The sequence below is a fragment of the Erythrolamprus reginae genome, chromosome 1 (genome assembly GCF_031021105.1).
Source record: "Erythrolamprus reginae isolate rEryReg1 chromosome 1, rEryReg1.hap1, whole genome shotgun sequence".
Lineage (NCBI taxonomy): Eukaryota > Metazoa > Chordata > Lepidosauria > Squamata > Dipsadidae > Erythrolamprus > Erythrolamprus reginae.
The window spans coordinates 186,158,814-186,302,992 of NC_091950.1; the positions used below are offsets into that span (position 1 = coordinate 186,158,814).

The 144,179-nt window shown below is 38.9% G+C and overlaps 1 protein-coding gene across 16 annotated transcripts; it reads right to left on the reverse strand.

Moving 5' to 3' along the window:
* Positions 1 to 521: 521 nt before the first annotated feature.
* On the reverse strand, positions 522 to 75,566 carry LOC139156268 (sodium channel protein type 2 subunit alpha-like). 16 transcript variants are annotated; one of them, XM_070731673.1, is made up of 27 exons: positions 75,300 to 75,566; positions 71,705 to 71,823; positions 70,606 to 70,695; positions 67,109 to 67,237; positions 66,369 to 66,460; positions 64,719 to 64,991; positions 61,911 to 61,974; positions 60,244 to 60,385; positions 59,764 to 59,970; positions 56,334 to 56,606; positions 49,159 to 49,509; positions 47,769 to 47,901; positions 46,601 to 46,839; positions 41,380 to 41,553; positions 38,737 to 39,093; positions 35,545 to 36,030; positions 22,750 to 22,870; positions 20,377 to 20,531; positions 19,876 to 20,049; positions 11,975 to 12,097; positions 9,644 to 9,925; positions 8,121 to 8,174; positions 6,698 to 6,835; positions 4,474 to 4,578; positions 3,881 to 4,151; positions 1,941 to 2,910; positions 522 to 1,877 (listed from the first exon to the last, which is right to left on the reverse strand). In XM_070731673.1, the coding sequence occupies exons 1-27, from the start codon at positions 75,564 to 75,566 to the stop codon at positions 1,718 to 1,720; spliced, it is 5,949 nt and encodes a 1,982-aa protein (XP_070587774.1). In that variant the 3' UTR covers positions 522 to 1,717. The 16 variants fall into 16 exon arrangements, with proteins under 16 accessions (XP_070587774.1, XP_070587769.1, XP_070587770.1 ...); XM_070731668.1 differs by lacking the exon at positions 66,369 to 66,460 and adding exons at positions 62,546 to 62,549; positions 66,542 to 66,633 and having other exon boundaries at positions 522 to 2,910; positions 49,159 to 49,520; positions 56,342 to 56,606; positions 64,771 to 64,991; XM_070731669.1 differs by lacking the exon at positions 66,369 to 66,460 and adding an exon at positions 66,542 to 66,633.
* Between the last annotated feature and the right edge of the window lie 68,613 nt (positions 75,567 to 144,179).

Sequence of the window (144,179 nt, forward strand, 5' to 3'; positions counted from 1 at the left end):
GAGAACTCAATTGAAAAATACAATGAAAGTAAAATAAAACATGAAAACAAAAAGAGCACAGATGTAGTTTATGTACATCAATACTGCTTTTTTTTTTTTACATTATTTATATATGCTAATCGCACTGTCAACAGGTTAAACAGCTTGCATTGTTCCATATATAGCCTTGGTCTACACCATTGAGCAGCCACTTCAAATTTCAAAGAGCTAAAAAGGAAAGAAAAGTGATCAATAACTGCAAACTATAATTCAATGATAGGAAGAACTGTTTTCATTCAGCACTTTCCTATAGAAAGCAAAGGTAACTGGTAGAAGGATCACAGCACATTGGTAGCAATGGCAATATTCACAGGCTTCAGCGTCTTCCAAATTATCTATAATGGCACAGAATACAAGGATTTGTCAATAGTTGGCAAGCTAGGCCTGCTAGGGCACATGTTTGCAGAAAGAACGTTGTGTCCAGAACAACTGTAGGCTCAAATATGTACAAACAGTTTTTTTACAACTTATATCTGTAGCAGTATTATTTTTAAAAAGAATGTAGGCATATAGTATACTGAGAGCAGCTGATTGCGCAATACTTTAAGACAAAATAGAATCCTTTTTTTGGGGGGGGGTCCATTCTTTCAGGGCATTTTTGTTCACTATTTTTCTCCTCTGAACATTTTGACTGTTACCTTGAATCAACAGATGCCTCTGACCCAGGACATTTGTGTATTCCTTGTTCCTATAGCTGCTGCAATGTATTAGGAATTAACCTGTGACCTAAGTGATTGTTCAGTGCAAAAATAATCCTATCATAGGCAAAGGGACTGGGTTGAGACGAGTCCCTAGGACTAAGATATCACTTGTATGTGTGCTTGCACACACAGGCACAAACGCAACTGTGTGCATGTACACTCTTTCTGATTTGGTAACCAGCGTAAAAAATAATGCATCTTGGAATTGGTATAAATAGTAGGGATACGAGGTTGCCTTTTTTATTTTATACAGAGAGTATAAAATTGCTCCAAGCTGAAGCAGCAAAACAGTGAAAACCTGTGCTGGATGATGCCGCAAGAGCTCCACGCACAACCTAGGAGCGTGAAGCATCTCTTTGAGCAAATTATTTCCCCCGTCTGAAGGTTATAGAGAATTAGAGAGTGGAACGCCTGATCCTGGTACCCCCATGCCCCATTCCTTCACTCCTCCACAACAAAAACCCTGTTTATAAAAATAGTCACATATAAACACCCTGCGGATTGGATTTTTAAAAAATAATAAATTCACCTATACTGTGTATTTGTGTGCGTGTACACCTGCGAAAATATGGCGAACGCAGCTGCTGAAGAACACACAGTGAGAACACTTATTGAATTAAGTGTCTTGTAATTTGCTGGACGTGTGATAGCTTTGCCCACTTTATGCCGAGCAGCAATTTCGTCCCTTTTCTCTTTTTCAGCAAGAGCAACAGGAGGCTGCAGCTTCGTTTTCCAGAGTTAAGGTCCGGTGACTAGGGGGGTCACTGTCTTGTTATAGGCACTAACCTTGAAAGAGAGCGTACATATCTATATAGAGACATATCTGTGTAGGTCTATATCTATACATAGATACACATGTAATATATTTATAAACGCTGACAGTTTAGCATAACTCGCCAGTGGAGCTTTGCTGACAAATACATCCCCTTCGAAGGCTGTAAACAAGTTGAAGAACAAATAATACAAATGATCAGTTTTCACTTTTTGCTAATCTTTATATCTTTCTCTTTAAGGTCTCTGTCTGTTTTGCCCTTTTCATATTTCTCTTTGTTGGGCTGAGTAACGCTATCATAGGAAGGGGGAGAGGTGGTTGAGGAACTCTCATCGGTTTTCTCTGGACTGGAATTCCCATTAGACCTATCAGAGGTCATGTCTTTGATTGGTAGGATGTTGCCATCTCGGCATTTTTCTTTATTATACATAGAAGTGACTTTTCTAACTTTCTGTTTTAGGTAGAAATGCCTGAAAGCCCGCTGGATGATGGTAGCGGATACCTCCTCCTGCTTTCGTTTTAACGTGGTGGTGATTGGTTCATATGAAACTTTGGATGGATTGGCTGCCATGAAGCGGTCTTCCATTTGCACTCTGAGTAAATCCATTTCTTCGCTTTCTCCCAAGACACGCTTTGTAAAGGCAAACAAAATGTCAAGGCAGTGAATTCTATCGCCACTCACCATGGGCAGGTCCATCGAAATTAGCTGAACTTTGTTTGGTTTGGCAATCAGAAGAGGAGGATCCAACGAAGCAGCAAAATCAGAAAGTTTACTATATTCTATGAATTGGGATGCATCTGGATCGAACTTTTCCCAGACTTCATAGAACATCTCAAAATCATCCTCACTCAAAGGTTCAGCACTTTCTTCAGTAGCCACGCTGAAGTTCTCCAAAATGACAGCAATGTACATATTGACTACAACTAAAAATGAGATGATAATGTAGCTGACAAAGAAGAAAATCCCAACCGAAGGATTGCCACAGTCTCCCTTGACTGAGCTACCTGGATGGTCTATCTCAGGGTCACAATCTGGAGGACCACTGTTTAGGATGGGCGCCAGCAAGACATCCCAGCCAGCAGAGGTGGTAATTTGGAAAAGGCAGAGCATGCTGTTGCCAAAAGTTTCAAAATTGAACAAGTCATCAATACCAACTTCTCTTTTCACGTAGGCAAAGTTGGACATTCCAAATATGGCGTAGATGAACATGACCAGGAAAAGGAGGAGACCGATGTTGAACAAGGCAGGGAGAGACATCATCAAGGCAAAAAGCAGAGTGCGGATTCCTTTTGCCCCCTTGATTAGACGCAGGATTCGACCTATTCGGGCAAGTCGGATCACTCTGAACAGGGTAGGCGATACAAAATATTTCTCAATTATCTCTGCGAGGAACATTCCTGCAAAATATTTAAAAGTGACATTTTTATAGCACCCATTATTTATCATTACTTTATAAAGCAGAACTTGGGCATTAAGCACACTTGAATATTAAAATAGTTTAAAATGATTCCTAAATGTAAACTGCTATATTAGTCCAAAGGGAATGTATTGATTAGTTGCTGATATGTTGAAAAAAAATTAACAAGCAATAAACTTAACAGTTAAGAAAAATTAAAAAATGTAGTTTGAGAATTACATCATATGAGAAGAGTACGGAGAATTCTCAACTTTGTATTTATTTATTAAACTATATTAAGAGCTTTGTTGGATCAGGATAATAGCTTATGCATTATGTAATATAATATTCTGTGATATACAATGTCCAATAAGATGCATCATGTGATAACTTTCCATTATTGTTTGCCAGAAGCTGCCAATTTAAGATAAACTGCCTGTGATTCATGCAATACCATATAGCTGCTAGCAACCCTGTTGTCCATGAATTTATCATGATTGCACTGAAATCAGTGTTCTCTCTAAATTTTTTTGGGGGTGGGCGGAAAAGTATAGTGTCTGAGCAGCAGTCCCTTCGGGACTGGGCGACACAGAAATAATAATAAAATTTCCCTCTCGGCTTCTGGGCAGGTTTGGAAAACTCTGAGTTGATGATGATTTTTAAGTGAGCGATTGCTCACTGCTCAGCTTAGAGGGAACTATGACTGAAATCCAGCAAAAGTATGTATTTTAAGTCTGGCATTTGTGTGTTTCATCATTTGAGTCATGCTTATATTTGATTTTATTTGCCAATTATTATTAACTATTACTTGAATTATATATAAAACAATCCTATTACTGAACCAGGAATCTAAAAAATTAGTACATGACTTTAGTGAATCAGATTACAAACCTATTACTGAATTAGAAATCTAATGCAATTTAGCAAATGAGGTTAGCTATTATTTATTCTTGGAAACAAATGGTTCTTACCTACAATAGAGAGAATCACAATGACAAAGTCAAAAATATTCCAGCCAATGGTAAAATAATAATAACGAAGTGAAATCAGTTTGAGTATACATTCTCCAGTGAAAAGAATTATGAATACCAAGTTAATCCTAGATAAAATAATTTCCATTTCTTTACTTTGGTCATCTGTTTCAACCATCATGGTGACCATATTAAGGCAAATTAGAATCATGATACTGATGTCAAAGGCTTGTTTGGTTACAAAGTCAAAGACTAATCCTTGAAATTTATTCTGTAAAAACAAAAACAAAAAATATTAATATTGCATAAATATTTGTCTTTAGTATTGGATTATTTTTCCTTTATTGTTTGTTTTACTAATGTTCATGCCCTCTTTTTTTTGGTGGGGGGGGGAATACACAACTATATTAAGTGGGAGAAATCAAAAGAAAAAAAATCAAATCTTGAATCAAAATCCTATATTTGATAACACAAGCTAAAAATTCAGATATTTTATGGTCCGCATATCATTACAGGAAGTGCAGTCTATATAAGATGTTAAGAGTTAGAAAGCATGATCTGAGAGAAGAAATATATAAAATGGAAATCCTTACCCCTGGTCTTGGTATTGGCTTTTGTGGTTTTTTGGAACCCAGCTTTTTCATTGCATTGTAATATTTTTTCTGTTCCTCTGTCATAAAAATGTCTTGTCCTCCAAAGTAAAGAAATAAATCAAATCTAGTTACACAAGATGTTTGCAGACTGATTTATGTAATGATGGAGAAACACATTTTAATCCATTGATAATAATACTACATTATCACAATTTCATATTACTCCAATGTTGTATCATATCCACTGTCCTAAGTCTTTCTAGGCCAAATAAAAAGAATTGTGTTTGAAGTTTCAGGCCTGGAAGAGTCTTAAGAATTTGTTTCTGTATAATATCATAATAACTTTTTTTTAATCTGACTTTTGCCCTTTAAAATATGGACAGTAGGTTCACAAAATAAGACTTTGTTTTTGGCTATGAGATCAAAGAATATACATAGCCATTCTTGCTGGTCTATATTTGGTAGTAGCAATAGCAATGGTATTTAGATTTATATACTGTTTCACAATGCTTTACAACCCTCTCTAAGCAAGCATATTGCCCCCAAAATCTGGGTCCTCAATTTACCAACCTCCGAAGGATGGAAGGCCTCCAACCTTGAACCAGTGAAAGTTGAATGCTTAATCACTGTCAGTCAGCAGTCAGCAGAAATAGCCTGCAACACTGCATTCTAACTACTGTGCCACATGGCTCTTAGTAGAAAGAGGAAGAAAAATTAAAGGTTTCTCTTTTCTCTAGTTTTGCTGCTGGATCATTTTAACAGAATGGGTGCAATGTTGTCATTGTTTTAGTTTCTGAAATTTAATTTTCTTGGCTGTCTAGGGAATATTTATACATAGAGAATATTATAAAATTAATTGAAGAAGTTAAAGCAGGATTGGCTAAACTCTTCCTGAAAGACCAAGTTTATAATCTAGGAAAGTCTTTCTCCACATCTATCTTTGTATCCCCAAAGTGCACTTGCATAATTATGCCACTGTACCAAGCAGCAACTTTTTGTAAAGCTTAAATACAAGTACAATTATTTATGTCTTGGTTGTGTTTAGAGTATTGCAATATGCTGTGTGTGAAAACAACCTTTGAACAATGTCCCAAAGCAGTTAATATAAAATACAGCTACTTTATTGTTAAACTGTGCAAAATTCCAGGAAGATATTATGTTTATGCTAAAAGAACTTCAGCTATCCTATGGGCAGAATTCAAGATATAAGAGTTTAATTTTTAATATGCTGGATGATTTAGATCCTAATGATTCTGTTAGGAATCTTTCTTGTTATAAACTTCTTTGGATGTTAAGATCTGCAGGAGATACCTTTTATTTAACGCACCCTTATTTAAGGCACACACACACACACACACACACACACACACACTGATTTATGGGTGGAATAGGGTCTTTTCATGCATCACTTCCTAGTTATCAAATGCCTACTCTTTGGAGTTGTCTTCAAACCCTCTTCTCCTTCTGCCTTTAGAAAAGGAGTTAGAAGTCACTTCCTTTTAGTGTTTCCTGTGATTCAACCATTTATATGTCTAGTTGAACTGTGCTTTGATTTGTTGATCCCTTTTGACTTTTGGTTTTATGCTGTTACCCAACCTGATCATCCTTTTGAACAATAAATATGCTTATTAAATAAATACATCTACTCTCCTCTTATGAAATTAATATTCCAAATACAAACAGGCAATTGTTGTAAAGACATGCTGCACTGAATCATAAAGTCCTGACACACACCATCATAAAACTACAACCTTAAACAAACTACACTTTCTCAACTTAAGTTGTTGGGTTGGAATCATGTTCAGGACCCTACAGTGAAAAGATGTAATATAGTAACATAATTTAGATGAAATTAGTTTTATCTACTCTTAGTTCCTTAACTTTTTTCCCCCTGTTTGTTAACCAGTACATAAAAACATTTAATTTCTTTACCATCATATTGGTTCCTGCGCTGAAAGTGGAGATGTGTTTGGGGAAGAGGATTATAGGTAAAAAAGAAATAAACTAATAATGGTGAATATAGCTGGCAAAAACCCTACTGAAAATTCAGGATGACAACATAATAGTAAAAATAATAAATATTTATGTTTACTAAATTCAGGACAGCAACATAATAAATATTTAAATATATATATTGTTCTAACATTTTAAAGGAGTTTCTTAAGGTTTTTTTAAAGTGTAGATTTTACTTCTAAAGCATAGTGCAAGCACTTTAAATACTTATCTTCTTTTTTTGCTGATTAAAATTATCTATAATGACACCAATGAAGAGGTTTAAAGTAAAAAATGATCCAAAGATGATAAAGATAACAAAATAAAGATACATATATAGGTTATCCTCATAATAGGGTTGTTCTTCTACCTGCAAGGCATAATACAATACAGCATCTTAGTACAATCACTTAAGGCAAGTAGTAATCAAATTCTTTTGTAACACAGCAATTCAGTATAAATTAGTCTTACTGTTTCTATCCATGCTGTGAAAGTAGACTTTGATCAAGAACAAATTCTCCCATACAAGAGACCTGTCACCTGCCATGTTTTTATATCGTCCTACTCTTCCCGCTACAATCTATAGCATTCTATCCTTAGCAGTTCTGGGGGCTGTCCTAATTTTCCCCAAATTTCCAAATGTGATGGGTCCAAAGTGAGGAGAAGGGAAATCAGCAGAGATCATTTCCCATTTCACTGAAGAAATGTTCTACCAAAAATTTTCATAAATGGGAGAAATTTTTTCATCTGTAGGAAGACAAATCTAGATGATGATAATAATAATAATAATAATAATAATAATAATAATAATAATAATTGTTATTGTTGTTATTGTTGTTATTGTTGTTGTTATTGTTGTTGTTATTATTATTAATTATTATTATTATTATTATTATTATTATTATTATTATTATTATTATTAATTAGATTTGTATGCCACCCCTCTCTGAGGACTCGGAGTGGCTCACAAATGCAAATGTCTTTCAGTTCATCATTTCTGGGAAATTTTTTACCAATTACAGGAGCTCAGAAATGCTGTATTTTTATTAAAAAATATCATTTTTAGCAAAGGAAAAATTATGGATTATAAAACACAACATACTGTTGGAGTAACATTTTGCAGAAGCTAGCCTACCCAGATAGCCAAAGCAGGTAACCAGCCTGCCTCAGACCAGGATATCAGGAACCTTTATCTTAAAGGTAATTGAAGACACGTACTGCAGAGTTTCTTAGGAAAAAATTATTTCTTTTGTAGCAAACCTACACTATTTACACTGTAGCTATATCTCTAGTATTTACTATATAAAGTACTCACAATTCTCTAACTGCTAATCTCAGTTACAATATTCAGCTACAAGTCTACTGCCACCACAAGCCACACTAATTCACAGGCCACTCTAAACCATACTAATACCTTCAAACCAAGCCACAAGCCACACCTATGCAAAGGTGCATTATATACTTTTGTCAGCCAATCAGATTACATTACAATCTGCATATTCACCATGACTAAGCAGTTTTACATAGTTAAAGTTATTACAATTCTTCTTTATGCAATTTGGAATATTGCATCAGGTAGGCCCCGATTCTGACACGTACAAGTAATGAAACAGAAACATTTCTCTGGGTTTAATAGAATATGAAATGTTACTTACATCCCGTGAATCAACAGCTGCATACATAATATCCATCCATCCTTTAAAAGTGGCCTAGACAGAATCAGAATGAATGAAAGTTCAGTGAAATAGTGAAAGAGATACAGACATGCAACAGATTTAAAATACTACTTTGAAAAGTCCTATTGAAATCAGTGGAATGTAATTTAGTTATGAAGAAATACAGTGATACCTTGTCTTATAAACTTAATTGGTTCCGGGAGGAGGTTCATAAGGTGAAAAGTTCATAAGACAAAACAATGTTTTCCATAGGAAACAATGTAAAACCGATTAATGCGTGCAAGCTAAAAAAAAAATAAATTGCAAAAACGGCGCTCTGCTGGCCGCCGCCGTCCAGCTGCCACCTTCTGAAACAGCCGGGCGCTTCTCGGTGTTCTCCCGAACGCCGAACTTGAAAGGTTCGGCAAAAGTTCAGGTTCTGGTTTGGTTATGAGGAAAGTTTGTAAGACGAAACAATGTTTCCCATAGGAAACAATGTAAAACCGATTAAGGGGAAATCAAATTTCTCTCAGCCACAGAGTTCAAAGTGGATAACTTTGAGTCAACTATTCTCTTTGCCAACCTATCTAAAAATACATTGTAGTTGTAAGAATAAAATCAGTAACACTCTTCACTACCACAAGAAGAGCAATCAAGGTAGTTGCAATAATATTCTGTATAACCTAGTAAGTTTTGGAGATGAGAAGTAAGGATGGATCACCAAGCAAATAGTAATATCAATGAATCTTTATGCTTTATATCTGATTTCAATCTCTTCTTAGTAATAAATTAATCTTGTGCAAGCAAGAATAATGATTGGACATTTCCAATCCTATTGTATTAACTTCATTTTTTCCGTATTTGCCTGTAGAAAAAGAATATTGTTGCTACACAGCAACCTAGAATAATCGTATCAGTGGAGTTTGCTAATAATGGTAGAAAAGATATATAGATCACACCATCATGATCCACTGGAATTTTCTCATAGATGTATTTCCTGGGGGAGTCACTAAATTTACTTGCAATATTGACACAAAACTATATCATTTTTAAGAAAACATGGCTTTAAAAATGGTTCTACTCCTCTTGATTCATCTGCCTCTAGCCTGGCCTTTAACTTCTACAAGTAAATCTCCCAGAAAGGGAATTTCATTAGATTGACAACACCTAAAATACTTCTCCTTTCTTATAATAAACCTTATATCCAATTGAGTGGCATCTAGAGAACATCAAACAAGGTGATCATGCTTAAATCAGAAAGTTTTTTACTTATAGCAATTTCAGTGTGAACATGGAACAACAAAGTAGTAGTGCAACAGCTTCACTACTACTTTTATTTATTTTTATTTATTAAATTTACTATATATAGTCACTTATCTCACCAAGGCAGGTCTTTTGATCCTGAAACTTGATTCAAGCAAGTATCACTGGAACTTATGTGAAGATTTAGAAGGAAAGTAATGAACTTAGATGATTTCCATGGTTATTCTTATAAGCCGTTGGGTAGAAAGAAAATTACTTACAACTTGAAGCAGAGCAAGGTAACCAGCCCCAACGTTATCAAAGTTAACTTTCACATTTTTCCATCGGGCTTGCTGATTGTTGTGTATTAGCTCTTCACATTCAGTTTTATTGTTGACATCGCTGATGTTGAACATTTCACCCGTTGTGGTATTAACGCAATGGTAGAACTTTCCAGCAAAGAGATTCACACCCATAATACTAAAGATCAGCCAAAATATGAGACAAACTAGAAGCACATTCATGATGGAGGGAATTGCTCCAATAAGGGCATTAACAACCACCTAGGGTACATATTGAAGAGGAGAAAAAGGGGAAGGGGAGGGGAAGAAGGCCTAGATTATTATTTTTTTGCAAGTGAAGCTGTTCATATTCACAGACTCTATAGAAAATAATACACATGTCAAAGCAAGAAAGCTAAGTTTACCCTCCCGCCCCAAAGACCAAATAGAAACTAAACACTACAGAAAGGAAAAACATAAACAAAAACCTGGTAAGATGGAATCATAACATTTGCGTGCACTGAGGAGAAAAAAAAAGAAAGAAAAAGGTTACACACCAAGAACATAACTGGTAAAACATATGCATATGTCTGATAAATAACAAGAACATAAATATGCAAAACATATGAAGCCACAGACTTCAAGAAATCAATAAAGAGGTAAGAAAAGATAACAATCAAGGTAGCTCAAACTAACAATTTAGGGAGAGATGAATGGCCATTTGTTTAAACACAGCCAAATTTGGGGTCTTCATAGACTCATAGCTTCTGTTCAAAAGCAGATAGCAACTGTGATCAGGAAAGTCCTTCCACAGGTCTATCTTTTCCTGGATCAGAGGGTCCTCGAGAAAGTCACTTTTGCAGTAGTCCAGTGATGGAGAACCTATGCCACGTGTGTCACAGGTGACACCCGAAGCCATATCCAAAGACATGGGAGGCATTGCCCTATGTCAGCTCCAGTGCACATGCATACACTGGTCAGCTGATTTTCGGTCTTTTTTTCATCCCTTTTCACCCTTCCCAAGGTTGAGGCGGCTTTCGAAAGCCTACTGAAGCCTGGGGAGGGGGGACAGCAAAAAATGACAACGGGCCAACTGGAAGTCTGGAGGCTTCAGTGAGGCATGTATGTATGCATGGAAGGGAGGACATTGACTTATGGTTGTGGGCATGCATGTGTGCGCTATTACACACATGCGCACCCTTTTGGCACCTGAGCCAAAAAAAGGTTCACCATCACTGCATTACGCAAATTATAGGTTGACAATGTGCTCTGGTGTCTTAAAAACCAATTGGAAGCTTCAACTGCTCTACTTAGCTTCTGGATGTGATTGACTTACAAAGGCATACATGGCAGAGGGCCTGGTTATTTGAGGGATCACCTGTCTATTATGTGTTTGCCTGGCTGATATCAGCCAACTCGGTTTACATGCTTTGGGTTCGTTTGATCAAATGGTGTTACCTATGAAGTGTATCTTCTCTGTGCAGTATCTGCCTTCGGGAATAAGGTTTCCTGAGATCTGGGTAGCTTCCACTCAATGATGTTCCAGAGGGGCTTAAAGTTTTGGCTGCTCTACTAGTTTTCAGCTAGAGTGAAATTCCTCAATGGTTATTTCTTTTAGATTTTAATATTTCTTAGCTTGGATAATCAAAAACTTCAAAACTTTAATTTTCAGTGTATACAACATAAATATATTGAGAATTTAGAAAAATATATGTGTGTGATTCAAAATACATGTATTGTAGCTATCTATACTGATGTTCACGTACAGGTATAATAGAATAGAGTAAAATTTTATTGGCCAAGTGTGATTGGACACACAAGGAATTTGTCTTGATGTATATTATCTCAGTTTACATAAAAGAAAAAGATACATTTATCAAGAATCATGTGGTACAACACTTAATGATTGTCATAGGGGTCAAATAAGCAATAAAGAAACTATCAATATTAATAAAAATCTTAGGATACAAGCAACAACTTACAGTCATGCAGTCCTAAGTGGGAGGAAAAGGATGATAGGAATGATGGGAAAAAACTAGTAGAATGTACATACATTCTTAACCCGAAGAATGTTCTAATACTTGAAACACAACATAATGTTAATCATGGAAGCATTAAAATGGTTTAATTTAAACAATTTATGGGGGATATCTTAAAGAAGGTGGTAGAAAGTTTTTTTAAAAAAAATATTTTGGAAGTGCTTATGACCATGGCATGAAATAGTAGTGAAAAAAGCTCAACAATTCTGCTCTGATACATCACTGCTTATATGGCACAAACAGATTTATTTCATGAAAATTTTAATTTCAGGTTCGTTTCTTAACATCTCACCCTCATTCCTTCAAAACGTGACAGAGCTCTTAAAGGCCTCAATGCTCTTAGTGTTCGAAGAGATTTAATAGCCCCTAATTCAGAATAGCCTAGTGCATTGGCTATTAAACTGACCAATGAAACCTGGAACAAAAGAAAAAAGAGAGAAGAAAGTTCAGATAATCACAGAACATATTTTGAGTGAGATTCTACAGGCCCCAAATGGGCTTTAAAGTTGCCTGGAATGGATGGACCATGGACACAAAACTGAAATGAAATTCACATAGACTATGTTCCATCAAGCCTTCCATCTTAAGTTTTCTTATTGCTGTATATGTGCCTGATAACTCCCCCTTTCGTACCCTTAAATGCTTGCCTTCAGAACAGAGCTGACTTAAAGTGTACCTAAAGTGTATCTCCAAGCCAAGTTCCTAGCATCAACTCTGACCATAGTGATTTGAGAGCGAACATTTTGGTTCACATGAATTTTTCTTCAATACTGAAGCCAAATAAAAATAACATGCCTTTTGAGGGGGCATTTGTAAAGACATGTTTTATACTTGAACCTTCTCTTCCCCTACTGAAAAATGTGTAGTTCTAATTGGTACAGACAATCGGTGGCAGATTGGTATTATTTCCTGATATTTCTATTACAGCTGCTGAGAAACCAATTCCTTTATCTGCAGTAAGTTTATAAGAATCAGTGCAACCACAGGTCATGTTCAGTAACAATTTTTATTTCCTGGAAAACTGCTTTAAGAATCTAAAGATGAGTCTAAAGGCAAAATAAAAAAAATAAAGTAATAAAACTTATTGCTTTTCTTCTTGTTTACTAAAAAGAAATCACAAAAGTAAGCATTTGGAACAGGTTTCTAGCATAAGATCAGGAAGGGTTTAAACTTTTGTTCTTTCCTTTTAGTGTTGATCACTTTTCTCCTACATCTGCAAGTTAATATGCTATTTTTATTAACTGAAATTGGCTCAAATAAAGAGGGGCCAATGAAGTATTGCTTACCACCAAATAATTTCTACATGTTATTCCAACTGCATACATTGCAATTATGTTTATATTCTTCCCTTTGATTTCTTTTCCACAATGCTAAAGGAGGGTCTCTAACATTAGAAGTAGAAAGCCTAACCCAGCCTTCCTTAACTCTCTCTCTCTCATACACACAAACACACACCTCATATAATAATTATAACCTTATAATAAAAGTAGTATTCATCTTTTAGTTTCCTGCTCTGGACTACCTCAAAGGGTTGACGCATCTAGCTATACCTACGTCAACAAAATAACATTAATTATTATTTATTTATTTTTTGATTTGATTTGATTTGATTTGATTTGATTTGAATGCCACCCCTCTCCGCAGACTCGGGGCTGCAATATGCTATGCTAATACATATACTATTGGTACCTTTTTTGCCTTAATTTATTTGTACCCTCAAATACTTCAAGACTAGGATTCTATTATTGCCCTTACACAGAAACACAATTTTTGGAGAAGTTAAAACTATTTTATTCAATTTTTAATTCTAAATGATACTCTTTTTCTAGTAAGGAGGAAAGATGTAATAGTTACACGGTGTTATTTTTTTAACCAAAATAGCAAGCATGCCTTGCTATGGAATGTGGAATATGGAAATATTTGCAAAGAGATATCTGGAGGTCCTGGCATTATCTCCTTCACCCATCCAATTTCATGCATGAAGTATATTCCTCTAATTCCTATATCAACAGGAGTTAGGAAGGAAAACTAATACAGAATAACAAAGTTCTAAGGGATCTTGGAACCTGTTGCTCAATCTATACTATTCCCCCTATACCAATCTGGACAAGTGGTTATCTACTCTCTTCTTGACAATCTTCAGTGATGGAGCACTCACAACTTGGGTATGAGACAAGTTCCATTGTTCCATGATTAACTGTTCTCCTGTCAGGGAAGAACAATTCTGTCTTCTTAATTCTAGGTTGTATCTCTCTTTGACAATCTTCTTGTCAGTCCAAAGTCATTTTATTTGGAATTTAGGCCTGTCAAATTTTATACTATTTTACTATGTATTTTCTACTGTGGGAAAATAGGAGGGGGGGATTGTATGAGGTTGTTAGCATGTAAACATAACAGGGGTTTTTTTCTAGAAAGTCAAGGTCATTCTTTGCCTCTGCACCTTTGCACCTGCACAGGAGAAGGGTGGACTCTGCAAGCATGGCAATAGAAGATTGGACAATGTGATGGATTTGTGTGTGTGGGTGGGAGCAAGAGCTTGAACTTTTTAGGAATTTTTCCCATGTCCCACAGTGTTTTTAAAAAGTCCCACTTTTTTTGGGCAGCCAGTTTGCAGAAGCACACTGGCTCACTCTGGCTCTGCAGTGCCCCGCCGATGCCAGCGCGATGCCCTTCACCTGCCCAGCCCTCCTGCTGTTGGGTTTGCTGCAGCTGAGCCACCAGCAATTTTGCAGAGACAACTTGCCCAGATGTTTGTCTCCTATCTCAGGGCCTAGCACGTCGTCCTGGTATTCCCGGGCTCCAAGCCCATACCCCCTAAGCCATAACCTCCCAGCAAGCCGGCAAGCTGACCCAAGCTGCCTCCACGCCCAAAACCAATGGCCCAAACCCGTCCTGATGCTGTGGGACCCACAACTCCCACTGCAGGTCTCCCTCCAGCCCTCCAAGCCCTCCAGCAACGCATACAAGACAGGGGCTCCATGGACGCCGCCGAAGCCACCCCCCTCCGCCAGCTATGTCTTCATGGGGAAGAACAGGCAAGCAATTTTGCTTTCAAGAATGGGTTTTGAGATTTGTCAATCGTCCATTCCGCACACACACAAACACTGGCAATGGTGTCCTGCTTTACCTAAGTTATGATCTGGTCACTTTATTAATAAATTGGAACTTTGAGGAATACTTTGCCTTGCACTCTGATTTAATTTTGGATGCTATTTAGAACTCTGACACAATTTCTTTTAGGTTACATTAACTCTTTAAAACTAGGTAGACCATACTCCACTTTCAAGATAATATATAAAAATATAATAAAAGGAAATTAGTTATTCTGTATAAATGGTACACGCGCACACTTTATATATGTGTATATATGTATGTGTGTTTTCATGCATGCCTTTCACCAATTTTTAATCTGGCCAATTCATTTTTAAAACAAATTCCAAAAGGAGGCATAAAGAACTTTTAAACAGAGAGGCAGGAACCTCAGATTTCCTTCAAAATTATGGATAATATAAAAATTATTTAATGCCTTGAGTTCACTTTTCTTTCGCCACAGAATGAGATAGAAAACAAGAAAGTAGCATTGGGGGAAAAGATATTAAACTAAGAGCAAGTACAGTATTTAAAAAATGACAAATGTATCTTTTCTTTTATGTACACTGAGAGCATATGCACCAAAGACAAATTCCATGTGTGTCCAAGCATACTTGGCCAATAAAATTCTATTCTATTCTATTCTATTAATTCAAATTCAAACTACTAACACTATCTCAGGATGACAACTAAGCTTATCTTTTAAAATTCAAGATTTAGACTCTCATCTGAAGTCATGACTGTTTTTCAAATCAATCATATACTTCAGGTAGGTTGAGAAAGAAAAACTGGGACACTAGTAGCAGAATTCTCAGGGTGACAAAGGCTTAGCAATATGGCTTAATTCAACAGACCCAGTTAATTATTTCTTCAGTCAACCTTACAACCTAAAAGGGATTCCACAAACGAGACACCTGCTAATTTTTTATTCTGAAAGCATTCCTGTTATTCCCCACTCTCTCTTTTTATTTTTTTGTCAATCTATTTTATGTTCCTGTGTTTTAAATTTTTCTTTGGCTGTCACCAGTTGGAAGCAATTTGGGTCTCTCTGTGACTTTCAAAGAGTTAATATAATTAGCATTGCCTGTCAATTAATCCAGCTGTGTATCAACATCCCATCTTGACAGCATGTGTAAACAAGACATCAGAGAATATTATCTCAAACTACATATCACTTTCATCGTGGTAAGGCAGAATCAAGCACATCTATTATTTCTCACACATTAGCCTTATGGCACTCTGAAAGCACCCGGTAGCTATATTCTAGGACAAGGTGTAACCAGAATCCCCATTATTGATTTATGCAGAATGGCTTACTAGATGCTCGACCCCTCCACTTTTTTTATTGCACTTTCTGGTAGGAAATAAAAATAGTTTTCTCAAGGCAATGCACTAAATATAACAGTAAATGGCTCTGCTTCCTGCTACATCTTTTAAAACAAGTGTTTAATGGTTTATGGTGTCTTTAATACTATGGGTTTTGATTATAAGAAAAAAGGGATAATAGAAAAAAATGAAATTTGGGGGGAATCACAGAGGAAGAGATAATTGTGTTAATTTTATTTATATTTGCTCCAAAAGTATTCAGATACCTTTCCTTCTTTCCTTTTTTATTTTCCTTCCCCTCCCCTCCCTTATTTCTTTTTCTTTCCTTCCCCTTCTTTTCTTTCTTTCTTTCTTTCCCTTTTCTTCCCTTCCCTTCCATTCCCTTCCCTCCTCCTTACCTTCCTTCCTTCCCTCCTTCCCTCCTTCTTCCATTCCATTCCATCCTTCTTCCCTTTTTTCCTCTATTCCTTCCCTTCACCCTTTTCTCTTTATTAGTTTTATTAGTCTTCCCCCTTTTCTCTTTATTAGTTTGCATTGGTTTTTATGTGCTTCATACAACTTTTATTAAAAAACAATTTCTAGGCTTACTTTTATGTACTGTATATAATTTTGGCTCAGCCTAAATTTAAAAAGAAGCATGACTCTCTCTCAGCTAGTTTGTTTTTGTGACTTTGTTGGAGAACTGTGTGTTCAAATGATGGCTGATTGTAAGTATGTATGTTTTTTATATTATTGTTATTGATTTTTATTATTAGATTTTAACTGTTTTTATTGTTGTATTTATTCTGATTGTTAGCCGCTCAGAGTCCTTTGGGAGTAAGCGGCATATAAATACAATAAATAAATAAATTGTTGTAGTGATTTTATATACAGGTTATTCTCGACAATTGAGCCCAAAATTTCTGCTGCTAACTGCAACATTTGTTAAGTGAGTTTAAACCCCCCCCCATTTATGACCTTTTCTGCCACAGTTGTTAAGTGATTGACTGCAGTTGTTAAATTAGTTGTACTTATGGATAAGTGAATTTGGCTTCTCCATTAACTTTTCTTGTCAGAAGGTTGCAAAAGGGGATTGCATGACCCCAGGACATAGAAGCCATCAGAAATCTGAGTCAGTTGCCAAGTATATAATTTTGATAATATTACCATGGTGTCGTAAGTGTGAAAACTTATCATAAGTCATTTTTTTCAGTGCTGTTGTAACTTAAATAAACTGCTGTAAGTCGAGGGCTACTTGTATAGAGTAATTATTATTATTTTTTACAATTATGTATTTTTGAAAGATTTTATTGTGTCTTAAAGGGGCTGAAAGATGGAATTGACTTGTCACAAGTTGCACAGATCTGTCATATGAAATTATATGATAACCAACAAAGAATAGAAGGCTGTCTAATGCTTCACATTTAAAGTCCTTGAGGAGTCAATATCAAAAAGAAAAACACAGAAAGAAATACAGTACAAAACCTGAAGGATGTAATTGTTCTCTAATAGAGTGTTTGGATAAAAAGAAACATAAAAACATAGAAACGTAGAAGACTGACGGCAGAAAAAGACCTCATGGTCCATCTAGTCTGTCCTTATACTATTTCCTGTATTTTATCTTAGGAGGGATATATGTTTAACCCAGGCATGTTTAAATTCAGTTACTGTGGATTTACCAACCACGTCTGCTGGAAGTTTATTCCAAGCATCTACGACTCTTTCAGTAAAATAATATTTTCTCACTTTGCTTCTGATCTTTCCCCCAACTAACATCAGATTGTGCCCCCTTGTTCTTGTGTTCACTTTCCTATTAAAAACATTTCTCTCCTGAACCTTATTTAACCCTTTAACATATTTAAATGTTTTGATCATGTCCCCCCTTTCCCTTCTGACCTCCAGACTATACAGATTGAGTTCATTAAGTCTTTCCTGATACGTTTTATGCTTAAGACCTTCCACCATTTTTGTAGCCCGTTCAATTTTGTCAATATCTTTTTGTAGGTGAGGTCTCCAGAACTGAACACAGTATTCCAAATGTGATCTCACTAGTGCTCTATACAGCAGGATGACAATCTCCCTCTTCCTGCTTGTTATACCTCTAGCTATGCAGCCAAGCATTCTACTTTCTCTACCACCTGACTGCACTGTTCATCCATTTTGAAATCACTACCTGTAAATCCTTCTCTTCTGAAATTTTTGCTAACACAGAACTACCAATACAATACTCAGATTGAGGATTCCTTTTCGCAATTATTTTACATTTGAAAACATCAAACTGCAGTTTGCATTGCTTTGACCACTTATCTAGTGAAGTTAAATCATTTGTCATATTACAGATGCCTCCAGGAATATCAACCCTATTGCACACTTTAGAGCATTGGCAAATAGGCAAACCTTCCCTACCAAACCTTCCCCTATGTTACTCACAAACATATTAGAAAGAATAGGACTCAGAACAGACCCTTGTGGCACACCACTTGTAACCAGTCTCTGCTCAGAATACTCGCCATTAACAACAACCCTCTGGTGTCTACGCTTCAGCCACTTGCGAATCCACTGAACTATCCAGGGATTAAGTCCAATCTTCACTAACTTATCTATCAGGTCTTTATGTGGAACTCTATCAAAGGCTTTGCTGAAGTCCAGATAGGCAATATCCACGGCACCACCTTCATCCAACACCTATGTGACATAATCAAAAAAATCAATGAAATTAGTCTGACATGATTTGCCTTCAGTAAGGCCATACTGGTTTGGGTCCAATAAGTTATTGTTTTTTAGGTGCTGATTTATCCTCTTTTTGAGTAGAGTCTCCATCATTTTAACTACAACTGATGTCAAGCTAACTAGCCTGTAGTTACCAGCTTCTTCTCTACTACCCTTCTTGTGGATAGGCACAACACTGGCCATTCTTCAATCATCAGGAATATATCCTGTTAAAAGGGATTGGTTAAACAAATCAGTCAGGGGGGTAGCAATCACACATTTGAGTTCTTTAAGAACGCTGGGGTGGATGCCATCTGGACCCATTGCCTTATTTATCTTTAATCGTTCAAGTTCTTCTAAGACATAGGCTCTGGGATCACTGGAGCTGAATCCCTACAGCTGGAAGCAATGCTATATCCAACCATAGTATTATATTGTAAACTGTCCTCTGATGTGCTGCTCATTCACATTTAATACTGAGCCAGAAATATGACTATAAATCAAAACAAAAAAATAAACAACCACATTACTGTACATTGTTCATATAGATCCAGATAAGATATTTACTGTCCAGATCATTCTTCTTCAATGTGGTGCCTTTCAACTACTGAAGTTGAATATCATTTAGAAGGGCATCATGTTGAAGAGGACATCTAGATAAGTTAGAATGCTATAATATTTTTAAATGCACCAATATAGATGTGCATATATGAATTAGAATAGAATAGAATTCTTTATTCTTTACTGGCCAAGTATTATTGGACACACAAGGAATTTGTCTTTAGTGCAAATGCTCTCAGTGTACATAAAAAGACAAGATACATTCATCACAAATTATACGGAATAATACGTAATGATAGTCATAGAGTACAAATAAGCAATCAAATCATACTAGGAAACAAAGAGAAAATTATGATCAACTTGTTGCTCCAAAACGTTGCATTATACTAATCAAAATGCTAATAGTATTTCCAGAATAATCTTTTATTAATGGAACACCAGTGTTCTTTTTTGCTTATCAGGGTGCTCTTAACAGAAAAATGCTAGATAATATATCTACAAAGCAAATTATGATTTTTCAATACTTACATCAACAATTAAAAAATCCAGCCAACACCAGGCATTTGTGAAATACATTTGGAAACCATAGGCCACCCATTTCAAAAGCATTTCTAGAATAAAAATGTACGTGAAAACCTTGTCTGAATATTCCAGTATTGTCTTGATAGTCTTACGCTGTTCAATATATATGTCCTCAAAAGCCTGGAAAGAGAGATGTTGCTTTCATCATTCACCAATCATATTTTAAAATGGAGAAAAAAGGCAAAAAAAAAATCATTTTCCAATAACACTTTAAAAAAAATAGCAAGCTACAAAATGTTTATTTTTCTAATCTTCTCTTTCACTTTCCATTTAACATAAAAATCTCAATTGTCTTTTCATGGTTTTATTAATTAACTAAAGCTTTCATATCTCAAAATACAGTCTACGCAACCTCACTAAAAATCTTGTCAGGTTCTTTCTTTCTAAAAACATTGACACCATTAATATTTTGAGAAGAATATTTAATTTTCTTTTCTTTTTTCTCACCAGAGCACCACTGCTGAGGAGAATCATAAATACAATGAACGTTTCAAACCAGTTATGTTCGACAATGCTGTAGCAGGTTTTTCTAAAATTCCACCAGATTTTTCCTTTGCCATCTTCTATACTCACTTGACAACATGGGAACTTTTGGATGCAGCCTGTTATAACAATAGTAAAAATGTTACTGACAGATTCTTTCTTTTTAACTGTCTTTTCTCCAAAGAGTATATCTTTTATACATGGTATTTAATCTTACAATATCCCTCTGAATAACCTGAATAGGTGTATCAACATTTCCGGAATTATTAAATAAATGATGGAATTCATTCTTCCTTAGATAGAAGAAAAGTCAGACTTAGCACAGTTCTGTTTAGCTAAGGAAAATACCTGGGCTTTTGTCCTATGGATAAAATGCATCCAGCAATATACATTTTCTGAGTTATTGCTATGGTTATATGTTCCTATGGTTATATGTTAAAGAAACCATGTCCTTTCAGAGGACCGGAAGATTTTTCATTCTAGACTTTTAAAGCCAAACTCTCAGCTAAAATATTATTTGAGGCTTATTTTAATATGCAGATAGTCCGCAACTTATAACCACAATTGAGCACAAAATTTAAATTGGTAAGTGAGAGATTTATTAAGTGAGTTTGGCCCCATTTCACCACTTTTCTTGCTATAGTTGTTAAGCTAATTACTGAAGCAGTTAAGTTGGCAACACGGTTGTTAAGTGAATCTGGTTTCCCCATCGACTTTGCTTGTCAGAAGGTTGCACATGACCCAGGTACACTGTCACTGTCATAAATATGAGTCACTTGATCACATGACCATGGGGATGTTGCAACAGTCTTAAGGGTGAAAAAGATCATAAGTCACTTTCTTCAGTGTAACTTTGAATGGTCACTAAATATCTGTAGTATCCACTACTCATACACTCCTGTCCAGTGAACCACTGAATTTAAACCTTTAAAAAGAGGAGAGATAAATTACTGACACAGGACGAGTAGTGGATTGCTGCCGGTTTGGACCAGTTCTTTAGAACCTGTAGCGGAAATTTATCACCGCTCACAGAACTGGCAGCAATGACCAGCGGTCCACGCTCTTGAACTGGTCCTCCAGTCGCCATGGCTTTCAAAAATACCCTCTATGCAAGCACAAAGGCTTCTGTGCATGTGCAGAGGGTCATTACTGGGTGTTTTGACCAACGTGACTGGGGCACAACGTAGGGGAAGTAAGTAGAACCCACTCCTGCACAGGAAACAATGAGAGAAGCATTTGGGGAAGGGAAGATGCTCAAATTAATCTTCCACCCTGGATCTCTGAGGTTCTGGAAACAAAGAGGAAACCATCCCATAACTGCTGCTTCTGATTCCACAGTGATTTATTTTTGTTAGAGTGCAAACTGTGTTGTTATGCATCTCTCAATGGCTTCAAGTATGATGATTCGGTATTGGCAATACTGAAATAAAACTATTCTGTCCATCCAGTCAGTTTCTTACCATGGAAGGTGGATGGGCATCATTTTTTTCTTTCTCTCAGTTAGTGAAGTATCTTAAACAGGCTTTAGCTTCTGGATTTCAATTTTTCACAAAGTGGTTCCAAAAATGTTTTTGGAAGCAGAAGATGACATTCCAGGGAGAGATTGTTTTTGAGAAAATACACCCAGGCATTTACCAAAAATATGACCAGATTTTGATGTCTGTGACCCACTAATTTATTTGTGTTTTCTTCTTACAAGAAAGTGTTTATTCTTTTGAAAATAGGGTTTGATGGAATGGGGGGAGGAAGCTATCTTTGGGGAGGTACTCAGGGGTGGGGGGGAGGGGACACAGTAGCGAAAATGGAGCTCCACCACAGAGCACCCAATTTGCATTGAAAGATGTTGAAAGAAAATGCAGGGCGTCCTGCATAAGCCATGCCCACAGTGTGGTAGTAAAAATATTGGTAGCCCTTCACTGGAGGTACTCCACTTTTCTTTCATACAATTTCTCTCCTATATCTCTCTTCTAAGTAACTTTCAGATTCATGGAAAATACTGTAGTTCTTTTTTCCCTGTGGAGGAAGAAACATCTGAATTGACTTAAAGAGATGAGCAACTGGGCATGAAAATACTTTTACGGTGCTTGGTAACAGTTTCCAAAGCCATTTTAGGATGGTGCATTGCCTACAATTTGAAGCAAGATATATATACATTGGCCTATCCTTTTTGAGAAAAACCAAGCAATGTAACTGTAAGGTATTGGCAAAGGACCAATGCCACAAAATGGTAAGAATGAAATCTGACTGCTACTGCTTAGAAGCCAGCCCAGCTTGTGCAGCTATCTCATTCACAAAATGGCCGTTCCTGGGAAGCCAGGCTCAGAAATACCCTGTTACCTTCCGTGAAACAGGCTTCAGGCTCAAGAGCCTCTTCAGGTTCAATCTCTGCCTGCTCCCCCTCTCCTGGCAGGGCAACATCCACAGTACTGCCTTCAGACGAGCTGGTGGCATTTATCTTCTGGAAATAAAAACCCCACAGAAAAGTTTGCATATTTTTTACCTCCCCCTGTTAATTCATCATTGCTCAAAGACCATACTGACGGAGGTCTCTAATCAATTTTACACGGATTATCCAAAGCAGTAAATAATTTAACATGAATATAATGTTAAATCTGCTCCTGCGTTTATGTTTACTTACAGTGCTGACAAACATCTCTATCTAGCAATTCATATGTCATAAATAATATCATATTGTAAAAAAATGCAATAATATCAATTATTTCCCTCTTAATGAAAGAAGACACTTCATAGCAACCTTCACAGCCGCTGAATACTACAGAATAAAATGACAGAATGATAAAAAATGGCATGTGGTCCAATTGCTCCTTGCTAATTTCACAGGGAAAAAACCCAGCAAATTAGAAAATTACATTCCAGATATCATTAATATTTTAATACCCACATATTATCAAATTATAGGCTGCTGAGCTACATCTTGAAAATCTAGCATAAATATAATCCTTAAACCTCATTGCCAAGATAGAAGAGTTCAGCTGGATGGGGTGGGGAATCTAACAACAGCATATCTTTGTACATCATTTTTAGTACATGGACTTTGTTTCTGCAACTGCAGGTGTGAAGTGCCTTGTGGAACGCAGCACTTTTTGAAATATCTAGGCCAGAATCTTTTTCAACTTATGGAAATGCTAAGTTACCCAGAGTTCTGGAATATATAAGAGACATTCTGAAGATAACAGATTGGAAGAACAAGACAAATATTGAGCAGGAAGGCAGCAATTAAAAATTGAAATCTACAATTTTATGCCTGGATCTGTAAACTATTTAAGAACCAGGAATAATAGAACTCAATTTCCTCATGTTTTATTTGGAAGTTAATATTTGTTGCTTCAATACTCCCTGAATAAAGACTAGTTCTTATTTATATATCCCTATGACTTAATCATTTTTTTCTCACCCCTCCTCCCCCTTTAGCAAATTGGAAAACCTGTGGACTCGAGTTCTCACACACTGTTTGGGAACAATCAGTACTTTATTCTTATATTCAACCCAGAACTGGGAGACCGAGGTGTGCAAAGAAAATGGGGCTATATGAATGTTTCCAAACTAAAGTCACACCGCATTCTTGGGTTTGGGGAGTTTTAGCGAAGGGATTAATACAGACATATTACATGAAGGAGGTAAAATCTTTGCAAGTTAAGGACTATATAGTATTTGGTCTTTGGGTGATATGCCATGGAAATACATCCCAAAGAGTAATGCATGGGATCAGAATAAAAATTAAATTTGATTCAATATATTACTTGCATTTTCCAGACATGTATTTAATAATTGTTCTTGTTGCATTAAGATGGCTAAAGTCAACACCCAGATAAGCAAGAATCTTTTTGATGTTTATATTTTATCTTTTGTAGAAATGGATATATTTTTCTGCCATAATTTCTGGGAAACGTTAGGATTATTATTTTTTTATGTTACGGGAGCATTTGATCCACCAGCATGTGCAGCCACAGCTATGTGGCTGCACATGCTGGTAATGAAAGAGGAAGAGGTAATCAACATTTTTTTTCAGCCTCTTTCCCCAACTGCATTGTACTCAACGTTTTAATAGCAATAAAGTATTGTTGTATTTTCTGAACAATAAAATATATCCTGTTCATTTCTTAATACCCTATATTTCTTTAATGATCCACTTTTAAAATGTAAATTCCTTCCTATCAATAAATTTTCCAGCTGATACTTTTGGAAACTGTTTCAAAAGACCATGAAGAAGATATTGGTAGTACATATGTCCTAGAGCTGGATATGCCTCCAAATAATAAATGCCTGATAGTTAAAATCTACGAACACCTCAATTCAGTTGAGATATACCAGAAGAAATGTACTTTAATCATTTAAAGTTGCAGGGAGGTTCATACTTTTGCAATTTACTTTCTTCACCTTTTACTTTTGCAATCAGGATATTTGTTTTTGTTTTTCACCAACATCCATATTGATTTAGAAATTGCTTTTTAAACTTGTGGTTAGTGAAGACAAGTCAAGATCAAAGTATGCTTTCTAAACATACCTGATTCTGAAACCCAAGGCAAAATAAATCATGTTTCCTAAATTAGTGTCGTAGAATATAGTCAGAAGTCACAGGAGACAGCAGCTCTTTCCCAGAGAGCAAAACGACCAGAGAACTTGGAATGTTCAATAGGCAGAAAGAGAGCAAGGTTGAATTCTCCCTAGTAGATTCTTAGTTATTGCAGATAATTGCTTTAGTCTGGCAAGATTCTGTTTGTAGGCAAACAACGATAAAGGGACAACTCAGAAGTAACTCCATGTATTATTTTTGGTTCTTTGGACCTAAGAACTAGGATGGCACAAGGAACTAATCTTGGCTCAAAGTGTGGACTTTTGGTTCTAGTTACCTTGTAAAGTTTAGGAAACCAAGGAAGATAGCTGAAGGAGCTCTTGAGCTGCAGCAACCTACAGTATTTATAACATGGGGAGCAATGATTCATAATACATGTAAACTAGACTTTTTCATTTTCCCTAGTGGGATATAACATCAGCAACATCAGAGATATTATAATATATCTCATTATTCTCACCTATAATGCAATTCATAGTATGTCTTAGAAGTTAAGATCTTGAAAATAGATCAATATCTTTATAAAGGAAAAAGGGAAAAATACAGCTTCTAACTCACAGGAAATACCTGAATCCAAAGGCCCAAATACATAGAGTAATTGGAATACAGGGACGGAGGGGAGGGAGGGAGGAAGAAAGGGAGGGTTCAGGATGGGGTTGTCTCTTATTGTAAGATACTCAAATCCTTCTGCATAAAATATTAAAAATTTAAGAAAAGTTATCCAACAATTCTCTCTGACAGACAACTCTGCATGTATAAGGAGGAAATGTCTTAATTATCTACAAGAGTACACTCGAAGGCATTTGTTTAATAGGCAGCATTCCCAAGACCTGTATTGGCAAAACAACATGCTGGATTAGAGCAGAAGCTTGTGCAATATTAGTGAAACTGTGGCAAGCCAGAGAGAAATTCAACTTCACTTAAAAAAAAAAAAAGCTTTACGAACATTACATAACAGAAGTGCAGTCTATATCAGCATAGATAGCAATGGGACATCCATTTTAAAGATATATTTTTGGATTTTAGAGAAACTCTTTTTTGCCCTTGTCTGTTTGCCCATGTAAGGCCAATTCGCACAAGCTTTGCCCCACCGCATGTTAAAAGAGCCCATTTCTATTATTAAAGCATTCACTTCGGACCCAGTCTTGCTCTCATTTTATTTTTGCTTTATGTTACTTTAATGGGAGCAGGAGCAGGTTATTTTACAAATGTTAAAGCTTTTACAAACCACTTCATGAGTCAAATGACATTCAAATAAACAAAGGGATTCAGCCATTATAAATTAGGAGGAATAAGTCATCTCGTACTGTTTGAGTATTCTAAATCGCTTCATGACTTGACAAACCTGCAGGAAATAGTTACCCTTGTTCTTTGCATTCCAGCCACGTCTCCGACTATTTTTAAGGTTTTGAATTGATTTCTTAGCAAGACAAAAAGTTTCTCACTTTTTATTAAATATTGTTTCTTGTCTCCGAAGCAAGTCAAGCACTTAATCGGTAGCCTATAAAACATGTATACTGTATAACAAGTCTACCCCCCCCCCAAAAAAAGCAATCCTAGCCACCGAATCTGTTGAAAATTGAGACTAGCATTTTCAGTGGAAACAAGAATTAATAACTTACTTGAGTTGGCCTGTTCTGTTCAAATCTAGACATTACAAAAGCTTTCTTGTTCTGTTACAAAGTGTCTCTTAGAACTCACTATATTACCCTTATGTGTTTTGTCTCTCTAAATGGTACACAGAGGGAAACTTTCAAAGGAAGGACCAGTTGTAAACAGGAATATAGACAGAGAATGAAAAAGGCACCATGGACATTCTTGTAGCAGATGAAATTGGCCTGGCTCAAATTGTGAAGAGCAGAGTGTACACGTTATTCTCAAACTGGTAGAAACTTTTCATATTCAGGGGTATTTTGATAGTACGACTTAATTATTACTGAATCACGTACGCATGTTTGAAAGTTTCTACATCAGATAGAAGTAAATTCTGAATAATTTAGTTCTCCTATTAGACCAGTAACCTATTTGTCAATAATTGTGAATATTTGTACTTACGCAGTAGCTCCTAACTACTGCTTTCTTAAAATGACTTTTATTTCTTTAAGGTTAAAAACATGATATTCAGAAAAACAAGTAGGATAGAAACATCTGTTTACTTAGCAATGGCCACTGCCAAACTGAACAATATATTGTGACCTTTTTAGCAATAAAAAGTATCTTAGGGGAAACAGTAAATGTCACTCAGGCGCTACCTTCTTTAGCAGAAGAAAAATATAATTGGAATTTTAAAATTATAAAATACATTTTGTATGTATTTAAATTACTGCGTGCTACTTGTTGCACTCTACCAACATTGAAATGCATATCAATGCTAGGGTTAATTCATGAATTCATTCTTCATAAAACAGTGAAACATTTTTTTTTACTTTATTTTCTATGTAGAATGTGCACCAGTTGATATCACACATGAAAATCCAAAATACTCAGACAAATACTGATGTATGTATGTATGTATGTATGTATGTATGTATGTATGTATGTATGTATGTATGTATATTAGAAGTATCAAGGCTTGCTGCATTAAAATATCTTGAAATTAGAAAAGAGTAAGCAGACAGAATACAATAAAAATAGTAATTTGAAATTGTTTCTCCAAAGTCCACCTGTGTTAATTGTATAAATAATTACTCAACACATTTATAAGGGCTGAATCAAAAAGGGGTTGTTTTCATTGCTTTAAAAACGATGCATGCTCTGTTTTCCCCCCCCCTTGACCTTTGAAGGAATTAACATTCTTATCCATTTAATCTACTTTGCAACACCTCTAAATCATGCAGTAGCTGTTCAAAAGAGTTGATAATAAAACGTAATCTAGAGAAATCGTTAGCGGGATCAAAATGTATGTAGAGGTTGCCAATCTTGCCTGACCATGCTGTGATGAGTGAGTCATGAGACTCAGCAGAGAATAGCTGTATGTCTGAACTATCTTGCGATGAATAGGGAAGGAAACACAGCTCAATATAGCATGCAGGCCAGTCAATATCCAGAAATTGATTATGGATAGCTTGCTTAGATAACCTGTTAAGAGGTGTGATAGGTTGAATCTACCTGGTTAGAAAGCAACAGAGCTGCATTCTTGATTGCTTCAGCTTGATTTTACCCCTGTGAGAAGTAAGAAGGGCAGGCAATGAAGTTCACGACACAGTACCTCACAACTTTTGCTCTGGCTTCGAAGCGTTTTCAGAAAAGTTAAACAAAAAAAAAAGGAGGAGGAAAACCTAGAGATGTAATCATAATGCTAAGTAAAAGAGAGATTGAATGCTCATGGCCATCATTACATTTTAAATCCGCTTTTTCCAAACTGGTGGCTTATGGACATTTTAGATTACTAGTTCCATCATCTCCAAAAGAGTTTTGCTATAGCTCAACTGTTCTGGGTTGGCAAAGTCATCGATATTATTGAAATAAAATAAGGCATGATGTACCAGTGATACTTTATCACTGATGTTATGTCACATAACTGCTTTTGTTTGTTTGCTTGTCTACTAATGATGAGATGTTCCCAATTCATTAGTAATCCTTAAGCAACGAGGAAAGTTTCCTCAACTATATGCTTTCTCCCACCTCTACTCTAAAGTGGAACAGCGGTTGTTGGCTTGACCTCATCCTCTCTGAAGAACTTGGCTCACCACCAGGAGCTGCTGGGGACCATCCATTGAAAGGGACCCATTGTGGACACTCAACAAACCCGACTGTCTTCTCCTGATTGACACTGGAGGACCAAAGAATTTCATTTGCTCCTTCTATGTTCTACAGCTCTGGTATGGTATCAACAATGGTAGTGCCAGAAAAAGGGAAATTATTGAAATGTAATCTAAATAATTCTTCAAAGTAGAATCTAAACAGCAAGTGATTATTCAGAAGCAAACTGAATTATATCTCTAGAACGAATTGTTCCATCACCACAAAAAATTACATACATCCTCAGAAATGTCTTTTCTTTCCTTCCTTCATATCTCTCTTACTAGGGGATATTCTAATGGGTTACCACTGAAATTAATTTTAATTTTATAAGGAATTGTTCAAAAATTAAGATCATTCCCTCACTTTGGTTTCTATAAGGAAACTTCTCCCAGTCTTTCTTTTACTACCCTTCATAATTAGCAGGACCACTAAATTAACAAATTTACCAAAGAAAAAATTAACGTTGTATTCGTTTTATTGTTATTTGACAACCTGAGTCCATGAGGAGAAGGGCGGCATATAAATAACGTATGATAAAATAAAATAAAATAAATAAATAAAATAGCCCAAAATTATTTTCTTTGAGGAAGAAGTATACTTTGGAAGGGAAACATGTAAAATCTCTTAAAACTCTGTCGTTCCCAGTTTGGAACTTCAACAGGAATGTAAGAAAATGACTATCTTCAAAATGAAAATATTTAACTATAAGCAAATAAAAAAAGGATTGAAAACTTTTCTCTTTCCTTGCAAATCCATAAATTCTTTCTTTTATCCAGTTCAGTGGAAAAGCTAGCCTTGCACAATGTTAAGTTATTTATTGTATGTGCTTAAATAAAGCTACAATTCTTGTATATTTATCTAGGAAATTGAGACAAATATTGCCTTATTGGTAGTCCTCAACTTACGAACACAACTGAGCTCAAACTTTCTGTTATTAAATGACCTTTCTTGCCATGGTTATTAAAAGAATCATTGCAGTGGATTAGTTAGTAACTGAGGTTGTTTAGTAAGTCCGGCTTCACCAATTACTTTGCTTGTCAGAAAGATGCAAAAGGGGATCATGTGACCTTGAGACACAGCAACGGTCATAAGTATGAACCAGTTGCCAAGTGGCTGAATTTTGGTAACATGACCATGGGAATATTGGAAAGGTTGTAAATGGGAAAAACGGTCAGAAGTCACTTTTTAAGTGCCTTTGTAATTTTGAATGGTCACTAAATGAACTGCTGTAAGTCAAGGATTACCAGTACTTACTTCTAAGAAAACATGCTTGGAATTTGGCTTGCTACCTCTCACTTTCAAAGAAATGGATTGTTAGCATCCAAATGTTGATACTTTATTGTCGCTTTATTTCTACTAAGTACTCCTTATTTCTTGTGTGTTCCTTATACTCATGCTGCTGACTGCATTATTCTGCAGAGATGTTCACTCAATTCTGCCCTGGTCTTCTGGCTTCTACTTTACTTTCTAAAATAGTTCATATGATTTCGGAAAAATCACAATAATTCTTACCAAGGTTAGAAAAATGTAGAAAATTACCCTCTGCCGCCCCCCCCCCCAAAATTCAAAAATATTCAAATACAAGTCTGATCCAAACATATATACCAGTGATGGCGAACCTATGGCTCACAGGACACAAATGGGAAGCAGAGCCATATCAGTGGGCGCACGAGCTCAGGTCTGGTGCATTCATTTTCAGGCCTTCTTGGCACACTGGGAGTTGCCACTAGAGTGCCTTCCGTCCCCTGTCCTATAGTCTCTCCTATATCTCATATTTCTTCTCTACTATATCCTCTATAACATTCATTGTGTATTATTGTGTATTGGACATAAATAAATAAATAGATAAATAAATAAATAAATAAAATAAAAAATAAAAAAAACCTCCAGAGGAGTTTCCAATTTGAAATGGGCCATTTCTGGCCTCCAAGGGAATGGGGAAGACCATTCCCCCCCCCCGGCTTCTAGAAAGGCTCTGAAGCAAAAAATTTAAAAAGGGACTTATGATCCAACTGAAAGTTGGCAAATGGGCCATTTCCAGCTTCCGGTGGACCTTTGGGGGGAGGAAGGCCCTTTTCACCCTTCCCGGCTCCTGTACAGACTCTGAAGTTTGGGGAGAGTGAAAAACAGGCATGCCATCACATATCGCTAGTGGGGGGTCATGCACATAGAATTATGGGTGTGGGCCTGCACACGTACAACTCCCCATGTGACCCCCCCCCCATCTTGGCACACAAACCCCAAAAAAGGTTCGCTACCATTGATATATACTGTTCTTTCTGCATAGCATTGGCTGGGAAGAAAAACCTGAAAGTTTGAAGTGTTGAGATCTAGGGCATTTCTTCCAAACAATTTTTGAAACTTGCATAAGCCTGGTAGATCCTATAGAAGCTTTTCCAATAAATAATGAAACTAAGTCAACAGTTTCTTAAAATCCCAAATGTTTATGTGCTTGATTTTTTTTCCTCAACCATTTTCGCAGGATGGTAAAATATTCCATACACAAGAAAATGGAAAGTAAATTGAACAAATGCTAAAGAATCTGAGTTCTTGATTTTTTGAATCTTTGATCATAGTTTTAACTAAAACTAAAACTAAAAAGAATGAATGAAAATGACTAATGTGCTTTTATTCTCTCCCCCACCTCCCAATAAATACGTATCTTCTTTTCTAGCGTGGTTGAAGGTTCTCCAGAATAACATCCTAGGAAGGAATATTATACTTACTATAATGTAATCCCTACATAAGGAGACAAGCAGAAGTGTATTGTAAAGCCTAAGATGAAGGGGAATGTATTCTTTAAAATGGATATACAAATCATGGACCATTGAAGAAAGGAAAGACCAGTTCTGGCTTCATTGCTAAACATCTAAAAATCATAGCAACCAAATGGAATTTGCTATAGTGAAAAAATGGAATAGGCTATTTGGGGAGGGGAACAGCAAACAATTTTCCAGTCATGTGGTCAATAATACCTCTTTCAATAATTCTCCTCCCAGAACTGTCCTCAATCAGAACAGCCAGCAATCTATCATGGTTGCTTTGATATAAACTACAGTTATGGATTAATAGCCTAGATACACTCTACTGACTCTATAATTGCTTCTTATTCATCTAATTGTTTGTTTTGACTCCTTAAGGCTGCCTAGATAAGTCCATGCAGCTTTCATGCCAACATTTTCAGAAATGGTTTGTCATTGCTGTCTTCCTAGGAATGAGAGAGAACCACCGACTCAGAGTTGCTTAAATAGCTTGTACTCAGGATGAGACTAGAATGCACCATCTCCCAGTTCCTGATCTATAAACAATACACCAATCTGGTTCCATATTGCACAGAACAAAACAGACACCAGCATTATAAATTACTTTATTTTTCGGAGTATAAGATGCACACACACACCCAAAAGTAGGTGAAAATTTCAGTGTGTCTTATAGACTAAATACGGGCCTGTTTTTGATCTCCCGAACCTCCTGGCCTCTGAGCATCAGGTTTTGCTCTCCCTGGCCCCCAGAAGCACTCTGCAGGCCAAAATCAGGTGCGTTTTGAGTTAAAACAGGACATGCTGAGGGTTCAGGAGAGAGGTGTATTCCTGCTGGTTCAGACTGGTTCTATAGAACTGGTAGTAAAAATAGGTACTGATTCTCTGAACCAGCAGTACTAGCAGCCTGGCTATGCCATCAAACCAGTCCCCTGGTTGTCCCCTGGTCATTCACCCACCCAACATGACCATTGGACACCAAGCTGACCAAATCTGGGAAGCAGATGGCTGGCAAAGAAGCCTTTCAGCTGCCTGGCCATAGGGCAACGAAAAGTCTTTAGCCTGTGAGAAAAAAGCTGTGCATGTGTGAAGATGGCAGCAGCAACCGGATGTCTTTTCGGCACCCTGCACCAGTGGCTAGGTGGAAAAGAAGCTTCTCAGCTTTAAAGCTTAGCAACAGGCTCGGTCCTTTCATAGGGTCACTTTTCTCCATGCCCGAGAAAAATCAAAAGGCATGGAGTAGCCTTTAAGGACAGTCATCTTAAAGGCCTTTAGTTGTCTAGAGGTAAGAAATTTCCAAGGGAAATAGCCCGTTGAAGCTGCCAGCATTGCAGCTGCCCTCTCCTGCCATTGCTTAGAGCTCCAAGTAAAAGTGGTCCTTGGCTGTTATGAAGAAGCGGCGGTTCTGTGTGCACCATGCCCACTTCATTCTCTTTGAGAGTCACTTTACAAACAAGGTGCAAAGCAGCTCTCAAAGAAAACAAAGTGGGCATGTCACACTCAGATCTGCCGCTTCTTCACAATAGCCAAAGACTGAAGAGTTAACTGAGGAGCAACGCCGGCAAGGAAATTGGCTGGGTCAGAGGGAGGCATAGCCTAAACTCTATGGAATGGGTAAACAAATGTGCAGAGGCAAAGGGAAGAGAGAAGAGAGAGCGCTAGGCAGGAACCAGAGGAAGAGGAAGGCGGTGGTTCTTCTTCTTTGCTCCTGCTCAGAGAAGGATGCTCTCAAGATGCTCTCCACCCTAACTCAGAGGCAGCCAAGGGTTGCTCTTACCCTTGGGCAACAGCTCCACCTCCTTCCCTCCTCAAGCCCAGCAAAGAAGCCCGCTCCTCCCACCAGATCCATCTGAGGAAGGAGAGAGAGAACCTGGTGGCTCTCCCCAAGCTAGAAGTAGCAGCAAGCACCAGGACCCATCTCTTCTGGGTTAGCCTTAAAGTCCATCCCACACTGCTTGAGAAAAAAAGCTTGTGCTGGGAACAAGCTAGCCGAGCTAGCCTCCTTCTCCTTCTCTCCAGTTACAGATGGCAGAGATGGGGAAGTTGCTGGGTAGGCAGTCAGGAAGTGCATCTTGGGTCCCAACTCCCATCCTGTCCCCTCTCCCACCCTGTGCCCTCAGATCCTGAGGGTACCTGCTTTGCCAAGCTGCCATTGGAAAAAAAGCTGAGGAAAAATCCCGTTGCCAAAGGTGAAAGGGAGTGCTTTCACCTTCTGCTATTGTGGCTCAGGGCAGCGGACTCAGCCTCATTTGTGATGCATCCCCCTCCCAGCCTTTGCCCACGCCTCCGCCCTGCCAGCATCTCCTGAAGCTGCAACAAGGACAAGAGCAGCCTGGTAAGCTGAGCATCCAAAAAGTGTGTGGAGGCACGAGTGAAGGTTGGGAGGGAGATGCACCATTCAGGAAGCTCCCTGCAGTTCCTCAACTCTTCTGGGCTGCAGCTCAGCCTGCTGCAGCTCAGCCTGCCTGGCAGAAGCAGCACAGGGCATGGCTAGGAGCATGCTAACCTTGCCCTTCCCAAGTGCTGGATTCTGCTGTTGCCATCTGCTGCTGCCTGGCTTGCCGAGGCTGGCTCCCAAGCTGGGAGGCCTGTTCCCCCTGCTTTGGACGTTGCCAGCATGAGTGTGGCTCTCCAGGAACTCAGCAACAACAATGCCGAAAAGTTCTCTGGTTGGCTGGTGAGAATAAAGCTTCCGCCATCTTCATGCTTTCTCTCCATTGCCATTCCAGGCCAAAAAGCCATGGCTGGCAGGCCACAGAAACAGAGTCATCCTCTTGACCAGGGGCCTGGGTATGTCCTTGGTGAAGCCAGTCCAGAAGGAAGCCTTTCTCCTGCACGCTCATCTTGCAGATGGGATCTGGCCGGCCTGGCTCAGTGCACCTACAGGAGCATGGTGCTCCAGCTGCAACTGCAGGGAGGGCCAATCAGAGGCGAGAAGGGGCACTTTTTAGCCAGGAAGGGTAATGGAGAAAGAGATTAGAATTGCCCCCACCCTCCTTGCCTTTCGTAAACTTCTTAAAACCCACCTCTGCCATCAGGCATGGGGAAAACTAAGATATTCTTTCCCCCTAGGCCTTTATAATTTACGCATGGAATGTCTGTATGTATGTTTGGTTTTTATAATAAGGGGTTTTTTTAAGTTATTTTAGTATTGGATTGGATTGTTACATGCTGTTTTTATCATTGTTGTTAGCTGCCCCGAGTCTACGGAGAGGGGCGGCATTCAAATCAAATCAAATCAGATCAGATCAGATCAGATCAGATCAAAAACAAACAAACAAATGGAGGGAAAGCAGAGATGACCAAGGCATCCTAACCTATATATGGGGCCAGAATGTCCCCCAAAACGTTGTCAGAAAGTCCCAAATCTTTTTGCCATTGTTACAGTGGGCATGGCTTGATGGGGGAGAGGGGCCACATGACTGAGTATGCATGAGTGATGTCAAGTTGACCATGCCCACTCAGTCACCTGCTCGCCACCAAGGCACACCCACAGAATCACTAGCAAAAAATTTTAGAATCTACCACTGTTTGGGAGTCCAAAAAATTGCTGTGTTTTTGGCCTGCAAAGTGCTTCTGGGGGCTGGGGAGAACTAAAATGGGACATGCGGAGACCCAAAACTATTTTTTTCATGTTTTCCTCCTCTACACCTTATAGTCCAGTGCATCTTATAGTACAGTGCATCTTATAGTCTGAAAAATACGGTAAATATAAATTTATAACAACAAATCAATTCATCAATATTTTTTAAAAAATGATTACTTCTTATTAAAAAGACAACTAGGTTAACCTTTTAAATTATGTCATAAATAAGAATAATTCAACATAACACAATTAAAATATTTTTGGGTCACTATTTTTCTGCTTAATATTATACACATACACCAGATACACACACACTACACACACAGTATAGTATAGTATAGTATAGTATAGTATAGTATAGTATAGTATAGTATAGTATAGTATAGTATAGTATAGTATAGTATAGTATATATTTTATATATATATATTATAAACATAAGAAGGCTTACCTCTTTGCTTCCTTCCAGGTCAGATTCACTGCTAAATTCTTCTATGTTTATATTTTCAAAATCTGATTCTCCAACTGCAATTGGTACAGTTACAGTAAGGCCTGGATTGTTTATAAATGACATGTAATCATTTTCGTCAATAATATATTTTTCTACACTTCTGGCTGTTCCTAGACCACTGGTGGTACCATTTCCATCTCTCAGAAAATTAACATCCTTAGTTATTTCAACCATGGTATGGTTGGAAATGTAGATATCTTTCTTGTGGTTTAGTTCTTCAAGGACTTTGATATCATCTATAGCTTTCTGCTTTTTAACTGTGCTTTTTTGGACAATTTCTCCCAATTTTTTCTTAATGTAATCTATTCCCTTTTGAATCCTTGCCACGGCAATCTGGAGATTATTCGTCTCATTATCATCATCAGTAGCAGCAAGATTATCTGAACTGAAGGAGCTCAGGAGCAAAGCTAGAAACAGGTTTAATACCTAAAAGACAAGGAAGGAAAACATCAGATGCAGACAAGGTTTTTTATATACAGTATATATAAAAGTAAGATTTGTAGCATAAAAAAATGACAACCCTGGAAAATGATTATGAAATAGGGTCAAGCATTATTTCCTAGTCTTCTATACTGTATTCCAGTGTTTCCCAACCTTGGCAACTTGAAGATATCTGGACTTCAACTCCCAGAATTCCGCACTATAATATATTTAATAAAAACTTATTAAATTTATATCCTGTCCAATTCCCAGTGGTTCTGGTGGTTTATAGGTAGAACTGGTTTCTGTTGTGTTAGTTTTAACCTGGAAAACATTAAAAACATGATACCTCAGATAATTCTGAGGACCTCACTACCTCAATCTGAAGTACACCAGACTAGGCATTAGAATTAACACTCTCCAAATATTTGTTATTGTTCCTTTTCTGCATTGATTTGTCTATTCTTGTATTAGTATTATTAACACAGTACTATAAGATATCCAGTTGGTCCAGTAATGGGCAGCCAAATTTTTTACTGCCACACTGTGGGTGTGGCTTATTTTGTGGGTGTGGCTTGATGGTCACGTGATTAGGTAGGAGTGGCTTGCCGGCCATGTGATCAGGTGGGAGCGGCTTGAACGATCATCATCGTTCAAGTGAACTATTAAGTCCTTGACTTACAACCTCACCAGTGTCGCTCTACCTGGAGTGACAATTTGCTTCATGTTTCCTGCACACTCCTTCCTGGGTCACTCCCTGCCTCAGGCTGGGTAGCTAGGCAAACAGCTGCCAATCAGCTGCTGAGAAAAGATGGGGGACGAAATGGGCCCCCTGCAACTCCTGCTGGTGCTGGTCTCCCTGACGCTTTCCGAGGAGGAGGAGAAGGACGATGGGAGGGTGGGATGGTCAGCTGGAGCAGGGCACACAGCTTCATTTATGTTGTGAGCCCCCTGAGTCATCAGAGATGGGTGGCATACAAATCCAATAAATACATAAATAAATTTCCACTGGTGGAACTGCGTCCCACCCTATCCTACCTGCTGCCCATCCCTGAGTTGGTCCTTATGCAATTAATTTTAATCTAATCAAAGCATTTTTGTTCTTATCTACAGTTTGTTTTCGCAATTTCTCCAAATAGGTAAAATCTTATACTGTATAGGGTAATCATTTTTTTAAAAACCCAAGTTTGAAAGCATCCAGAAAAAGGAACTGCTATGGTATAGTCAAGAGCTCCCTTTTGATCTTTTAGCTGTTTCTGGCTCTTAATGAGACAAGTTGTTTTCCTACTGTGTGATGATGGCTTGCTTCTTTTGCTATCGGAATGCTTTTTAGGAGATCATTCAAACAAAACTCCTGTGGTCAGTCAGCCAGCATATTTGAAAGCTAAATCAAGCAATAAAAGCATTAGCTACAGGTAGTCCTAGACTTACAACAGTTCACTGAGTGACTGTTTAAAGTTACAACAGTGCTGAAAGAACTTACTACAGCTGCAACATCTCCATGGTCGCATGATCAAAGTTCAGATGCTTGGCAACTGACTCATATTTATGACAGTTGCAGTATCCTGATATTATGTGATCACCTTTTGCAAACTTCCGACAAGCAAAGTCAATGGGAAAGTTTGTTTGATTGATTTTTATGCCGTCCTTCTCCTTAAACTCAGGGCGGCTTACATGTTAGCAATAGCACTTTTTAACAGAGCCAGCATATTGTCCCCACAATCCGGGTCCTCATTTCACCCACCTTGGAAGGATGGAAGGCTGGGTCAATTTTGAGCAGGTGATGAGATTTGAACCGCTGACCTACAGATCTAGCAATCAGCTTTAGTGGCCTGCAGGACTGCACTCTACCCACTGAGCCACCTCGGCTCATAGGTTCAGTTCACTTAACAACCTTGTCAATAAATTAACAAATGCAGCGATTCACTTAACAACTGTGGCAAACTCACTTAACAAACGTCTTACTTAGCAACAAAAATTTCAGGCTGAATTGAAGCTGTAAGTCGAGGACTACCTGTACTTATATGAAGGCCTCATAAAATTAAATATGTACATAATTAAAGTCAGCTGATTAAATGCTCCTACCTTATGTTCATCTTTAATTTTAAAATAAATTAATTAATATACAAATTAATAAACTCTTCACCTAGGCTACTGCTTAGAAAGCTTTCATAAGTAATGAATATTGCGCTACATTGTAGGTAATAGGAGAAATAGTCCCAGCAAACACTGCAATGTATGAATATATTGCTGATTTGAGAAACTTGGGTTGGCACATGTCCTTCCTTGCTGAATCGTTTAACTCTTGCTGGTGCGTGTGTGTGTAGGTGTGGGTGGGGACACAATTTAAAGCTCAGCATCACAAAATATTTCTTCCAAGCTGCTGCCTACATGTTTTATTCTGGTGCAAGACAACAGTGGATTTAGTAAAGTCAGACTGCAGTGGGTCAATACTTTCTTTAATTTTAGAAGAACAACTTGAAGAGAGAACTGAAGTGTGAGCACCCAGTTCTGTGTTTCTTCCTTCTGTGTTTTTGCACTTTCCTCCCCAGGGGATAATTTATACTTTCAATAATCTATTATGCTAAATGCATTCACATCAAGAGTTTTTGCATAAAGACTAAGAAGAAATCAAATCAATCTTTAGCCTAGTGACTTTTCTATTGATAACGCACAGTTACTGTATTGGATATAAAAAAGCAGAGCACTCACCACTAAATTTCCAATCACCATGACCAACATGAAAACAATAAGGCACATGGTTTGGCCTGCAACCTCCATACAATCCCACATTGTTTCTATCCATTCTCCACAAAGAACCCGGAACACGATCAAGAAAGAGTGGAAAAAATCATTCATGTGCCAGCGAGGGAGTTCACAGTCTTCTGCGATCTTGCACACACATTCCTTGTAGCTTTTACCAAAGAGCTGCATACCAACCACAGCAAAAATGAAGACAATGATGGCCAGGACCAAAGTCAGATTTCCCAAAGCACCAACAGAGTTGCCAATAATTTTGATCAGCATATTTAACGTTGGCCAGGATTTTGCTAATTTGAAAACACGAAGCTGAAAAGCAGTGGTAAAGAAATACAATTATTATTATTCAAAACTATTTGGGGGTATATTTTACACCAGCGGCCCCCAACCTTTTGGGCACCAAAGGCCAATTTCATGGAGAGAGGTTTTTCAGCAGACTGGAGGAGGCGTGGTTTTGCAGGCTGCCTACATCCTGCGGATGGGGCTTCATTGGTTTGCATGGTCCAGTTGCTGGCATGTCGTGGACTGATTTTACACCACAATTTAGAAAAAGAAATATTAGAGGAAGAAAGAATCACGCTGCTTTGTAATGTCCTCACTCCCAAAGTGAGACAACTATTTAAGCCCAATATTTTTGAAGTGTCACTCAAGATTCAAAACAGTAGTTTATTAAAACACACAATAAAGAAAGCACAGACGAACATTTAGAAAAAAGGAATAGGATTAAAGTATAAGTATGAACCAAAAAACAATAACTGGCAATTCTTAAAGGGAGACTGGTAATCAAGAAAAAGACTTAGATAATGTTGTGATTCAGCCTGAGGCTGCTCAGGGACCGGCTGCGTCTCTGCTGGATCCAAGCCCGGAGGAGGAGGACAGTGAACAGGAGGGGGAGGACCAGGCAGATGGGGGAGAGGAAAGTCAGGAAGAGGATGAGGGGGAGCAGCCTGAGAGCCCGGGGGGGGGGGGCTCTCCCCAGCCAGTAGCCTGGCCTCATTGGATGAGGAAGCACAGGCTATAATTGACATGAGACAGCGACGTGCAGCTCATAGACGGGACCAATTAGAAAGGTATTGGCATCACTGAATTGGCAACAGCTGGGTTTGGGTGTGGTTCTCCTCAGCAGGGTTTAAAAGGCAGGCAAGCCTTTTCAGCCATGTGGAGCGTTATCAACTGGAAGTTCTGTGACCCTGCTTTGCTTCTCGGCATCTCTGATCTTGGCTTGTGGCCTAGAAGACTGGAAGACTTGGGGGAGGCATATGTTTGTTATCTCCAGCGTTGTTTTGGACAGCAAGAATCCTGTTTTACTTCATGGCCTTTGTGAAACATCTTTGAAGTTTCAGCGTGTTCCTGTTTGTAAGGACATTTTCTGTTACCTGTGTTTGCTTTGAATTCTATAAACTGCCTTTTATTTTTACCAGTGTGTCTGGCTTCTCTTTTTGGGTTGGTGTTTGCCTCTGGAGGGACCCAGACAGAACAGATAAGAAATTGAACAAGGCTTTGAACACATTTAAATTAAAACAGAATGCACTATTTTCTCCCTATCATGTCACCTAGAAAACACCATACATTCAATTCCTTCCTGCATCTTGGGAAAAAATGCTCCATAATCTCGTAATTGGCTTAAATTCCTTCTTTTATTCCCAAACAGCCATGCTACTGTTCCCAGGGAAAATTCAAAACAACAAAAACCTCCATCAAAATTTTTCTTCACTACAGTACAGTACTCAATGGGAGATATTGACATTACTAGTGGTGATCAATCCACAGGCCAAACATAGGCATGCTCCATTGCCCCTACCATTAGAAGTACATGTTTCCTACTTAAATACCTTTGATGAAATATAAGCTAAAGCTTGGTAAGACCTTTCTTGAAATCCGAGAGCAATATTTAGAAACATATTTTAATTTACACATACGAGTAAATAGTGAACACAATACTTAAAGTGTACTTAAGCAAGTTTATGGAGATATCGATCAATTAATCTCAGCCATTGTTTCTAAAGTTCATAAATTGAGAATTTTGTTCAGTTTCTCATTTTTTCCAGATATAGACATTAAAATTTACTTTTCAAAAACGTTTGCCTTCTTCTAGCATTGTTTTGAGCTACTCTGAACATTATCTAAGTTCAGAAACTATAATATTAATAATTGTGGACTATGAAAACTCCCTTTGCTTGAATAATGGCTGTTTTAGATTTCCCTTTTTATTATTAATGGTTGTAAGGCCACTTTTTTGGTGTTCTAAGGCAAGGGTCTCCAACCTTGCCAACTTTAAGATTTGTGAACTTCAACTCAATTGAAGTCCACCAGGCTTAAAGTTGCCAAGGTTGGAGACTCCTGTCTTAAAGGACATTATAAGATTTTTTTTAGTCCCTGGAATATGGTATCTGGGAGCATATTGTACCCAGCCCAGATTAGAAACTCATTTGCATCCTTAAATTCAGTTAATCGAGATCATTGTAAGCTTTAGAAAATAATTTTAAAAACAGTAATACTGTATAAAGAAAAACATTCAAGTGTTTTAAAGTTCATCATGAATACACTGATATTGTTTGTGAACATAAAGCATGGAATATTTCTTGATATATTTACCAGTCTGAAGGATCTGAGGACTGACAATCCTTCCACATTTGCAAGACCCAATTCCATCAAACTCAGGCTGACTATGATGCCATCAAAAATATTCCAGCCTTCTTGGAAATAATAATAAGGATCCCTGGCAATTATTTTGAGGATCATCTCTGCAGTGAAGATCCCAGTGAAAACCTATTTGCAAACATCAATTTAAGTATGATTTGTGGGGTTTTTTAATTAAAGCAAGTACTTGATGCAAATATTTCCTACACATGAGAATCACTTTTTTATATTGAAGCAGAACATTAGTATATCTAGATCAATATTCAGAGTTGTGGCCTTGTACAAAAGTATGCTAAATATCAAATCCATGTTTTTGGCACAGAAAGCATCTGTTCTACCACTGAATTATAATTCCTCCCCATAGAAAATGCAGATACAGTTTGCTATAGCATTGTAGAGATACTAATACTCAAGTTAAATGCTTTCAAATTACATACATATGTTTTTAGTACTTAATTAATCTATGTATTGTATCTCCCATTCCAAGGGTGTTACACTTAACACAAAGGTGGGTTCCTCCTGGTTCGGATCGGTTTGCCCGAACTGGTAGCGACCCGCTGGTGATATCACAATGATGTCATGGAACAGGTTCAGTTGGGGCCGATCTGTAGGCACTGCCATCTTTTTAAAAAATTCTTTTGCATTTTAAAAAATATATAATTTTTTTCTTCTGAACATGTGCAGAATTTGAGTTTCCGGCACTTTGCTGCTATCTTGTTTTGGCTTTTTGGGGGGAAGGGGTGGGTGGGAATTATTTCTATTTTTTTGTACTGTGCATGCGCATGTGAAGCGCAGCCACGTGGCATGGGAAGAAGCAAACCAGCAACAAGGTAAGTTAGAAGCCACCCTTGCTTGGAATGGGAGGGCAGAAAAACTCCTTGTTAGCAATAAAGCACAGAAAAATGATTCTGGTCCAACCTAACCTTTCTCAAAAGTTTGCAATAATCTGCCACGAACTAGGCCAGTTGGCTGAGTTTAAACCAGTGGCACTGTCTCATTCTAACCCACCTCTAAAAGACAAAAGCCAGATCTGTTTCTCAACAAGAATAAACATTTTTCTATGGACAAAAGTGTGATGTATGGACTTTGGGGCAGAACAGTGATTTAGGGCTGTCTCTAAAAAAGAGAGAGGCAAGGCTTAGAGACAGATTTTCTTTGTCATTCATTGCTTTTTTTTCTCCCTTTCATAAGCCTACACAGTTTTCTCCTAGTTTCTGTTTTCTTTTTTGCACTGAAAATAATCAAGAACAAAAACTGTTCGGCAGGAAATCCTATTTAGTTGCTGAATTTCAAGGGCACAGTTTGAAAGAATATGGTTTAGGCCTTGCCTGCTGCTTATTCTATAGCAGAAAATCTTCATTCTCTCCTAATGCTTCTCCAGTTTATCAAGAAGACTGTGGAAATATTCCTTGCCTTTGATCAACGGTACGCTATATTTTGCACTCTTAATTGGTATGTTTGTGTGTATGTCTGGTTTTTTATAATTAGGGCTTTTAGTTGTTTTATTAAATTGGATTGTTACATATTGTCTTTTACTATTGTTGTTAGCCGCCCCGAGTCTGCGGAGAGGGGCGGCATACAAATCCAATAAATAAATAAAATAAATAAATAAATAAATAGATCACATGTGGATCTATAAATGGCATTAAACTCTATGTCTTCTACCTGTATTCATCTTTCACATATTGTCATATAGTTTGGGCATTAATATGGTATATGATTTCTGTGTGTAGAAGTTAATAGCCTAGTGGACATTTTTAAATCTCTGGATTAAGTTAAATAAAATTTAAAGTATCTGCTAATAAAAAAACATATTGAACATAATGAAATAAATCAACACATTAACAATAACACAATTGTGATTTATGACTACTATTTCCTCTCCAATTTTAAAGTATTATGCTGAACGGTTTTTAAAAGTACTTTCAGAAATATGAGTCTCTCAAATAAGTTTAAGAAGTTAAGTGGTTCTGAGATTACAATATGGTTCATAAATTTCTAGCATTAGAATTTTACAAGTGAACAAAGATGGTACTACTAAATCAGCTTACAGAATTGTGTATAGGATAAACCTTAATATTTCTTAAAATGATCGCTATTAAGAAGCTTAGCTACATTTAAGATTGCATAATGTTGTCAAACAACATTACTAATCACCCTGAATTTAATAGTGGACTTCATGTAAAGGGAATCATCTACTTAAGAGCTTTGCGTAGTCATTTCCCACCGTTCTTCCTTACAACAGAAAACAGTCAATGAAATTTCATTACATTGAGAACTTCAGGACAATTTTGGGGAGGGGTAGGCTGTCAGAACTTTGGATGTGGGTTGTAAGTCTTCTTTTTCAGATAGGTTGTAATTTGAAATGATTGCAAAGCAATGGATTGTAAATTGAAGACTATCTGTAATGCATATTCTCTGTAATCAATTGGAACAACATAGTACAGGGGTGTCAAACTCAAGGCCAAGGGGCTGAATCCGGCCCATGAGGTGCTTAGATCTGGCCCGTGGGGCTGACCTGGGAACAGTGAAAGACCAACCTGCAGTGCCTCTGCCAGTAAAATGCCAACACAGTGCCTCTGCCAGCATGGGGCCCTCCTGAGCTCTGTTTTCACTGGTAGAGTGCTCCGGACTCCACAGGCAACCCTGACATGAGAGACATCAAATTGGTCACACTCACCTGGGCCATGCCCAGGCCATCAAGGTCAAACCCATTCCTGGTGCGGCCCTCAATGAAATTGAGTTTGACACCCCTGACCTAGGATAACCAAAATTCTGTTCACACACACCTTTCCTCACAATCATTGGATAACATCCTGCATTTATAAGAGGTATACTGTATTTTTTGGACTACAAGAAGCACTTTTTTTCCTCCCAAAAGGAGGTAAAATCTCGGTGCATCTTATAGATCAAATATTGCTGAATCCACCCATGTGCAGGAAGCAAAAAAGACTAAAAATTCAAGAAAAAAGATGGTGTCACCCGAAGCTCTGGCACCAAAGCGGTCATGTGCAAGTTGCGCAATCTGGTGGCCGCTATTGGTGCGCAACCAACCACTGGCTAACAGTCTATACCTACAAACATCAGAACAGTAGACTGTCAGCCTTACCAGGTACATCATACAGAAAACACGACCAGATAAACTAATTGTACTTAATTGTAGAAGTAATAAGGATCTTGCAGGTCCGAAAGTAGAATTCTCCTGCTTCCATCCTCAGAAGATCAAGACCTTCTGAGCCTCTTCCTCCACCTACTATGCAGTTGTGGGCAACGCAGCCCCTTTTGCTAGGCAGCAGCCTTTACCATATGTTATTTATTTTATTTAGTGACTGCATTTATATAGCTGCCCATCTTTCTAAAAGTGACTCTTAATACACAGTATTCTCTGTGACAATCTATGGCCGTGGAAGTTGGGGTAAGGAGCATATCAATGCTTTTGAACTTTGATGCTGGAGAAGACTCTTGAGGAGGGTAAGTAAGTAAGTAAGTAAGTAAGTAAGTAAGTAAGTAAGTAAGTAAGTAAGTAAGTAAGTAAGTAAGTAAGTAAGTAAGTAAGTAAGTAAGTAAGTAAAGAAAGAAAGAAAGAAAGAAAGAAAGAATTTAATTACTTAATTAATTAATTATCCAATCCCGAGGGACTCAGAGCGGTTTACAACAATCTAAAAATACAATTTATACAAATAAATAGATCAAACAAATCAACTCAATATTTCTTCCTCATAGTAAACATGGTCAGGCTGCAATTAGCTTATTTTGCAAACATTATATGAGGAGCCTTGATACTGATACAAAAGCTAGTGGTTAAAATGCAGTATTGCAGGCAAACTCTGCCCACAACCTGGAGTTGGATCCTGACAAGGTTCAGTTCAACTCAGCCTTCCACCCTTTCGAGGTTGGTAAAATGAAGACTCGGATTGTTGCGGACAAATATGAAAATAACTATTTCATTGTAAACTGCCCAAAGAGTGCAGTAAAGTGCTCTGGGGCCTAAAACACGATTTAAATATTGCCCACAAGATCATATGCTGCAATGTCCTACCTGTCAATGACTACTTCACTTCAACCGCAACAACACAAGAGCATGCAACAGATTCAAACTTAATATTAATGTGAAACCTGACTGTAAAAAATATGACTTTAACAATCAAGTTGTCGAAGCGTGGAACTCATTACCAGACTTAATAGTGTCAACCCCTAACCCCCAACATTTCTCCCTTAGACTATCCACGATTGACCTTTCCAGGTTCCTAAGAGGCCAGTAAGGGGCGTACATAAGTGCACTAGTGTGCCTTTCGTCCCCTGTCCACTTGTCTTTCCTTTATCTCATTTATCATATATCTTTTCTTCCTTTCATATATCTTCTCCTCTATTTTATATTTTTCTTTATATATATTACCTCATGTCTATTCTCTTCTATATGTATTGTGTATTGGACAAAATAAACAAATAAAATAAACAAACAAATAAAACAAATAGTATATAAGAATAAATGCTAACGATATTGCTACGAAAGCTAGAGAAACGTCTAATGCTGGGAAATGTGGAAAAAAAGAAAAGAAGAGGAGCAGCAGCGAGATGGATGGACTCAATTATAGTGGAGATGAGTATATTGTTAGGAAGACCTGAAAGACCATGCTAGGGACAGGTCGTCATGGAGAAAAATCTATCTATGTGGTTGCTAAGAGCCGACACTGACGTGATGGCACATACTCAATTAAATCAATCAAAAAAAAAAAGAGCATGCTTTTCAGATTCAATTTAAGAGACAGCCACTGCACTTTCCTCCCCGTACAATAGCTTCTTTTCCCCATGAATTTCATGAATATAGCAAGAAAAATTTTGCTTTCCACAAATGAAACAGGACCAAAAACAATTGTGAAGGTATACTATAATATAAACCAATGCTTAGCAGAAAAATTAATAAGCTTAATATCTAATTAAATAACTTTGGATGCCATGAAATTTTCCTAGCTCTTTAAGTTTGTTTAAAATTAAGTGGATACCTCAATGTTTTACTAATGTGTGTTTTTTTTTTTGCATTGGCTTCTGTTCTTAAGCTTAATAATTTAAAATCTTTGCAAATTATACTGCACACTGTTTTAACAATTCCTACATAAAGATGTTGGAGACACATATGAGATACAGATATTTTAAATCCTGCTTGTCTAATACATACCAGGTTTCCCACTGAAAGTACTTGGTAGAAATCAGAAGTCATTGGATAATGTTCCATGGCCATAAAAAGTGTATTCAAAACTATGCAAATAGTAATGGCAAGATCGACAAATGGATCCATCACTATCAAATTCACGATGTGCTTTACTTTTAACCAAGGGCTCCAGCAATCCCAGATCAAGAAAACATTCGCAAATCTATACCAGCATGGTGGACACTTCTGCCGAGATTCTTCAAGTTCTGCAGATTGAAAAAAGATATGTATTTGCTTTTTCAATTTTGTGTATTCTAGGTTCTGCAGTATTCTGGTAAACTAATGGTAAAATTAAGAATGCCCGGTGAATATATTTTTATTTCTATGGCTTACTAATTTATTTACACCAGCTGATAGAAACATCTAGTGAATAAGAGCTTGTTATGTAGCTCAGGGCTGAACTGTGGAGTCTTTGGTGCTGTCAGAACTTGGTTGTTTGCTTGCTACACAGTAAGGCAGGGGTGTCAAACTGGGAACCCGCAGGCCAGATGCGTCAAGTGCAGGCCACACCCACCTCAGCTCCACAAAGGCAAAAAATATTGTGATACATCGTGATACATCACATGACACGATCGAGTTTGGCACCAGTGCAGTAAGGTAATGAAATGCCTGCAAGCAAACAACCAAGTTCAGAGAACAACAAGGATCCATGGAAACTTATACTCTTATAACTAAATATATTATTTTTGAGTTTAGAGTCTTAGAGCATTTTAAATTGTTGCATTAATATGCTATTTTTAAAATAATCTCTTGATTCTATGTACAGTATCTGTCCTTTAAGGTATTCAGGCTGACCTTTGCATGAATTCTAGCTAAAGGTTCTTAAGCGTCTTTCTCTGATAATCTGAACCATTAGCATTTTGTCCCGGTCTTCATTTACCACTGAATGAAATTTTCACAGCCATACTGGGGCACAGAATGTTGGGAGCCAGCAACGCTTATCCCTACATCCCTACACCCCTACATTCCACCTGCTGCTTCCCACTTCATGAATGGGACACAAAAAGTACTGGAATCCTAGAACTATTAAAATATATGGGTAAGATTTCAGCAGTAAAACTGCTTCCATTTTGAGAGAATGAAATCAGAGTGATATCACTTTACATTAAGACCACGACTTCACATCCCACCATACCTTCCATAGTATTTGTAAGGATACTGGCTAGACTCATGGCTCTCTGCCTTGCTGCAGATTCTTCCATCAGTTCCATAGAAATTTGATAAGAGCTTAATCTTCTTTTTCTTATTTCTGTTTCAGTTGTTGTACCCTGTAAATAAAATTATTTTCATTTTAATTTATTGCAGGAGTAAGAGACAGATTGAGTGTTGGTTTGTTCTTGGTACTTATCTAACCTTAGGGTGGGGAAAAACTTTATAGATTGTATCTGTGCCAGTAACTGCTATTAGACCAATCGTTTATTATGTGATGATGGAAGTAAGGTGTTTCCTCACAGTCGATTTTAAGAATTTATGCTAATCTTTCAGTTTAAAGCTGTAGGGCAGCGGTGTTAAACTGAAAGCTTCTGGGCCAGATCCACCCTGTGATATAGTTGGATCCTGCCTGCAGGACTGTCCTGGTCTACCCAATGTGAAGAGGAAAGACTGGGCCAGTGTGGCTTCCACCTGGTCTACCCAGTGCTAAGAGGAATGATCAGGCCAGCGTAGCTTCGGCCCAGTCTACCCAACGCAAAGAGGAAACCTGCCAGCAGTTTGGAGAGTGACGTCAAGCTGGCCACGCCCACCCAGTTTGCCTCACCCAGCCAATCAGCCATGGCCACCCACCCCACCCCCACCTCCGAGGTCAACAATAGCCCTGATGCAACCCTCAATGAAATTGAGTTTGACACCTCTGGTTTAGGGTAAATATCTTCATTATAATCTGACAATAAGTCACCAAAAAATTAAACTTTTATGATAGCATGTTGCAGGTTTTAGTGAAAGAGCATACAAAAGTTACTCTGAGGCTGTCAAATATATATACTGCTCAAAATAATGAAGGGAACACTTAAACAACACCATATAACTCCAAGTAAACAAAACTTCTGTGAAATCAAAGTGTCCACTTAGGAAGCAACACTGATTGACAATCAATTTCACATGCTGTTGTGCGCATTCAACTTTGTACAGAACAAAGTATTCAATGAGAATATTTCATTCATTCATATCTAGGATGTGTTATTTCAATGTTCCCTTTTTTTTTTTGAGCAGTATATCATTACACCTATGTGTTGTGCAAGGATAGGAAACAGAAAAACCAGATGAAGTAACTGCACAAACAGAGCTCCTGCTCATCCAAGATTAATTCCTTATTAATTCTCCATCCCTCCCACCTTTTTTCTATGAAATTTCCCAACTCTCAAAGAGGACTTTTACTGATTAGGGGTCTGATTGACCCCTGTCAATCAGACATACCCTCAAGCAATGTAGATCCAAGTATCTCAAGATGAAAGGATGGACAGTTCAGAAATATCATAGCAAGTAAGTATTTCAGGTAAGGACAAATACAGCAAATGTAGTTTAATCACCTCTGGTAAAAATTGTCCAGTAGGTGAAGGGAGTGCAGGAGGTCCTCCCATTAAGGAAACAACACCATTGCAATCCACTGTGCTGTGCATCTTCCCGTTTGCAGGAAGTATTGGCACCATCTTTGATGACAGGCTCATTTGACTGGTAGTACTGTTGCGACGCTCACTTGTTTGTCTATTTGGAACAAAGAGAGACTCTCTCCTGCTCTCATTGTCTTCAAGAGTACTATGTTCATCATCAGCAAAGTCATTTTCTGACCCAATATCTTTCGCTCTCCCTCGGAAGCTGAAAATACTTGTTCTGCTGTTGCGACGTGGGGAAAACAGGGAGCCACGAAAGCTAAGCAAAGACTGTAAGGGAGGCAAAACAGGACACAAAACCAAACCAGTTATTGTTGAGAATTATTTGTAGATGAGTAGCTTCCCTGACAGTTATCTTTCAGGATAAATTAGGGGTTCCCAATTGGGGATGCTTGCACTCCCTGGGGCTGTGAGACGATATTGCAGGGTGTGTGAAAACTTTCAAAATGATAATATATAATTACATGCATAGAATCATTTATTTTTTTAAGGGGTGCAAGAATATTTGCCCAGGTTCGCCTGGTGCACCAGTTGCAGCCCTATCTGGATCGGGACTCACTACTCACAGTCACTCATGCCCTCATCACTTCGAGATTCAACTAGTGTAATGCTCTCTACATGAGGCTACCTTTGGAAAGTGTTCGGAAACTTCAGATCGTGATGAATGCAGCTGCGAGAGCAATCATGGGCTTCCCAAAGTATGCCCATGTTACACCAACACTCCACAGTCTGCATTCGTTGCCGATCAATTTCTGGTCACAATTCAAAGTATTGGTTTTGATCTATAAAGCCCTTCATGGCATCGGACCAGAATATCTCTGGGACCGCCTTCTGCTGCACGAATCCCAGCGACCGATTAGGTCCCACAGAGTTGGCCTTCTCCGGGTCCTGTCGACTAAACAATGTTTCTGGCAGGTCCCAGGGGAAGAGCCTTCTCTGTGGTGGCCCCGACCCTCTGGAACCAGCTCCCCCCTGAGATTAGAATTGTCCCCACCCTCCTTGCCTTTCGTAAACTCCTTAAAACCCACCTCTGCCATCAGGCATGGGGAAATTGAAATAACTTCCCCAGGCTTATATTGTTTATGTATGGTGTGTTGTGTGCATGTTTTTAAATTATGGGTTTTTAGTTTAAATTATTAGATTTGTATTACATATTGTTTTGCTACTATTGTTGTGAGCCGCTCCAAGTCTACGGAGAGAGGCGGCATACAAATTTAAATAATAATAATAATAATAATAATAATAATAATAATAATAATAATATATCAGAAGCATTCTAGGGATGCGGGGTATAGAAAAGGTTGAGAATTCCTGTTACAAATTAAAGAAATAAATGAAACTATTCTACAACTGCATCTTTGATATGCAATCCTACAAAATTAAGTTATCTAACTCCGATCTGTTCTACAAAAAAACATGAGATTCAGTAGGTTCTGACCAGTTCTGGAGAACTGGTAGCAGAAATTTTGAGTAGTTTGGAGAACCAGTAAATATCTGATTGGCCCCGCCCCCATCTGTTCTCTGCCTCCTGAGTCCCAGCTGATTGGAAGGAAATGGGGATTTTACAGTAACCTTTCCTGACAAGCTAACAAGCCATGCCACAGAACACCACTTCACACACACCAAGCCGTTGCCAAAGAACCCACAGTAAATAAATTTTGAAACCCACATTCATCCTCTGTCTTCCTTGAGTGGAACACTTCAAATATAAGGAAATGTTTTTCAACGACAAAAAAGACACATTTACCAGCCAGCTGTTGCATACAATTACAGGGGGGCAACTCAATGGCTAGATCTATTTAACTAAACTACTGCAATTAATCCATCATTTATTAATCATGCTGCTTCATCAATTGATGCTTTCAACAGCCACAGGAGACTGAAGTGGTGATTTTGACACTGAGAGCAGGGAAAAAAATCAATTTTTGCTGCTTATCCTTTTATTTAATTGCACTACAAGAAATCTTTAATGGAAACTTTTCTTCCTTCACTGCATATTTCATTAGTAGCATTCATGAATTAATAAAGTCATCACCAATGTCAGAAGAAACCATACGTACATGCATACAAACAATTCATATATTATTCTTTCTATATTTGAATTTCTTTTCAGTAGTTTAGATTCACAATGATCAGTATACTAATCTGAAGAGAAAGTTACAAATCTCTTGGTTCGATTTTTTTAATGTGAATTTAAGATGATTAAAAAAAATCAATTTTATGTAGACAATTCATACTCATCAATGCTAGTACTCATATTAAATTCTAGGTGCCCTTTTAAGGAAAAGTTAGATATAATTGCCCAAGTTACAAGAAAAAGTAACTTTTTCAGGCAAATTTTAATCAGATAACCACCTATTAGACTTTAGAGAATCCATTGCAATGCCCAAATACATTTAATACCAAGTATTCATCAACATGATATCTATTTATTGTCTTAATGTTTTGTGCTATATTTTATTTAATGTTCATAAGCTGTCTAGACTCACTGTGGCGAGATGGAAAGCATACAATGTTTTTTAAATTATGAGTTTTTAGTTTTTAAATATTAAATATTAGATTTGTATTGTACATTGTTTCCTATTACTGCTGTGAGCCGCTCTGAGTGTACGGAGAGGGGCGGCATACAAATTTAATAAATAATAATAATACAAGTTCAATAAATCAATAGTAAATAAAGAAATAGGAACTAACTACTCTATAGGCCTTCTTTGCATGCCTTGTTTACTTAAAATCTGTAAACCAGGCACTTGAAAATTCCCAGCCTTCTCATCTCACCAAACCAATTCCTGCTTCACTTTAGGTAGGTAATACTGCTGTACTTTCCTTCTTGGTGGTAGGATATGAAAGCATTACAGCCCTTGCCACAATGTAGAGCACGTTAGCAACTGCAAGTATTTCATGATACACAAGGTTAAACACAAGCCCAAATCCCATAAAAGCCATGTACTGATCCTTGGGAAGTTTCAAGGAGTACATATTGCATATCTTTTATTTGCAGGCCCTTGCCTATAAAGATTTCTATATTTGGGGAAAATACAACTTACTTTCTGAGGGAAAATTTTTGGATTCCAGAATAACACCAATCTTATTTCTGTAGAAGCCCTGTGTAGCAAGATAAACTCACATATTGGGCTAAAATAATACTGGCCAGAAAGTTACCTCATCCCAACTTTATATGATCAATATTATTTCAGGTAGATAAACTCTCTCTTGAAACCAAACTATCCATGTATGTATGGGATATCTAAAGGCTAAGGAAATAAACAGAGTGCTTTGAATACCGATAAACAAAAATTATTTTGGCAGAAAAAACCAAGCTTTATTATTTTGTTTATAATTTCATTATTATCTTTGGTCCAGCTTCTTTCCTTTCCTTTCTAAGACCTCTCCTGAAGAGGTTGCCATGTAATTTTTTACAAGTGCCCCACATTTTGAATGATTATGTATTTATCTGCCCTGATCTGGTTGAGTCAGTGGCACATGCCTTCTACAAGGATTAATAATAACGCCTATGTAGGTAGATCAGGCATGTTGTAATGCACACTTTTATCAGATTCAAATCTAACCATCACTTATAAGGAAGAAAAATCTGTTTCTTGGAGCCGAGTTATTAATAAACAAATGACATAATAGGTGATATAAAGGCTGAGCCATAAGTTGAAATCCAATCCTGTTGCTATACTTTAGATTTTAGGGCCAGTCTGTATTGTGGTTAAGGAATCAATCTAGAAACTGGGACACCCTTAGGCACAAAGCCAGTTTGGTTGATCTAGTCACATCCACTGAGCCCTGGAAAGCAGGCAAGGGTAAACCATTTTTGAAAAACCTTGCCAAGAAAATTGCAGGAACTAGTCCAAGGAAGTCACCAGGAATCAAAAACTAACTTGAAGGCACTAAATAAATTAATTAATGTTTTTCACATTCATAATGCATTTTGTTTTTATAATTTGTAATTATTTTTCTTCTTACTAATCCAAGATCGACTTCAGTCCAAGACTGAAATAAAGTAATTTTCTAACCAAGATTTGCCTTCCGAATTTTTACCAACAATGTATTTCTCCCCTTTAAAACAAACAAAACAAAACTATAAAGTGGAGCTGTGATGGCACAGTGATTAGAATGCAGTATTGCAGGATAACTCACTGCTGACTGGCAACAGTTCAATTCTGACCAGCTCAAGCCAAGGTTGACTCATCCTTCTGAGGTTGGTAAAATGAAGACCTAGATTGTTGGGGACAATATGCTGACATTTGTAAACTGCTCAAAGAGTGTTGGAAGGAACTATGAACTGGTATATCAATCTAATTGCTATTGCTATAAGCAAACAACTTGTATATTGTTGCTAAGATAATAGCAAAGATTGGTTCATGTAGCTACTTGATTCAAGGGAGTCTTGTTAATTAGATTAATTTTTTGTGAGGCTTTTCGCCTGGACTCAGTTCTCTACTGTTGCTGTAAATAGTGTTAATTTTAACTCATTCTTTATTTCATTTTTACAGTATACTGTGGAGGACAAGGAAGAAGCCTCCCTGAGAAGTGTAGGAGTCCCTAAACTCAGGCGTTCCCTAGGCAGCGACATAGATTTGGCTAATTTTTCCACAAGAGCAACCAGACAATCTTGTGATCTCCTGGCTTAAAACACATCACCATGTGAAGGCCTCAGGACTTTGCCATATGCTAAATAAAGTCAATAAACAGTGTACTGTCCATTTTGATTTCCCTGTCAATTGTGTGCTCATCTCCATCTCTTATCCAAGGGAGCCAGTGTTATCTAAAGACAAATTTTGTGGTCATGTGGTCAGAATGACTATACGCCAAAAGCACACAGAATGCTGTTACCTTCCCACCAAAGTGGTACCTATTTATCTACTCACAATCATAGTTCCCTCTAAGCTGAGCAGTGAGCAATCGCTCACTTAAAAATCATCTTCAACTCAGAGTTTTCCAAACCTGCCCAGAAGCCGAGAGGGAAAGAGTGAGAGGGAAGGAGAGAGAGAGGAAGAGAGGAAGAGAGAGAAACAGATAGAAAAAAGAGAGGAAGGAAAAGAGAAAGAAAAAGAATGGGAGTAAGGAAGAGAGAAAGAAAATCAAAATCTAGTTTGAAACTAGCTCAACTATTTAAGTGGCATTTTGATATTGATAGAGTTGCCCTATTATGAGCTCACTGTTATAGACACACAGTACAGTATTTTATTTTGAAATTCTCTGAGGCAAAACAGGGTGGGTTTTTTGTTTGTTTGTTTGTTTATTTATTTATTATTTCTGTGCCGCCCAGTCCCAAATGGACTGCCGCTCAGACACTATACTTTTCCACCACGCCCCCCCCCAAAAAATTAGAGGGAACACTGCTCACAATTACATGCTTTCAAACTGCTAGGTGGGCAGAAGCTGAGGTAAGTAAGAGGAGCCCACCCTGTTGCATGGAACTCGGGTCTCAAACCCAGGCTCTGAGCTGACAAGTTCAGCATCTTTAAACGCTGAGCCATCCTACCCCTCTTTCTGAGCCAAAGAATGAGAAAGGGAAAATGCCCAACAGATGTCATCAAATGCAGCAAAAGAAAAAGGGGGCTTTCTTCGTGCACCAATGTCTCTGACTATCTCAATATCATCTCCATCTCTATCATCTCTCTTCCACTCTGTCTCTATCATCTCTATCTCTATTTCTTTACTGAACAATTTCATGTTCAATACAAGCCTCCCTATTTATAGTGGGATACAAGTATGTTAATAAAGAACAAATAAAGAAAACATTTGCGCTTCTATATTTTACCCGCAAGCATGAATGCTTTAAATTGGAACTGAAGTTGTTTCTGTTGTTTCAGGATAGCTATAGGTTGCATATTATCCCCTGTTCATAACTCTATAGCTGCCCTGGAATTTGGAAATAAAAGAAACACTCCCTATCATAGACCCTTATCACTAACAGAAGAATATTTGACTCCATAATATGGTTATCAAATTGGCAATGTTCCTATATATGGAAAAAATATGGTTTGCCTGGTGCACCAGTTGCGGCCCTATTTGGACAGGGAGTCATTGCTCACAGTCGTTCATGCCCTCATCACCTCGAGGTTTGATTACTGCAACGCTCTCTACATGGGGCTACCTTTGAAAAGTGTTCAGAAACTTCAGATTGTGCAGAACGCAGCCGAGAGAGCCATCGTGGGGCTTCCCAGATTCGCCCACGTTTTTACAACACTCCGTGGTCTGCATTGGCTGCCGATCAGTTTCCGGTCACAATTCAAAGTGTTGGTTATGACCTTTAAAGCCCTAAATGGCATTGGACCAGAATACCTCCAGAACCGCCTACTACCGCACAAATCCCAGCGGCCGATAAGGTCCCACAGAGTTGGCCTTCTCCGGGTCCCGTCGATTAAACAATGTCATTTGGTGGGTCCCAGGGGAAGAGCCTTCTCTGTGGCAGCCCCAGCCCTCTGGAATCAACTTCCCCCGGAGATTAGAACTGCCCCCACATTCCTTGTCTTTTGTAAATTACTCAAGACCCACTTATACCGCCAGGCATGGGGGAGTTGAGAAACCTTTCCCCCCAGGCTTCTTTATATTTTGTTTCATGTTTGGTATGAATGTGCTGTTTGGTTTTTAAATATATGATAGGGTTTTATATGCTTCTTTTAATATTAGATTTGTTTTGTTATAGTATTGTTTTTATTGTTGTGAGTCTTGGGAGAGGGGCGGCATACAAATCTAATAAATAAATAGATAGATAGATAGATAGATAGATAGATAGATAGATAGATAGATAGATAGATAGATAAATAAGAAAATAAATAAATAAATAAATAAACAAACGCATGGATTTTAAAAAGATGATACCCATTGGAATCCAGAATCAGTACACTTGTTCTCTTATTTTATAAAAGTCAATGAAAACTATAGCAAACAACTATAGAATTTATATGCATATCTGATCTTTACACACACACAACTTATTATCCTAAAAATGGAATTCATCAAATTCTTGCAAAAGGAAAATGCATCCATGTGGGAGTGATGTACTATGTTCTGATTTTCAGAGAAGTGAAATGTATATCAGAATCTAGTGCACAGTCTAGATGAACACTGTAACATACCTGGTGCATGGAGGTTCTCTTTTCATAGGACAAGCGACTTGCCCTTCGGATGCTGTCTTCTGATTCAGATTTAGGAAACCTGTCCTCTTCTTCCTTATCTTCTGCTTCCGAGAGTTCCTTTTGCTTCCTTTTTTTCCTTTTGTTCCGTCTGTCTTTAGCACTCTTGGAGCTTAATTTAGATGCCTCTGAAGAACTTTCCAAGAGCTCCCCCAATCCACCCACGCCGCTGAAATCTCTGGATGCAACTGATGCTGCTGCCACAGCTGCCGTTGTCTGTTGTGTTACAGTATCAGGCAATTGGTATTACTTGGATTACAACCTTCATCATCCTTGTAGAGAATTCCATTATTATTCCAAGGATACACAGTCACAAAGCAATTAAATTAAATACTAACGTCAACAAGGAATGTGTCTTCTTTGGAGTGAAATAGAAAGGAAATACACAAATGAAGGGAAATATTCATATCCCAGGATAATATTGCAGGATCCAATCTGGGTCAGTCACCAGGACCCCAAAGCAGTATTGGGTTACTTACTGGACTAGGGGGGGATGGCATTCTGGTAACGAAATTGGAGTTGCATGCGCGCAGATCTGGGTGACCTGCCTGCAGGGTATGCATTGGAGCGAGATTTGGCTTCTGTGCATGCACAAGAAGCAAATTCTTTCAAGAGGATGCGTGGGCACGTGAGATTTTGGCGATTTGGGGTGATTTTTTGTTTCTGCGCATGTGCAGAAGCAAAAAAAATTACTGAAATCTCAAGCACCTGCGCATCTTCTGACAAGATTTTCTTCCTGCGCATGCACAAAAGCCAAATCTTGCTCTGATGCACATGTACCCCAGACATGTGCATGCACCCGCCAGTAAGTTGCAACCCCCGCCTGCCCCCAAGGTTTAGTCTTCTGAGCTCTCGGACTCATGCGGGAGTTTATCTTCATAGAACTTCTCTCTAACGGAATGTATACATAGACATCACACATTCTTTCTGTGAGAGAAGTTCCCTGAGGATGGACTCCAGCACAAGTCTGAAAGCTCGGAAACCTAGACCTCTGTTTCTGGTGACCAACCTAGATTGGATTCTGCAAAGGTAATACAGTTTTCTGCAAAGATGGGAGTATAGCAGTTCCTAATTTTTTTAATACGGGTGCTTTTAAGGAACTGTTTTTATAGGACCTCTTTGCTCCAAGACCTAAATTTTGATTAAGAATTTGGAAAAGAAGGACTAAGGGGAGATATGATAGAAGTGTTACAATATCTCAGGGGCTGCCACAAATAAGAGGGAGACAAGCTATTATGCAGAATAGGAAGATAGGACAAGAAGCAAGGGATGGAACCTAATCAAGGAGAGAAGCAACTAAGAACAAAGGAAAAAGAATCCTGATAGTTAGAACAGTTAACCAATGGAACAACTTGCCTCCAGAAGTTGTGAATGCTCCAACACTGGATGTTTTTAAGAAGAGATTGGATAACTATTTGTCTGAAGAGGTATAGGGTTTCCTGCCTGAGCAGGATGTTGGACTAGAAGACCTCCAAGGTCCCTTCTAACTCTGTCGTTCTCTTTCTACTTCTAAGAAGCCAAAACGTGGCTGGCAGAGTATCTGTTTCATGTGATGAGTTCGATTCTTTGCCTTTCTAAAGAGGCAAAAATGCCTTCGTGCTCGAAACCCTGGAGAGCTTGCTGTTAATAATGCTGAGCTAGATGGACTAATAGTTCTCTCTGCATAAATTAGCTTGTTCGCCTCTAGAAACATCTGCATAGGGTTTTTCTTGTAATACAGCAGACAATCCCACCAGCTGTTCAAGAATCAGTTGATGTCAAAGTTTGTAACTCTACTGCTTCCACTGTGTTTTGACAGCTTCACAGATGCCAAGGTAAACTATTTTCACCTACTGTATTATTTTTACATTTTCTTGAATGCCAACACTGCGTTTATATCAACTGCTTTCCACATCTCTGACAACAGGAGGTGAGAACAACATGAATATGAACTTCAGTCATGTTGGGGATCTCAATCACATATGAAAATTGTATCAGTAAAAAAGCTCAGTTACCTTCCCTTAGCTATAGAAAGTACACAGAAATATAATTCTGCCCCTATTCCGTACAACAGCCATGTTCAACTATGTCTGACAAGGTAAAAGATAAAACTGTGTGTATTTGTTGTATTAACCTCCTGCTGCCCTGTCCAGAAAAAGCTCTCTCCAACCTTCACATATTCATGAATGCAAATAAATCTCCACTTATGACTTGGAGGTCTGGTGAAAGTTAACATGGAGATCTGAACACACAATCAAGCATATATAAATTCAGTATTCCTTTCATGATCTTGGTTGAAGATGTGAAGCTAGAAAAAAATCAACATGGGGTAAAAAGAACATGAAAAGATGGGACCAAAGAAGTATTCCCACTTTTTACATTGTTCAAGATTACCATGCAAATGCCTAAATAGAACTACAGTGGTACCTCGACATATGAGTTTAAGTTGTTCCAGACCTGAGCTCGTAAGTCGATCAACTCGCATCTCGAACGAATGCCTTTAGACTTTGCTTTTCGCGCCGAGATAACCAGAAGCAATGATTTTTGCGCCACCTAGCGGAAGCTCGGCTTGTATCCCAAATTTGAGCTCGGGTGTCGAACAAAAATTCCGCTCGCGTTGTGGCTCGTAACTTGGAATACTCGCATGTGGAGCAGCTCGTATCTAGAGGTACTACTGTACTGATTGGCCACAAAAAAAGGACTTTAAAAATGCTTGTGGTCTAACCAAACAATTTAATTGCTAGAATAGACTGCCCTGGGCATTACTTGGGTAATCTTACAAAATCAATTCAGCAAGACTAGGAGGTCTCAAGTAGGAAGCCACATAAAAAGAGCTTCCAGATGGATGGAGGTATAAATTCAACAATGGACCAAGATGACCATCCCCTTGCATTCCCACACTGTCCTTATCAATTCATTTTGTTTTTATTTTATTTATTTAGAAAATGTATATTGCCTCCTTTTTGCACAAGGTGGCTTACAGGAATATAAAAACATCATGTATAAAAAATAAAACTAATAGAAGAAAATAATCAAAACAATCAAATAATATAATAGTCTCCCACCTACACAAGCCATTTAATGGGTTCTGTCCCATTCTGAGTTGATACTGGATCCTATTTTTCTCCAGCTTCAGGCAAGTATTGTTTACCATGTTCCTGATACCACACAATGGCAAAGGCCATGAGATGAGGTATTATATCACTGGGAGCATATGAAATCAGTGTGGTTCCATCTCTTCCAGGCTCTGGTACCTAGCAACCTGATATGCATCCTATATTTTATGCATTATCTATCAGGACACACTTGGATAAAAATCTGGGAAGATGCAATTAATACACCCCATTTCACAATTTCAACCATTTCAAGACACCATCTTTTAAAAGCAAGCTACCTGGGCCTCTTCTTGCTGTTTTTTCAGCTGTTCCAGCATCTGCTGGAACTCTGCCTCTTTCTGCTCAGCTTCTTCCATGGTGGCTTGATTCTGCTCTTCATAGGCCATGGCAACCACAGCCAGGATCAAGTTGATCAGGTAGAAAGAACCCAAGAAAATCACCAGGACAAAAAAGATCATGTACGTTTTGCCAGCAGCACGTAGAGTCTGGGAAAGTGAGTTGAAGCCAAAAAGACAAACAAACACAACAAGAACTCATCTACCTGCTTTTTTTTTTAAAATCAGTTTTAGTTATTAAAAATCACAAATATTTTACGATTGCAATCATAAAACTACAATGACCACAACCAAATAGGCATAGTAAGTAACAATTCCTTGTTGCTAATGTAAACGCTAGTTGCATTAAAATAAATCAGCAGCAAGACTGGGGCTTTTGTTCCAATATCATACATATTAATCTTGCCTCATGACTGTTCTCACCAGTTGGTAAAGATTTTCCCAGAAGTCCTGAGTCATCAGCCGAAAGAGGGATAAGAAGGCCCAGCTGAAGGTATCAAAGCTTGTGTAGCCGTAGTTAGGGTTTCTACCTGCTTTTACACATACATATCCTTCTGGGCATTGGCTATGAAAAGGAATTGCATTGAATACTGTTGTTATTTGCACTTTATAAATATTTACAAAATGACATATTTTAATTCTAAACAGAACCATTTATTTTCCATTATGTTCTGGATTGTGATTGAATGTACCAAACTGGGTTCAGCCACAGTGTCCATCTCCCTGAGATCAATGAACATTTTAGTGCTATATAACTAATACTCTGTTCATGCTGAGACACCAAGAGAGCTGTTTGCCAGAGGATGCTATGATTCACAGATCCTATAGACCGGTGATGGTGAACCTGTGGTATACGTGCCACAGGTGACACGCAGAGGTATATCTAAGGGTATGCAAGGTGTTGCCTTTTGTCAGCTCCAGCACACATGCATGCAGTAGCCAGCTATTTTTCAGCCTTGGGGAAGACCGTTTAACCCTCCGGAGGCTTCAGGGAAGCTGCTCTGAAACCCCAGAGTTCAAAAAACAGCCCAATGGGCAAACTGGAAGTTCAGAAAAATTGACTTCCGGTTTGCCCATTGTGCTGTTTTTTGCCCTCTGGAGCTTCAGGAAGCTTCCCTGAAGCCTCCGGAGGGTGAAAAACAGCACAACCGGCAAAGTGGAAGTCTGTTTTCCAAACTTCCGGTTTGCCTGCTTGGTGTAAATAAATATTACAGTTTAAGGAAGTCCCCGATTTCCCCAAATGCCTAATTTATTTTGATGTAGTTTTCTGCGCAATGTCCTGCAATTTGTTTTGGAAAGGCAAAAGAAGAACATGGGAAAATGAACAAAGTTGCCAGGAATAATTTGATGAAATGTAAGATAATAGAGAATAATGCCAAATAAGGTGCATTTTCTTATCCCAAACATAATGTTTCAAAAAATGATATTCCCCATCACCACTACACATTGAATCAACTAGGTATTGGTTGAATTCTTCAGCATGCAAAAATTATCTTGACAGTTATTTAAGAAAGAAAGATACATACATATTTCTTGTCTTCTGTTTTTTTTAAAAAGCTCTTGCCTTATTTTGTTTTTTTAAATAGAAGTATGATATAAAAGGGAAAGTTAGTTTCTTTGCTGCTATTTTAAACAACTCTGGCAGACCAACTGCTTGATAAATAATTTGTCAATCTTTCTAGAGAAATTTTGATATGCTCACATTTTTTAAAATTTTAAAATACATTTCAAAAATCAATTCATTGATTATCAAAGTGCTTTATAAACATTTTTGGTTTAAATAATTTTGGATTATTTAAACCAAACATTTGGATTATTTAAACCAAACATTTTTGTTAAATAATAGGTAAGAATGGGCATTTATATTTGGATAAATCCATTACCACTGCATAAGTAGGAGTGTGCTAATTTCTGCTAGCATTATCTTGTTAGGTAATTATATTACATTAGGATGATCATTCTAATATGCACATTCATCTCTTATGCTCATAAGACTTCCTACTTCTCACGGAGTAGCTCCTACAGAGGTTAAATGTTTTCTAACTACATTACAATAGTATGGAATATAATGGGTTATTAAATATTCTTACCCAGCATCTGAGCTATTACCACAAAGAAGTGCATCTCGCTGTCCTTCCAAAACATAAAAATGACCTGATTGAGAAAAGAAAAAACAATTACAGTACTATTTTTGTTTGCTGATATTAAATATAAATCCATAAACATCAGAAGTATGAAATCAAAATGCTACAATTAATTATAAATGTGTGATTAAAAAACCCTCTCTTTTATGGAAGTTATGGATTATTGCTTGAAATGCTATAACCTTTTTTTCCTATCATTTCTATTATTGTTTTACTGGATTATTTTGTAAGCCTCTTGGAGCTTTGTTTGAATTAAGCAGCAAACTAATAAGAACAAATAAAATATATCAGTGCAAAATTTTATTTTCTTTTAAAAGTAAACAAGGGTTTCTCTTTCATACGTTTAGATGGTCATTGCTAGAAACGCTCCACTAATTGATTTAAATATATAAATTTGTATCGTCATATGTATAAAGAAATTTTAAATTACAGTCCCATGTCCAATTTTTAGGAGTTAGCCCTACTGAATTAAATAGCGGTCATGGCATCCTGAAAATATGAGAATGTGGGTTCTAACTTACCTGGCTACTGGTTTGCTTCCTCCCCTAACTGCATGCGCAGTGGCAAAAAATCCCAAAAACTCCTCTTCTCAAAAAAGCCAAAACAAGATGGCAACACATGTGCAGTGCTGGAAATTCAGATTCTGCACATGTGCAGAAGAAAAAAAACCATTAAAAATTTCCCGCCCCCCAAAAATCTGAAAAAATTCCAAATATATATATATATATATATATATATATATATATATATTGGCACCCACGGACCAGTACTGACTGGTTCTATGACATCATGTCACGTAACCAGTTTGGGCGAACCACTCTGAACCGGGAGGAACCCACTTCTGGAAAGGTGAATATCAAAGGGTGCTTTTTTCCAAAAGGCAACTGAACTTTTTCCTTTGAAAACATTTTACTTCTCATCTAAAAAGCTTCTTCAGTTTTAAGTGACTGAAGGAAAATGGAAGGATTTATACTCTTTGCAGCTTATCTGGTTGTCTGAGATTCACTGTCGTCATTTTTATCGGTTATCATTTGGGGGTAAATCAGAGTGGAAATGGTGGTGGAGCCTTCTTGGGATTGCTAAAAAGACTGCTATGTAAACAGAACAGAGGTGGTATTGTATCCCTCCGCCTCTGATGAAAGCTGGCTGTTAAATCTTAATGTCGATGGCCTCTTTGATCCCTCTGTCAAGCCAGTGGTCAGAATGTGGGTTTCGCTGTCTATAAAAGAGTGACGTTTGTCTTTCAAATACAGATGGACTGTTGAATCTTGTCTTGATGGGCTTGTTCTCTTATGTTGTGCCATGCATTTGTAAAGAGGCTGTTTTGTTTCCTCAATGTTCAGCTCTGTACATTGTCTCACTGCATTGCAGTACATATACTACATTGCTCAGTTTCTGAGTATTTTGTCCTTGGGATGGACAAGCTTCTATCCTAATTTATTCCTGGATTTAAAGTGGGCACATACATTGTGTTGGTTAAAAGTCTTCCTGAGTTTTCAGATATTCCTGCAATGTATGAAACAATAGTGTTGCTTCATTCATTGTTTTCTTCTTTGATATGAAGAAGCTCCTGTTGGATCATTTTGAGGAGAATTTTCAACCAAGTGGGTTCAATGACTTTCAGAGAGCTGGCAAATGACCCCCAGAGTGCTAATGATCAGATGGCTGCAAAGAATATGATATAATAATAATATAAATCCTTCCATTCCCTTTTGACAGTTAGAACTACAGAAGCTTCTTAGATTAAAAGTGAGATGTTTTCATAGGCAGAAAAACCAAAGAAAGTCCAGTTGCCTTTTGGAAAAAGCACTTCTGGGACAACCACAACCTGAATGATTGAGAATCTCCATATAGAAGAGGATGCATTTTAATTGTGTGTATTAAACACACAAAATGAAGAGGATGTCCTTTAATTGTGTGTATTAAAGTAAACACACAAAAAATGAACATTTGGCCTTATTAATAGGAGGAAAGTCAGCAGGGGTGGGCTGCTGCCCGGAAGTGGGGGAACCGCAGTGGGGTAGCGAAAATGGAGCTCCACCCCAGAGCACCCAATTTGCACTGAAAGATGTTAAAAGAAAATGCAGGGCGTCCTGCATAAGCCACACCCACAGTGTGATAGTAAACATTTTGATAGCCCTTCACTGGAAGTCAGTAAGATAAACACAGTCATTTACCATTACTCCCCTAATTTATTATTTCAGCCTTTTAGAGATTATTTCATTAAACCCATACAAGTTAAGTTAAAAGTTCTTTTAAATCCATGCCAAACTCCTAGGTGTCTACAAAGAGTCAAGGCAAATAATATAGGTCATGACCAGTGATGGGCTACTAAAATTTTTACTACCACACTGTGGATGTGGCTTATGCATTTTGTTTCAACATCTTTCAGCGCAAATTGGATGCTCTAGGGTGGAGCTCCAAATTTTGCTACCAGAACTGCATTCCTGACCGTTCCTGACTCGTAGGAGCCCATCACTGGTCATGACACCATGATACAATTTCACCATTATCACTTCATTGTGATTTTATTCACAACAAAACATTAAAAAGTTTTTAAAATACAAGTTTTATTTCCATGAAATTATGTCAAATGATGTCACTATGCTAAGGTCAATGGAAAGAAAAGGAGATGTTTTTTTAACAATGAGTTAAGTATCAATTAATAGAAGAATCCCTGTTGGGCACAACCAATGATATACATGGTTATATATATATTTCCCCTGTATACCAATTATATGAAAGCATCCTTACTTTCATCCTCAATGTACTCTTCCCAGTTAAAAGCAGTCATTGTCATATTTACAAAGGTATCATTGTCTCCCTCTGTGCTATTGAAGTGGGAAGTGATGTTTCCTTCGAAAGTAGCATTGTCCAATGGCCACAGCAAGCATTTATGCCTCAGGTTCCCCATGAAAAGTTGGAGCCCTATTAGTGCAAATACACTCAGACAAAACACGGTGAGAATCATGACATCTGAGAGCTTCTTCACAGATTGAATCAGGGCCCCTACAATAGTCTTCAGGCCTGCAGGCAGAAAGGGACCAAAAATGCTGATCAGAGTGTGTCAAAAGTTATTCCATTCTATAATTAAGATGCCATGCAGCCACAGCCATTGTCCCATTTGGGAAACAGTGAAGCTTTATGAGTAGCGTTAGCACTTATGAAAATGTATGAAGAACAAGGGTTCTATAACAAGGGTTTTCAAACTTGGCAATTTTAAGACTTCAACTTCCAGAATTCCTCAGCCAGAACTCCGGGAGTTGGTCCATAAGTCTTAAAGTTGCCAAGGTTGGAGACCCCTGTTCTATACGGTACACAAAATGAGATGTACTGCTTCCCTTTTTTTGTTGTTTAAAAATGGCATATTCATTTAAGGCAATCCATTTTTTAAATTATTCCTCAAAAAGGTGAAAGCAGAGAGGTGAGATGCTAGGCAAAGACTATCTTGACATTTAATGAATAGCCCTTTCTTGCCTTTTGGCTAAATCAGGTATAATATATTCAACAAGTATATATCTGTATCATTTATTTTTATTTTAAAAATTATCCCACACTTTTAAAAAAGTTTCTTCACTTCGTTCATACATCTTGACATATTGGGATAGAAATTCCTGGAATTTCTGGGCCAGCATATTGGCTAAAAATTCTGGGAACTGAATACACGATGTATGTCAAAATCTTATTTCAACTATTAATTTTGAAAAATGTATGTAACATCTTAATTCAAATCTGAACATGCAGTGGGATGCTGTCCTTTTATGTTTTCTCAGGAATAAATCTCAACATGTTTTGGGGCACTCTTCTAAATGGGCTTAAGATGACACATTGAAACTATATATATAGTTTATATATATATATATATATATATATATATATATATATATATATATATATATATATATATGGGTATGGCTAGCTGATGAGGCCAAAATAAGGCCGAAATAGATATATCCTAGTCTCCCTTAATTTTCAAATTCAGCTTAAACATGTGACATATATATATATATATATATATATATATATATATATATATATATATATAATATATATTTATATATAAATAAATAAATATGGCAATACAAGAGCCATAGTATTAATTAAAGCTTTCCATTGTGCAAGAAAAAAAAATCTCATTTATAAATGTAGCAGCATCAAAATAAAGCAAACCCAGAACCAAAATAAAACATGTAAGCTGTGCATTTTGTAGGTGTCACATGCAATTGTTTTTAAACTCAAAGGCTGACTTTGCAAATCAAAATAAATGTTACATTTGAAAAGGCAAATATCTTCCAATTCCTGCCTTTTAGTAACATTAGCAGCGATCAGCAAGACTTATCTGCAACAAAGTGGGTGACTTCCATGAAATTAAGAAGTCAGCCTCTGATTTTACCTAGCTCTCACCTGGAATGACTGATATTGTTTTCAATGCCCGGAGAACTCTGAATGTTCTCAACGCTGAGACATTGCCCAGGTCCACAAACTCTGTCAGATATCTGTAATAGGGGAGTTCACACACAAACACAATGACAACACACAAAAAACAGCTGGAAATACTTCGTCAAGCCACTCCTTACCTGGAATTACAGAAATAGTTTTCAAAGCTCTCAATACTCTGAAAGTTCGAAGAGCTGAAACATTGCCTAGGTTTACAAATTCTGTTACATACCTGTAGAATTAAACCACAGTTATTCAGAATTGAGGCAGAGCTTAGGCTAATTACTCGGTGTTTTGCATGAAGGCCTTTTAGATAATTTGTCCTTTTGCAATACTATGCCCATCAGTAAAATTCCCTTATTTGATGCCCTTCAGCTTTTAGCCATGCTGGCTGGAAACTATGGGCGTTAAAGTCATAACTCATCCTATTAAACATTTATTTATTTATTTATTTTATCTATTAGATTTGTATGCCGCCCTTTTCCGAAAACTCGGCTCGGCATACAAATTTAAGTAGGGCTTGGAATTAGCATTTCTAAAATATAATTTATTTATTAGATTTGTATGCTGCTCCTCTCTGTAAGCATTCACTATCGGCAGAATGTTGCTTATTCCAGGGAATATAATGCCTCCTAATGAGATACACTCTTGCGCCAATTTCAAGTCCTTTATGAAGTTTTTTAAAATAAGTATAGTATAGTACTTACGCCATCAAAATGACACTGAAGTCAAGCCAGTTCCAGGGATCTCGAAGAAAAGTATATCCTTCTAAACAAAAGCCCCTTGCAAGGATTTTTATAAGTGATTCAAAGGTATAAATTCCAGTGAATGTGTACCTGGAAGCATGTAGATAAAAGTTGAAGAATGTTGAATTCCATACATTCCTTAATTTGCCTACAGATTTAATACTGAAGAACAAATACAACTTCATAATAAATAGATATAAATAGAGATAGAGATAGAGATATAGATATAGAGAGACATAGACATAGACTTAGACATAGTCATAGACATAGACATAGACATAGACATAGACATAGACAGGGGTGGGCTACTGCCCAGATGGGGGGAACGCAGTGGGGTAGTGAAAATGGAGCTCCACCCTAGAACACCCAATTTGCAATGAAAGATGTTGAAAGAAAATGAAGGGTGTCCTACATAACCCATGCCTGCAGTGTGGTAGTAAAAATTTTGGTAGCCCTTCACTGGATATAGATATATATAAAATAATTTCCCCCAAATGTGCAATAGTATAACTCCCTAGTGAAACCAACTGAAGATAAATATACTATTAATATATTTTTGTATTTTATTTTGAACTAGCAATAATAATTTAGGATACATTGGATGATTGTGTCCATGATCCACTGAGATCACAGCTAAAGTTATATTGACAAATACATATATTAGTCCCTCAGTATATATTGTAGGAGAAAATATGTTAATACATTATAAGCTTCACTTTCTGTTTCTAGCAAAAAAAATAAAAATAAAACCCTTCAGGAGCGAACCTGCCTTACATAAGCAAGCAAACATATTTCAAGTATCAGAAAATCCATTTTCTTGGTATTCCTATATAAATAGCTCATTCTCCGAATGTCCATTTTTATGAGCAACACCCACACTGGAGAACTGGTGCCTGGGGAGCGGGGGAACCTCAGGTTTGCATAAATAATCTATTTATGAAACATATGTTCACCCCAGTCAAAAACAACTCTCACAAAAACGACTCACATAAAAAGCACAATATAAAGCAATCCTACATAAAAATTAAAAATACAATATTGCAAAAATAGAAACAGGATAAAAGATCCAACAAGAATCAAATTAAGGGAAGGTTCTCTGAAAAAAGCCTCTCTTTACAAACTTGTGGTGGGGGGACCCAGAGAGAGCTTGAGAGAAGCAATGGTTTCAGCCCCTGAACTTTCCAGAAGCGTGGGATTTGGTACAGTTTTGCTTTCATTTGTGTTTCAGGGGTGGAAAGAAATAATGAACTTTAAAACAGTGAGTGTTTGATCATGGCACTTTGAGGAGACTACAAAAAGGGGGCTGAAATGAAGGATCTAAAAAAAGGGAGATATACTGTAGGGAGCTAGCCGAAGTTCTGAAGAGAGTATGTGTCATTTTGCAAACCTTTACTACAAAACACATTGTTATAATTTGGTGGGGGGGGAGTTTCCGCCTTTTTCCACTCTGACTCTGTAGTCTCCTTTCCTCTTCTCTCCTTAAGCTGTTTTTGAATATGCACAGCAATGCATAAATTCGGCTGAATAGGCAGGGATTGTGAGCACAAAAAGAGAAGCATGATTACTCAGCTTTTAAAAACGATGGGCCATGGTGAGCATCAAGGCATCACTGAATGGCCCGAAGTAGTAGTATAAATGAGATGAGCCAAACAAAAATGAATGGTTAACTACAGTGATCCCTCGATTTTTGCGATCTCGTTCTTCGCGAAATGCTATATCGCGATTTTTCCACCCGATGACGTCACTCTCTTCCTTCCTTTCTCATCTTTCTTTCTCTCTCTCTTTCTCTATCTTGCTTCTTCCTCTCTCACACTCTCTTCCTCCCTCTCTCATCTCTTTCTTTCCTTCTCTCTCTTTCTCTATCTCTCCCCCTCTTGCTGGTGGGCGGCGGGCGGGCGGGCGGGCGGGGCGGGCGAGCGGGGGCATCAGTGAGGAGCCGGGGTTTCCCCTTTGCGTGGGCGGCGGGGAAACCCGGATCTTCGTCTGCTCGCTGCTGCTGCGGCCGCCCAGCAGCTGATCTGCTCGGCGGCAGCAGCGAGGAGCCGAATCGGGCTTTCCCCTTTGCGTGGGCGGCGGGGAAACCCAGATCTTCGTCTGCTCGCTGCTGTTGTGGCCACCCAGCAGCTGATCTGCTCGGCGGCAGCAGCGAGGAGCCGAATCGGGCTTTCCCCTTTGCGTGGGCGGCGGGGAAACCCCGATCAGCTGCTGGGCGGCCGCAGCAGCAGTGAGCAGACGAAGATCCGGGTTTCCCCGCCGCCCACGCAAAGGGGAAAGCCCGATTCGGCTCCTCACTGCTGCCGCCGAGCAGATCAGCTGCTGGGCGGCCGCAGCAGCAGCGAGCAGACAAAGATCCGGGTTTCCCCGCCGCCCACGCAAACTCCACCATCTGCGCATGCGCGGCCATGGAAAAAGGGCGCGCATGCGCAGATGGTGTTTTTACTTCCGCAACCCTACATTGCGAAAAATCGATTATCGCGAGGGGTCTTGGAACGGAACCCTCGCGATAATCGAGGGATCACTGTACTACAAAGGGGAGGATGGCCAAAGGAAAGGAAAAAGAAATGTAGATGCAGCCAAGCTATTAGAGAAGGAGGTTATTACTGCCATGACATCAGCAACTTTAATCATAAAAAGTGCAGGTTTGTGGAAACTAATGCCAGTCTGAGGATCTAACTAGGATTGATGCCTTTCATGGAATTAACAAGATAGTATGTGGTCTCTTAAAAATAATTTGTAGTCCTAAGACCTATGGAAATAGCTTTTTTAAAAAAGCTGATTTGTTGGATAGGCACCTGGGACAGTAAATCTATTTGCTGCATTTTTTTTTCACTCCAAAGTAAGACCAAATGTATATATGGGGATGCTCTGCAACTGTAGCTGGAATGAAAGGGTTAAAGTCATATCAGGCATTCATTCCCCATTTCTTATTCTGCTTTGCAGACCCTTAGTATGGTTTCTAATTGTCTGAAGGTCATCGTATCTATGAGTGTCTACGTTTACCCTCAATCTACTCAGTACTTAGATCAGGGCTATCAAACTTCCAGTCCGCAGTCCAAATATGTCATGCACTGGCACACCCATGCATATTTGTTGAAGGGGAAAAAAGTTCCAATACGTCATGTGACACCACCATAATGACGTGAGTTTGACACCCCTGACCTAGATGCATATTTTTTTAAAGACACCCAAGTCTGCCATTTGGAGTTCCAGGGAAGAATATAACCCCAAAGTCACACGTTTATCACTTTATTTATAATTATAATCATAATTAAATATAATTAGATTGAAATATAAATTAGACTTTAAATGTCCATGTGCTATGACTATAACTTCATTTACAAACCAATTTAGAGTAATGGAGCAGAAGGAAACACAGTTCACCTGCTCATTAAAATCTGCAATGGAAAGTACATAAAAACAAAGATAGCTTATATGTGTTTTAAAAGAGTTTGACTTACTCTACATTCTTCGTCCAGTCTGGAGGATTACTCATGGTCATAAATACACAGTTGGTCAAAATAGTGCACATAATAAGCATGCTGAATAATGTAAAACCCAAGTTAAGGAATGATGGGCCTTTTATTGTTTGCCGTATCGTTGAACAAACTTAATGACAGAGCCAATCCTTATTCTCTCCGAAACAAAGTGAATCCCATCAAGACACTGCTACAGCAAAGTGAATCCCACCAAGACACTGCTACAGAAAACATGGCACATTTAAAAATCATACTTTGTGTTAAGAGGACTATCATAAGCAGATCACCACAGATCATGAGCTACATATCAACCAATAATAGCAAGGAATCTCTATACGCCAGCACAATCTGTTGTCTATAATTGAGTATTTTCCTTGTACTGGAGAATTGGATTATATGAACCATCCATATATTTGTTGCACTGATATCTCATTTTATTCAGCAAGCATTAATGTCTCTTCTGCATTCTAAACGATGTCAATTTAGCATCAAATTGCCAAGGCCACAATGTCACTGAGTTATATTTTTTCTAATTACAACTTCATCCCTTTATTTAATTTTCTGAATAAAAGTTATTCCCATAACTAATTATTCTTTACACAGCCAAAATAATAGATACCAATTAACAAGTAGAATTCAAATACGGATTCCCCCTCACCATTCCCCTCAAAACATTCATTCTTCATCCCCACAGCCAACCCCAACTTCCCTTTTCTGACCAAGTTATGCTCCTTATGACACCTGATGCAGATGATACATTTCATGTCTACTGAGACACATAATTATTCCAACAGTATTCTTTCCTTTTAATGACATGAACAAATGCATTAGTACAATTCATGGGAAAAATGTTATTATTAAGCATTTAAGTAAAGCCAAACATTTATATCTAAATGTCATGAGAGAAAGAAAATATTTGACCCGGAGTTTTAAACAATTCTAAACTACTGTTCATAACATGCCTTTATCATCAAAATACATTTCTTTTTGACCATAGGGGTAAATATAGTAATTATTTTCAAAAATAATATTGGAAAGACAATTCAACTTTCATTTGTGACATTCAGCTGGAAAAGGATATGAATGTACCAAAATCTTAATAGCAATTTTTCTGAGAGGATTGAAAGGGGTTAAAATGTACAAGGCAGATGTGGCACTGAATCGGAAAATTGCCTTCCCTCTATTCAATACAATGAAGGTCTGTGGGGAAAAAACACACAAAGAATAACTCAATCAGAATATTATTATGAAGAATACATAAATGGCATGCTTCCTAAACCTTGATACTGACCTTTAAACAAAATGTAGCACTTTATATTCAGCACCCAGATTCAAATAAAGTAAATTAAAGTTGTTGGATTTTTATTGTTCTTGTTATCACAATATCTACGATTACTTTTTTTTAATAAATATTTTTTTTAATAATTTTGCATAGCTAGAGGTATAACAAGCAGGAAGAGGGAGATTGTGATCCCCTTATATAGAGCGCTGGTGAGACCACATTTGGAATACTGTGTTCAGTTCTGGAGACCTCACCTACAAAAAGATATTGACAAAATTGAACGGGTCCAAAGACGGGCTACAAGAATGGTGGAAGGTCTTAAGCATAAAACGTATCAGGAAAGACTTAATGAACTCAATCTGTATAGTCTGGAGGACAGAAGGAAAAGGGGGGACATGATCGAAACATTTAAATATGTTAAAGGGTTAAATAAGGTTCAGGAGGGAAGTGTTTTTAATAGGAAAGTGAACACAAGAACAAGGGGACACAATCTGAAGTTAGTGTGGGGAAAGATCAAAAGCAACGTGAGAAAATATTATTTCACTGAAAGAGTAGTAGATCCTTGGAACAAACTTCCAGCAGACGTGTTTGGTAAATCCACAGTAACTGAATTTAAACATGCCTGGGATAAACATATATCCATTGTAAGATAAAATACAGGAAATAGTATAAGGGCAGACTAGATGGACCATGAGGTCTTTTTCTGCCGTCAGTCTTCTATGTTTCTATGTTTCTATGTTTACTGAGTTTTTCAATTTAAAAAAGAAAAAAAAGAAAAAAATACATATTTTTATTTACAGGTGAATCCACATCTTATATCTACGATTACTATCACTGCTAATTTCTTTGTCCATTTGAGTGTCACATTTTTTACATTGAAAAAAAATCAATTGTTTATAGGACAACATACAATTTGTATCACATAAATAAAAATTACCAGAATCAAATAAAGTTCATAGTTTTTTCATCAACACAATAATACTGCACTTTAATGAATTCAGAAGCAAAGGTAAATATTCTCGTATTCAGTATATAACAGCAATGGCGAATATTTTTTTCCTCAGGGGCCAAAAGCGAAAAAAATAATTTCAGGCTAGAAATTCTGGCCATTGCAGATCTAGAGAGCACCAGATTGGAGAAATTTGATCCGAAATATCATGCGACATACAAGGAAAACTGTGTGGTTTGTAACTCACAACTACAAACTTGTAAAAGGATGCATAATTGTATCTCTGTAAGGAAAATAGACTCTGGTGGTATAATAATGTCCATTCAAATGTCATATCCCACCAACTTCAAGAGGCTGACTCAGAATGGCTCTCATTGTGGGAGGAGGCTGAGTCACTGGGAACTCTGCACAGTAGTAGACTCTGCAGCTGAGAAGTAATGTACTCTTCTCAGCTAAGGATTATCTGCCAGGAACCATGGGTAATGATATTTCTTAGTATTAACTTTAAAGGGCACTCCATCTTGGACCAAACAGCTAAATGCCTACTGTATTATGCTGCATTTCATGCCTACTATGGACTGCTCTTCCCCTGGCTGGAGGACCACCAACTCTGATGATCTTGGGATGGGCAACAACTTGGGATGGGAACAAAAATGTAATGATTCTATTCTATTTGGGCTTGAAGTCACAAAGGAACCTGATATGGATGAGGTTTTCAATATTATTGCATCAAAATTCCCCGTTGAAGAAATCATTGAAGTTTCTAGAGATGGCCCCAAGTTTAAATATAGAGATGGTTCTGTAGAGTCATTTGCAAAAATGAACTCAGCAATCAAAAATTCATTTATACTATAAACTCTATTAATAGAAATGACTTCAACCCAAAAAAACTTCGCTCAAGGCCTGACTTATCCATACTACAATGAATCCAATCCCGCAAACTCTGAGCAGATCTCAAAAAACGTGAAGACCAAAGACAAACCGACCTGTATATTGATTACTGTGCTTGCTGCAATCCACCATCCAACCTTCAAATCGCCAAAACGCATCCTAACTTCCAATCCATCTTCAACTAAAACCAACCCTCCCTAAACCAAAATTAGGTATGCATGCCCCTTACTTCCTCAATATCGACCACTGCTAATTTAAAATGCAAACTAATGCATTCAAGTTGCATCATCAACAAAATACCTGAACTTTCACTTACTGCAGGAACTTATTGAGACTGCACTTATTCTCACTAGTTCCCTCTTTCAAAATAACCTGCTTTCTCCCTGACCTGCTGTTACAGGAACTTTATCATAGAACCTTCTCGTCACACTGTTCCACAACTCCCACACTACCATCAGTTAAGGCATAGAAATTGGTTTATTAATTGGATTTCTATGTCGCCCCTCTCCGAAGACTCAAAACAATGAGTTTAGCTATTACGGAAAAAACACAGATCTAGTTTAGGGCATATAATAGACAGCAACCCGACTCAGTATAATAAAAGTAATGAGTTTTATTATACTGAGAGTCTGTATCCTTAGTATTCTTACTCTATAGTTATTGCACTCTCTTTTTGTTTTGTTTTGTTTTTTAAAAAAATATGTTAGTATTGTAAAGGTACTGTGCAAAAGTAGGGGATCAATAACAGATAAGCAAGATGATATAGTTTAATTAAATATATATGCATTACAGGTAGTCCTCAAATTACAACCACAATTGGTACCCAGAATTTGTGTTGCTAAGTGAGAAATTTGTTGTGAGTTTTGCCCCAATTTACAACTTTTCTTGCCAAATTTGTTAAGTGAATCACTGTAGTTGTTAAATTAGTATGATGGTTGTTAAGTTAATCTGGTTTCCTCATTGATTTTGCTTATCAGAAGGTCGCAAAAGGGAATTATATGGCCCTAGGACATTGCAACTGTCATAAATGTGAGTTGGTTGACAAGCATCCGAATGTAAATGACATGACCATGGGGATGCTGCAATGGTCATAAGTGTGAAAAATGGTCATAAGTCACTTTTTTCAATGCTATTGTAACTTCAAACTGTCACTAAATGAACTGTTGTAAGTCAAGGACTACCTGCATATGAAAAATGTTCTATAGTGTACTACTTTATTTCATTCCCCCCAACCATTAACTTCTACTCAGATAATTGTACTTTGCTTAATTTTTTATAGTTGTTGTTGATATTTATTCAACTCATTTTTAGTGATTTTTAATTTTTAAGATATCTCTTTTCTCTTTTTCATCCCTAGAGCTACTTCTGCATAAATATAAAACATGAAGCCCATGAACCGTACCCATAAAGCCATGCTGTAAATTTTTTCACTTTTTTTCTGAGTGCAAACTGAGAAAGACATGCTTAAGTTAATACACACTGAGAGCATCAAGCATTCATAAAACCTTTGCAAAATCCAGCAAAATTATTTAGCCAATTTTAATTAAAACTCACTTTTTTATTGCTATAGTAAGGGTCCAGGTCCTCCAATGGTTCCGACACCATTCCAGGAGGAATATCGCCATATATAAAGGGAAGTGTTTTTCCTGCTTCCAAGTCACTATTTGGTTTTGGCCCACTCTCGTCATCGTTATCCGTATGTTCTTGTTTGGGTCTTTTCGCTTTCTCTTCTGCGGACCGTTTTTCAATAGCTGCAAGAGATTCTCTAGTAAAAAAGCGGAAACTGTCAGGTCCTGGTGGTACCAGCAGTGTCTGTGCCATTTTTTCATCCTGCACATTGAAATTACTTTTAGCCTATTGCATAAGAATCACCTGCAAAAAAACCAACAAGGTGAAATTTAAAAACGATTAGAAAAATAGAGAGTGTATTTCAAAGTTTAAGATGCACCTTAATTTTGGGGAAGCAATTGTCTTTGTCATACTCAGTAATACATAGTCAATTTTGGGGAAGCAAAACAAGAAAAAAAACAATTCTGGGCATTTAACTGGAATGGGTAATTCAGTGGGAACCATGACCTTTTTTAAAAAAATTATTAGATTTGTATGCTGCCCCTCTCCGTAGACTCAGGGCGGCATACAAATCTTGTGTCCTGCAACTTCTCTCTCCACACAGTTGGATGCCCCGTATTTGGAATCAAGGAGGAAAGTGTTTTCAGGCAATAGTGCCCTGATCCGCAACCTGATTCCAAAAACGGAGTGTGTGGAGACAAAAAAAAAAAGCATTGCATTTCAGGCAGCGGACAGCTCTGGTTGCACACCTCATTTTTGTATTTGAGGAGGAAAGAGTTTTGGGGCATGCTCTGTTCTTGCCAAAACTCCAAAGGGTGCGGGCTGCTGGGTGGGTGGGGCTACACCCATATAGTATAAGACATAGCCAATTTTTGACCCTCTTTTGGGGAGTAAAAAGATGTGTCTTATACTCCGAAAAATACGGTAAGTCATTATCCCTAAAATAATGCTGGAAGCAAAGAAGTTGTCTAAGAGTCTGTAGAGATTGTCAGTGATCCAGATCATGGGTGTCCCAAAGGTGCTTTTCCAGGAGGCAACTTTTATTTTGAAGACATTTCGCTTTTAATCCAAGAAGCTTCTTCAGCTCTGATAGGATAATGGAGAAATAGAAGGATTTATATTCCTTCCAGACTGCTGGTTATTTGCATCCTTTTAGAGCAGGGGTGGGCAATTAATTTTGCCATGAGAAATTGGGATGGTTTTAGAGGGCCGGACTAATATAATTAACTCAGTTATACCCAATACTGTAAATACCCAGACCCTGGGCTGACCTAAGCACCCAGACCCACTCTATAGACCCCTAATTGTTTGCTTTACAGCAACACGGTGCACCACAGTCACTGCACTGGAGTGTTTGCGTGGTTTCTGTGCTTGGCCGTTCTCGGTAGGAGGTCGGAGTCCGCTCCAGTGCAAGGATGAAAGAGCTCACCGCGTCTGTTGGGACTCCTCCAGTTCCTGCTTTCCTCATGATTCATCAGGAAAGCAGGAACCAGAGGAGTCCTGGCAGACGCGGTGAGCTCTTTCATCCTCGCACTGGAGCGGACACCAACCTCCGTGGACCGGTCACAGATAGCGGGTGGGCTGGTCACAGACAGCGGGCGGGCTGGATGCGGCCCGCGGGCTGCCCTTTGCCCAGGTCTGTTTTAGAGGGTCATTGAAGCACTTGGAGGTTTACCTGTATCCTCAGCGTCACCTGAATAGTGCCCCTGATTCCAGTAGTCTGCACATTTTTTCCTCTGGAAATCCATTCCTAATCCCACATCATTCAAGATCAAATTCCATTCTAGAGCCTTCTAGAGTACATATTCTCCAGAGTTATTTGTATCAATGAACAAGTCCCACAGGATTGTCAAAAGCCAACCAATGCCTTAAATCTTCCTAGCTACTATTTGGCTTTCTGAAAAGATTGCAAAGCATAAGAAGTCATGACTTCACGAAACAATCCTCTATCCCTGAACATTTCCCTGTTCTAAGAGCTGATGGCTTAAGTCTTATTGACTGATGACAGTATACACATAATGACTAGGTTATTAGCCCTCGTTCTTTTTTCTTCATGATGACAGTATTTTAGAAACAGCATGGCCAGAAGACATCAAATACTCTGAATTTGTCATGAGGAGGTGATGCAAAAGGACTTGGAACCATAACAGTGGGAAGAAGCAATTCGCTGAAAGGCAATTTGAGATTTAAACCAGCTCAAAGTATCAACCATTCTAGTAGGGAAGGAGAGCAAGAAATCCAACATGTGCTAAATGGTGTATATCTGTGGTTCTCAACCTGGGGGCCGGGACCCCTTTGGGGGTCAAATGACCATTTCACAGGGATTGCCTAAGATCATGGGAAAAGACAAATTTCCCATGGTGTTAGGAACTAAAGCTTCTATTCTGGCGTCTTGGAACATATTTTTACAATCCAACCAATCAGGCATTTACAGTGGGGATGTCCCTCTGACCTTCCGGTCAATCAGCTTAAAGCTCTGTTGGGAGAATTGGCGCTAGATTTATGGTTGGGAGTCACCACAACATGAGGAACTGTATTAAGGGGTCGCGGCATTAGAAAGGTTGAGAACCACTGGCTTATGTGGATATGAGATGGGGAAGTTTGGAACAATTGCCAAGATAAAAATGAAACATTTAGAGGGGGGAGTATTTTCTACCTTTTTGATTTCTGAAACTGTGCCATAGAATTTCATATAAAATTCTTAGGGTGGAATATGTAGCAGCTCTGAATTACAAAATCTTTTTTTCTTCCAGAGGCAAAATGAATTCACGGAGTCCCATCCTTAACAGCGGCTGAAACAAAAATTTCCCAGTCAGTGGATTCTTTTTTTAAAAAATGCTTTTCAAATAATGATAAAAAAGAGAAAGAAAAAGAAAAACACACAATAATGATGGAGGTACATATACTTTCAAAGAGAAGACGAAAAAAAACACCCCACATAAAAAGGTATAGGTGTGGGTTGTTTTCCTTACCCTTTGATCCTTAGTTATATAGGGCTGTTATTTTGAACAGCATTTTTGATTCAGAGGAAAATTAACATTCATTTTTCTAACCTTTTGAAGAACTACTATCACTGACGTTTCACCTATCTTTTTTGGTTGAAGATTTAAACATTGAAAAATGTAATGCAGTAATTTGTTGAAAGCTGGTGTAGGGAATAGAAGAGATTCCTACTATACGTGGAAAGATGAAGAAAAAATCCTCAGCAAATACCAACTAAGAAACCTCAAACAGCAGTTATGAAAAATCTGTCATAAATAATAGTTTGCAGTCAAATAATTACTTGAAATCAGTATGTAAACCTTGAACCTTTCAAACTTTTATTGTTCCTATTAATATTCATCTCCTTTCTTTCTTGCTCCATGTTCCAACACTTTTTACAGCTTCTGTAGTCTGGTTTTCTTTTATACCTGCCTTACTTTATAGAATTTCCTGTCTGCTTGTTCTTCTGGGCAATTTAAATAATTTTCTCCCAGCATTTAAAAAAAAAAGTCAGCTAGAAAATTTTACCTCCTTCCGAGACTTTCACATTTAACGTCACCATTCTGTGAAGTGCCTCATGCTATAAATAGTGTGGTAACTTTATGGCAAATTGGAACAGGTAGGTGCAATACCTTAAAGAAAATCTATTCTCATAATCAATGTTCAAAGATTCATTATATTTAAGAAAGAGAAAATTTTACATAAAGAAAAATCGCATTTAACAATACTACAGTCCACTACTGGGTTTCACTCACCTTTGCTGCTGGTTCAGAACTGTGAACACACACTTCTGAATATGCACGGATCATTTGTGATGATGTCCAGGTGGGTGGGTGGAGCCTCCTGCCATCACCGCTACTGATTCATTCAAACCTGGGCGAACCAGTAGCAACCCACCACTGCTACAGCCCCAGTATTTCATGTAAATAACAGTACTCATCTTTGCATTGAAGACTCTAATATTTAATCTATTTATTCACTTCTTTTCACTTCTATTCTCCTCCCAAAGTAGATGTGTGTATGTGTGTGTCAAATACACAAACACACAGGAGATAATTTTATTTGTACATAAAAAGCACAATTATTCCTCTGTTGGGACTACAGGTTTCTATTATAACAAGGCAAGCTCTCTCTAGAAAGGGTCTGGGAATAATTATTCTTGTAGTTCAAGTTCTAGAAACCTGAATTTAGATATTGATGTCCCTGCCTTTATTGTTTTACAAATAATTTAAGACAGCGAACATATCCAACACACCACCTATTTTTCCCATAGCAACAATAACCCTGTGAGATGGTTTAGGTTGAGAGTGACCGACCAAGATTCCCCCAGCGGGCTTTCATAATAGCTAAGGTGGGACAAAGAATTCTCTAACATTTTATGATACAAAGGAGAATAAAATAAAAGTTGGCTACTTTGCATTCTGCATGTTCTTTTCCCTCAAATTCCTTAAAGTCGTTCAGAAAGAATTTCCCTTGCAACAATTTCTTCTGAAAGTGTTCTCCAGCACTACTGTCTTGGAGTTGCAGAAGCTGATGCTGAACACAACTTGAAGGTACTAAATTTAGAAAAGCTATATTAATGGTATTAACCTTTGCTGCCTGCCTTCCAGTGAGTGTGGTTGAAAATCATCCCACAGATTGACTTAAAATGCAGCTGAATCTCCATTTGAAAATTGCCATTGTTTACATTGAGAAATGAAATAGCTTTCATCATTCTTGGATGAAGAAATATCACAGATAGCAAAAGAAAGCTTTAATAAAAGCTTTCTTTCTTTTTTCTTTTCTCAAAAAAGCAGGTGGAAAAATAGCTTAATGTTTGTATAAATCTCTGGTTGCAATTCAATCTTAAATTATTATATATTACAGTGTTCTCTTGATTTTCGCGGGTTCGAACTTCACCTATACCACAGTTTTTCAAAAATATTAATTAAAAAATACTTCGCGGTTTCCCCCCCTATACCACGGTTTTTCCCGCCCGATGAGATCATATGTCATTGCCAAACTTTAGTCTGCCTTTAAAAACGTTTATTTTAATAAACTTTAATAAATAAACATGGTTAGTAACAATCTAAATGGTTGCTAAGGGAATGGGAAATTGTAATTTAGGAGTTTAAAGTGTTAAGGGAAGGCTTGGGATACTGTTCATAGCCAAAAATAGTGTATTTACTTCCGCATCTCTACTTCGCGGAAATTTGACTTTCGCGGGCGGTCTCAGAACGCATCCCCCGCGAAAATCGAGGGAACACTGTAATGCTGTTTGGGATTGGGAAAAGAGAACCATTAGATTTTTTTTTCTTGTTAAGGTACACATCCAGCTAAGATTTCGAAGCTCATATTTCTTTAAATGCTAGTTTGCTTTCTAATGTAAGCAATGTGCATTTACTTAAAAAGCAATATTGCCAATTAAAAGAAGGGCAATAATGACATTCATTTGAACTCCTTCAATCGCCTTAGATAAGCAATGTGCAATTTCTTTTTTTCCCCCCTGCCTGAAGTGAACTGAAAAGGAGCTACAATAATTTGTGCCTGTGATCCAAATCTGCACTGCAGAAGATAAAATCACTTTATTTCTATTTAAACTCATGTTGAGAATGGCACGAAGAAAAGAATCAAGAACACCAGTGTTAACCTGACCCAGAGAAAATCTATAATAATAAAAGCAATTGGAGAGCCAGTTTGGTGGAGCGGTTAAGTTAGCAGACTTGAAGCTGGAAGTCAATGAATTCTACCTTTAAATTGTATTCTTACTTTAGGCCCCAAACCATGTAAGGGACCTTGAGCCTATCTGTATAACTTCTTCTTAACTATAGGAAGAAGGCAATGGCAAACTATTGGTGAAAATCTTGTCAAGAGAACTGTGGTGACTTGTTAAATGGGGAAGCAAGGATAAGGCTGAGGGCAAATTCTCAATTGTGGGGCTTCCCTATTGTTAACTGGAGGAAATGCCAGTCAGCACAAGAGGGGACCCATTGCTACAATGCCGGGGTCATAAAGTCCTTTAACAAATCCAACCCTATTACAATGGCTTACTTTTGTATCTATTAGTCAGCCCACTGAGTAAACCTGACTGGGAAATCAACTCCACAGGAAAGCCGCTACTTTTATTCATTTTTATTTATGGCTATAAGAGCAGTTATCTTGGAAATCAGATTGCTCAATAGTTCCTCTTCCTTCTTATAGTTTAGTGGCTGCCTAGGCTACTTCTCACTGTTGCTTTCTGGACTTCAGGGGAAAAAAAGTTTCGGTACAATTTGCCTGTATAACAGATTCTGCATATCTCTTTTCCAGATCATCCAGATTACTCTCTATACCAGTGATTTTCAACCTTTTTTGAGCCACGGCACATTTTTTACATTTACGAAACCCTGGGGCACATTGAGCAGGGGGAGGGTGGGGGCTAAAAAAAGTTTGGACAAAAAAATTCTCTCTCTCTCTTCCTTTCGCTCTATTTCTCTCTCCCCTCTTTCTCTCCCTTCTTTCTCCATCCCTCTTTCTTTCTCTTCCTTCCTCTTTTTTGCTCTCTTTCTCTCCCCCTCCGTACCTCCCTCTATGTCTTTCTCTCTCTCTTGCTTTCTTTCTCTTGTTCTCTTTCTCTCTCTCTCTCTCTCTCTTGCTTTCTTTCTCTCTCTTTCTCTCTCTGCTTTTTTTCTCTTGTTCTCTTTCTCTCTCTCTCTTGTTCTCTTTCTCTCTCTTTCTCTCTCTCTTGCTTTCTTTCTCTTGTTCTCTTTCTCTCTCTCGCTCTTTCTCTCTCTCTCTCTTGCTTTCTTTCTCTCTAGCTTTCTTTCTCTCTCTGAGCTTCGCGGCACACCTGACCATGTCTCACAGCACACTAGTGTGCCGCGGCACACTGGTTGAAAAACACTGCTCTATACTACACACCAGGAAAACCTAAATGTAGGCAATCAAGACAGCAAGAAAATGTCTTCATGATTTGAACTTCTTCGAGTCCAAGGAATTTTGGACCCTTTGCTACGATCAAGTGCAGATATTTGATTAACCTAAGAAACAGAGTTAAATATTGATGTGCTGTAAACCCTTTGTTTATGACACTTTGGATCATAAACTTCAGATATAATAACATTCAGATCCACATTCAACAGGCATTTAATTCAAATCATTCAATTGAGAGTCTACAAAATGCATTAGATTTTGGTTCTACTGCTAATCATTACAGTTAACCAGTTACATAATAACACAGTTTACATAGTAAACTGATCCAAATGATATAAAATTATATAGATAACGTAAATTTTAATTTAAAAGCATGTAAAAATAACTTACATGTGATTTTTAGGATTTTAAAAACAGAATAAAATAGTATTAACATTGATTAAGATTGATTAATTGATCGTGTCCAGAAATATTTTACAAGAAGAGTCCTTTACTATTACTCCCGCAACAAAATACCATCAGACTTGAAATACTGAAATTAGACAATTTACAACTATGTCGCCTCTGAACTGATCTAAGCATAGCTCACAAAATCATGTACCAAAATGTCCTTCCTGTTAATACTACTTCACTTTCAATTGCAACAATGCACGAGCCCATAATAGATTCAAACTAAATTTAAACTGCTCCAAACTAGACTGCAGAAAATACTATTTCAGCAATATAGTGATCAATGCCAGGAATTCACTACCTGATTCTGTTGTTTCTTCTCCAAACCCCAAAATCTTCAACATTGTCTACATTTGACCTCTCCCCTTTTCTAAGAGGTCTGTAAGGGGCGTGCATAAGCACACCATTGTGTTTACTCTCCCTGTCCTATTGTCCTATTGTCTTTTTATCATTACTTTCTATGTTATGTTTATATAAACTACTATCCTATATTTGATTGACAAACAAACAAACAAACAAACAAATAAATAAATAAATAGTGTCAGCAATAGCATATTGATAAAATATATTTACTTAGGTTCTAAGAACTAAATTAAAAATTCCAAAATATTAGTATATTACTTTTTAACCTCCCAGGTTAAGAAGCAGAGATGTCAGCGAGCTTCCATTAAAGGAAGAAATTGGGAGATATTAAATATAACTAGATAAAGGCCTCATTTATGCAATTTCAAGCATCTCAGATTGTTGCTGAAATCTCTTTTCATATGCAAAGAAAAGTTGAGATATACTCCAACAAATTAGCTGTCTCTCAGCTTTCCTCTTTCTAATTCCAACTTACAAACTTCAGCAAACACACAAGACTTTAGAATATTCTGAAATACTAGTTCCATTTTCTGCACTCATTATGATCAATCAACATTTGGTTAGAAAGAAAATAATCTGAGTAGATTTCTGAAGCTCAGACATTAATAATTACACTTGCTCTATATGGAAGGGAGTCAGAATTGATTACTTCGTTCTTGTATTGGCTTACTGGAACCTAAGTGAGTCGTATTTCCACATGGGGTTTATTCAAATATAACTTTATATAGGGCTCCAAACTTCACCTACCGTCACGCCATATTTTGCCATTTCTAGTAGCTAATGTAAATGACAAATTGTACATTTATATAATAGCTGCAATGATTAAAGACTAGAATGACAGCTGAAAAACAGGACAGGGTGACATAGCAACCAAAACAAAGGCAACTGCAATCAGAGGACATAGATCATCATCATAGTTAGAAGGGACCTTGGGGATCTTTTAGATCAAGCAGGAAGCCCTATAATATTTCAGAAAAGTGGCTATCTAGTCTTTTCCTAAAGACCTCCAGTGATGAAGCACCCACAACTTCTGAAGGTAAGCTGTTCCAGTGGTTGATTCTTGTCACTACTGGTATCAGGAAATTTCTCCTTACTTGATTCGTTTCCATCCATTTGTTCTTCTCTTGCCTTCCAGTGCTTTGGAAAATAAGTTGATCCCTTCTTCTTTCTGGCAGCCCTTCAGATATTGGAACACTGCTATCGTATCACCTCTATTCATTCTTTTTACTAAACCAGACATACCCAATTCCTACAACCTCCTTCATGTATTTCAGCCTCGAACCTACTGCTCATCTTTGTTGCTCTTCTCTGCTCTTCTCTTTTCAGGGTCTCAACATCTTTCTTTATATGGTGGTGACTAAAACTGGATGTAATATTTATTTATTTATTCAATTTTTTTTAAATGCCTCCCTTCTCCTTAGACTCAGGGTGGCTTATAACATGTTAGCAATATCACTTTTTAACAGAGCCAGCATATTGCCCCCACAATCCGGGTCCTCATTTTACCCACCTTAGAAGGATGGAAGGCTGAGTCAACCTTGAGCCGGTGATGACATTTGAACCGCTGGTCTGCAGATCTAGCAGTCAGTTTTAGTGGCCTGCAGTACTGCACTCTACCTGCTGCGTTACCTCGGCTCTCTTCTTCTCTCTCATATATTTCAAGTGTGATCTTACAAAGGCCTTATCAAGGAGTACAATCCTAGGCAAGAGTCATGCTTTAAAACTCAATTAAAGGAAATATTTTCACACATGATAAGAGATTTCTGCTGTGTTCCAGTTTTTGAATCATTTTTCAAGAGTGTCCAAGCCTACTAGGCAGCTACCATACTTGGGAATGAGTTCCATTAAACTCAAAAAGTTATTCTTAGAGGAGAAGTAGGAAATCTTCACTAGGCAAAACTCAGGGAGGGATTCTTATCATTTTATAGTATTTTGTATGGCTGAAAGTTTGCTTTTCCATTGACAGATTTGAGGTTACACCAGAATGGACTGTCAGTGCTCCAATTACCTTCTGAGAAATAAATCACATTCCAGTCCATTTCTCTCCTCCAAGAGAAATGGAGGAGCTATGTTGGTTACACTATAGCCATACCGGTACTAACTTCCTTCCAGGACCCTCCCCAGGTTAAGGTTCACCTCTCATCCCCACACCCACAAGTTCATAGGAACATAGAAACATAGAAGATTGACAGCAGGAAAAGACCTCATGGTCCATCTAGTCTGCCCTATACCATTTCCTTTTATTTTATTTTAGGATGAATATATCTTTATCCCAGGCATGTTTAAATTCAGTTACTGTGGATTTACCAACCACGTCTGCTGGAAGTTTGTTCCAAGCAACTACTACTCTTTCAGTAAAATAATATTTTCTCACGTTGCTTCTGGTCTTTCCCCCAACTAACCTCAGATTGTGTCATCTTGTTCTTATGCTCACTTTCCTATTAAAAACATTTCCCTCCTGAACCTTATTTAACCCTTTAACATATTTAAATGTTTCGATCATGTCCCACCTTTCCCTTCTGTCCTCCAGACTATACAGATTGAGTTCATTAAGTCTTTCCTGAGAAGTTTTATGCTTAAGATCTTTCTCCATTTTTGTAGCCCGTCTTTGGACCCATTCAATTTTGTCAATATCTTTTTGTAGGTGAGGTCTCCAGAACTGAACACAGTATTCCAAATGTGGTCCCACCAGTGCTCTATACAGCGGGATCACAATCTCCCTCTTCCTACTTGTTATACCTCTAGCTATGCAGCCAAGCATTCTACTTGATTTCCTTACTACCTGACTATTATTATTTATTATTATTTATTAGATTTGTATGCCACGCCTCTCCAAAGACTCAGAGCGGCTCCGAAGACTCAGAGTGGCTCACTATCATGTGGACCTGTCCACTGTTTCTGGAATTCCACTGATCTCTTCATACATCCATTGGTGCAGAACAAAGGATGACCTTGGACTCTAAGAAAGGAATTTGTGGTGGCTAGTAACTTTTCCTCTCATGCAACCACCCCTCCCAGTATCCATGATACTATTCTACTGTGGCAGGCCAAAGTTTCTAACTCCATATGATGTCCCCAACTTTGAAATAAGTGATCCTTTGGGTTATGGGATGTTGCAATTCACTATCTGTGCGGTAGGTGGGTGGATGAGGCATATTGCTTTTGAAGCTGTCATTTATGAATGAGAAGGAATAGCTTGGAAATGAGTCAAGCCATTTCCTCATTTCTTGGAAAGTGTCACTACTTATGTCAATTCAACACAAGGCATACATCATCTTTAATCCGCTTGCCAAAGTCTGCTTCCAATTTTGCTTCTTCCTTAATTAAACTTTGCTGATTGGTATTTTATTTGAAGATACAATTTTAATATTTTCAATATTGCTTTAATTAATGTATTGCTAGACTTTGAAAAGGATTACATGGCCTGAATGGCAAACATAGGAAATAAAAATCAATGTTTCCTATTTTTACCCCCCAAAGCAGATAGCCTATTCTACCTAATATTAAATAAATTCTATTTCTTTTTCCTGGACTTCAGAATGGATGAAGATATATGATAAAATCATGTAAGGCATTTAGGTGAACATTATACTATTCATATTCACAGGGTCACAACACAAAGATAACTTGCTATTGGTAATATGCCCTTCTCTTCTGCCTTGGTCCGATGGTTTTCACTTCTAAAGGAATATTCCTGGATTAATCAATCTCTCACTTCTTGTCCAAATCTTACAGCATACAATACTTCAGTGCTCAGTAATGCCATCACAAAAGCATTATTTAACATGCCAAATAACCTTCTTTGCGCTATGTCTTTTTTAGGTTGACTTTACTTGATCTCCATCCCATGTGAGGCATCATATGTTAGCTGCATTATGAAGCAGTGTTATATCATTGTTTAGTCGTCCCCAATTTAAGTCAGTGTTTTCTTTCTCATCTTAGTACATTCAGATCCCTGGGCAATGTCCTCCTGGATCATTCTGACTTGGGCAGTAAGAGAGTCAGGCTCTTTCAAATGGACACTCCTTCCATACTCACCAGGTCTGTGAGTAAATCTAGTTTGGGGGTCTGGCACTGAAAGAGAGATAGGCTGGCTAAGACAGACAGGAGCTATGCAGGACATTAGAACTCACAACTCAGTCTCGCCAACTTATCTTCTGTTAGCGAAGATATTTTGAAACATGGGCTTCATGCTCTTTCAGAAGAATACTAAACTTATGTTTAAAAGCTAAGATTGGGGGGATTGTGTAAAAGAGGGAGACGTAGTTCCACAAAATTCTCTCTTATTCATCTTATTACAAAATTCTTGATGGTTGCCAGATAAGGCAATAGTGCAGGGGTAGATTCCAAAATATTTTACTGCCACTCTGTAGACGTGGCTTAATTTTGTGGGAGTGGCTTGATTTTGTGGGAGTGGTTTGACAGTCACGTGGCTGGGTAGGAGTGGTTTGATAGTCATGTGACCGGGCGGGAGTGATTTGGCAGTCATGTGACTGGGTGGGGAGTGGCTTGGTGATCTTGTGACTGGGTGGTCATGTGACTGGGTGGATGTGGCCAACTTGACATCACTCATGTCAAGAGTTAGGGTTAGGGTGCCTGGTCCCTCCTGGCCTCAAAGCCCTCACCAAGATAATTTCCCTATCTATTTACTACTACTGAGCATCCAAAATATATTATTTAATCCTATGCATACATGCCATATTGGTACATATATATTATACACAAGCACACAAAAAGATACATTATCTACTATATATACTGTATGTGTATGTACACACACACACTTTTTCTAAAACTATACACTTTCAATCTCACTTACTGCATTTGGAAAAACACACCCACTCTCTGCCACACATTTAATCATAGCTTCTGTACATTACAACATTACACATGCCTTCAGATATCCTGCCCTAATTTTCACATGATGGTTAGAGCCAGGTAATGTCATGGATTGAATAAAATGTGCTGAAACTCACTTAACAATGCTCTTGCTTAGCAACCAAAATATGGGGCTCAATTGTGGTCATAAGTCAAGGACTATCTCTTGATTCCTCTGCATGACAGCCTTGTCCTAATAAACTCCTTCTCCTTTCTGTATTAGAGACAACAAAATAATCCAGACAATGTAAAGTTTCCTACTGCAGCGTTGAACTAGATGACCTCTGAGATGTCTTCAAGCCTTAAATTGCTGTGCTGTTTAAAGTGTCTTCTGAAGCCACATCTAATGCCAGGGTTTGTGGTGCTTCCTTCCTCTTCCTCTCTCTTTCTCCCTTCCTTTCTCCTCTTTCTTTCTTTTTTCTTTTTCTTTTTCTTTCTTATCTCCCTCCCTCCCTTCCTCTCTCTCTCTCTCTCTCTTTTTCTTTCTCTTTCTTTATTTTCTCTCTATGTCTCCCTCTTTCTCCCCCTCTTTTACTTTCATCTTCAGTCATAATCATTAAAAATAATAGGAGCCTAATTTTGTTAAACCCTTGCTTCCATACCATTTCATAAGATAAATTATTACCAGATAGAAAATACTTTGCTTAACCTGCTGCTTTAATTTTACGGGAATAAGCTACTGGGAAAAGTGAAATAACCGGATCCTATAACTTCTAATTCTATACCAAGAAGGAAGTCTCTGCCCTCTTGAATGGGAGGAGCTGGCTATAAAGGAGGCTCAGTTAACAAATGGACAGAGCTTCAACTAACAACCCATCTTCTCTATATGCTCTTTCCAAGCTTCTCCTCTGTCCATTCCTCCTTGCTGCCAGCAGTCTGCTCCTTGGACTAAAACATTTCAGCATAGGAACTTCCCCCACCCCCTTCAAGATCCTCCCACAGCTGTCCTTCCCCAAATTCTGCATCAAGCGAGGTCCCATGCTTGGCGTTTTCCCACTTTTGCCCATTGGGGAAAGAGAGAGCAAGAGTAAAAGTAAAAGGCACTACAGTAAAAGTGCCTAGGCCAGGGGTTGGCAAAGTTGGCTCTTCTATAACATGTGGACTTCAACTCCCAGAAGTCCTGAGCCAATCATGCTAGCTCAGGAATTCTGGGAGTTGAAGTTCATATGCCATAAAAGAGCCAACTTTGCTTGCCCCTGGCCTAGGCAGAGAGGATTTGGTCTCCCGTTAGCCACCGAGCCAGAACAGCTGCATAAGAGAACCTCCTCCTACAGTGCTCAGAGGAAAGATCTCTCTCTGTCTCTCATTCTTTGCCTTCCCCTCTCTCATTCTCTGTCTCTCTCACTCTGTCTCTCATTTCCCCCTCTCTCATTTTCTTTCCCTTTCCCTCTCTCATTCTCTGTCTCTCTTATTCTCTTTCTCTTTCTTATTCTTTCCTTTCTCTCCTTCTCCCTCCCTCCCTTCCTCTCCCCCATTCCCCACATTCACACGCAGAGAATAACTGTAAGGAAATTTGTCCATGTTCTTTCTGATTCTGGAAAGATATAAAAATAATACACTGACTGGGGCGTATCTCCCCCATATTTCTCTCACTGCCTCCATGGCTGCTTGCTGCTTTTGCATTAAACATAGCATGGAGAAAAATGGCTTTTTCTTCCCTTTACTTGCCTCTTTTTCTGGCCCTTGTTGGAGACTTTTCTCTGTGCTATGTTTAAGTGCAAAAGCAGCAAGCAGCCATGGGGGCAGAGAGAGGAATATAGGGAGACACTCCACCCCAAGGCTCCGGCTGGGGCGACGGCTTCAGTAGACACTGATGGCACAGGCAAAGGCTGGAAGGGGGATTCAATATGGGTAAAAGCTGGAAGGGGGATTCAAAATATTTTTTTTTAAAAATCCAAAAAATTCAAAAAAAAGATGGTGCTGCCCATGGACCGGCATCGACCAATCCTGTTCGGGGTGTAATTGTGACATCACCAGCAGGTCACTATCGGTTCGTGCCAACCAGTCCGAACCAGGAGGAACCCACACCTTCAATAGTGGCCCAAACTAGTGGACAACTGCATTCCAGTATAGTCCACAACTTCCCCTTGCTCTGTATTATGTACCAAGCACATAACTAGGTGCACATAACATTAGGGTTTTTTGGTTAACCAGGATAAAAGGAGTTAAAATCCAGAAATTCCACATGGATTGAATATCATACGATGCTGTATTTGAACTTGGCTTAGGAAAAAATGCTAGGGTCATGCCTTGAATTGAGCATTTGGCTATTTACTATATATAATTTCCACTAATGTAAATAATTTCATTAATAATCCGAGAATCAGAATCCTCACTCAGATTTAAAATAGGATAGACAGGAGGAACATCTTAATTAATCCCCATCACTGGTCCATATTACTTTTGGCATTGTCTTAGTCTTGCCCTCGGCTAAAAAAGGGAGTAGAAGAGATTTTTGCAAGCACAGACATTATAAAAATACACAGACAACAATCTTCAACCCTGTACGTCAAAGTAGAGGCATCAAAATTGACTTCAGTTTGAATTAAGAAGATATCAGATATTCATTTCCTGGGCTTACTTCCCTGCCAATGACTAATAACATCTATGTAGTGTTACCCAGACATTGTTGAAACAATAAAAATCTTGTCTTCTTTTACAGCTTTTTTGGAAGTTAAGTTTGGTTGACTTCAGGAAATATTAATATCACTAAGGAGAAATAACCTGAAAGTAAGCTGCAATGTCCCTTTGATTCCAAGAACATTTAATCCTAGGATGACCAGGCATGGGACACAAAACTTTGAATGACTCAGTGGCAGAAAAGTGCTGAGGTTGTCTCTATCTCTTTGTTACCATCTAGTGGTGATTTCAGTTTTTGCTTTTAGTCCAATAGGCATTTAATTTTGGGAAGACATGCATAGCTTTAAGCATGTCTTTCAAAAGAGAAAGGTGAAGTACCATTGACCATTTGGGCTGGGCTGTAAATATTTATAAGATTAGTGGAAGGCAGCAAAGAGCTAATGTTTCTTATAGCTCTTTGGTTTTATCTACTGGTCATCAAGATTTTCAGGCCAATCTAATTGCCTTAATAAACAAGTTAGAAAAAAAACCAATTAAGAGAAAATTCAGGCTGCTGTTATATGATCAGTGGATCAGATATCCACTGATATCTCTACCATGAAAATGTATTGAAATATTAGCCAAAGAAAGATACATACTTTATATCTTCATATGTTATAACAGTAATTAAGAATCCTATTTTTTAAATAATTGAACACAATTAAACCTTTATCCCTGAAACCTAACCCAGTCCTAACAGGTATTCATTTTTCATAGGCCTATCCTTTTTGCTAGTACCTACAAACTAAGTTATTATTCCAAATACTTCTGTTGCCCACAGAAGAAAGCAATAACAATATAGAACCTGTTCCAAAGAAAAATAATTATTTCTGTATTACAATCTTATTGAGAGATCTGAACATGATCTAAGCAACAGGACAAACCACAAATGTAAATATATCCATAGGTTACTTTAATCTGAATTATAAACTGTACAGACCAGCACAATAATTCTAGAATAAAAGCTGTGCTGCTTAATTAGCATGCACAAGGGCACATATACAAGCCGGAACCACTATTGTCAAAGGAAATACATTAGTTAGAATTAACATATAGCATAATTAATTCCTTGTGATGGCTTCTGCTCCTAACAGGCCTCACTCTTGCCTCAGAAACTTCTTAGGTTTCCGAGAGAAGTAGGGTTTCCTTTCATCATCACTATTCCAGCTTTTACATTCCCCCCTCACAAAATCTATTTCATGTTGGGGGGAAAAATATTTATAGATTTGGTGCATTTATAGATTTGGTGCATCCTGCAAGGATCAAAATGCCAAGGAAAAGGAAGTCTTCCGAAAGCAGTCTTGCGAAAATAAGATCGGCTATTATATGCATTTCTTCCCTAGGGTACTTTGATTTGAGGGCTTTATAACTATACTAAAGCCTTTTTAAAAAATGTCAAGCACATTTTCTTTCTTTCCTTTCAAAAGCAATGTGACCTCCTTTGGAAACATAAGAACACTCCTGGTCTCGCTGTAGAATAGATAAAGTCATATTTTACCCATTGATCCAATCCATAGGGGGAGGCAGAGGGGAAAAAATGCAATATTTACAATGTTAAGCCATTATGGCAGCACAATATTGTGCATATTTACTCAGAGGTACCTTACCCAAAGCTTTCAGTTGGGCTCAGGTCACTAGGTAAAAGATTATTGCCTAAAACAGGTAGGAGGGTTGGAGGAAGGGGGGCAGAAAGAAATAATAATAATAATAATAACAACAACAACAACAACTGTAAAGCAGTGCAAAACCACCCACCAGCACAGCATCACTTCAGCTGGATAATCCAACATGGCTTTAAATTTTCACCGATCCTCTTTGGATGCATCTGTACAACCCAGCTGGAGACTAAACCTCGATGCTTCCTTCTCTTTTTCCCCCCATAAAGATCTCAGGTTGCTAACATCACCCACCCCCCTCCTTTATAGCCCAAGGAAATGGCTTGCCAACTTACCTGATGAAAAGGGAAGGACGAAGCACAGCCCCTAACATCCATCTAAGCAGGGACATACAACACGCTCACTTCCTATTGTAACGATCCAGGTTCTCTCTCTCTCTCTCTCTCTTTCCAAGCTGGGTGTCGAGAGATGCACTTAAATTTTCTGCCTTCTTGGAGGAGAAGAAAAACAGAGAGACCTTTCCAGAATCCTTGTGGCTCCTGCCTCCGCTTCCTGCTCTCAGGCTCACTCTATGGTACCCAACATATATCAGAAAACAGCTCATTAGGAGGGGGGAGATTGAGGGAAAGGGGGAGAGGAGAGAGGAAAAAGGATGGGAAAGGGGGGGGGGAACGCAGCACCTTACATGACAGCTCCATCTACTGGTCAAGGGAAGGCATACGTGAGAAGTTCAGTTTCTTGCAGGCTCCTCTTGAATCAACAGCTTGGTCCCTGTATTCCTCCAGGCAAGGAAAAGAGAGGTGCACAAATACCACAGAGAGAGAGAGTGAGAGTGCCACACTGAGTGTGAAAGTGGCAAGGGATACTGCAGAATGTCTGCAGGATATTTCTGTCTTTCAGGCAGTATCCGGTGGCTGTCCAAACTCCTAGCACAATGCTCTCACCCCCACCCAGACTAGGCTGCTATTGTGCTTGACTCAGAAGATGGCCCCTTCTTTTAAAGCAGCCTCACAGGTGTGATAACACTACTGTTTCCTCTAGGGCAGTGAAGTTGCGCGTGTATCGCACTGGTAGCAGCAGTAAGCAAGGACCTCCACCTGGAGAGGACCACTCATTTGAAACAGGGATCATAGAGACCATCTACATCAAGATTGAACAGTCCTCCTCTTTCAACAGAGGGAAAGGAATACGACACCATCTATCTCCAGTCTACAATGCAATTCCAAGAAGTGATTTTTGGCTTGCACGGAGGCTCTGGGAAGGTGTTTTTGGCTTCCGGAGAGCCTCCGGGAGGATGAGGGAGGGGTTTTTTACCCCCCCACCACCCGGCTCCAGGGAAGCATTTGGAACAGAGCCAAGGTGGCGCAGCAGGTAGAGTGAAGTACTGCAGGCCACTAAAGCTGACTGTAGATCTGCAGGTCAGCGGTTGAAATCTCATCACCGGCTCAAGGTTGACTCAGCCTTCCATCCTTCCGAGGTGGGTAAAATGAGAACCCGGATTGTGGGGGAAATATGCTAGCTCTAAGCCGCACTGAGTCTAAGGAGAAGGGTGGCATAAAAAAAATTGAATAAATAAATAAATACATTTGGAGCCTGGGGGGGGGGAGTGAAACACAAGCCTACTTGTCCCACCAGAAGTTGGGAAATTTTTGCTCAGGTACCAAAAGGGTGTGTGTGTGTGAGTGTGCAATAACACGCATTCATGTGCCCACACTTTAATGCAATGCTCTCCTCCCCATGCATATGTGCACAACCCCCTGTTGCCTCCCCCATGCATGCATGCAGATCTCAGTGAAGCCTCTGGATTCATTTCCAAACTTCTGATAGACCCATTCATTCTGTCCATTTTTGCCATCCACAAACTCCGAAGGCTTTCCTGAAGCCTGGGGGGGGTGAAAACAGCCTCCCACTGCCCCCTGGAATGCCAAAAATCAGCTGGCCAATGTGCACAGGCATAGTGGAGCTGACATAGGGCAACGTCTCACGTGCCCTCAGATATGGCTCCTGCCATAGGTTCGCCATCACAGGTATAGGACATTCATTTTGGGCCAACTGATAACTGTCCCACCTTCTCTTATCATTTCTGGAGTTTGTTTGGTTTTTTTTCTTCAAAGAAAAATTCTGCTGGTGGAAGGAAAGATTCAGCCTGGCACCCAAAGGATCATCAGTATTACCCAGAAGGACCCATGAGTCTTAGAGGGCATGTGATCATATCAATAACCACAGCTAGCAACATTGGAACACCATCTTTCGGCTGTGGCAAGGAGGGCGTTTGCCCAGGTTCGCCTGGTACACCAGTTGCGGACCTATTTGGACAGGGAGTCATTACTCACAGTCGCTCATGCCCTCGTCACCTCAAGCTTCGATTACTCCAATGCTCTCTAAATAGTGCTTCCTTTGAAATGTGTTCGGAAACTTCAGATCATGCAGAATGTGGCTGCGAAGGCTATCATGGGGCTTTCCAGATTCGCCCACGTTTCTACAACACTCCGTGGCCTGAACTGGCTGTCAACCAGTTTCCGGTCACAATTCAAAGTGTTGGTAATGACCTTTAAAGCCCTACATGGCATTGGACCAGAATACCTCCGGATCCGCCTTCTATCGCACAAATCCCAGTGGCCGATAAGGTCCCACAGAGTTGGCCTTCTCCGGGTCCCGTCGACCAAACAATGTTGTTTGGCGGGCCCCAGGGGAAGAGCCTTCTCTGTGTCGGCCCCGGCCCTCTGGAATCAACTCTCCCTGGAGATTAGAACAGCCCCCACCCTCCTTGTCTTTCACAAATTACTCAAGACCCACCTATATCACCAGGCATGGGAGAACTGAGACACCTCCCCCAGGCTTTTATATTTTATGTTTATTTATTTTATTTGTTTATTTATTGGATTTGTATGCCGCCCCTCTCCAGAGACTGGTATGTATGTGTTGTATGGTTTTAATTGCTGGGGTTTTATATATCTTTTCTTTTAATATTAGATTTGTGTCACTGTTATATTGTTTTTATTATTGTTGTGAGCCGCCCCGAGTCTTCGGAGAGGGGCGGCATACAAATCTAATTTATTATTATTATTATTATTATTATTATTATTATTATTATTATTATTATTATTATATTAAATAGTCTGAGAGTCAGGGGTGGGTTACTTGCCGGATGGGGGGAGGAACACAGTGGGGTAGCGAAAATGGAGCTCCACCCCAAAGCACCCAATTTGCACTGAAAGATGTTGAGATAAAACGCAGAGCGTCCTGCATAAGCCATGCCCACAGTGTGGTAGTAAAAATTTTGGTAGCCTTTTACTGCTGTGAGTTCAAAATACAACATCCAGGGTAAATACTAATAGTAATACCTGACTACTACTTGAATAAAGGAATCCATAAGATGAACCGAAAATGGCTCGTGATAAAAAGTTGTACTTTAAAAAAGGCAGTTTAAAAATTTCCAGTCGTTAACAAAATCAGTTACATAATAACAGAAGGCATGATGGAATAGCATTAAGCTAAATCTAGGAAAAATGACTTATTTATGCATTTATTCAATTTCTATAGCTGTCTATCTTAATCCAATTGATTCTGGGCGGCAGAATGATAAATGTCTACTGAAGCACAGCTTCAATGTTAGAATGAACTAGAAAGAAAGCCTTGTGAGAATATTTCACGTTGCTGATTTTAAAAAAAGTTTTCCACCAAGGCCATCCTACAACTTCCAGCCATCCAACCTCCCCGAGTCTACGGAGAGGGACGGCATACAAATTTAATAAATAAATTTAATAAATAAACTTAGTTAAGACTAGGTGGGGCTAGGTGAGCAAATTTGATGAAGTGACACTGCATGAAAATCAGAAAGTAGCTAACAGCAACTAACTACTCATTCACTTATTTTTATCTTGTCTCTATTATTTTTTTATAAATAACTCAAGGTGGTAAACATACTCCTTGTTCCTTCTATTTTCCCCACAACAACCTTGTGAAGTGGGGTTGGGCTAAGAGAGTGACTGACTCATGGTGTCCCAGCCAACTTTCATACCTGATATGGGACCAGAACTCACCGTTTCCCATTTGTAGTCTGGTGCCCTGCTGTTCTGTTCGGGTCTGTGAGACCCGAAATCAAGGTTTGAGACCCTGTAAAAAATTTTCCCTGCATATCTGAAACTTGAAATTTCATGACTTTTCATCATTTCAGGGGTTCTCTCTATGAGAATTTTTTTGGGGGGGTGGGAGGTTTCTTTCTTGCTGAAAAAAAAAACCTCCCTAATGTTATGTTCCCGGGTCACCCTGACCCGGACCGAAAACTCTTCATTTGCAGTGCTTATGTTTGGTCTTTTTGAAAGCTTTTTTCACTTGGAAAGTAGTCTGAACATTTCTTCACACAATGGAATGAAAATTGAACTGAAAAAATTAATCCTTATTGGTTTATTTTGCCCATAAATGTGCCTCCCCCCCCGTTTTTGTGAAAGTTTTTTCAATTTATGGATAGTTTTGCTTGCAAAATGCAGTCTATTTTACTGGAGTTGGTGTGGGAATGGTACCTTGAACATTTCTGAATATAAGAAAAATATAAAGGAACTGAAAAAAATGATTCTTACTGTTTTTTTAACATCAGAAATAAGGCCTCCCCCCCCCCCTGGCTGCTTGCAACAATTTTCACTTTTTATTTTTTTATGCTCCAAATCCGAAATATTCTTTAAAATCTTACGCATTCATTTACTCAATTTAACAATGCTGATCATCAAAAAAATATTTGTGGGGGTGGGGGAAAATTTTTTTTCTTGGCAAAAAAAAAGTCACATTTACTCTGTTCGGGTCATATAGACCCGGATCAAAATGATTTTTTTAGGTACTTGAATTTGGTCTTTTTGAAAACTTTTTCCACTGGAAAACTAGTTTGAACATTTATGAACATAATGATATGAAAATTGAACTGGAAAAATTGAGACATATTTTTATTTTGATCAAAAAGCCCCTCCCCCCATCCTTTTTGAATTTCGTGTCAATTTATATTTTTTAAGGCTACAAATCCCTAAGGAATTTTCCCCCAAAAGGTTTGATATACTAAATTGAACAATCCTGAACATAAGAAAAATATAAATGAACTGAAAAAAATGACTCTTATTGGTTTATTGTTTTATACTCGAGTATAAGCCTATTCGAGTATAAGCCTATTTGAGTATAAGCATGGGGGCCCATTTATGAGCAAAATAAACCAATAAGGATCATTTTTTCAGTTTAATTTTCATATCATTATGTTCAGAAAGGTTCAAGCTACCAATCCCACACCAAAATAGAATAGTAAAATAGAATGCATTTTGCAGGCAAAATTATCAATAAACTCAAAAGTTTTGATATACTAAATTGAACAATCCTAAACATAAGAAAAATAGAAATGAACTGAAAAAAAATGATTCTTATTGGTTTATTTTTGAATATAAGACCATATCATTTTATACTCGAGTATAAGCCTACTCGAGTATAAGCCTATTTGAGTATAAGCATGGGGGCCCATTTATGAGCAAAATAAACCAATAAGGATTAATTTTCTCAGTTCAATTTTCATATCATTGTGTGCAGAAATGTTCAAGCTACCAATCCCACACCAACTTTAGTAAAATAGAATGGATTTTGCAAGCAAAACTATCCATAAATTGAAAAAACTTTCACAAAAACGGGGGGGGGGAGGCACATTTATGTGCAAAATAAACCAATAAGGATTAATTTTTTCAGTTCAATTTTTATTCCATTGTGTGCAGAAATGTTCAAACATGTTTCCAGGTGAAAAAAGCTTTCAAAAAGACCAAACATAAGCACTGCAAATGAAGAGTTTTCGGTCCGGGTCAGGGTGACCCGGGAACATAACATTAGGAACTTTTTTCGAACAGAACAGCAGGGTTAACCACTAGCTCTTCAATCATAATGATGAACTATGCAAAATGATTTTTTAACGCACACACTCACACAAACAAACATACTGTGTACCCCACCCTTATGCACTTGTATACAATTTAGTATTATGTACTGCTATATCCTGACATTTGATGCAAGGACATAAATTCTGGGGTTTGCGTCAGGATAACATCATGCCCATTTTATCACCTTTTCCCTTTGAGAATCAGCAAAATTAAGTGTGACTCTGAGGTGATATTGGTTGAAAATAGGGAGAATGGCAACTCTATAGCAATCTGTTAATACAAAATGGAACTCTTGATTTATTTCTCTTGGTTGTCACAAAAGAGAAGAAGTAATGAAGATACATTTCATCTAATATTTCACGTTTGTTTCTTTCTGTTCAAGCTCGTACATTATTGCTCTAAATCAGAGATAGGGAGGTGTTGCTCTTTAATGACTTGTGGGTTTCACCTCCCAGAATTCTGGAGCCAGACTGATTGGCCCAGGTTCTCTGAGAGTTGAAGTTCCCAAGTCATAATGGGACCATATTTCCCCACCCATGCTCTAAATTATACTGGAAATCTGGGGTAAGTAAAATAAACCTTTATATTGAATTATATAAAAAATATATAGGAAGGAAAAGGGGGAACATGATCGAAAAATTTAAATATGTCAAAGGGTTAAATAAGGTTCAGGAGGGAAGTGTTTTTAATAGGAAAGTGAACACAAGAACAAGGGGACACAATCTGAATTTGGTTGGGGGAAAGATCAAAAGCAAGGTGAGAAAATATTATTTTACTGAAAGAGTTGTAGATCCTTGGAACAAACTTCCAGCAGACGTGGTTGGTAAATCCACAGTAACTGAATTTAAACATGCCTGGGATAAACATATATCCATCCTAAGATAAAATACAAAAAGTAGTATAAGGGCAGACTAGATGGATCATGAGGTCTTTTTCTGCCGTCAGTCTTCTATGTTTCTATGTTTCTATATGACTTTCTGTGAATTCTGCATGGTAAAGCCTTCCACAATCATTAGGAAGAGATGGATTTTTATCTTGAAGGGTCAAAAGTTGTATTTGTATTTGCCAATTAAGCAAATCTTGCTTAAAAATAATTTTTCTGATTAATTATTGCATAATACCTTGGGTGCACACATATGTGAAGAGCTAATCTGCAGAGTTGCCCTTATTTTAATTAATGTCAAGTCATTGTTTAGTATTCCAAAATCATACCAGGACATAGATCTTAATATTTTGTATATGTTGTTGTCACCCTGCAACCATATTTTCAATGAAAGTTGTCTTATGTAGTGTGAGAAAATCAATTTACATAACGTAACAAAGAATGAATACAATAGTATGTTTTAATTGCTTCAATGCCGCCGGCGACTTACCAGCCGGCGCGGGGTTGCGGCGTGGGACCGGGGAAGGAGGCCGCCATGTTGGGGCGGAGCCTGCGGCCCCTCGTCATCCCTAGGGGCCGCAGTGACGAAGTTTGGTGGCGCGTGCCACCCATTGGCCGGGCGAGGGTGAGGCAGCCCTATAAAAGGGGCTGCCTCGTGGCGCAGTTACCCTCGCCCGGCAGTTTGGAGACACCCGCCCACCCTCCCTCTGCTGCAGGGTACATATGATGGGTCGCCCACGGTGGGGCCGAGTAGGAATTTTTTGCAACCACAGCAAATTGGCCCTGCTCTGGTTGTTTTTTCGCCTGCTCTACTCTGTACGTTGGAGTTGTGGTTAGGGGGTGGTCTCACCGACTAGTGCCCCCCCCCTCAAGGTCACTGGGGGGGGGTTGGCCGATAGGGGGCGGAAATGGGCGTAAGCAGCAACGGTGATCTCCTTTAGGGGCACCTCTACTGAGGTGAAGGGGGGATCTTCCTCTCGGATTACAGGGCTCGACCGGCCTGGGTTCGTTGAGGGGGGTTGCTCCTGTGGCTCGCTGCATGGATATTATCAGTGACCAGTGGCGAGCCATCCCACACGCCAAGGGGGCGTAGCCAGGGGCAGGGCGCAGGTGTAATTTTACCATGACCCTGCACCCAGGCATGGAGCTTTCGCCCAGAAGTTGCTCAGTTGAGTTTGGTTGAAGTTAACTCCGCCCCCATTTGAGTTTATGCACCACTGCAGGTCACGTGGGCTTATTTGGTTAATTAGTTAATTAAGTTGAGTTAATAAAAGTGACCCTATTTATACCCAATACTGTTGTCCGACTGTTACTCCGCCTGCGCCGCAAATGTTCTTCATGCTTACTGACGTTTTTTATTGCATTGATTTGTTCATCAGAATGGAAATAAGAAGATTCAAAAAGGAAGAACTCTCTCAGAGGCTTTGGCAGATGAGGTACATCAATTGCAATTTTATCTCTTTATTCCGGTGTCTCAGAGAAGAAATTAACTCGCTAGATGTCTAATGAAGATTCTCAGTCATCCAGCTCATGGTTGTCTCAAAGATGCTTTTTTTCAAAAAGCAACTAAACTATGCTTTTTCCTTGAAGAACAAGACATTTTTCTTCTCATCCAAGAAGCTTCATCAGTTAAGATGGTGAGGGGATGAAAGGATAGGTATCAACAGTTGGTGGGATTGGACAGTGTGGGGATGGAAGGATTGTATTTCTTTACAGTCTGTTGGTTGTTAGCACTTTCTCTGTGAGCCATTGAGGGCACTTAGGGGTTTACCTGTGCCCTCAAATTGGCATGGAATCTTCTTGGAGCTGCTGAAAGGAGATAGGTGGCACTGATACCCATGTTTAGGACTCTGGATTTGAAAGAAGGATAAAAGAAGCCATCTACAGTGGTACCTCTATCTAAGAAGGCCTCTACTTAAGAACTTTTCTGGATAAGAACCGGGTGTTCAAGATTTTTTTGCCTCTTCTTAAGAACCATTTTTTACTTAAGAACCCGAGCCCGGAAAAAATTCTCAGGAAATTTGAGAGCAGCGCGAAACCCCGGGCAGTTTTCTGCCATTCCCCCTGGGTTTCTCTCTCTGGTGCAGTGTATGGGAGGCAGCCTCCCCTTACATCCTGTCAGAAATAACCCTTCCATACTTCCCAACATCCAATCAGAAGGGAGGAGCAAAACATCTTCTTCAAGGGAAAAATAGTCCAGTTGCCTTTTGGACGCGGGGTGGAGAAGCACCCTGAAGCATCCGGAGGACAAAATGGGCTTTCTTAAGGCCCAAAATAAACTGGGCACTGCGCACATGCGCACTGCAGATAATACAGAGCAAAGTCTCGCGTGCCCTCCAATATGGCTCCATGTGCATCCTGTGGCATGCCTGCCATAGGTTCACCATCATGGCTCTAGGCCATGAGTACCCAATTTTTGGCTTGTCTGGGCTGCCATGAGTGAAGAGAAATTATCTTCGGCCACGTATAAAATACATGATATAGTTAATGTATATAAATAATAAATTTCCTTTAATTTTTTTATAATCTTGTGGTGCCGTATTACTAGCTGCCTGGGGCCACATGCAGCCTTGGGATGAAGACACCAGCTCTAGAATGAAACTTTATTGGCATGTCAAACACCATCCTTTATAAACAAAAGAAAAACAATTTTCTATCTTCCCTCCATCTAGGCCACCCAGAACAGCAGCACATAACAACAACAACAATTATTATTATTATTGTTGTTGTTGTTGTTATTATTATTATTATTTATTAGACTTGTATGAAGACTCAGAGTGGCTCACAACAAAATGCAAAGTACACATCTAATATTAAAAACAATTATAAAAACCCATTATAAAACTATCATATCATCCAATTAAACCATACATAAAATGAAACAGCTAAGGGTCAGTTATGTCCCCCAGGCCTGGCAGCATAGGTGGGCACATGGCAGCGTGGTGTGAGGTGGCCATTTTGAGTGACAGCATGACCACCAGCTTTGAAGTGGAAGCCTGGGTCTCTATCTCAGTTGTTTTCCTGATGCTTTTAAAGGTGGACTAGATGGGGCTTGGGAGGGAGATAGAGAATTGCTTCTCTTTTGTTAAGAGGTATGTGTTCAACACACCACAGAATCAAGTTATGCATTTTCTGAAATTTTGACACTCTGAACCCACAAGGTTTGCCATCATTGAAATAAACAGCCACTGTTAGCAAAACATGAGTTTAGCTTGGGAAAACTGGAAATCATGTGGAAGAAAGGTAAGATTCCCTTGCTCTGATCTTTTTTGGTATAAGAGGGAAGGAAAGACAAACTCTGTCAGGCTTTCATTATTTAGTTACAGATAGTTCTAGAGTTACAGCAGTTCATTTAATGACTGTTTGAAGTAACAATATCACTGAAAAAAATGTTTTTCACACTTAAGACTGTTGCAGCACTTCCATGGTCACATGATGAAAATTCAGAAACTTGGCATTTGAATCATATTCATGACAGTTGAAGTGCTGGTCTGCCTCAAGTTTCCAAACTGCTAACACAATCATAAACTAGTTGGGAAAAGAGAGTTTCTCCACAGGAGGAGAAAAAACTGAGAGGTCAGAAAGGAAACAGAACTAGCAATTGAAGAAAATTGCCATACATCATTATTTTCCCTATTTGAACTCAGAATGTTCTGATTGACTGGAAAGTTAGAACAGCCCTGAAAAAAGTGACTTACAACTCCACAGCATCTCCACAATCATGTGATTAAAATTTAAGCTCTTGGAACTGACGTGTATTTACAGCAAACTGAAGCATCCTGGGATTGTGTGATTGCCATTTGCCACTTTTCCAGCTGGCCTCTGACAAGCAAAGTCAATGGGGAAAGCCAGATTTGCTTAATAACCACATGTTTTACATAACAACTGGAATAATTTGCTTAACATCCAGGGCAAAACAAAAAAGATTGTAAAATGGGACATGGCCCATTTAACGACTACAGCAATTCCTCTGCTTACAAACTTAATTCGTTCTGTGACCAGGTTTGTAAGAAGAAGCAATTTCCCCATAGGAATCAATGTAAAAGCAAATAATGAAGGCAAACAGCCCTCCCCCAGTGGGCTGACCTCTAGGAAGGCACAGGGTGCCATAATTGCCACATCAAAATGAAGCAACGGAGAAAATTTTCTCAGTGAGACGACCTCGGTTGAATCAAGATCGCTCCTTTTATTGTATTTCACTTTTCCTGACATGTGGTACAGAATAACCAATTCGCGAACGCCACTTACATTAAGCCATCCCCCAACTACAATTCACTCATGTGCTGTATAAGGCAACATTTTCATGACTTCCCTATAGATGATTAACGGGAGCTCCATTCATTGCCTTTTCCTGGATTGTGTGTTTACTGGTGATTAGCAAAGGAATGAGAGTAAGACATATATTTCCTTATATGGAAGTTAGCTATAGGTTTTCTTCATGTTGTATAACAAGTTAATTATTTTCCACGTGGTCATGGATTCTGCAACTTGCTTACTCAGCCTGGACTTTGCTTCCTTTCAATAGAGGAAGAATAAGGTTTATACAGCACCCATTAGGCTAAAGCATCACCCTTCAGCAATATTCTATTCCAATGTTCAGTGCCTAAAAACCTATGATTACAACAAATAATGTGTGTGATTGAGGAAACCACAGGGAGGGTGAAGGCCCTGTTTCCTCCCAGGAGATTCCTAGAGAGGCCCCATGGAGGCTTCTCCCCACCTTTTCCAACCCTGTTTCCTCCCAGGAGATTCCTAGAGAGGCCCCACGGAGATTCTCCCTGCCTTTTCCATCCCTGTTTCCTCCCAGGAGATTCCTAGAGAGGCCCCATGGAAGCTTCTCCCTGCCTTTTCCAGTTACAGTTTCGGAGACTTGGATTTGTAAGTGGAAAATGGTTCTTGAGAAGAGGCAAAAAAATCTTGAACACAGGGTTCTTATCTAGAAAGGTTTGTAAGTAGAGGCGTTTTTAGATAGAGATACCACTGTACCTTTGTTAACAACCTGTATAGCCCAGGGCTGGGTTCTAATTTACCTTGCCGCTTGTGGGCACATGCGCATTACACGCCGTACAAGCATTCACACATGTGCAGTCATGAAAATCAAGCTTCTGCACATGTGCAGAAACAAAAAACAAGATGCTAGCCAACCGTCTATAGCTCCCTGTTCAGCAAGCGAGGTGAAATTTCTGCTGCCAGTTCTAAATAACTGGTCCGAACCAGGAGCAACGCATCTCCGGTGTAGCCACAGAAATTCTGATTCCAATTGTGATTGTAAGTTGAGGACTATTGCACAGTATCCTAAAATGTCAAGATTGCCTGAGGTTTTTTATACTGTGATCTTCAATAAGATGGAGCAAGTAGAATAAAAACAGCCTTGCCACCTTTCTCTCACCTTCCTACCTATCTTTGGAACTACCGCTTTCATCAATGCCAAGCGGTAGTAAGAGACATCTCTGGCTGGAGTTATATGCTAGGGCCTAGATTGGAATGGAGCCTAGAACAGAATAAAGTACTGTACAATTTGTGCCTGCCTGTTTGCTTGCCTAGATTCTTATTTACAGATTGGGTTGATTCATCTTCAGGCTGAGACTGGGAGGTGTGCTAATTGAAGGCACTGTTAAAGAGATTAACTCTTTCTCCATTAATCTGTTGGCTGGGTACCCGAAAGAATGCTTTCTTGATAACAAATGTATAATCTAAAGTAGTTCATTCTTTTGTAAGTCGAGTACCACTGTATATGTTCATTTTTTGAGAGCACAGTAGTGTTCCACCATTTCCCATGGGGTATGCAATGGGGAGTCTTTCAGAGATAAACCAATGATTCATTAGTTTCTCTCCAGTTTCCTTTCCCTTCTTGAGCCCAGCTTGAGTTCCTGTCATTTAAACTTTCAAATACTGTATGTTTCAGTAATCTTAATATTCATTTCAAAACTCTTTGTAAGATACTTCATGAAAATTTTTAAAATTTGTTTGGTAAATTTCTATTTTCACCTGATATTTGAAGGAAACCTTATGTGGCTTAAACATTAAATATCTCAGAATATGCAAAATTCTGCTAATAGCACTGCTGCTAATAGCACTGCTGATTAAGTCTAAATTAAATAATTAAATTAAATTAAATTAAATTAAATTAAATTAAATTAAATTAAATTAAATTAAATTAAATTAAATTAAATTAAATTAAATTAAATTAAATTAAATTAAATTAAATTAAATTAAATTAAATTAAATTAAATTAAATTAAATTAAATTAAATTAAATTAAATTAAATTAAATTAAATTAAATTAAATTAAATTAAATTAAATTAAATTAAATTAAATTAAATTAAATTAAATTAAATTAAATTAAATTAAATTAAATTAAATTAAATTAAATTAAATTAAATTAAATTAAATTAAATTAAATTAAATTAAATTAAATTAAATTAAATTAAATTAAATTAAATTAAATTAAATTAAATTAAATTAAATTAAATTAAATTAAATTAAATTAAATTAAATTAAATTAAATTAAATTAAATTAAATTAAATTAAATTAAATTAAATTAAATTAAATTAAATTAAATTAAATTAAATTAAATTAAATTAAATTAAATTAAATTAAATTAAATTAAATTAAATTAAATTAAATTAAATTAAATTAAATTAAATTAAATTAAATTAAATTAAATTAAATTAAATTAAATTAAATTAAATTAAATTAAATTAAATTAAATTAAATTAAATTAAATTAAATTAAATTAAAATTAATTCAAAAAGTGTTTTCTGTGTTTTCAAACTATGTTTTCTGTTCTCTGAAATTGAAAATTGGATCAGCTTTTTGTAGGGAAAGCATTTGTATATATCTATATATGTGTATGTATGTATACATCTGCTCACAGGTCATCCTAAAAGTCAAACACATGAAATAATGAAGCAGATTTTATAACTGCAACAGAATCCTCATTTCCTCCTGATCAGCTGGGACTTAGGAGGCAGAGAATATATGGGGGCAGGACCAGTTACAGGTGTTATTTACCGGTTCTCCGAACTACTCAAAATTTCCGCTACTAGTTCTCCGAACTACTCAAAATTTATGCTACTCGTTATCCAGAACTGGTCAGAACCTAATGAAACCCACCTCTGGTGTGTATGCATGGAAAGAAAGACAAACAGTAATAAATCATCTAAGATTCTCATTCCCATAAAATAAAGATCAGGTAGATGACAGATAAAGAGGGATAAAGGCATAAATCCCTAACTATGTATAGCTCTGTATACTGGTGTCAATGCCATTGAAGTAACATTTCCACAAGCAGGTTGTTGCTTTATCTGGGCTTCATATCACTGTTGTTTTTGTTTTGTTTTTATTAGACTTGTATGCCCCCCCTCTCCAAAGAGCCATACTTACTTCCTGGATCGGTCTGGGACGCCGGTGCGGTCGAGTGCGCGGACAGCGGCAATCATGCACACTCCTTTGTGAGAATTTGCTTTTGTGCAAGTGTGGAAGCAAAGAAATCAGAAAAAATCCCATGCGAGGACATTCGCACGTGAGAAATTTCAGCGATTTTCGCTGATTTCTTTGATTCCACACATGCTCAGAAGTAAAGAAAGGCTAAAAATTGCAGAAATCTCATGCCTATGAGCATCCTCGCATGAGAATTCAGCAATTTTGGGGGTGCAGGGGCAGCATGCATGTGGCAGGGACTCGCAGATGTGCACACATTGTCGTTTCCGCTACCAGGTAGACGATCCCATGCGTACTGGGGGCAGCCCAATACTGCTTCATAGATGTATTTATAAATTAAACAAATTATTTCCAATCTAGCTGGATATAATATCCTGCCATTAATGTATTCCCCCCCTTGTATATAATCTGAAATTATTAACTGTAACCTGCTCACCCATAATATTAACTTGGCTCAGCATCTTTTTAAAATGTGATAGGAAAAATGTTGTTCATATATTTAATTTTACCTGGTCTGAGTTGTAAAAAAAATATTATTTTAATTACTGTAAACAAGTTCTTACAGGCCTGGAATATTTTTTTCCCATATAATACCTTTTTATATAAAAGCTGCCAGAAAAGCCTAATAAGTTAGTCTTACAATTAGACGGCCTAACTTTTAGGCAATAATGAAATGGAAATGTGTTTAAGAAATCTTTTTATTTAGGTCTCATGAGAATTACCCTGTTGCAAAAGCTTTTAGCTACACAGCTATAATTATTTGCAACCGGGCTTACCACAAGCCAGCAAATTTAATGTCATAAGGCAGCAAACAATTTGTTAGTTATTTCAGTTCTTAATAAATGGAAGGTCCTTGTAAACATTTCTTTCCCAACAAACTAATTTAGCTATGCAGTCCTTAAAATTATAAATAAATGGATTATTTATTTAGCATTATTTTAGTGATATAGCTAATATTGATGAATGGAAAATATAATCTATTGAAAAAATATAATAGCTATATAATACTATAATCCCAACTTTCTTTAAGGAAACATAATAGCATATAGAGTATAATTTTATATCATTAAAAAAAATATTTTTCTTCTGACAATCATGAACAATGTTGCTACAATTGAAAGGTACAACTTTTAATATAATTTTACATGTACCTTTGTTTATGTACATATATATTTAATAATAGATTTACAGTACTGTGAAACATGTCATTAAAACAGCTATTACTTTTATATTTTAACAAATGAGAAATATCAAGGAAAATACTTGAGAGAATAATTTAAAACAAAACAAAAGTAAAGTACATGGATTAAGGGGCGTACATAAGTGCACTGGTGCGCCTTTCGTCCCCTGTCCAATTGTCTTTCCTTTCTCTCACTTATCATATATATTTTCTTTCTTTCATGTATCCTTTCCTCTAAGTTCACTTTTACCCTTATATATATATATATATATATATATATATATATATATATATATATATATGTCACATGTTTAAGCTGAATTTGAAAATTAAGGGAGACTAGGATAGATCTATTTCGGCCTTATTTTGGCCTCATCAGCTAGCCATACCCACTGGGACTTGAACCTGCAACCTTTGCCTTGCAAGGCAGAGAATATGTCTATATACTATATGTCTATTTTTCTTCCTATGTATTTGTGTATTGGACAAATGGATAAATAAATAAATAAATGGATGCTAAAATAGCACAAAGATGGATAGAATATTTGAACAAGTGAACACCTGCAGAGTTTTTTATAAACTAACTAGATTTTTGATTCCTCCCTAGCATTTTTCCTGCAAACGCAGGGTCCACTTCTTTTAGATCAACTGACAATCCATTGGTTGTGACAGGAATTGATTGACCAACTTGTCACCTGAGTCTGATTTCTGGGCCGAGAGAAAGTGACTGGCCCAAAGTCACTCAACCGGCTTTCGTGCCTAAGGCAGAACTACAACTTTACGGTTTCCTGGTTTCTAGCCTGGTGCCTTAAACCACTAGGCAAATCTGGTCCACATATGCACCACCTAAAATATTTATTGTTATTGTAAATTGAGCTTCATCTTATTGTATGGATTGCAAATTAATTCTTCATACTACCGCAAGGGTTTATTAAGAACTCTGAAATTTCTTTTGCTTTATTGCCATGACTACATGTAGTCAGAAGATGCTTCTACAACTAAAGATTAAAAATTGTTGAAGGTGGAAGTCGTTCCCTAAATTTTGAAACTGGAACTGAGTGGGCAACATTTGAGTTTTTAAAAAAAGCGTCAAGTAAAAGAGTAAAAATAGAGACAAATGATATCCATTTACTTTGTTCAACTTAGGCAGCACTTCTTCACATACTACCCATAAATTTGGTACAGATGGCTTTGTAGCTTTTGGTAAAGCCTGAGAGAAACACTCCAAAGCTTCCATCAAGGCTTCAACAAAGTCTGCTTTCAACAAGCTTTTGAAAAGTAAAATAGCATGTTATCAACATCTACCACATGGATTGAATCAGATATTCTTCTGGCTGTTACCAATTTTCTGTGTGATGATGCACAGGTAGAAAAGGTATTTTCCCCAAAGTGAAGTAAGAAGTTAAGTAAGCTGTCTCATCTGAATGTCTTTGATTAGAGGTATCAACATGAAGTGCATTGCTAATTATTATTATTATTATTATTATTATTATTATTATTATTTTGATTTTTGATTTTATTCGACTCAGGGTGGCTTACAACATGTTAGCAATAGCACTTTTTAACAGAGCCAGCATATTGCCCCAACAATCTGGGTCCTCATTTTACCCACCTCAGAAGAATGGAAGGCTGAGTCAACCTTGAGCCAGTGATGAGATTTGAACCGCTGACCTGCAGATCTATAGTCAGCTTTAGTGGCCTGCAGTACTGCACTCTACCTGCTGCGCCACCTCAGTTCTTAGATGATGATGATGATGATGATGATGATGATGATGATAATAATAATAATAATAATAATAATAATAATAATAATAATAATAAACAGAGTTAGAAGGGACCTTGGAGGTCTTCTAGTCCAACCCCCTGCTTAGGCAGGAAACCCTACACTACTTCAGACAGATGGTTATCCAACATCTGCTTAAAAACTTCTAGTGTTGGAACATTCACAACTTCTGGAAGCAAGCTGTTCCACTGATTAACTGTTCTGATTGTCAGGGAATTTCTCCTTAGTCCTAAGTTCTAAGCATGGCTCTAGTTTTTAGCACTTAAATGGTTATAAATAATTTTGGTGGTGCATGTACTTCATACACATCTCTGAAGTACACCACCCTTTACTTTAACTGCCTTCAATTTTCTATAGTATTTCTTCTGGCTTAGTCAGCTCTTACTGCTATCTAACAAAAGAGGCAAAAACTTATTATACCCAGGCATTTTTTCTTTTCGGAGAAAAAATTCATTGTTCAGAACTACTTACCCATTAATTTTCTACTAGGTTCAGGGGTGGGTTCTCCTTATCTTCTCTACCTTTTGCATTGTGTCGCGCACGTGCCTACTTCACGTCAGGGAAATGAGGGTTCTTTGCCAGCCACTTTCAAGGCGCAGTGACTGGAGGACCATTTTGCGGGCATGGCCAGCTGGCCATCACTGCCGGTTCGGTGACTGGGGGCAATTTTCCACTGAACCACTAACAACCCACCACTGACTAGGTTCTACATCTCAAAGCTTTTCCATTCATTTCCCATCTTACTTCCAAGCTCAATAATTCTATCAAACACACACACACACACTCTCCCTCCCCAATTGTTCACTCTATTCTTCTTGTCAAATACAATTACCATGGTGTATGATAGGTTTCTTTTCATGTCCGTATGCATTCTTGCATAATAGAGTCTAACATTCATTAAAAATCAGGTTCTCAACCAACAACATGGCACCCTCTGCATACAAAAATACACATACATTTTAATGTGAAGACCCATCTGATCTCATCACAAACCCTCCTTATACGCTTAAGCATAAATATATCAAATAATCAAGCTGACAGAACGCATCCTTGCTATATTCCTTGCTTAACGCAGGAGCTTTGGCTGAATAGAGGGGAGTATTTTCCCCTCTATTCTTTTCATATTCTTTTCATTCTTTCCCATCAGATACTATACTTGTTTCATTTAGTAACCAACGTTCAACGGAAAGTTGAACACAAGAACAAGGGGACACAATCTGAAGTTAGTTTGGGGGGAAAATCAAAGGCAACATGAGAAATATTATTTTACTGAAAGAGTAGTAGATCCTTGGAACAAACTTCCAGCAGACGTGGTTGGTAAATCCACAGTAACTGAATTTAAACATGCCTGGGATAAACATATATCCATTGTAAGATAAAATACAGGAAATAGTATAAGGGCAGACTAGATGGACCATGAGGTCTTTTTTTGCCATCAGTCTTCTATGTTTCTATGTTTCTATGTTTGCATAAAGCTTTCTATAATTCAAAGTTGTTCACTTTATATACATTTTCTCTAAAACAAGAAACGTCTTTCTATGTCATCTTTCTCATATATTCATTCAAGGAGAGGGAGGGAGGATTAGAGACAGTGATGGGCTCCTATGGTCAGGAACGCAGTTCCGGTAGCAAGATTTGGAGCTCCACCCCAGAGCACCCAATTTGCACTGAAAGATGTTGAAACAAAATGCATAAGCCACGCCCACAGTGTGGTTGTAAAAATTTTGGTAGCCCATCACTGATTAGAGAGGAAGGAAGAGAGGGAGGGAGGGAGGGAAGGATTAAGGGACAGAGAGAGGGAGGGATAGAGGAAGGAACAGGGAAGAAGAAACTCCTATCCTCATTTCCCGGCCCATGCCATCCCCTTATACATCCTCCCCAACCCATGTCAGTGGGCTGGTGAGTGGTCCTTGGATGCTTGGAAATGCATAAGAGGTGCCATGCACATTAAGGATGGTGTGCATGGGTGAGGAAGTGCATTGGAAGGTGTGTCAAAGTGCTGCATGGGTGAGGGAAAGTATTCAGGGAACAGTACAGGTCAGGAATAAATAAGGGGTGGGTGATAAACAAGAGGTGCCACTTGGGTCAGAAAAGGTGCCCATTGGTATGATCCAGACCTCTAGCTCCTCATTCCTTCTCCCAGCCTACAGCAGCCACTTACCTGTCTGCTGGGCGTCAACTTGCAACTTCCTGTTGGCTTCCAACTGACTTTTTTCTCTTCCAGCTTTCCACAGCAAAGTAAATGGGGAAGTTGGTAAAAAGTTGAGGGAGGGAGTGAAGGAAGGAAGGAAAGAATGTGAGTGAAGGGAAGGAGGGAGGGAGGGAAGAGAGAGAAAGGAAGAGAGAGAGAGAGAGAGAAAGAAAGAGAGAAAGAAAGAAAGAAAGAAAGAGTTGAAGGGAGGGAATATGAGTTCCAATGCTCCCTGCCAGCCATGTTCCCACAAGGAAAATCAATAGGGAAACTTGTCGGAAGTCAGGAAGTTTGTAGGAAGTCAGAAATTTCTCCCACTCCCACTGCTCTTTTGCCCACTTGTGGTCATTCCTTTTCTTTGTTTAGGTAAGGAAATATCTCTAACAAGATGACACAATGGGACTCAAATTATCAGGTTAAATATATAACACAAACACAATAACCTACTACATACATAAAAAATGCAGAGGGGAAAAAAAGAATACAAGGAGCTTCCCCCTGCATTCCTGGCAAGAATAGTCAATGTTAACAACTTTTCACTGTTGTTTAAAATACAAGAAACTTTTTCATTTTGTATCTCACCCCATTTTCGATTAATCCAACTCTAATTCTTTAGCTGTCATTATTAATCAGCAGAAATCCAGTAAAGGTTAGGTAGAAATAACATCTGAAATATTTATATCTCCATTTCCATTCAAACAAATTCCCCTAATCCATCAAAATTCAATCTCAATTTTAAATATTTAACATTACCAAAAACAAACATCATCCATCACCCAGTCAGTCACTAGTAGTAGCAGCAGCAACAGCAGCAATAAAATATAAAATTAAATAAACTGAACTGTAAATAAAAGTAGAATGACTGTGCCAAAAAAAACCAAAAACAAAACCCAAAGATAGTACCAATCGTAACAGGAGTGTTTGGATGCAATTCCAAAATACCTGCAACACCATTTGAACATCATCAGCATTGACAAAATCACTATCAGTCAATTGCAAAAGAGTTACATCCTGTTGTTCTGTCGGGCTCTCTGGTAGACTTCTCCCAAAAATTCACAGGTACAAATTTCAGACACACACACGTTTGTAAATTCAAAACAATGTTCTTTATAAGGAAAATTCACTTAACCTAAGCCCTCTTTTGGTATAGCAAAGAGCACTCGTCTCCAAACAAACTGGTAATTTGTACAAGTCCCTTATCAGTTTTATGATACTTAGCTTGCAGCTGTGAGGCAATTCACAGTCCTTCTTCTTTCACAAAGTGAAACACACTTTGCTCTGGTTTAGTTTCAAAGCGGGGAAAAATCAGCACACACAAAAAGTCAAAGTCAGTAAAGCAGTCACGAAACACAACAGATAAGCCTCCACAATGGCCAGACCCACAGGCTGCTATTTATAGCAGCCTCACTAATTACCACAGCCCCACCCAACCACAGGTGGCCTCATTTTCTTTGATAATAATCTCTCAGTTGTTGTTGCCTATGCATCGCTCTCCACATGCGTGGCTGTATCATTAACTCTTGTTCTGAATCCAAGGGGGAGCTAGATAATTGATCTCCTTCTGAGCTGTCTGCCACACTCTCCTCCCTGTCACTCATGTCTTCTTGGTCAGAGGAGCCTTCATCAGCAGATTCCACCGGGGGCAAAACAGGCCTGCAACATGTGGATGTCTCCCCCACATTCACAGTCCTTGGGGCAGGAGCTGGGCCAGAGCTAACCACAACACCTGTGATGATACTTTTCATATTATGAAATTGATATCATCTGCCTTGTGAAGGACTCAAAAATGGACAAAAGTGCCATATACAATCTAAAATCTGGCGGAGAAAAACCATAGTGTATTAAACTTGCATGCTGACTGAATTCTCAATGACTCTGGGAGTCTCACAACAATGGCAAAAAAACCCCTGTTCAATAAAATCAGTAAAACATTAATAATAAACAATGGCAAGTATAATAAACGAAGGGATATCTCTTTTCCACACCAAAGGCCTGGGTGAAGAAATCAGGTCTTCACAATTCCTCTAAACAGTAGCAGAGTAGTTAAACACTCCAGTGACATCCTGTAATGAAATTATTTCCGCTTTGTTCTAAGCTGCTTCTATTTTCTTTTCTTACATTTTATTTTTTCTGTTGAAAAAATAGTCAAAGGACCACAACATTTTAAATCTGGAAAGCTGAATTGCAGCTGGAAAACAGCCTATAGTCGTATTATCGGAATGGTATCCAAATATCAGGAAGTGTTTTATAGGGCATGTTTTAATGCAATTCCATCTGTTTTGTGTCAGTCACCAAAGTTCAGTGGATGACTTTGGCAGAATTATCCTCGTTCGGCCCATCTCACTTCATCTTATTCTATCTCATTTCATTTCACTTCACTTCACACTTTACCTCTCCAGTTTTGTGAAGCAAAATGTTTATGCCCCTTAATGCAGCTAAAGGATCTAAATGAAACCAAGATTTAACAACATGCCTCTTTGCCTTTGTGGTTCTGAAACCGTTAGAGCAATGCTGTTTGTTTTTTTTTGTTGCGCATTTGATAAGTGGATAATAGCAAATATATTTCAATTCTTTCATTGACTCAACCTGGTAAATTCATGTAGTGCTTCTCATCATTTGTTTTATAAGCAGGCTATCATGGCTTACAAAAAATAGCCAGGTGTTATGCACTGCTCTATAAAGTCCATGAAGAGATTACAATTAATAATCCAGAATTTCTGTTGCTAAGCAAGACAATTGTTAAGGGAGTTTTGCCCCATTTTAAGTGAATCACCGCAGTTGTTCAACTAGTAACATGATTGTTAAGTGAATCTGGCTTTCTCATTGATATTGCTTATCAGGCATCACAAAAGATGATCCGTGACCTCGGGACACTGCAACCATTATAAATACATGGCAGTTGCCAAGCATCCAAATTTTAACTATGTGACCAATGTTGCAACTGTCATAACTGTCATAACAGTCACAACTCGCTTTTTTCAGTAATGTTGTAACTCTGAACCATCACTGAACAAATAATTGTAAGTTAAGAACCACCGGTCCTCTGGAATCAACTCCTTCCAGAGATTCACACTGCCCCCACCCTCCTGGCCTTTCAAAAGACTTTAAAAAGTCGGCTTTGCCAGCAGGCCTGGAGCCATTCAGCGATAACACTCTGCTCCAGCCAGTAGTATGCTAGTAGAAATGGATGAGTGAGAGATGTATAATTTTTTTTAGTATTTGGGGTTTTAAATTTTGTATTTTTGTTTTATTTCTGTACACCGCCTTGACTCTATCAGGAGAAGGGCAGCCTATAAATTTAAGTAATAAATAAATTTAAGTAATAATATATTGAGGATTCACAGATTAGTAAAACAGCTTTAAATTTTATAGATATACCACAACATGGGTCGGTTCCAACTTACCTCGCTGCCGGTACACTCCCTCCACCATGCCATGTGGGCGCACCTTATGAGCATACCTTGTGGGCATGTGCAAGTAATGAAAAATTCCCCTCCCCCCAAAAAAAACAAAGCCAAAACAAAGATGGGGACCACATGCACAGTGCTGCAACTCAGCTTCTGCACATGCTCAGAAGAAGAAAAACAATTCAAAAAATTCAAAAAAAGGGATGGCAGTGCCCATGGACCAGCACTGACCAATCCAATTCAGCGATGTCATCGTGACATCACCGGCAGGTCACTACTGGCTCAAGTGAACCAGTCCAAACTGTGAGGTACCCACCGCAAACACTTTTTTGTTCTGTGGCTAACCTTGGAGTGTAATATACTGCTTGTACACTGGACAATTTTGTAGTCATTTGTATTCTAAACACAGGACTTTCATATGCCAGGTATATTTATAAATTTCACATGGTATTATATAGGAGTGATGTACATTATAAATCAGTTCGTTGCTCTATAAATGATGTTGCTAAATTTTGCCAAGCATTCTATTTCCAGTCTTAATGAAAATGTATTAATTTTCACACATAAGTCTATTTCTGTAACACAAAAACATTGTGTTACAAAACATGGGTTACACAGATTAACTGCAGTTTGTCAAAATGATGCAGGTCGTGTAAGATGGGAAAAGCACATTACAAGTATGTGGGTTGCAAACTATCCATGCAAAAAATGATTCCAAGCTTTACTGCTGTCCTTTGTGCTGATTTCCAGGTTTAAGGAAAAACAGCTGTTGTTAAGAGAGTTTTGCCCCATTTTACAACCTTAATTCCAAGGTAAGTGAAATTCCCTTAAATCATAGTGTTTAGAGCAGGGCTGTCAAACTCCCAACCCGTGGGCCAGATGCGTCCAATGCTGGCCATGCCCACACCCAGTTTAGTGAAGGGGGGAAATGTCCTGATGCATCATGTGACGTAGTCGTGATGATACGGGTTTGACACCTCTGATTTAGAAAGCGCTAAAGCTTAAAGGAAACTACAAAGAGATGTCATTGCTTAGAATTGCAACATCAAAAATAGCTAATGCACAATACTATGTTCTTTTCTCCACATTAATGAATCAGAACTATCATCATCTTCTGAGCCTAATCTCCTTAATATAGGTTTGTATCCAGGGGTGGGTTTCAAAAATTTTAGCAAAGGGTTCTCTGCCTGGTTGCTGGATAGGTGTGGCCATGGTTGGTGTGGCCTAGTAGGCCTCTTGCACCACAGGGGGGGGAGTTTTTGCCCTCCCTGGGCTCCAGAGGCTTTTCTCGAGCCTCCAGGAGGGGAAAAATGACATCCCCAGGCTTCAGATGCACTCTGGAGGCCTTCAACCTTCCCAAACCTCTGGTAGGCCCATTTTTCCCAAGCCTCCATGAGTTCCCTGCACTTACCTGCATCCAAAATGGGCCCCATGGAGACTCCTGGGAGGGCAGGGTGAGGTGGGCAGGGCCAGTCAGGGGTGGGATTTGGGGGTTCTCTGAACTGCACAGAATCTTAGCTAGAGGTTCTCCTGAACCCCTGCAAACTCCCAGCAGCCCACCCCTGTTTGTATCCCAAATTATAACAATATAGCAATTATTTCAACTATATCAACATTTATCACAAAATGTTAAAGGTTATAAATGTTAAAGGGGAGGATTTTAATTTTAAAAATTAATTTTAAAAAGTAGTTCATAATTGTTCAGTGAAGCTGTGGCCTCACAAGATGAATGAAACATAATGAAGAAGAACCATTTGAAGAAGAATCACTTGCTGAGATGTGTGGCTATATAAATCAAATTAAATCTAATTGATCAATCAATCCATCAATAACCATCAGGTTGGTCTAGTACAGGCCTATCAAACTGGCAACCGTTGTTGTCAAATGTGTCACATGTAGGCCACACCCGCCCAGCTCCACAAAGGCAAAAAACATTGTAATATGTCACAATGCATCACGTGACACGAGTGAGTTTGACACCTGCAGTCTAGTAGATAAAACACCAGATTAGAAAACATGAGAGCAATAGTTCAAATGCTGCTTTAGCCTTGAAAAATCAACTTGGGTGACTTAGTGTTAGTTAGTAACTATCTCTCTCAACCCAACACACTTCACATGGTTGTTGTTCTGGGGAAAATAGGAGGAGCTAGATGTGTTTGTTGCCTTGAATATTTGTAAAAATAATGAAGGTGGGAAATAAAGAAACAAACCAGTAATTCATCTCTTTAATTTAAGTAATATAGTATGACTTAATTTTTCTTTTCTATATGCTAGTCCATCAAATGCTGAATACCTTTCTAAAGTGTTTTTCTTTTTAATTTATAGGGCAAACTGAAAATATTGATCCCAAATCAGACATGGATAGTACAAATGTAAAAAGGCTTTTTTCCCCACCATTTTTTTTATTTTCTCACCAATCACAGTACAATGTAAAGTATCAACAACATCAAATTGTTTAAATACATCAATAATTCAATTTTAAAAATTATGGTATACAAATCCAATGCTACCTCCTTTCCTTTTGACATCTGGATAATAAATAGCTGCTCAGTTTTCTTATATTGTATTAGTATAATATTCGCTAAAACATCTTTTAAGCTGATCCAAATTATAAAATGCCTCAAGTTAATTAGGCTGTAGTAGTTCAAACTTCTCCACATCTCTTCCATTTCAATTTATGTAAAAAGGCTTTTGAAGAAGTGGGCCTTACATAGGAAAGAGCCTTACATATCCAAACCATTTGATAGCGATAAATAGCAGTGAGCCCATAGACGCACTGTCATATAAATATATATGTTTGCACTGAAGAATTGTCTTCAGTGATCTGCAGTGCGCAATTTCGAATTTATCTTCTGAGATCCAATTAACAGCCATACCACTACTTTTTTCTTTTCTTTTCTTTGCTTTTTTTTTTTATAAAAGAGAGGTGCCCAGCAATATTGGTTTTCCCCTGCTTTGTGGGTGATGGTTGTCATTCCAAAGTTGTGCAAAAGCTTCTAATTTAAAGTTGCACCTTGCAAAGCCGCCTCTGACAGATATTGCAAGTGCTTTCTTTTTTGGTGGCAGATGGGCTGAGAAACCCCTTTGGTTGCTCTCATTTCAATGTGATTGATCTACAGAAGGGTAGGGGGAGCCTCAAGATAAATACAGTAATGGCATAGGAGGCTGGATGCACGAGGCAACATTTTTTAAAATGGGGTTACATTATAGTCACCCCTTCCCTCCCCCGCCCCCCTTTAAATACTGCAATCAGATAAAACGTCCGTCATTTTCCGTGTGTAAATTTGGGGTATTTTTAGTCCCTAAAATGAGAATATGTGATTTAACGATGCAGTTTTCTATAACAGGGTTGCAAAAACAAGACCACGGGGAGAAAAAAATAACATTCATTCCTTGTGCCGGTAGATGGCGCTCTCTCTTAATTTGCAGACTTGGTTTTCATTTCATTATTTAAATACGGAACAGTCTCTTTTCTTCCTTCCCTTAAAAAAAAAAATCCCCCACAAGCACCCCCTCCCTTACGGATGTTGGGGAACACAGAATGATCCTTAGAGAAAGACGCCAGGGCAGAAGGTTCCTGTAAACGTTTCTTTTCAAATTTTTTGGGGGTGGATCATTTTTTGTCCCTGAGACGGTGTAAAAATGGGAGACTTCGGAAGCTCCTGTCTTGAGGAACCTGGACAACTGCAGTGAAAAGAAAACGCGGCATATGCAGATCTATGGATAATGGTTCTCCTGCTGATGCTGTAATTTATCACTCTTCTTCTCAGGTAAGATAAAGGGTTTAAGGGAATATTCATTGAAGGATTCATACGTCAGGCCCTCTTACTGATTGTCCCTTTTCTCATGCTGATGAATAGGCTGGACCATTTATTTTGGATGCAACAAGGAGATTACAGAGAGGTACATTTTGGGCTGGGGTGTAATGAGCTTTGCTCCATACGTTCCTCCATTATAGGAGGAGCAGTGTTTAATCGTTTTACAGGTTGCTTATAATGTGCTGTTTAATTCGGTGTTGCGTTTTCTAGAAGGTATGGCAGAGATTCCCTTCCCTTCTGGGGCTCAAGTCAAAATGTATTGCTGCTTGAGCTGGTGGTCCGCCACAAGTGATAACATTTTTTTTTTTTTTGCGGGTTGTCTTATTTTGTGCTTTTAGCAAACATGGTTGAGAAATAATGAAGCAGACTGAGAAAAAAACGGGAGTGGGTGGGCTGAAGAGGATCCTTCAAATCACACAGGAATATACTGTACTGTTAGTATTTTTTAAGGTGACAATGCAGTCTTTTGTAATATTATTCATCCTGTTGTTTATCAAGGTGTAGTTCGTTTACTAGTATTGCAGCACACAGATCATATCCTCCCAGTAGAACAGTCTTTTCAGTGGAGGAGACAGTATGAAAAGCACAGATTAGGTCAATTCGCCCACGAGAAGGTGGCAAAAAGCACAGCAGGATTAACCTCTTTTTCTTTTCTCTTTTTTTGCTTTTTCCAAAATGTACCATTGCAAGGTTTGGTTAGGTATTCCAATGTATTCCTTGCCTTTGCTTTCGACTCCCACATGCCCCCCACCCCCTGCATTATGTGTCTCCTTCATATGATTCAGGCTATGAGAAACAACAGGGTTTCCCAGCAGGCAGCAAACCAGTGCAGCTCCTGGTCTTAACTCTAACTCTGCTCTACCCCCCACCACAGCCCCAATCTTCCCCTCTGGAATAATAAATAAATAAACAGGATTGTGATTATTGGGAGAGCTGATTTCCTAAATCAGCGGCTCACAAGGACTGTCTCTCTCTGGGTGTGAGAAGCCTTCTCCAGTCTCCTTGAGGATCAGCGAGGAGATCAATATTGCGGCTGTCAAGGCAACGGGTAGAGTAGATTGGCAGGTTGGATCGCAGCAGCACAGGTTTGGCCTCCGCTTCCCAGTTCCTCTGGCACAGAGTAGATCGAACAGATCTCCTGTTGGCTTCTGAGAAGCTGGCTTTGCTGCTTGAAGTGCTGAGCTCTGGATCAATGGACAACCTGTCATGCCTAGAAGCAGGGGGGGACGACGACGACCGTTCATGGGAAAGGAGACGCCCTTTTTTTTTTTTTTAGGCAGGAAGTAGGGAGGAGACACCCTTGCTGTTCCTGGCTACTGGGCCATGGATGAGCTTTGCATGTGAGAAGGGTTTTGAATATGAAGCTGTGGATGATGCATTTCCTTTCCCTCCTCTCCCCAGCCTTGGCCTTTTGTTCTTTCCACAAGACATTCATTATTAAGCACATACATACATCTCCGCACAAAGGCTTCCATTTCCAGTTCCACACAGCCATTTGTCTGACTAAAACAAGATTCTCGAGAGCACTCGGATTGGAGATTTTGAAATTAAATGGGCAGGGAAGGCGTGATTTCTATAATTTAAGAGGACAATGGAAGAAAACCCGAGAAGGCACACTTGAGGAGCAATATTTTGATGGGAGAAGAAGAACCTCTGACGATCGTTTTAGAGAAATAGACATGATTAGCTAACTGACAGGTAGCCATCTTATGGTCCGTTGCAATTGAAGGTTGCATGCTCCCTTAGCGATAAATAGATGAATTGGAGCATCTGAATGAATTTTGTGGAGTAATGCTCCCTTCTAGTTGTGGGACAAACACCTGTGACTTGGTTTCAGTGGTTGTTTGGAATGGAAAGCTACATTTATGTGTGTGTGTGTGTATGTTTTGGCAATGTCAATATTTCTAGACGACCTTTTCTCATGCTCATTTGTACAACTTATATAAAGGTATATTATATAAATCTCATTCTCATTTGCACAACTTAATATAAATCCAATAAACAAACAAACAAACTTCCATAACTGGGTTGAGGAAAGTATCACCAGAACTAGGAGAACCAATGCAGAGAGGATTTGTTTCACTTGAATCTAGAGCTTTCTGCCTTTCCACCTTTCTGAACAGGTCTTAGAAAAGTTATAATGAAAACAGGGGGAACTTTGTCCCCGTTTTAGTTTTCAGTGCAAGCCCAACTCTACAATGAAAAAAAGTTCCAATGGTGGAAAAAACGGGGAATGATATTATTCCAGCATATGAGGAAATGGCTGCTCCCCTCTTCACTGGGTTATAATTGGTCATAAGCCCGTGATGGTGAACCTATGGCATATGTGCCACAGGTGGCATACAGAGCCATATCAGAGGGCACGCAAGGCATTGCCCTATGTCAGTTCGAGCGTGTGCACACACCCGCCAGCTAGCTGGTTTTTGGTCTTGGGGAAAAATAGCCCAATGGGCAAACCAGAAGTTCAGAAAAATGGACTTCCGGTTTGCCCGTTGTGCAGTTTTTTGCATTCTGGGGCTTCAGGAAGCTTCCCGGAAGGCTCTGGAGTGTGAAGAACAGCACAATGGGCAAACCAGAAGTCTTTTTTCTGAACTTCCAGTTTGCCCATTTGGCCATGTTTTTCATCGTCCCAGGCTTCAGTGAGGCCTGTGCGCATGCATGGGGTTGGGGGGGTATTGTGCACATGTGCAGAGGCAGCATGGGTAATGTGCATGCGTGGGGAGAAGGAATGGATGTGGGCACCCTTTTGACACATGAACCAAAAAAGGTTTGTCATCGCTGTCACCTGGAGATGGTCCATTAACCAAGAGATTGGCTAACTGGGTTATTCCTTCAAATGAACCTAACTTTTGGGCATCCTGCATACATTTCAGACCTGTCGGTCCTTTCTGAGAAATATTGAATACTTTATCCCCCAGAGGGTTCAATTTTGAGAATCTGTATCACTGTTCTTAGCAAATATCCATACCATACTTGAATTACAGGTAATCCTTGACTTATGACAGTTCGTTTAACAATTTGAAGTTACGATGGCCTTGGAAAATGTGACTTATGATCCATTCTCAAAATTATGATCCTTGTATTACCATCCCAGTCCGTGATTGCAATTTGGCCACTTGGCAACCAGTTCACGTTGATGATGGATGCAGCGTCTTGTGGTCACATGTTTGTGATTTTCAGTCTTCCCAGCTGGCTTCCAACAAGTACAGTCATTTGGGGAAGCCAGATTCATGTGACTGTGGTGTTTCATTTTATAACCATAGCAAAAATGGTTGTAAAACTAAGTCTGGTTGTGTGATATTTGCTTGATGATCATGATTAAATTTCCAGTTGCAATAATGGTCATAAGCCAAAGACTACTTGTATAAGTAAAAGGGTTCAGATAGTTCATATCACTTATAGTTTAGCAAAGACTTTATGTAGTTTTCCCCAGAAATAATAAGGAAGCTGTTCACTATTTTCTCCTGGACTCTTATCTGGAAATTTGTTGTCCAATGGCTGTCCAATTTTGCCCAATTTCCTGGTCATCTTCGATCCAAATATAGGTAGTACTTGCCTTACAACCACAACTGAGCTGAACATTTCTGTGAGATATTTATTAATATCCCAGAATATCTCTGGGACCGTCTTCTGCCGCACGAATCCCAGCGACTGGTTAGGTCCCACAGAGTTGGCCTTCTCCGGGTCCCATCGACGAAACAATGTTTGGCGGGCCCCAGGGGAAGAGCCTTCTCTGTGGCAGCCCCAACCATCTGGAATCAACTCCCCCCGGAGATTAGGTCTGCCCCCACCCTCCTTGCCTTTTGCAAACTCCTTAAAACCCACCTCTGTCTTCAGGCATGGGGAAATTGATTCCCCTAGGCCGTTTCCGCTTTATGTATGGTTTATATGAGATGTATGATTGTTTTTATATTAAGGGTTTTAAATTGTTTAAACATTGGCTTTGTACTGTTCTGTTGTTGTGACCACCCTGAGTCTAAGGAGAAGGGCGGCATAAAATTTGAATAAATAAAATAAATAAATTAATAATAATAATAATAATAATAATAATAATAATAATAATGTGAGTTTTGCCCCATTTTATGACCTTTCTTGCCACAATAATTAAGTGAACCACTGCAATTGTTTATTAAGTTAATGAATCTGATTTCCCCATTGAGTTTGCTTGTCAGAAGGTTGCAAAAGGTGATCACATGACCCTGGGACACTGCAGCAATTATAAATATGAACCCGTTACCCAGCATCTGAATTTTGATCACATGACCATGGGGAGGCTGCACAGATAACTGGGGAAAACTAGTCATAAGTCATATTTTTCAGTGCCGTTGTAACTTTGAATGGTCACTAAATGAACTGTGATAAGTTGAGGACTACCTCTATTTGCTGGATTTGACTTTTGTAAGCTTATTGATGTCAGCCAAGGCTAGCTACAGTAGATGCTACCATCTGTTGTGTCATGGATCTTAAACTTTTATTTTTTCTTCATTCCTCATAATATAACAATACCATAGATGCATTATTTCCCTCCCAGCCTTTCATTAAAGTTACGAGGAGAGGGAGAAACAAATATTTAATTTTGGATTTCATGAGGAATCTTGGTAAAACAGAAATCATGAGTCATTAGTACCTTTTTCTCTAGTACCTACCTAACATCTGAAACCAGTCAGACTTCTCACAAGGTTCTTTTCGCAGCTATCAACTCTTGAGAGGTCTCTCATAGATTTCCTTTATAGTCAAACATGCAAAGCATTAAAACAATCTGAAAGTCCCCACACAGAGTCCAATGATAAGCCCTACATGGCATCAAGCCAGATTACTTACGGGACCACCTCCTGCCGCATGAACCCCAGCCATTGGTTAGGTCCCATAGAGTCGGCCTTCTCCAGGTACTGTCAACTAGGCAATGTCATTTGGCGGGGAAGAGCCTTCTCTGTGAGGGCTCCAGCCCTCTGGAATCAGCTCCCCCCAGAGATCCATACTGCCCCCGCCCTCCTCGCCTTCCGTAAGAGCCTGAAGATTCTTCTATGCCACGAGGCTTGAAGTTATTAGCCCGTTGGCTGACGAATATTTAGTATGTCTGAGGTTTGAGTGGGAATGCCTGATTTTTAACATAACTGGGATTTTAGATTAGATTAATTAATTGAATTAATTGGGTTAGGACATTGTATTGTACTGTTTTAGTTTTTTTATGCTGTAAGCCACCCCGAGTCCTTGGAGAGGGGCGGCATATAAATCCAACAAATAAATAAATAAATAAATATACATCAATCCTCTCAGTCCTGTTTCTCATCCTCTGAAAACCTTACCAACAACTTTAATCATCAATACCCAGCATAGAATCCAGTTCTTCTACTTTTGTCAATCTACCCAAATACAGTACTTGGATCTACTGTATTACTAAGCTCCATCTCAAATAGGTAGGGAGCAGCCAAAGAAAGAAGGGTTCTAGTGGTGACATCTGCCATCCTTCAAAGTTCCTCCAGATCTTTTAAAATAGCTTCTCCGCCTACTCGTTTCTATAATTTATTCAATAGGTATAGACTTTGTAATGTTTCCATTCTTTTAAAAAGGTTTCAGAGATGGGCTGCTGGGGGTTCGCAGGGATTAGGGAGAACCTCTAGCTAAGATTCTTTGCAGTTTGGCCCCTCCCACTCACCCTTCCCTGAAGTCCCCACGCAGCCTTATTTATTTATTTGTTTGTTTGTTTGTTTGATTATTCATTCATTCATTTTATTTTATTGGATTTGTATGCTGCCCCTCTCCGAGAACTTGGGGTGACTCAAAACATATGCAAGGACACAATAGCATAGTAATCCAATTAATATCCATAAAAATAATCTTAAAAATAATATTTAAAAATTCTAACTTTAAAAACTTTTATTAGCATTCATTCAATAAAATCATACTAAAAAATGGATGCAGGTAAGTGCAGGTTGCTCTGAGGCTTGGGAGGGTGAAAAATGGGCCTACCGGAAGTTCAGGAAGGCTGGAAACAGCCCCATTTCCAGCCTCCAGAGGGCCTCCAGAGCCTGGTGAGGCTGTTTTCACCCTCCCAGAGGCTCGAGGAAAACCTCCGGAGTTTGGGGAAGGCAAAAACAAACCCACCCCATGATGCAGGAGACCAACTAGGCCAGGCCTACCAGGCCCATACCTACCGAGCAACTGGGCAGAGAACCCCATGCTATGGTTTTTGAAGCCAACCCCTATACAGTTTGTCTTTAAAGCAAGGTGTTTTCAATAATGTGAGGCCATAACCTTTTCAGAAATTATTCTCTTTCTGAACCTTCATTCAACTCTTCCCCCCACCCATATCTGATCCATCATACTTAGTTTTAAACATTAAAGCACTACCCTATAAATGTACAGTACAACAGTACAAATGTAAAGTATGTTACAGTATATCTTTTCAGACCTTTGTTCCATGTTTTTCAGTAGGGTCTCTTCCTAAGTAAGCAGGTGAAGGAGTAAAAAATCAGTTTATTCATTTATATTTGAAAGTGGTAATAAATGAAGTCATGAATTAACTAATGTGATTATTATGTGATGATTAACTATGTTGTATATTTCACTAATCTTGTAAATAGGGGAGGATAAATCTCAAAAGTGGATAGAAGCACAAGCAGTAACCAATAATAGAATTAACATGGCAGATTGCAAGAAGTTTACGTGCATCTGATTATGGTTACCAGCTATGTACATAAATAGAGCTAGAGTTGTTGTAGCAGTTGAGACAGTCTATGGAGATTCTCTGTCATCCAGGCCATGGTTGTCCCAAAGATGTTTTTCAAGAGGCAACTGGACTTTCTGGTTTTTCTTTGAAGACGTTTCCCTTCTCATCTAAGAAGCTTCTTCAGCCTTGTTTGTTTACATTCTAGTAGTTTAAGGGCAACACAGTGAAGATCGTTTTCATTTATTGTACTTACTCAGACTACAGTAATACAGCTGTCTAATCTGGTAGGGCTAGCTACCCATATGGTTCATGCAAGGCAGGAACGAAATCAAATTTTGATCTGATAATGCTCCCAACCTCACCCATGAAAAGTCTTGCTTGATTCAGTTATGGTTGCGCTTGCTTTTAAAAAAACAACAAAACAATTTTTTTGCTGCTTCTTGGCTACTTTCATATTGGAAAACACTCCAATTGGTAAAATAAGTTAATTTTGAGCTTCATTGTGATGTGCTTACTAAAGACAAAGGCTGTTTTCATACATCTAAACTCAGCTTTAGATTAGCCCAACATGGTGCTGTTCCCAGGCCAGCTTCACGCTGTGTTGTTTTCTGAAAAAAACATGTAACAAGCGGAAGCATTTGACAGCCTTGTGGCAAATGGATGACACTTATTGTGCCCAAGTTCTGTTTTCCTCACTCATAATACTTATTACAATCTTTCTGAATGATTGTTTCATGTATACTTTGACAGAACTGTTTAACAGAATTAAAATATCAATGATATTAGTTAATATCACTTTAGACTATCTCCCAAACTGTTCCGTAGCACATTATGTATGTTTTACTCTTGATATTAAATCTACTTTTTTTCAAAAGCTTAGTCCCCCAAATATCTTCCTGCAGTCATAATTGTCTTAAATTTGATAGCTTGGAAGTATGTTCTAGTAGTTTTAAGAATATGTGTTCAAAATACATCATTTCATTCCAAAATAAATTAAATGGAACAGCTCTGGGCAAAGCTAAGTGCAAGAAACTGTTCTGAACATCAGAAATTCAGCCAGGGTGCCTAATGAATAGTTAAATAAGGTCAATTATGCACAAAGCACATAACCCTCTTTGGGCTATTGCAGTGCTTCTCAAATAATGGGGCGGGGCCCCCTGGGGGGGCACGGAGCGATGCCAGTGGGGCACGTGACCCCGGGGAACATGGTTTTTTTTGCTGCAGCACTATAGCACCAAGCCGTATCACACAGCACAGAGCAGAAGATATGAAGTGCAGATAAAAAAACCCTTAAGAGACACCATGGAAAAATATTTAACAGGGATGAAAAGAAAGGTGGAGAGAGACAGAGATAATGAGACGAACGTAGGTCTCCCAAAAGCTAAGACGAGGAAATATGATGAAGCGTATGTTGTGCTTGGCTTCACTGTGACTATGGTGGGAGACGAGGAAAGACTGGTATATTTACCGTGTCTAAAAATGTTGGCAGCGGACATCATGAAACCAAATAAATTGAGGAATCACTTAAACACATCACACCCCAGTTTTTTCAGCAAAAACGTGCCAAATAATAATAATAATAATAATAATAATAATAATAATAATAATAATAATAATAATAATAATAATAATAATAACAATAATAATAATAATAATAATAATATGAAGCATAACACACCAGACATTGTGATCGTGGAGAAAAAGAAAGTATGGATCATCGACATCGCAATCCCAGGAGACAGCAGAATTGAGGAGAAGCAGCTAGAGAAATTAGTGAAATACGAAGATCTAAAAATCGAGCTGCAACAACTCTGGCATAAGCCAGTGAAAGAGGTCCCAGTGGTACTTGGCACGCTGGGCGCAGTACCAAAGGATCTCAGTGGACATTTGAAAACCATCGGAATTGACAAAATCTCCATCTGTCAATTGCAAAAGGCCGCTTTACTGGGATCGGCAAACATAATTCGCCGCTACATCATGCAGTCCTAGGTGCTTGGGAAGTGCCCGACTGGTAATGAAATACGAAATCCAGCATAATAATAGGAGGGGGCATAACAGAAAATAATTGAGAAGCACTGGGCTATTGCAACAATTAGCTTCTGCACAATTCTGATTGGGGATGGTGCTTCCTATTCAGGACCCTGAATTTTCTAGCTGTTGCATCTATACAGAATTAAGGCAGGACTAAACATAGGTACAATATTTGTATTCACTTGGAAATCAGCCAATTCATCCCTATTTAGCCAGTCTCAAAAGTGACATACATATGATTGATAAAAGTGCTTTACTGTAAGTGCTTTAACCATTACATTCTACACAGGTTTTATATAAATAACATATTATTATTATTATTATTATTATTATTATTATTATTATTATTATTATTATTATTTAGATTTGTATGCCGCCCCTCTCCGTAGACTTAACATCTTATGTATGTTAAGGGTTACATTGTTCTCAGCCCACTTTCCTAATGGGAGCTCAGCTCCCTCCATATGATTCTCCTCTTCCTGTGTTATTACTCAAGCTGTCTCCTCCCTCCCCCATTCACTATGTCCCAATACAAACTTGCTGTTATTTTCTTAACTCTTAAAGAGTTTGGGCACTCTGCAATGTAGAGCTGCAACTGTGCATCTTTACATCTGGGCCTATAGGAAAGAAATGGAAAAGATGAAAAAAGGGGTTGTTTTGTTTTGTTTTTTGCTGTATTTGTAGATCTGTTAGCATCCCAGAGCACATTTGTGGGCATGCATTCACACACACATACACACACATGCAGGCACACTTGCAAATCTGGTTGGACTTTGTCCTAACCAAAGACAGGCCCATTTAATAGATAATGATCAATCATTCAGCATTTATTATAATGAAAAATTCTTTAACGTCCCTTCAAAATATGCAAATGCTCCCGTGAGCCAGTGAAAGTTTCCACCCACAGAAATTGTAGATGATCCTGCTAAGTCTTCTTCCCCCTAAACTCTCTTTTTCAAAAGATCTCTCCAATATTTTGGAGCAGATTTTTAGGAGCATGTAACTTATCCCTTATCCCTATCCCTCTACTGCCAGGTGTTGGGTTCTGCTTGTGAAGGCTATGTCAAGATTTTTATCATGCTTTTCAGGTAAAAATTGCTTCCCACCAGAATGCTCGGTTATCATAATTTGCTATACCATTGGTAAATGCTATGTTTAAATTTTAAAAAAAACTTAACAAAAAGCTTACAGTTCAAGTTTACAAACTAACAGGCATGCCCTAGAGCAGTGTTTCCCAACCTTTTTGGAGCCGCGGCACATTTTTCATATTTTCAAAATCCTGGGGAACATTGGGGGGGGGGGGGGGCTAAAAAAGTTTGGACAAAAAAATCTCTCTTCCTCCCTTTCGCTCTATTTCTCTCTCCCTCCCTCTTTCTCTCTCTTCCTTCCTTTCTCTCTCCATCCCTCTTTCTTTCTCTCTTCCTTCCTTCCTCTCTTTCTGTCTCCTCCTTCCTCTCTCATCTCTCTTTCCTTCCTCTCCCTCCCTTTCTCTCTTTCCTTTCTCTCCCTTTCTGTCTATCCTTTCTATCTCGCACCCCCTTTCCCTCTTTCATTCCCTTTCTCTCCCTCCCTTTCTCTCTCATTCCTTTCTCTCCCTCTTTCCTTTCTATCTCTTTCTTTTTCTCCCTCCTTCATATCTTCTTTCTCTCCCTTCTTCCTCCCTCTTTTCTTTCTCCCCCTCCCTTTCTCTTCCTTTTTCTCTATCCTTTCTACCTCTTACTCTTTCTTTCTCTCCCTCCTTCATTCAATTTTCTCTCCCTCCCTTTCTCTCTCTTTCCTTTCTCTCCCTCCCTTATTCTCCCCTGGGGCTGCCTGTGCCTGCCCTGCACCACCCAACACGGACAGACAGCCCCCGGTCGTCGGTTTGTCGCCCCCTCCCACACGTAGGGAGATCAGGCTAGCAAGGGCGGTAGATCTGCGTCCCCAGCCACTGGAGGGAAATCGGGCTGGCGGGGGTAGCGAATCCACCTCCCCAGCTGGGCGGAGGGAAATCGGGCTGGCGGGGGCGGCAAAACCACCTCTCCAGCCGGGTGGAGGGAGATCGGGCTGGCGAGGGCGATGGATCCGCGTCCCCAGCCGCGCGGAGGGAAATTGGGCAGGCAGGCGGGTGGCCGCGGCTCCATGCGCGCCCCTGGAAAAGGGTGCGCGGGGGGGCATTTTGGGGTGCTCTGGCGCAGGCGTGCCCAGCCTACAGGGAACGGTGCCCGGGGCCGCTGCAGCAGGCAGCCTCCCGTTCCTGCTACCATTGCTCTCCCGCCAGGCCCGAAAGGACACTTGTTGCCGCCTCCACTGGGAAGCTCCAGCTGGGTTTCCGGTCTCAGAAGCTGAGCTTCACGGCACACCTGATGATGTCTCGCGGCACACCGGTTGAAAAACACTGCCCTAGAGCAGTGATAGCAAACCGTTTTTTGGTTTGCATGCCAAAAGAGGGGGGTTCCCTGTGTATGCACATGTGAACACCCCCGGCAGGCAATGGCACACCCATTTTTCACTCTCCTCAGGCTTCAGAGTCTTTCTGTGAGCCTGGGGAGGGCCAAAACAGTCCCCTACCCGGACGTTCTCAGGAGGCCAGAAATGGCCCACTTCCCAACTTCTTCAAGTAGGAAAATGCACCGTTTCCTGCCTCCACATGGGGGAAAGGCCATTTTTGCCCTCCCCAGCCTCCTAGAAAAGCTCTGGAACTTGGGGAGAGCAAAAAATGGGCCTTCCCTACTCAGAGGCTGAAAACAGGCTCTTACCTGATTCCCAGTGGGCCCAGAAGGCCCGAAAATCAGCTTGCTGGACCTGAGCTCACATGCACCGATATGGCTCCGAGAGTCACTTGTGGCACACGTGCCATAGGTTCGCCATCACAGCCCTAGAGGGAAAGAAAGCAGAAGGGAAAGGGAAATGAGGGAGATAAATTTAACACTGCTGGAATAGAGCAAAGTTTATATCTGGATGACTGGCCGGATTGAACTTTCCTTGCTGCTGATTAGCATGATGCTTCCGTGCTTAGTCATACAAAGAGAAATGGTTAAGCTAAACAGAGGGTTTTTGCTGAAAGGTATTTGTTTTCCTTTTCCAAACCTTCATCTGCTGATCTCATCCACTGTGCTGGGATAGATGGAAATAATTAAGTTAGTGTAACAAAAGGAATCCAAAGGAAAAAGGGAATACCATATTTTTCGGTGTATAAAACACACCTTTTTACCTCAAAAAAGTGTGTCAAAAACTGGCTGCATCTTATACACATAATGTTGCCTGTGGGGGAGATGGGCAGCAGTCAGCAGTGGTGGCAGCAGACTGTCTGTAGTCCTGTGGCAGCTTTTCACACAGTTTGATGGCTGGCTTCCACCGTGGCCAGCAAAACATGAGAAAGCTGCGGAGAAAGAGCTCCTGCTGGTGCCACTGCCAGAGAAGCCACCACCGCCACACTATGGGAAGGCTACTGCTGCCGGTGCTGACCGCTGCCACCGAAACACGTGAGAAGCCACCACTGCTGGACTAGGGAAGGCCACTGCTGCCACTGCTGACCGCTGAGAGAGACTGGGTCAGCAGTGGTGGTAGCAGCTTTTCTGTAGTCAATCTTCAAAGAGAGTTGAGAAACATCCATGAACTGGAGGACAAGACAAGACAAGCCTTTGCCATTTCCACCAGTGGGGACTCTGGTTCTCCTTTCCCTACCGTGGCAGAAAGCACCCTTTCCCACCCAGCAGAGCTTTCTGGGACTGCTAGGTTAAGAGTCAATTCGCCAAACTGAGCATATGAAGCCACATACCCACACGCCAGAAAAGACATGCTCGGGTGGGGCGAGGGGGGAAGGGGAAAGGAATTGCCCTTCCATTCATTCTGCGCTGTAGGGACCGAAGCAATGTCCACAGTTTTTTCCCCTTCTACACGCTGCTACTCTCTGACACATTGTCCCCAGAGAGACAGAGACGGAGGCAGAGAGACGAGAGGTAAAGAGAGAGAGAGGGAAGTGAGAGGGGGAGGGAATGTGAGAGAGAGAAAAGGAGAAAATGATGGAGGGAAAGAACGAGGGAGAGGAAGAACAAACAAATGAGAGAGAGAAGGGGAGAGAAGGAAAAAGAGAGGGAGAGGGAGGAGAAAATAGAAATGAAAGGGAGAGACAGAAAGAGAAATGAGAGCAAAAAGTGGGGGAAAGAGAGAAATGAGAAAATGATGGAGGCAGAGAATGAGAGGAAAGAGAGAAACAAAAGAGAGAGAGAAATTACTCTTGATTTAAATCATATGGTAAAAAGCAACCAAAGAAGAAGAGAGAGAAAAAAACCTAGCTCTCACCTGGTTTTGGAAATGGTTCAAGAATGAACACACACACACACACACACAAGGGGGGAGGGAGACAGGGACAGAAAAAAAGAGGGAAGTGAGAGGGGGAGGGAATGAGAGTGAAAGAAAGAGAAATGAGAAAATGATGAAGGGAAAGAATGAGGTAGAGGAAATATTTTTTATTCAATTTTTATATTGCACTTGTCCTTAGACTCAGGGCGGCTTACAACATGTTAGCAATAGCACTTTGTAACAGAGCCAGCATATTGCCCCCACAACCTCGGAAGGATGGAAGGCTGAATCAACCTTAAAGCTGGTGATGAGATTTGAACCGCTGACCTACAGATCTACTGTCAGCTTCAATGGCCTGCAGTACAGCACTCTATCTGCTGCACCACCCTGGCACATAAATAGAGGGAAATGAGAGAGAAGGGCGAGAGAAATGAGAGAAAGATTGAGAGAGAGAGAGAGAGAGATTGAGGGAGGGAGAAGAGGGAAACAAATGAGAGAGAGAAGGGGAGAGAAAAAAAGGGAGAGGGAGAGGAAAGAGATAGAAAAACAGAAATGGAAGTGAGAGAAATGAGAGCAAAAAGGGAGAGAGAGAGAGAAACAAATGAGAGAGAAAAGGGGGAGAGAGGAGGAAAGGTACACAGAAATGATAGAGACCTGGAGGGAGAGAATGAGAGAGAGGGAAAAGAGAGAGAGAGAGAAGTGGAGAGAAAGAAAGAAAAGGGAAAGAGGGAGAGAAAGAGAAAAGTGGAGAGGAAGGAAGGAGGGAGGGAATGAAGGAAAGAAGGAAGGGAGGAAGGTTGTGCTGTTTTCGCACTCTGGAGTGAAAAATAGCACAACGAACAAACTGGAAGTATGTTTTTCCAAACCTTTAGTTTGTCTGCTTGGCCATTTTTTGCAGTCCTGTTGGGTGGTTTTTTTCACTTCCATGAAGCCTCCAGAGGGCAAAACAGCCTTCCCCAAGGCCGAAAATCAGCTGGCTAATGCACACATGCGTGTTGGAGCTGACATACTGCAACGCCTCACGTGCCCTTCGATATGGCTCCGTGTGCCAGCTATAGCATGCGTAGGTTCACCATCACAACCCTAGGTTGTGATTAGATTTATTTATTTATTTATTAGATTTGTATGCCGCCCCTCTCCGAAGACTCGGGGCGGCTCACAACAGTAATAAAAACAATATAGCATTGGAACAAATCTAATATTAAAAAACATATAAAACCCTATCATTATTTTTTAAAAACCAAACAGCACATTCATACCAAACATAAAACAAAGTATAAAAAAGCCTCAACTCCCCCATGCCTGGCAGTATAAGTGAGTCTTGAGTAGTTTACGAGTTCTAATCTCCGGGGGGAGTTGGTTCCAGAGGGACGGGGCCGCCACAGAGAAGGCTCTTCCCCTGTGGCCCGCCAAACGACATTAGATGATATGGAAGGATTCCAGCAAGCACAATATGACTTTCTCTCAACAGAGATAGATAAATAAATAGCTGCCTATAGTGCATTCTAGGATGGAAGTTAGCATTCAGGGGAAGGACATGCTTTTGTGACCCCTATTTTTCAAGGAATATTTGACAGCAGAAGACTGCACAGGGCAAATTTAAATAAAAAAGAGATATGCTGACTGTGCAATGCTAACATGGCAGCAACGCATTTATCTTTCATGCAATCCCAATGTTTCTACAGTATTGAAGAAAATTGTGCTAACTCATCATGTTATCTCAGTAACGATACCTGCAAACATGCCAAATATGAAATGATATAGATTAACTAGAGTTATGCTTGTACATTATTTACAGTAATACGGGGTAAATCCATCCAAGCACTTATCATGTACAGTATAAATATAGGAAAAAATACTGATGGTTTCCAAGAAATTGTAAAATGCATTGATTAAATAATAATGTAGAGCAAAAACGTGGGGCAAGACTTTACAATTAAAAGGTAAATGTCAAGCTAAAGAGATGACAACATCCAAGCAGACCACTGAAAGTACTAAGACTAAGTACTAAGTGTTTATAGCAGGGGTGTCAAACTCAATTTCATTGAGGGTCACATCAGAGTTGTATTTGACCACAGTGGTGGGGGAGTGGCTAGCTTGACATCACTCATGTCAGGGGTGCCTTCAGTGACTTGCCACCAAAAACGGGCTCCCAACCTCTGTTTCTGGCTGCAATATTGTCCTGCAACCCTCTGCCGGCAAAAGTGGAGTCCAGGAGGGCCATATACAGCCCTAATGAGCTTTGTTTCTGGCTGCAATAGTCTCCTGGAACTCTCTGACAGACAAAACAGCCCAGGAGGGAGATTATAACTGCCCCCACCCTCCTTGCCTTTCGTAAACTCCTTAAAACCCACCTCTGCCGTCAGGCATGGGGGAATTGAGACATCTCCCCCAGGCCTATACAGTTTATGCATGGTATGTTTGTGTGTATGTTTACTTTTAATAATGGGGTTTTAGTGTTTTTAAATTATCAGATTTGTTGTACATTGCTTTATTGTTGCTGTGAGCCACCCCGAGTCTACAGAGAGGGGCGGCACACAAATCTAATTAATAATAATAATAATAATAATAATAATAATAATAATAATAATAATAATAATAATAATACACAGCCCTTGTGAGCTCCATTTCTGGCTGCAATGGCATCCTGAAACTCTCTGCCAGAGAAAACAGAGCCTGGGAGGGCCGCACTCAGTCCTCACAAGCTGTTTTCAGCTGTAATGGTTTCCAGCAACCCTGTGCTTCAGGAAAAATGGATCACAGGAGGGCCACATGCGGTTCTCCTGAGCTCCCTTTTTGCAGGCAGAGGCATTGCAGGCCGGTCCTTCACTGTTTTCCAGGGTGGCCAGATCTAAGCACCCTATGGGCTGGATCTGGTCCCAGGGCCTTGAGTTTGACAAACTGATTTATAGTAAGTGACGAAAAGGAGAAGGGTGAATATACAATGGTGTCTTGCATTAAGACTATATAAGAGGATTTAAGACCCTACAATTAAAGGTGATGCTTAGCACTACTGAAAAGCTCTGCAAACAAATCAAGAAGTTGCTTAAATGAAATATATTTTTGTACAGCTTAATTTAGCAGGCTAATATCAGCAGGCTGCAAAATGTCCAGAGAAAATGTTTGATACAAAAGACTGAGAAAATTTATTATTTCATTTTATTGTAGCTGCCTAGAGTCCATTGGAGCTGGACACCTATAATAAGGTTATCTTTAAAAAAAATAGTTCCAGAGCAGAGAAAAAAATTCCTCATGTGTGTTCCTGGTTTTATCTAGCCAAGGACAACCTATTCAAGTCCCAATAGAATTTGACCAAAAACTACAAGAATAGACAAAAACACAGCAAGTATACCTTTAGAAATGTAAGATTCCCTTAGCCTTTAAAATTATCTTTTCATCTTGGTAGCCTGTTGTTTCCATAAGATTCAGAGTAACAGAGAAGAGATGAAATGAGAATTCTTTTTTAAAAAAGGATTTTTAACAGAAGTATCTTAGAAGATAATTTGCAAAGTAAACTTACAAAGATTTTTCCCAAGATGTAAAGAGAAAGATTAAAAAAAGGAGGATGAGTCAAGAACTGTAGTTCAGCTGCAGCATTTGGGAGAGGAGAAAGGAGAAGGACTGAATAGATAGATACCATAAATATGGCAAAAGAACAAAGTAGAGAGAAAGCAAATAATAACTTCACTTCCATATAAGGTATACTAAGATATGTTCCAAGAGGACGAGCAAGTGTCCCTAGGGTCATGATGAATCCATTGTTATAGGAGCAAGAACAAATAGTGTTTGTCATGAAGAAACTTTACCAGTCAAAGGACATCAACTGAGGGGTCTGTACATGCTTGCAAAGATGGCCACAGGAGTCATTCAGGTTGAATTTTTCCAGCAGAGGTCCACGATGTCTTATCAGTTAACATGTCTAAAAATGGAGATTAAAAAAATAATTGGAGGGGGAGTAAAGGAATGAATTTATCTTCCTACAAAGTTTGTTCAAAGGGCAGAAGCAATACAGATAATGAAACAAGTTGTAAAATTAGCAGTGGCAGTCAAATAACTTTTTTTTGTAACCTTCATCATCACAAGTGCAATATGGCTTTTCTTTCCTTCTTTCCTTCCTTCATTACTATGTATCACATGCATTTCTAAAAGTCAGGAAAAATAGTTTCAAACACGCATCCAAGACTGCTTTGCACTGCCATCTTGCATTTGGAGGTTGAATCACATCTACTCAATTACAAAGGGTAATTTACAAAGGGTTACATAGCAGTGGTCCCCAACTTTCTGGCTTTGTAGACTGGTGGTGGCAGAGAGGGACAGGGGATGGTTTTGCATGCATGTGTAGACCACTTGCACAGCCCAGTTCCCAAAAGGCTGCACCCAGTACCGCGCTGTGAATCAGAGGTTTGATGCTTACCCAGATTTTTAGAGCACAGATTAGGTAGCTGTAGTGGTCTTAAACCATAACAAATTCTCTCCAGAGCTCTCTTTAGAAAGAATAAACAAGCAAAGTGTTGTTATTATTATCCCATTTATCAATTTAAATCCCAATGAAAATCAAAACTGTTTCAATTGTGTTTGCTTTTAAAGATTTTACGATTCTTAATGAACTCTTTCTTTCCCCAAGAGTATCTTCTAGTTTTAATACAAAAAGACTCCAAGGATAGCACAACTTTGTGACTTGGAATATCTGCCAAGTGTGTCCCTTATGTGAATTAGCCAGTCCCTGACGATCTGTGGAAATGCTTTGGCTATGCAAACAAGTCTAGGTCATGCCAATAATGTTAATCACGTACAGGAAAATATACATTTGCAAATAAGTCAATTCTAGAAGCATAATCTATAAATTTGCAGATATGCTCAATTATATGATATCATTGTAAAACTTAATCTTATGGCAAGGAATTGGATAAGAAGTACCTTTTCATTTGGTAAATCAAAATTCCTTAGCAGTAGTTCATTCTAAGATGCCAGGTGTTTAATGATAAAGTAAATTACCATAACTTTGTGCTTGCTTGTAATGTTGGTCAAATAAATAAACAAACAAATAGCAAGAGGCTTTTGGGGAAAATGTACATAATTGGCTACAACAAATTACAGGAAGAACAATGGAATACACTCTGGAGTTTTTCTTACTGGGAATAATTTAAAAATAGCACCCCCAAAATATACAATGTTTAACACTACATATTATAAGAGCGGCAAGAATTGCGTACATGCAATATTGGAAAGATTAGGAAACTCTACCAGAAAATGTATTAATAGACAAAATATATACAGGGTGCATTCCAAAAGTAATGCATTTTTAAAAAAGTAATTTATTGAACAGATTTGCACAAACACTTAAAATTCTTCAAAGTACTGTCCTTGGGCCTCTGCACATTTTTTCCAGTGACTCTGCCATGACCGGTACATGCCCTGGAAGGCGTCTTCGGGGACCTTTCACAAGGTCTTTGTCACGGCTTATTGGATCTCTTCAATGGATGAAAAACACACCTTGCCACAATGCGCTTACGAGTCCACGAGTTCCTGGCCAAACACCAGGTGCCAACGCTGTCTTACCCCCACTATAGTCCTGACATCACCCCAGCAGACTTCTTTTTGTTCCCTCGGATTAAGGCAGCCCTAAAAGGAACCCATAGAAGAGATCCAATCAGCCGTGATGAAGACCTTGTGAAAGGTCCCCGAAGACGCCTTCCAGGGTGCGTACCGGTCATGGCAGAGTCACTGGAAAAAATGTGTAGAGGCCGAAGGACAGTACTTTGAAGAATTTTAAGTGTTTGTGCAAATATGTTCAATAAATTATTTTTTTTTAAAAAAAATGCATTACTTTTAGAATGCACCCTGTAGGTGTGTCAAAATGGACATGTTGACCATCAAACTCAAGGGACAAAAGAACCTGGAATACCACAAAGTATGGACTAAATAATAAGAATGAAGTAAGAAAAAAAGGAAAGAGTATGAGATAATGTGAAGCAAAGACGATGATACAAAACTCTATAAACACATGAAATATTGTATATTAACAAATAATAACAATGCATGAAAACAGATCTGGATCGGTGTTAAAATATTATGATGTTTAAAGATTAAAAAAGGAAAAAGGAAAAACAAACAAATAATGACAACAGTAGATTTACATACATTCAGATTTATCACGGTATATCTTCATTTTTGGCCTAGTCATGTTCTATCAGTCCAGAATCCAAAATTACCTGGGATGCAGAATCATTTGAGAATGCTGAAAAATATTTACAGCCACATCCTACAGCAATTTACACTTTTGGAATTACCACAGCTGCAGCTAAATTTAAATCTGGTTCATTTTGTTGATCACACACTCTTGTGTTTGTCTTCAGGCCCAGTAAAAAGAATTCAGATAATAACACATTGTGAGAAACAGTTGCGTTGGTTTATAGCACTAAAATTATATTTAATAAGTACAAATTTAACTTTTAGCCAGAATGACTGTCCTTTTAGAAAATTACTTTTTACTGTGATCGAGAAAGCTATGTAAGACCTGTTTTATATCTGAATGTATTTCCTTTGCCTAGTTTTATAGAAACCAAGGCAACAGGGAAGATTTTTGAATCTGAGGCAGTTCATCCAGAGTGGAATGAGTGAACTGAATTCAGATTGATGAGTAAGAATATATGTTGTGCTTTAAGTCTTCATGAGCCAAAAAATCCAGTTTAGGAACAGCTAAAAGCATAGCCAAGGACTGGTTTAAACCTTTAGCAATGCATTTATTTATTTATTTATTTAATTTTATTTAATTTTATTTTATTTTATTCTATTCAATTTTATTTTATTTTATTTTATTTTATTTTATTTTATTCCTTATTTATTTATTGATTGATTGATTGATTGATTGATTGATTGATTGATTGATTGGATTTGTATGCCGCCCCTCTCCGTAGACTCGGGGCTGCTAACAACAATAATAAAAACAGCATATAAACAATCCAATATTAAAACAGTTAAAAACCCTTATTATAAAACCAAACATACATACAGACATACCATGCATAAAATTGTAAAGGCCTAGGGGGAAAGAGTATCTCAGTTCCCCCATGCCTGGCGGCAGAGATAGGTTTTAAGAAGCTTACGAAAGGCAAGGAGGGTGGGGGCAATTCTAATCTCTGGGGGGAGTTGGTTCCAGAGGGCCGGGGCCGCCACAGAGAAGGCTCTTCCCCTGGGTCCCACCAAGCGGCATTGTTTAGTTGACGGGACCCGGAGAAGACCTACTCTGTGGGACCTAACTGGTCGCTGGGATTCGTGCGGCAGAAGGTGGTCCCGGAGATAATCTGGTCCGGTGCCATGAAGGGCTTTATAGGTCATAACCAACACTTTGAATTGTGACCGGAAACTGATCGGCAACCAATGCAGACTGCGGAGTGTTGGTGTAGCATGGGCATATTTGGGAAAGCCCATGATTGCTCTCGCAGCTGTATTCTGCACGACCTGAAGTTTCCGAACACTTTTCAAAGGTAGCCCCATGTAGAGATCATTACAGTAGTCGAGTCTCGAGGTGATGAGGGCATGAGTGACTGTGAGCAGTGACTCCCGGTCCAGATAGGGCCGCAACTGGTGCACCCGGCGAACCTGGGCAAACACCCCCCTCGCCACAGCCGAAAGATGTTTCTCTAATGTGAGCTGTGGATCGAGGAGAACGCCCAGAGGAAGATATAATCTTTCTAAAAAATCTAGTCCTGGAGTTTATTTCTGAGAGGAAAAAAATTGCTTTGGAATAGGCTTTAAAATATATTACTAGAGGGTTCTCTAAGATGATCTCCTTGAAGGGGCTGTGAGAAACTTACAGGAGTCACTAAATGTTTTAACATTTATCAGGTTTCCACAGATAAAATTGACTGCTGTCAAATCATCTCAAGCATTTATCCCTGTTTTGTCCATTTCAAGTTGGACAGGGTTGCATTCAAGTTGTAATGCCACCATTTTCAAAGCCCTTGTGATAAAGTTTAATTATTAACATTAGGTGTTCAAGTATATGTATTTTAACTCTAGGGCAGGGTCTCCAATATTTTCGACCTCAGGAACCACCAACATCATAATTTTAAATCCTGCTGACCTCTAAATCCATAATTTTAAACCCCACACGGACCCTAATTCATAATTTTAAGTCCCGCAGACAACTAATACATTTTTAAAAAAAAAGATAAAATACATTTGCAAAATAATGATCAGAGAGCTTCCATTTTATTAATATGAAATGCGCCTATTTAATATAGGAAAATTATAAATGATTATTTAATCTTAACAAAATCTTTAAAAGTTGTTTAATTGTAACAACATTATTAAAGTTAGTGTAATTATTACAAAATAACTGAAGCTTATTTGACGGTGGCTTTCTGATGTTGTTGGGAAAGTTAGTCCCATGTTCCAGAGCTGTAGCTATAGCCCTCCCCTCCCCTCTCTTCCCCCCTTTCCTTTCTTTTCTTTCCTTTTTCCCTTTCTTTCTTCCCTTCCCCTCCCTTCCCTTTCCCTTTCTTTCCTTCTTTCCTTTTCCTGCACCTAGGTGGAGGAACTGCTCCAGGATGACCAAAGGGTCAGTCCTGTGACTACCACAGCTCTGGAATACGAGGCTGGCCAGTGGTAGGGCTAGAAATTTCCACCATAGGAGTGACACATGCAACATGCATTTTGCAGATGATGAAATGTGCAAAAAGAAGCACAGCCTTTGTGGGCCGGAATGAAATAATGGTGCTGTGGTGGTGGTGGGAGGTGCTGCGCAAGTAGACCAAAGCTGGGTTGTGAATGCTGGAAGCTGCTGGAGCGAAGCGTTACTTGCATTTGCACAGCATCAGCATTCCGCCTTGGTATATTTGCAACAGTCGATGGCGCAGGGCAGCCCTTGTCTCCTGCCATTTGGGACTCAGAGCTGTAAATGGCATCAGGGAGCAGCCAGAGTTTGTGGATACTAGCTCTTGTCTCTCAGGGAGCACTCACTGAAGTAGCAGGAAACTTTGGGCAGTCTCCTCGAGAGATGAGTTTTTGCAGGAGAAAAAACTAGCATCCGCAATGGGCAGAAAGCTCTGGCTGCTCCCCTGACCGGACCCTGTTTACCACTCCAAGTCCCAAGCAACAGGAGGCAAGGACCGGCTGGCATAAATATACTGAGATAGAATGTTGATGCCGAAAAAGTGCTGATGCTGCAGTACAGCAGAAAGAAGCAGACAAAGTTTGCAGTCCATCGGCCTCCTGCAAACTCTCATCTTTCGAGGAGCCCAGCCCAAGTTTCCCACGCTACTTCTTGACTGCTCCTTGAGAGACACGTTTGCAGGGGGGTGAGCTAGCATCCACAATGGACAGCAAAGTCTGGTTGCTTCTCTCTGCTGTAGTGCAGCATCGGCATTTGTGCAGAGTCAGCATTCCTCCTTGATATATTTGTGCCAGCCCTCATCTCCTGCCACTTGGGACTTGCAGTGGTAAATGGCGTATGGTCCAGACAGCAGCTCGGCCTTAAGAGTGGGGGCTGGCATATGTGAGGGGTGATGTTGGGCTTTGCAGTCTTATGTTCCCACACATGGGCTGGATTAATTGCTCTTGGCCATATCTGACCCAAGGGCCAAGATTTCTCCACGGACAACCAAAATTTTCTCACAAACCACCAGACCTGTGCTCTAAGCAGTGATTTTCAACCATTTTTGAGCCGCAGCACATTTTTTACATTTACAAAATACTGGGGCACACTACCAACCAAAATGACACTCTAAGACACTCTCCTCTCTTTTTCCATATCTGTCTCCCCCCACCCCTGTGTGTGTGTGTGTGTGTGTGTACACACTCTTGAACCATTTCCAAAAACAAGTGAGGGCTGAGGCTTTTTCTCTCTTATTCTTTGGGTGCTTTTTAAATCAAGAGTCACTTCTCTCTCTCTCTCTTTTGTTTCTCTCTTTTTCCTCTCATTCTCTGCCTCAATCATTTTCTCATTTCTCTTTTTTCTCCCTTTTTTCTCTCATTTTTCTCTCTCTCTTTCCCTTCCTCTCCTTTTCTCTCTCTCTTGCTTTATTTCTCTCTTTTTCTCTATCTTGCTTTTTCTTACACACACACTCTTTCTCTCTCTTTCTCTCTCCCTTGCTTTCTCTCTCTTCCTTTCTCTTTCTCTCTCCCTTGCTTTCTCTCTCTTCCTTTCTCTTTCTCTCTCTCTTGGTTTCCTTCTCTCTCTGTTTCTCTCTCTTGCTTGCTTTCTCTCTTTCTTTCTTTCTCTCTCTCTTTCTCTCCCATCCTTTCTCTCTCTCTCTCTCTTTCTCTCTTGGTTTCTTTCTCTCTCTTTCTCTCTTGCTTACTTTCTCTCCCTCTCTCTCTCTTGCTTTCTTTCTCTCTCTCTCTTTCTCTCTCATACACCATGCCGGCAACAGAAAGAGAAAGAGAGAGAGAGAGAGCACGGAGAGAGTGCAGAGGGTGGCTTGCCAGTCTGTGGCCCCCTGGATAAGCAGCCCTGCATGGCCCCAGCGCCGGACTCCGCCGTCGCCTCCGCCCCCATCTGGCTCTACAGCTAAGAGGCAGCAGCTAGCTTTGGTGGCCGGAGAAGGGAGCAATCCGGGACTGCGTGGCTTTGCGCCACTTCAAATGTTTCTGCGCGGGGGGTTCCTAATGGCGCCCGCTTAGAGGTAACAGTGGCTGGCGCCCTCCCACTGGGCCCCAAAGCGCACTTGCTGTCACTGCCAGGGAAGCTTCAGCCGGGCGGGGCACTGCAGCTGCTGGTGCCTCAGCCCTGGAGCTCCCACTTGCAGCAGCCGCCCCGCGGCTACTTCTCAGTGCCACTGCTGCCGGCATCCTCCCGCTCCCACTGCCAGTGCCCTCCCGCCGGGTCCCAAAGCTCACCTGCCATGAAGAAGGAAGGCGCGAAGAAGGAAGGCGAAGAAGAAAGGCGCGAAGAAGAAAGCTCAGCTTCCGGTGTCGCCACTTTTTGCTCTTCGCTTCGCGGCACACCTGACCATGTCCCGCGGCACACTGGTTGAAAAACACTGCTCTAGAGAATCAATTTTATCCAGGAAGTTCATTTATCATGTTAGAGAATCACAGTGCCACAAAGTTTGACATTTGTACCACATTACAACTTTGCTCATATATATTTAAATCTAAGGATAGCTCAGATAAAATTATTTGGCTTATTTTACTGCTTCTTAGATTCTAAACATGTGTTTCCATTTTAAAAGGTTTCAGTGAGTAGGTGCATGGCAGCATTTCATCCTACAAGTGATAATTCTGGTACAAGAAATTGGTCTTTTTCCCAGCTCATTTTAATTAAATAAATTGTCTTTTATTCTCTTTTTTCTCCCTCCCAAGGGTACTTTATAATAATTCACCTAATAAATTCCTAATTAATAAATTTGTCTTATGAAATTCAAGTTCCAACGTATGGCATGAAGAAAATAAAGCCTAGCCAACAGTTTCAAATGTTTTAAGTGCAGTATTTTTTATTGAATTGCAAGCCAATTAGCCAGTCAATTTTCCTTCAGATAAAAAATGACAAACTCAATAAAGACCAGCTTAATGTTTCCTAATACTGTTTTGTACTGCCTGAGCTTTCCATTAGCTAGGATAATAAATACATCACAAAAGGGTTTAAAAACTGAATTTAAAAAAAGTCTCTATGGAAAAGCAAAAGATTCTGATGCATCCACAGAAATTTGGGTTTGATGCAACCATGAGAAAGGGAAAGAAAAGCCCTCCAGCTATTATTTGCTTGCATTTTTATTTTTACTTTTTGCCCACAATAACCAAGAAAGTCTTAGCAGGTTGTAAGGGAAGAGCTATAGTGATCCTTAACAGTAAATCTCAAAGATAAGTTTGAAGGTGAAGGAGCAAAAAGACTATTATGGCATTCAATATCTTATCACTTATGGTTCCTAGATGTTCCCACCCGGGCCTGAGTGACAATAAGAGTCAAATTTCTGGAATTTTGGGAAAATTTGTGGAAAATTCTCTTTCCACATCAAACTTCAAATGGAGTTAAGAAGGACCTGTATTATATCGTAGGAATCTACAACAGAGATATCAAAAATTATGACATATGCAGATGGGATATCATGATTTAACTGCTCTTCAGCGCTTATGTCCTGACACCACTCGACCACCTGTGTCCCTGTATAAACCTTTTTTTCTTGAGTGCCAAAAGAGCGTGCGTGCATGCTATTGTCCATGTACACAATAATTCAATGCCCGGGAAGAGCAAAAACAGCTTTATCCACCTCCCAGAGGCCCTCTGGAGGCAATAAACAGTCTGTTCCCCAACTTCTGGTGGGCCCAGTTTTGCCCTCCCCAGGCTCCAAAGGCTTCCCTAAAGCCTCCCCCATTCCCCCGGAGGCTTTCTGGAAGCCAAAAATGCTCTCCCAGATCTTCTGTGTTAATCAAAAATCAGCTGGCTGGCACAGACATGCACATTGGAGCTGAGCTAGGGTAATGGCTCGCGTCCCAGCAGATATGGCTCTGTGTGCCACCTGTGGCATCCATG

What these genes read in the sequence shown, in the direction of transcription:
- LOC139156268 (XM_070731659.1), bottom strand. Translation starts at nt 75,566, where the DNA reads ATGGCACAGACACTGCTGGTACCACCAGGACCTGACAGTTTCCGCTTT. An exon ending in TGGTGATTGGAAATTTAGTG is followed by an intron (nt 36,031 to 38,736) that starts GTGAGTGCTCTG and finishes CTTGTCTTTTAG; the next exon opens with GTATTAAACCTGTTTCTAGC. An exon ending in TCCTCAGCAGTGGTGCTCTG is followed by an intron (nt 20,050 to 20,376) that starts GTGAGAAAAAAG and finishes CTCTCTTTCCAG; the next exon opens with GCTTTTGAGGACATATATAT.